The following is a 144,179-nucleotide window of genomic DNA, read 5'->3' as shown; positions in this document are numbered from 1 at the left end:
TTAAGGAGATTGTTTTTCAGAAAGAACCTGGAGCCCATCCGGATCAGCAGCCCTACATCGTGGTCTGGCAGGACCTGGTACAAAATCCACCCCCCTGGGTTCGACCTTGGGTTGTAAAACCCAAGCCCCGGCCGGCCACTCAAGTTCTAGCCGTCCAATCTCCCAGTTCTGGGGAGAAATCCAGTCACTCGGACCCCCCCAAGAAGATTTATCCAGAAATCCAGTCTGACCTCCTTCTCCTTGACTCACCTCCCCTGTATCCTCCTGCCCCGGTTCCCGTAGGGGGTCAGGAAGAGCCAGAAGCACCGCCGGCTCCTGCAGCTGCCCCCTCTGCTCCCCCTAACGAGTCTCTGCCGGGGCCTGCGCAGAGCACCAGGAGCCGCCGCGGAATGACTCCCGACACCACCGTCGCCCTCCCCCTGAGGGCTTACGGGCCCCCGCCGGCGGCGACGGATGGTGGACCGGCTCTTCTTCAGCCCCTCCAGTACTGGCCTTTTTCCTCCGCAGATCTGTATAATTGGAAGACTAATCATCCTCCCTTTTCAGAGGACCCCCAGCGCTTAACCGGGCTGGTGGAGTCTTTGATGTTCTCTCATCAGCCCACCTGGGATGATTGCCAGCAGCTACTACAGACCCTTTTCACTACTGAGGAGAGGGAGAGGATTTTATTGGAGGCAAGGAAGAATGTACCAGGAGCAGATGGACGACCCACCCAGCTCCCCAACATCATCGAGATTGCCTTCCCCCTCTCCAGACCTGACTGGGATTTCAACACGGCAGAAGGTAGGGAGCGACTGACAGTCTATCGCCAGACTCTAGTGGCCGGCCTCCGTGGGGCAGCAAGACGCCCCACTAATTTGGCTAAGGTAAGAGAGGTTATCCAGGGGGCCACGGAACCCCCGTCAGTATTTATTGAATGCTTAATGGAAGCTTTCAGGCGCTACACCCCGTTTGACCCTACCTCTGAGGGGCAAAGGGCTTCCATGGCCATGGCTTTCATAGGGCAGTCAACAATAGATATTAAAAGAAAGTTGCAGAGAATAGAAGGGTTACAAGACTATACCCTGCAGGATTTAGTTAAGGAGGCAGAGAAAGTATATCATAAGAGGGAAACTGAGGAGGAAAAAGAACAAAGAAAAGAAAAGGAAAGAGAGGAAAGAGAAAGCAAAAGGGATTGCAGGCAGGAGAAGAACCTGACACGGATTTTGGCCGCAGTAGTAGGTGAGAGAGGCCAGGAACAAACCCAGGGCAGGGCTAAAAAGTCAGGTAACCTGGGCAACCGCACCCCATTAAACAAAGACCAGTGTGCCTACTGCAAAGAAAAAGGTCACTGGGCTAGAGAGTGCCCTAAGAAGAAGAAGAACGGGTCCTCCAAGAAAGTGTTAGCTCTGGAGGAAGAAGAAGACTAGCGGGGACGGGGCTCGGAACCCCTCCCCGAGCCTAGGGTAACACTAAAGGTGGAGGGGAAGCCAGTTGAGTTCCTAGTAGACACTGGGGCTCAACACTCGGTCCTACTCGAACCGTCTGGACCCGTCTCCCACAAGAAATCGTGGGTCATAGGAGCCACAGGGCACCAACAGTACTCATGGACTACCCGAAGAACGGTAGACTTAGGGACGGGACGGGTAACCCACTCGTTTCTAGTCATCCCCGAGTGCCCTGCACCCCTACTTGGGAGAGATCTCCTAACCAAAATGGGAGCCCAGATTACCTTCACCCCTGATGGCCCGGAGGTGACCCAAAGCAAGAGAATGACTACCACCCTGACCATATGCCTAGATGATGAACACAGACTTTTTGAGGAACAGGGAGCAGAGAAAAGTCACATAAATGACTGGTTGAACAGGTATCCGGGAGCGTGGGCCGAGACAGCTGGAACAGGACTAGCTGCAGAAAGGCCGCCCGTAGTCATAGAGCTGAAGGCCACTTCAACTCCTGTGGCTGTACGCCAATACCCCAGGACTAAGGAGGCCCGGGAAGGAATTAGGCCCCATATCCAGCGCTTCCTTCAGCAGGGCATCCTAGTGAAGTGTCAGTCGCCATGGAACACTCCCCTGTTACCTGTTAAGAAGCCTGGCACAGGAGACTATCGCCCAGTACAGTACTTAAGGGAAGTGAACAAGCGGGTACAGGACATCCACCCCACTGTACCTAACCCTTACAGCTTGTTGAGCTCTCTCCCCCCGGATCATATTAGGTATACTGTCTTGGATTTAAAGGATGCTTTCTTCTGCCTACGACTACACCCTTCCAGCCAGAACATCTTTGCATTCGAGTGGAGGGACCCTGACTCTGGGACTACAGGACAACTGACTTGGACCCGGCTACCCCAGGGGTTCAAGAATTCTCCGACCCTCTTCGATGAAGCTCTTCACCAAGATTTAGCCCACTTCCGTGCCAGCCATCCCCAGGTAACACTTCTGCAGTATGTAGATGACTTACTACTGGCTGGGGCCACAGAGGAAGAGTGCCAACGAGGCACGGGACTACTGCTAGAAGAATTCGCCCGCTTAGGATATCGGGCCTCCGCCAAGAAGGCCCAGATCTGCCAAAAGGAGGTAACGTACCTGGGGTACGCCCTCAAAGGGGGGCAGAGATGGCTAATGGAGGCCAGAAAACAAACTGTGACTCAGATACCCGTTCCTCACTCACCCCGCCAGGTGCGAGAATTTTTAGGGACTGCGGGGTTTTGCCGCTTGTGGATCCCTGGGTTCGCTACCCTGGCAGCTCCCCTCTATCCTCTGACTAGAGAGGGTGGCCTGTTTGAGTGGGGTAACGGCCAAAAGCAAGCCTTTGATGACATCAAGAAGGCATTACTGTCAGCCCCAGCCCTGGCATTGCCGGACGTAGCAAAACCCTTCGTCTTATTTGTGGACGAGAGAAGGGGAGTAGCCCGAGGGGTGCTGACCCAGCCTCTAGGGCCATGGAAGAGGCCGGTAGCCTACCTCTCCAAGAAGCTAGATCCCGTTGCTAGTGGTTGGCCTGCCTGTCTGAGGTTCGTGGCGGCAGTGGCAGTATTAGTGAAAGATGCTGACAAATTAACTATGGGACAGAAGCTAACGGTCATTGCCCCCCACTCCTTGGAGAGCATCATCAGACAGCCCCCTGATCGATGGCTGTCCAACGCCCGCATGACACACTACCAGAGTCTCCTACTGAATGAAGACAGGATCCAGTTCGGGCCGCCTGCCATCCTCAACCCAGCTACCCTACTACCTGACATGTCCACCCAGGAGAGTGTGCTGCATACCTGTCAAGAGATACTGGCAGAAGAAACGGGGACCCGAAGGGACCTCCGAGACCAGCCCTTGCCAGACGCTCAGCTGACCTGGTTCACTGATGGAAGCAGCTACATAATAGAAGGTAAAAGGGTGGCCGGGGCGGCAGTAGTGGATGATGAGCAAATTATCTGGGCAAGCAGCCTACCCGAAGGGACGTCGGCTCAGAAGGCCGAGTTACTAGCTCTGACTCAGGCTCTGCGATTGGCAGAAGGGAAGAAGATTAACATCTACACTGATAGCAGGTATGCCTTTGCTACTGCCCATGTCCACGGGGCCATCTACCGGAGGCGGGGGCTACTAACCTCGGCAGGGAAGGAAATCAAAAATAAAGAAGAAATTCTAAGCCTGTTAGAGGCCGTTCATCTTCCTAAAAAAGTGGCCATTATTCACTGTCCTGGACATCAGAAAAGAGGGTCCAGGGTTGCCGGAGGGAACCAAAGGGCTGACAGAGAAGCCAAGCGGGCAGCTCAGGGACTCAACATCCTATCTTTGTCTGGGGAAAAACCGGGGTCTCACCCTGAGGATGCGGTATATCCCTCTATCAGGAACTTTGAATATTCAGAATCAGACCTTGAGAGAATGGACAGATTAGGATTTCGCCTGGAGACTCCAGAGGGGATCCGGGAAACTACAGAAGGAAAAAGAATCCTCCCTGAAAAGCAGGCTATCATTTTTCTTAGACACCTTCATAAGCTAACTCATCTGGGCCCAAAACATTTAAAAACTATAGTCCAGTCTTCACCGTATTATATCATGAAACTAGGGGAGCTCGCAGATACAACTGTAAAAGAATGCAAGCCTTGCCAGATGGTGAACACCCAGCCCAGCAAGCTATCTCAGGGCAAGCGGCTCCGAGGAGACCGCCCTGGGAGTTACTGGGAGGTAGACTTCACTGAGGTAAAGCCAGCCAGGTATGGATACAGATACTTATTGGTATTCATAGATACATTTTCAGGATGGGTTGAAGCCTTCCCTACCAAGAGGGAGACTGCTCAGGTGGTGGCCAAGAAAATACTAGAAGACATCTTCCCGAGATTCGGGGTGCCCAAGGTAATCGGGTCAGACAACGGCCCTGCGTTTGTTGCCCAGGTAAGTCAGGGACTGGCCAAAATCCTGGGGCTTGATTGGAAATTACATTGTGCTTATAGGCCCCAAAGCTCAGGACAGGTAGAAAGAATGAATAGAACTTTAAAAGAGGTCATGACTAAATTATCCTTAGAGACTGGCATAACAGACTGGACAGTCCTCCTTCCCTTTGCTTTGTTTTGGGTACGCAATACCCCTGGCTCCCTCAAGCTAACTCCTTTTGAAATTCTTTATGGGACTCACCCCCCACTCATTACCATCCAGCACCTCCCTTCCCCAGAATCTTACTCCTCTCAATCTCTGTACACCAGATTAAAAGCCCTTGAGACTGTGCAAAGGGAAGTGTGGAACCGGTTGGCTGAGGCATACAAGCCTGGAGACCTGCAAGTACCTCATCAGTTCCAGGTCGGAGACTCGGTGTACATTTGGCGCCACCGTGCGGCCAACTTGGAACCGAGGTGGAAAGGACCATACATAGTGCTGCTCACAACACCGACTGCAGTGAAGGTCGATGGCATCGCCGCCTGGATCCACGCTTCACATATCAAGCCCGCGCCACCACCAGACCCAGCGTGGAAAGTGGAGAAAATGGACAACCCCCTCAAGCTCCGCATTCACCGTGTTCCTGCTCCTGTTGGCGCACCTCCCTCCGATAAGTAGTCCTAACCCTCATGCCCCCCAACGACTAACATGGCAGGTCCTCTCCCAGACTGGAGATATAATATGGAGCACCACCAAGGAGAACCCCCTTTGGGCCTGGTGGCCGTCCTTAACCCCAGACATTTGCGCCTTAGTAGCTGGATTAGACAATTGGGATATCCCCACCGTGACCTCCGAGGAGGCCCACAACCCTTGGGTACCCTCAGACAGGCCTTTTTGGGGAGCAGAATACCGCCTTGTCGAGGGGTATGACCCAGGCTGTAGCTACCCACGCTCCCGTGACACTTTAAGCCAGACTCCTTTCTATGTCTGCCCCCGGGATGGGAGGTCAAGGAACGAGGCAAGAAGGTGTGGAGAAATAGACCATTATTATTGTGCAGAATGGGGCTGTGAAACTACTGGAAATACTTATTGGCATCCCACCTCCTCGTGGGATCTGAAAAAGGTACAGAAAAATCTTACGGCCACCAACTGTAACAATCAAGGGTGGTGCAATCCTCTAAACATCTCCTTCACGGAGAAAGGAAGGAAATCGCAGGAATGGATTAGAGGGAGAACTTGGGGAGTACGTTTCTATATGTCAGGTTATGACAATGGATTTACCTTCTCTATCAAGCTTAAGGTTGAAACCCCGACCGCCGTCCAGGTAGGGCCTAACCTAGTACTATCTGAATGACGGTCACCAACCGCCCATATCAGACCGCCCGTTCCCCGAGTCACAACAAATAGGCCCGATAATACAGCTCGGCTCAACCCAGTTACTGGCCTCCCCAGTCCCCGGACTGCGGGCTGCAGCCGCCGCCCACCGGGGCCTCCTGCTGCCTCGGTCCCCGGCCTAGCAAATATACCCGAGATACCGAGCACAGGGCAGAGACTCCTTAATCTGATACAGGGAGCTTTCAGCGTTCTCAATGCTTCCAACCCTAACCTGACTGAGTCTTGCTGGTTAGGTCTAGTGTCAAGCCCTCCCTATTACGAGGGGATTGCTTTCTCAGGGACCTTTAACAATACCACCTCCCATGACTCCTGTAGCTGGGGGTTGAACAGTAAACTTACCCTTACAGAAGTCTCTGGGCATGGCACTTGCTTAGGTACAGTTCCTACAAACCATAGGCATCTGTGCAATCGGACCATAGGAAGCCCCCAAACAACTACCAACTACTATTTGGTCCCCCCTGTAGGCGGATGGTGGGCCTGTAGTACAGGACTGACCCCATGTGTTTCCTCATCGGTGTTCAACACCGCCAAAGACTACTGTGTCCTCGTACAGCTGGTGCCCAGAGTTATCTACCATGAGGCAGGCTCTTTCGAGGCTGAGTTCGACCTACGACCCCGTAGACAGAAGAGGGAACCGGTCTCGCTCACTTTAGCCGTCCTGCTAGGTCTGGGGGTAGCGGCTGGAGTAGGAACAGGGACGGCCGCGCTCGTTCAGACTCCTCAGTATATCGAGGGGTTACGGGCAGCTGTAAATGAAGATCTAAGAGCAGTAGAGCAATCAATCACAAAATTGGAAGAGTCGCTGACCTCTTTATCCGAGGTGGTACTACAGAATAGGCGAGGCTTAGATCTTCTATTCCTCAAGGATGGTGGATTATGTGCCGCACTAAGAGAAGAATGTTGTTTTTACATAGATCACTCTGGTGTAATAAAAGATTCTATGTCCAAACTTAGAGAAAGACTAGAAACAAGACAACGAGATTGGGAAGCACATCAAGGGTGGTTTGAGAGTTGGTACAGCCGGTCCCCTTGGTTCACCACCCTCATATCCTCCCTGATGGGTCCCCTTATTATACTACTTTTAATTCTCACTTTTGGACCCTGCATCTTAAATCGCCTAGTCACCTTCATCAGGGAGAGAATAAGTGCTGTACAGGTACTAATGCTCAGGCAGCACTACCAGTCACTCCGACAGGGAGACAGCCTCGGGGAAGAGTATGTAAAGACAGAAGTTCCATGATTAGAACTTACCAAAAAGCAAATGGGGGAATGAAAGGTAAAGAACTTTGTTTACTTTATCTTATCTGGGCAAATCCTGAACTTCTTAACTCCAGAGATTAAAAAGCAACAATAGAAAATGGAGCTTCAGGAAAAAAGCAAACCCTAACTGAAAGAGTAAAGTTTTTTTTTTTTTACAGCTGTCTGTTTTATCTTAACTCTCCAAGGTCTTCCCCCTCCGCCAGTGATGGGAACAAGACCCTTAAACCTGTCCCAGGAAACAGCCCCGAGCTAAGAGCAGACAGAGCAAATAGTGCTCTGACAGATAAGAAAGGCAGGACATGAGATTACCGGATGGGACTGTTGACTGAAAACTTAGGCCCTGTCATTAAACATGTTATTAACGAGCCCTGTTGGAATTTCCTGGCGGCTTTGTCCTCTCTTCCCCCTCACATGTGTAACCCCCCCCCCATGTATGGTTTTTGCCTATATATACTTGTAAGACTTTCTGCTCGGGGTTCGACTCCATTGCTCCCGTGTGAGTTACGAGTTGAGCCCCAGCGCGCTGGAATAAAGCCTCTTGCTGTTTGCATCAAGTGACGCCTCCTGCGGATGATTGGGGTTGCCGTCGATCCGTGGGATAGAGTAAGGGTCTCCCTCCGGGGGTCTTACACATACCGGCCACAAAGTTCAGGACAGGCATGAGCAGGACTCTAAAAAAGGACTTTAGCATGCATATAAGCCTAACCAGTGGTCACGGACATCAGCGGGGTGGGGGCATGTGTGGGGAAGGGTTCGGGAGTGGAATCGGGGGATGAGCACAAATATGTGATACCTTAATCAATAAAGAAATTAAAAAATAAAAATAAAAAAGGACTTTAACTAAATTTGTCCTAGAAACCGGTGAAAACTGGACCAACCTCCTGCCCTTCGCCCTCTTATGGGCCAGGTGTATTCCCTACCGGGAGGGGTTCTCCCCTTTTTGAGATCATGTATAGTAGACCTCCCCCCATCCTTCCCAGGGTCAGGGATGTTGGAGAGTGGGAATTTTTGAACATGCTTACTACTACCATTCCAGAGAGGCCGTGGACTATGCCCCAGAGAGAGTTGTCAGTGCTGAAACTAGGCCAGGCCTTGAGATACGGTCTCATGGCCCCTTCCCAGCACGTAGGCCTTCTTTCATAGAACAGTGTCAGCTTTCTGAAGAACAGGATGACCCTGTAAATAACACAGTCATCAATGAAATGATCCTGACGTTGCTTAGGAAGAACTGTTTTGTCTTGGGTTGCTTGCTCTGCAAAAACAGGATGTGGTTAATGCGCTTAAAAGTGGTCCCACACAAAGGGTCGGGGCTGCTCTCTGGACTCCCTGCATGGAGAAAGGCAGAGCAGTCACTGGCCGACCAATAAAGGCTCCCTAAATTTTAATTTGGTGTGGGTTCCAGTGGTCGTTCACTCGTGCTCGCTCCACAACAGGGAGAAACTGAAAGCTGGAATTCATAACCATTCCCTTGCTCAAGTCCTTACAGGCTCTGCAGTATACCCAGAGAGCCACGCATAAGCTTGTTCGAAACGCACTGCCAGTGCACACCACAGACCCTGTACATCCCTTCCAGCCCAGGGACTCAGAGTGGGTAAATAAGTTCACTGCCCAAGGACTCACCCCAACCTGGAAGGGGCGCTACACTGTTACCCTGAGCACGCCCACAGCTGTTAAAGTAGATGGCACCCAGACCTGACTACACCATTCCCAGCTCCTGCACCAGGAAACGCCCTGGATACTGGCAACCAGCGGCCTCCCGTGAGAGCCCTAGCCTGGGCTCCATGCAGGCCAGGAGGAGACTCGACACCTGCAGGAGGGGAACTGGGCTTCAATGAAGACAGTACTGACGGGGACTGTGGTACTAGAGGCCTTGGTAACTGTAAGAACATTTTTGCTAGCCAGTGAGAAAGTCCAGGGCCAAGTAGGGCTAGATGTGCTAGGGGACAGGAGAGCAGGAACAGAACAGAGAATGCCCATAAAAGAAGTGGGGTGAGTAAATAGAAAACTAATTGTGCCAGGCAGGCAGTTTAGAAAAATTAATGCTGTCAAACTACTTGTAGTTAGGGGGCAATACAATGCCCTAACTAATAAGGATGACTCCATGATTTGACTCATGCACATAAAACCAGTGGGGAATGAAGTATGGTAGCAATCATCTCAGGGAGAAACTGCAGTTTTTAATCTTAACTTTAACCCTATTGTTTGGCTTCTGTACTTATTTGCTTGCTAAATCAATTGAAAAGTTATTTTAAGTTTCTGAACTTATGTATGCTATCCCAATCGATTGACTACTCCATGGATGGTGGTTTGAATATCCCATTGATTGTGATCTCACTTATTTTTTCTTTAAATAAATCTTTATTCAGATTATTACAATTGTTTCTCCTTTTTCCCCCCATAGCTCCCTTCCACCCGGTTCCCACCCCACCTTCTGCTCTTACCTCCCCCCACTGTCCTCATCCATAGGTGTATAATTTTTGTCCAGTCTCTTCCTGACCCCCCCATACCCCGTTCCCCCTGAGAATTATCAGTCCACTCCCTTTCTATGTCCCTGATTCTATTATATTCACCAGATTATTCTGTCCCTCAGGTTTTTAATTCACTTGAATTTTAGGTTCACTTGTTGATAGATATGTATTTGTTGTTCATAATTTTTATCTTTACCTTTTTCTTCTTCTTCCTCTTCTTTAAGAATACCTTTTAGCATTTCATATAATACTGGTTTGGTGGTGATGAACTCCTTTAGCTTTTTCTTATCTGTGAAGCTCTTTATCTGACCTTCTATTCTGAATGATAGCTTTGCTGGGTAGAGTACTCTTGGTTGTAGGTTCTTCCTATTCATCACATTGAAAATTTCTTGCCACTCCCGTCTGTCCTGCATAGTTTCTGTTGAGAAATCAGCTGAAAATCATATGGGTGCTCCCTTGTAGGTAACTAACTGTTTTTCCCTTTCTGCTTTTAATATTCTTTGTCTTTTGCTCTTGGCATTTTAATTATGATGTGTCTTGGTGTTGTCCTCTTTGGATTCCTTTTGTTTGGGGTTCTGTACGCTTCCTGGACTTGTAAGTCTATTTCTTTCACCAGGTGGGGGAAGTTTTCAGTCATTATTTCTTCCAATAGGTTTTCAGTATCTTGCTCTCTCTCTTCTTCTGGCACCCCCATAATTCTGATGTTGGTACGCTTGAAGTTGTCCCAGAGTCGTCTTACACTATCTTCAACTTTTTGGATTTTTATTTTCTTTTTGCCTTTTCGGTTGAGTGTTTTTTGCTTCTTTGTATTTCAATTCTTTGACTTGATTCTTGTGTTCCTCTAGTCTGTTGTTGGGTCTCTGTATACTATTTTTTATTTCAGTCAGTGTATGTTTAGTTTCTAGTTGGTCCTTTTTCATATCTTCGAGGGTCTTGTTATATTTATCGGCCTTTTCTAGGATATTCTTGAAAAGCCTTATAACCGTGGTTTTGAATTCTATATCCAGTCGTTTGTTTTCCTCCATTTCTTTCGTTTGTGATCTGTTTCTTTGACACCGCATTTTCACTGCTTCCCTGAGTTGGTAGGGTAGATTTGTGTGCTAGGTTTCCTATATGGCCCAGTGGATCGGCCTCCCCAGTTAACCTGAGGTGGACACTCTTGGTGCACCCCTTTGTGGACTGTGTGTACAGCCTTGTTGTAGTTAAGTCTTGATTGTTGTTGGTATCACTGGGAGGAATTGACCTCCAGGCCAGTTGGCTGTAAGGAACAGCTGCGTCTATGCTGGGAGAAGTTCGGTGCTGGAGACAGCCTTATAGGATTAGACTTGCCAAATTGCAATAGCCTCTGCGCTCAGCTTGGATGGGGTGGAGTCTGAGGGCGGAGTAGACAGCCTTGGCTTCCAGTCAGCCTTGCCCTTGCGCACGCGTGCCTCCAGACCTCTGCCTTCCCCGGCTCGCGAGTCTCTGCCGGAGAGTCCAGATTCCCCCCACAAGAGTGTGGGTCCCCAGGGGCTCACCTGGAACTGGGGTTCAGTGCAGTCAGAACTGGGGCTCAATGCAGTCTGGAGCTTCTGACTCCCTTCCACTAGGGAAAGCCTGTGGCAACCTCCGCAGCCTTTGTGCGCACTGGCATGCGCGTGCCCCAGACCTCTGCCTTCCCTGGCTCCCGAGTCTCCACCCGAGAGTCCAGATTCCCCCCCGTAAGAGCGTGGGTCCCCAGGGGCTCGCCTGGAACCTGGGTTCAGTGCAGTCAGAACTGGGGTTCAGTGCAGTCAGGAGCTTCCAACTCCCTTCCACTAGGGAAAGCCTGTGGCAACCTCTGCAGCCTTTGTGCACACTGGCGCGCGCGCCTCCAGACCCCTGCCCACTGGGGCTCCCCCGGGTCTCCGAGTCTCCGGGTGCCTTTCTCTCTACCTGACAGTCCATACTCCCCCGTAAGAGCGTGGGTCCACGGGGTTTCGCCCGGGACTGGGGTTCAGTGCAGTCAGAACGGGTTCAGTGCAGTCGGGGGCTTCCTTCCCCTTTCTGCCAGAGAAAGTCAGCCAGACTCTCAGCCGCCCTTCCTCTCTGTGCGCACAAAGACCCTTTGCTGGACCTCCAATTCTCTGTGAGCTTTTCTCTTTCCTTCTAGTTGTAGAATTTTCACTCAGCCAGGTTTCCTGTGGTTCTGGATGGTGTCCGTTCTGTCTTTTAGTTGTAGTTTTGAAATTGTTGTGCGAGGCAGCAGTGTAGGTGCTTACCTATGCCGCCATCTTGGTTTCTCCCGATCTCACTGGTTATTGAAGCACATTCTTCTGGCAACCAGGACAGCTCAATTATCCTAAATTGTCTCAGTAGCTACATATAATGCGTTCTGGTTGACTCAGTGGTCCCGGAATCTGGAAGCACAATTATTCAAAATTGCCTCAGTGGCCCTAGATAATGTGTTTCTGTTGATTCAGTGATCCGTAGACCCAAAACTATAGATAACTAACTTGCTCAATATTGCTTCTGTAACTGCTTTGTGCAAACCAGGTTCTCATTACAAACCCAAAGATGTAATCGATACCTTTGTGATATTCTGCCAATATAAGCCAGATGTGGCAAGCTTTTCGGCGCTGCAAGATCTGGAGCTTTTGCCCCTCGTATGCTGCCGGCCTTTAATAAATGACTCCATAATTCAACTTTTTGAGGCATTCTTTGTGAGATTTGGGGTACAATGCAACAATAGAAACATCATTTATGAGATTCATTTGTGGGCTGCCTCCTATATGCTCCCCACTGGGGATTAGGCCTGCAACCCAGGCATCTGCCCATCTGCCCTGACCAGGAATGGAACTGTGACCTCCTGGATCATAGGTTGACACTCAGCCACTGAACCACACCAGCCAGGAATCCCTGCTGTCTTCTGAAAAACAAACTGCAGAGCAAAATTTAGTTTTTCTTTGTAATTGAGGATCAAAGCTATGAATATCTGTATATTTACAATGATGTCCTAAAGAGTTTTCAGGTAATATACAGGGTAGGCAAAAGTAGGTATACAGTTGTTCATATGGTAAATAATACAATCTTTAAGAAATAATAATACAAGAATAAACTCGGTGTTTTGTGTACTTACCACTGTAAACCTACTTTTGTGAACCCTGTAATGGGTAATCAGTAAATAGTGTCCCCTTCATTCAATTCCCTTCAAATACCAGGTTAGAAATTCTCAGATGGCAGAGACTTATGGACTGTTTGCCATATTTCCAGTGGAATATATAGGGCTGTTCAGCTTAACTGATTACCTCAGACTGCTGTGCATTTTCAGTTCCACTTTTCCAATTTTCTTTCTTGTACTTATTCTGCCAACTAATAGTGATTGTGGCTCTCAACGTGTCTATATCAACAGCATTTCCTTCCCTTGTCATGTGATTTATTTTTAATCTACTGTGGGCTAAATGAATGACTATAGAAATTACAGTATATTTGAAATGATAAACAAATATTCTAAGTGAGAACTTAAGAGAATGTCCTGTAAGTGCATGCACTGTTATGCAGAGATTGGCTATGTGGTAATTATTTTCCTAATAATCCCATCCTTTTATTTTTCTTTTAGGATCTCAGTTGTGTCATAGACAGTTAAGACTTAATAGTTAAGGGGAGAAACCAAGATGGCGGCATAGGTAAGCACCTAAACTGCTGCCCCGCACAACAATTTCAAACTACAACTAAAAGATAGAATGGACACCATCCGGAACCACAGGAAAGCTGGCTGAGTGAAAATTCTACAACTAGAAGGAAAGAGGAAAGCTCACGGAGAAGGAGCAGCAAAGAGCTGAGGTACGGAGACACGCACGCAGAGAGGAAGGGCGGCGGAGTGCCTGGCTGCCTTTCTCTGGCGGGAGAGGGAAAGAAGCCCTGACTACACTGAACCCCAGTTCCGACTGCACTGAACCTCAGTTCCGGGCGAAACCCTGTGGGCCCAGGCTCATACAAGTGGAGTTTGGACTGTCAGGTAGAGAGAAAGGCACACAGAGACTCGGAGACTCAGGGGAGCCGCGGCAGCAGGGGTCTGGAGGCGCAAGTGTGCACAAAGACTGACTGCGGAGGTTACCACAGGCTATCCCTAGCAGAAGGGAGTCAGAAGCTCCTGAGTGCACTGAACCCCAGTTCCGACTGCACTGAACCGCAGTTCCGGGCGAGCCCCTGGGGACCCACACTCTTGTGGGGGGAATCTGGACTGTAAGGCAGAAACTTGGGAACTGCAGAAGGCAGTGGTCTGGAGACTCGCGCGCAAGGGCAGGGTTGACGGCAAGCCAAGACTGTCTGCCCCGCCCTGAGACTTCACCCCTTCCAAGCTGAGCACAGAGGCTTTTGCAATCTGGCAAGGCTAATCCTATAAGGCTGTCTCCAGCACCGAAAATCTCCCAGTGTAGACACAGCTGATCCTCACAGCCAACTGGCCTGCAGGTCAATTCCTCCCAGTGATACCAACAACAATCAAGACTTAACTACAACAAGGCTGTACACACAGTCCACAAAGGGGTGCACCAAGAGTGTCCACCTCAGGTTAACTGGGGAGGCCGATCCACTGGGCCATATAGGAAACCTAGCACACAACTCAGGGAAGCAGTGAAAAATGGGGAGACGAAGAAACAGATCACAAACGAAAGAAATGGAGGAAAACAAACGACTGGATATAGAATTCAAAACCACGGATATAAGGCTTTTCAAGAATATCCTAGAAAAGGCCAAAAATATAACGAGACCTTCGAAGATATGAAAAAGGACCAACTAGAAATTAAACATACACTAACTGAAATAAAAAATATTATACAGAGACCCAACAGCAGACTAGAGGAACGCAAGAATCAAGTCAAAGAATTGAAATACAAAGAAGCAAAAAACACTCAACCGGAAAAGCAAAAAAAAGAAAAAAGAATCCAAAAAGTTGAAGATAGTGTAAGACGACTCTGGGACAACTTCAAGCGTACCAACATCTGAATTATGGGGGTGCCAGAAGAAGAGAGAGAGCAAGATACTGAAAACCTATTTGAAGAATTAATGACAGAAAACTTCCCCGACCTGGTGAAAGAAATAGACTTACAAGTCCAGGAAGCGCACAGAACCCCAAACAAAAGGAATCCAACGAGGATCACACCAAGACATATCATAATTAAAATGCCAAGAGCAAAAGACAAAGAGAGAATATTAAAAGCAGCAAGAGAAAAACAGTTAATTACCTACAAGGGAGCACACATACGATTGTCAGCTGATTTCTCAACAGAAACTATGCAGGCCAGACGGGAGTGGCAAGAAATTTTCAAAGTGATGATTACCAAGAACCTACAACCAAGACTACTCTACCCAGCAAAGCTATCATTCAGAATAGAAGGTCAGATAAAGAGCTTCACAGATAAGAAAAAGCTAAAGGAGTTCATCACCACCAAACCAGTATTATATGAAATGCTGAAAGGTATTCTTAAAGAAGAGGAAGAAGAAGAAAAAGGTAAAGATAAAAATTATGAACAACAAATACATATCTATCAACAAGTGAACCTAAAATTCAAGTGAATTTAAAATCTGAGGAACAGAATAAACTGGTGAATATAATAGAATCAGGGCCATAGAAAGGGAGTGGACTGATAATTCTCAGGCGGAAAGGGGTATGGAGGGTGCAGGAAGAGACTGGACAAAAATCATACACCTATGGATGAGGACAGTGTGGGAGGAGGTTAGGGCAAAGGGTGGGTTGGGAACCGGGTGGAGGGGAGCTATGGGGGTAAAAAGTTGAAACAATTGTAATAATTTTAACAATAAAGATTTATTAAATTAAAAAAAAGACTTAGTTAAATGACATCAACATACATATCAAATTATTTCTTTCCATCATATTATGAACAGTAGAACTCAACTTAGAATGCCATAATGAAAAGAAAAATCAATGATTCACAAGGAACAGAGAAAAAAAGCCATAGCTGGTTGGCTCAGTGGATAGAGCCTTGGCCTCCTGACTGAAGGGTCCCAGGTTTGATTTCAGTCAAGTACACAAACCCAGAGTGCGGACTCAATGCCCAGTAGGGAGCATGCAGGAGGCAGCCGATCAATGATTCTCCTTTGTTATTGATGTTTCTATCTCTCTCCCTCTCCCTTCCTCTCTCAAATCAATAAAAATATATTTTAATCAACAACTAAAGAAAAGAACACAGCAAGTTTGCAGGAAAAAGGAAATCAAGAAATCCAAACACAAGAAAAACCATAGAAATATATCTGCATGGGATCTTTGGAGACAGATTATATCTTTTTTTTTTTTTTTAATATATTTTATTGATTTTATACAGAGAGGAAGGGAAAGGGATAGAGAGTTAGAAACATCAATGAGAGAGAAACATCGATCAGCTGCCTCCTGCACACCCCCCACTGGGGTTGTGCCCGCAACCAAGGTATGTGCCCTTGAGCGGAATCGAACCTGGGACCCTTCAGAGTGCAAGCCAACGCTCTATCCACTGAGCCAAACCGGCTTTGGCGACAGATTATATCTTATTTATCTTTGTATCCTTACCACCTGGCCTACAAAAAATTCATTGTGTAAATAGGTCAGATAAAGGAGAAGAAAGAAGAAAATTACTTCTCATTGGGAGAGGGACAACTAATAAAGAATGCCACTAAAAGAAAAAATATGTTTGGCCCTGGCCAGATAGATCACTCTATCAGAGCATACATGGTCCCAATATGCTAAGGTTGCTGGTTCTATCCAAGGTCAGGGCACATATAAGAATCAACCAATTGTTAACATCAAACAAACAAACAAAAACATTGAAACCTGTCAAGAATTTTTGTGAGTTTATTTGAGCCAACTGTCGACATATGCCAGGAAGCAGAACCTCAATGAATTGAGATAATGCTCCAGAGAATGGCGGGTTACATTTGTATTTATACATTGCAATCAAAGGGTTACATGAAATTCATTGGTGATAGATTAAGGAGGAGGTATAGAGCAAGGCAGGGCGGTGGGTAACCCCTGGGATTGGATAAAAAGTAAAATGATGGGCACATACTTAGGTGATTGCAGGAACAATTAACATGATAATTGTAAGGTTTGAAGTGCAGAAAACGGGAGTCAGGGACCAAGGCATGTTAAAGAGGAGGTTTATTCTGCACTAAGGAGTGGAATTCATTACAGAGGAGGGTAGAAAGACAAGGATTAAAGGAGGGGGAGGAGAAGAAGGAGGACCTCAGCCGGCTGCCTTGGCCGACTGGGAGAGACAGCAACACGTGCAGCGGTGAACATACCTTTTGAGGGGAGGAACAGGAAGGGGTAGGGCCCAGGGCACTCGGCATGCGCTGATTGGTGGTTGAATGTCTTGGGGATGTCCCAGCGCAGACTCTGGTTACGTCATAACTCCGCCCACCAGTTGGGGGGAGGGAGGATCTATCAATAATGAAGAAATTTGTGGTATCTGTCCTGGCGCCCACCACATTTGGTTGTGCCCCAGGGGCTCCAGAAAAAGGTGATACTGAATTTTTGGACTGGAACCCGGATTCTTTTTCCACGGAATCGAAGAATGAATCCATGGACAGAAAGTGGTATCGCAAAGATGGAGATTTATTGAAAAACAAGTACAGAGTCCCACAGAATGGACTCCCAAGTAGGGAGGGGGGGAAAGTCCCACTGGGTTCCTCTTCTCAACGGCTTATAAAGGCTGCAGATCCTGGTGCCTTGATATCCCCTCTGATTGGTTACTATTCCCTTAGACTGGTTACTACAGTAACTCCTGGGCTCAAAGGTTGAACCTCACATGGCACATGTGAGGTTCGCCCCCCCCCCCCCTTCCTCAGTGTTTCCCTATTCCCTTTGGGCTTTCTTCCTCTCCTTCAGAATGAAGGGCTTCCTTCTCTTTATTTTGTAAATATAGACCTTTCTTGGCTACTTCCAGTTCCCTTGTCTTATGGAAATACACCTGTTGCTGCCTCCTTGTCTTATGGAAATGTAACTGCACCTGGCTTCCTTGTGTTATGGAAATGTACCTTCTCCCAGTCTGCAGCCCTGCGCTGTTCCCTTGGACCCCAATTCTAAAAAAAATCCCTAAGCCTGCCTATATTCCCCCTAAAATTCCTGCTTCAAAGGGAAGTTACAATTTACCCAGACATTTCAAGCGTATGTTATCATAGATGCAAAAAGACAGATAGGCTCAGTTAAGGTAAAGGTTGACCTTGTCAGTGAAGATACCGGCCTAGGATGTAACTGCCCACCATAACTGCTTTTAGTTGAAGTTTAATTTCAGACCATCCTTTGTGGTTACTTTAGGTCTCTGAGTTTGCAAGACTGCCATGCAGGCCTCCCCTGAGCTTGTCAGGTCAGCATGTGGCCCCTTTTGTCCACACAATGAATACACAAACAAGTGGAATAACAAATCAATGTTTCCCTTTCTTTCCCTTTCTCTCTCTCTCCCTCAACTCAATAAGTAAAAATTTTAAAAAGATGTTCAACAAAAGTCCATCAATGTGCAGGGCCCCTTCTCTGAGCAGCAGCCTAAGCCTAGTACAGCGCCCCCAGCTCGGGCTGCCGCTGGTGCCTAGCACGAGGACCAAGGGTTGGCTGCACACAAGGCCCCCTGGGTCTTGGGTCCGTAGGCCCCTCCATCTCACAACGCGTGGCCTCCTGAGAAAGTGCCTGTGTAGTCAATACAGGTGTCCCAGTTTTGACGCAAAAAATTGCCCCTCAGGACTATACATTGCACAGGAATAAGAATGTTTACCTTGGAGTGGAACACTGAAGATCTGGTCAGGTTAGAGCGGACGCGTGAGGTGCTCGGTGAAGCAGGCACTGTTATGGACAGCCACATCTGGGCCCTACTGATGCAGGGTGCCCTAGGAGCCTGGGGTCGTGGGAGAGTTTGGAAATCCGCTCATCTTTGGTGCTCACTATCTGTTCCCTGTGCTCTTGTTTTTCTCTGCTTCCGTTCCTCTGCTGCAACCATGCTCCAGCAGATCCTTGGGCCAAGAAGCATTCAAGCCTGATCTTCCTCTTTGTATTTGCTGTTTATCTTGGGCCTGGCAGTGTTCAATCCAGATGTCTGTTGGGAAAGAATTACCAGAACCGTGTAACAAACTGGGTCCCAATGACCAATACAGGTTCCACTCAGTGAATGTAGAATACAGCAAACTGAGTAAAGAAGGTCCAGACTTAAAATGAAGGTCTTCCAGAAGCCACCTGCACCATTTCCCCCTTACCAGGAAATACTTCTCCTTGAAAGGCACAAACTCATGTTGGTGTATTGTGTCGGGGTTTACACTGTTTTATAAGTACTTGAAACTTGGAAAAGAAGGTTGGATGTGACTTCAAAACTAGATAATTAAAAAACTGCTGCCTGAGAAAGACGTGAAGCAAGGTTGCAATAAAGAAAGAACTGTCTAAAGCTTCCACACCTTCTGTTATAGAGAAAATATGTGTCCTAAGTTGGGGGTGACAAACAGTGGCATGTGTGTCACAGTTTGACACTCAGAAAAATGTCGCTTCTGCACCCGTGACAGCAATTAGTTTCAATTATAGCACTCCTTCCCATTGAACACAGACTTGACCTTGGCATTTGCCTCAACACAGCCTGTCAATCTGAATTGACAAAGGAACCATCATATTTGGCATTCCTGGCACTTGAATCACACACATACAAACTTTAACTTTTTTTAAAAGTAAAAACATTTTATTACTAAAGCTCTGCCATATATTTCTAGCAGATGCCGATGGTCACCTGCCACACTTGCACCAGGTTGTCTGGGTTGCCCGCAAAGAGAGTCTGGCCATCAGCAGACCAGGCCAGAGAGATGCCCTGGGGTGTCTCTGCCTTGCTGCTGGTACTGATAACTGCTTGCTTCAATTCATCTACAATGATCTTGCCCTCTACAAACTCACTTTTAATGATTGGCAAAAGATTGCAGAGATGTCCTGAAGAAAAGGGCCATCATATCCCAATATCAAAAAGAATGAACCAATTCAGCTTAACTTTGCTATTCAAAAGCAGTAGTTCTCAAATTTTCCTGTGGATGAGAATCACCTGGAGAGCTTGTTGGGTCCTAACTCCAGCATTCAGTAGTTCTGGGTGGCACTTGAGAATTTGCATTGCAAACACTGAGATCCACCATTCTGAAGACACTGGAATATATTCTAAATATGTAAAATGGAAAATCCTTTGACAAGCAAAATAGTACATCATGATTAGCATGGCTTTATGAAGGAAGATGTAAATTAACCCATACAGTTTGTAGTGGATAAAGCAAAGATTTTTGAGCTAATAGACTTTGGTTTGATCTCTGGTTCTACTATTTACTACTTCATGATTTTTACTAAGATTACTTGAAATCTACAAACCTTAGTTCCTCACTGGTAAAATGGGGATAAGAAAAAATCCCAGTTATTGTGAGGACTAAGTGGGGGGAAGGCGAGGGGGAGAATACACCCAAAGTGACTAGCACAATGCCTGGTATCCTGTAAGCATTCAACCCATCCTATTCCTCGTTCACTGACAGCAGTCATGGAACATAAAGCAGTAGAGTGAAATAACATTGTCATAAAGGTTATAGGATCTGCCATGCAAAAGGTTTTTATAAACATGCTAGAAAAATATTATGGCCAATTGGAGGACTATTGGAAGCAATTTAGGTGACAAAGATTGTGGGGGAAGATCTGTTAAAGAATACCATCCCACTCCCTCTACTTAGAAGTCTCTCCAAAAGGGATGGGGTTCACCTTCATTCTACATACCTCTGATTATAATGGGCTTCTTACACCCATTAATTGTGTAGTCTTGATGAAGCAGAGTGTGATCTTTGGCGTATTTGGGCTTAGGATTCTGTGAAGCTGGAGGATACATTCCAGTGGCAGAAAGCCAATTGTCCAGTTACTCCATAATGCACATAGCTGTAGTCCTTATGTTGTAGTGTACCCCATCTTACAAAGGACACCTCAAGAAGTCAAATTATGGAGTCATTTATCTTGCATCCCCGAACAGCTTGCCACATCTGGCTTATATTGGCAGAATATCACAAAGGTATCGATTACATCTTTGGGTCTGGAATGAGGAACCTGTTTCGTGCAAAGCATTTACAGAAGCGAAATTGAGCAAGTTAGTTATCTAAAGTATCTACAAATCACTGAATCAACAGAAACACATTATCTGGGACCACTGGGGCAATTTAGAATAATTGTGCTGTCCAGATTCCGAATGCATTATCTATAGCTACTGAGACAATTTAGGATAATTGAGCAGTCCTGGTTCCCAGAAGAATGTGCTTCAGTGACGAGTGAGATCACAATCAATGGGATATTCAAACCATCATCAATGGAGTATTGGTATAGCATACATAAGTTCAGAAAATCAAAATAACTTTTTATTGTTTTAGCAAACAGCAATTTCTACCTGAGTTGATTGCTACCATACTTCACTTAATCCAGAGCTTTTTTTCTGAACCATTTTTTCAAAGGACTGCTCAGTGTTGAAACCTGTAATTGTGTAGTTTTGATGAAGCGGAGTGTGATCTTTTGTGTATTTGGGCTTAGGTTTCTGTGAAGCTGGAAAGCCTGTGGGAAAGGACTTGCCCTTTTGTGTTTATCAAGCATAATGTATTGTTGAAAATCCTAAATCCCCAAAGTGTTCCTAGGAAGACAAGGCCTCAGTTCTTGTCTTCTTGACAAAAAGATTTCAATCAAGAGACAAAGTGTACCCGGGCCAGCATGGCTTAGTTGGTTGAGTGTCCTCCCATGCACCAAGAGGTTGCTAGTTCGATTCTTGGTCAGGGCATATACCTGGGTTACAGGCTACATTTCCAGTGGGGGGCGTGCAGAAGGCAGCTAATCGATGTTTCTCTGTCATGTTTCTCAATCATTGATTTGTTGTTGTTGTTGTTAATCCTCCCCAGAGGATATTTTTCCATTGATTTTTAGGGAGAGTGGAAGAGAGAGGAAAAGACAGAGAAACATTGATGTAAGATAAACACATCAATTGGTTGTCTTCTGTAGGACCAGAGCCCAGGCCGGGGAGGAGCCTGCAACCAAGGTACATACCCTTGACTGGAATCGAACCTGGGACTGTTTGGTCCCCAGGCCCATGCTCTATCCACTGAGCAAAACCGGCTTGAACTAACATTGATATTTTTATCTTCTTTCCCTTTCCCTTCCTCTAAAAAAAAAAAAAAAAATCAATAAAAATATATTTAAAAGATAAATGTGTGTGTGTTTTTAAAAAGAGACAAAGTATAGAAAAGGAAGCAAGAATTTATTGACCCCAGCAAAAATAAATAAGGAAGGGCATAGAAGAAGCAACAGGAGAGCCTAGGCTGGGCTGCTGTGGCTCACTGGGAAGTCAGAGAATAGGGAGCCTTGGAGACAGGTCCAGGGGGTTAGCTCAGGATGAGGTGCTGCTGCCCATTATTCCCCTGGTTGCCAGTGGAAGGGACCCTTAGAGGGTAGGGGATAGGTGCCTGCGGGGGAAGGAGCGGGGAAGGGAATGGCACTGGCATGCTCCCTGGAGGGAGAGTGGGTTGGACTGAGCTGCTGCTGTCCATTACTCCCCTGGTTGCCAGTCTCACAGGGTTCCTTAGAGGTTAGGGCAGGGGTGGGCAAACTTTTTGACTCGAGGGCCACAATGGGTTCTTAAACTGGACCGGAGGGCCGGAACAAAAGCATGGATGGAGTGTTTGTGTGAACTAATATAAATTCAAAGTAAACATCATTACCTAAAAGGGTACGGTCTTTTTTTTCAATTTCAATAGTTTTATTCATTTCAAACATTTTAACAAGAAGAATGTAAACACTAATTATTATAATTTGAAACTTCAAAAAATGGAGGTATCATAGCACAATAACATACCTTATGTTGAATATGGCAAAGGCAAAATAAAATTGCCTTACAAAGGAAAGGTACAAAAGCCTTTCAAATTAAACTTAAATATAATAAAATAATTTAAAACTAAAACAAATAGAAAAGAACAAAATGTGTAAACAGTAAATTAAACATTTTCTTTAGTGCAACTTCCAAATTATGCCCGGACGTAGATGTAGATGGCAATGTAGACTGGGTTGAAAGGTTTTTGGTCTTTAAAACATCAACTTCAGTGGGAACAGTGTTGTTGGTCTCCTTTTTAGCTAATGCTCTGATACTGTGCTCTCCAGGGGCGTGTCTCCCTACATCACCACGATAACGTGTCTATGCATTCCCAGGGTGATGTCGGGGGACGAGTCCGCGGGCATTACAAGGAGCCTCTGGAAGATTGAGAGGTTGTTCCTTCTACTGAATGTGCAGATATAAATCCGCCCACTCAGAAGAAGGAGCTGCGGCCGTGTTTCCCGATGTTGCCATGTTAACACTGCTGCTGGTGAAGGAGCGGAGGGGAGAGCAAGAGAACCCTCTGCTCTTTTGGCTCCGTGGGCTGGATAGAACAGCCGAATGGGCCGGATCCAGCCCGCGGGCGCGGGCAGTAGTTTGCCCACAGTTGGGTTAGGGGATGGTGAGGAGGTACAGGGATGGGGGAGATGGTGGTGGAGAGGGATAAGGGCTCCTGGAGGGAGAGTGCTGGGACCTTTGTTTTCAGGGGTTTTAAAGGTTGGGTGTTTAGGAGAGGTCTTAGTGGAGAATAAATAGAACATTTATCAGCTTTATGCTGATGTACCAAAATGAGATTTATTATCTCAATTTGTCCTTGGGTGTGGTGGGAAAATAGTACTTAAATGAATTTCTGTTATCTGTCTCCCTGAGTAGGGTGGTTTAAGCTACTTACCCTCTGGTTGGGGAAGAGAAGTGCAAACCATTTATTCTTAGTGTCCTTGGTTTAGAGAAAAATAGGATTTACTAGGTATTTAACTATCTGTCTTAGTTTCCCTATTCCACTTGTTCCGGAATTTTCCTAGCTTCTTACTATTCTATAACAAAAATACAAATCCAACCATTGAAATCCTTTTGCAATTCATTTGGTGCATTTTGAAGCATTAGGTATCACTAATTCATGGCAACAGCTAAAGGGATGCTTTGTATTATTATTATTATTATTATTTTTAATATATTTTATTGATTTTTTACAGAGAGGAAGGGAGAAGGATAGAGAGTTAGAAACATTGATGAGAGAGAAACATCGATCAGCTGCCTCCTGCACACCTCCTACTGGGGATGTGCCCGCAACCAAGGTACATGCCCTTGACCGGAATCGAACCCGGGACCCCTCAGTCCGCAGGCCGACGCTCTATCCACTGAGCCAAACCAGTCTTGGCTTATTATTATTTTAAAAAATATATATTTTTATTGATTTCAGAGAGGAAGGTAGAGGAAGAGATAGAAACATCAATGATGAGAATCATTGATTGGCTGCCTCCTACACACCCCCTACTGGGGATTGAGCCCCCAACCTGGGCATATGCCCTTGGCCAGAATCGAACCTGGGACCCTTCAGTTTGCAGGTCGACGCTCTATCCACTGAGCCAAACTGGCTAGGGGCTTTGTATTATTTTAAGACTAGAGGCCCAGTGCACAAAATTTGTGCATGGGGTGGAGGGTCCCTCAGCCCGGTCTGCACCCTCTGGAAATCCGGGACCCCTCAGGGGATGTCTGACTGCTGGTTTAGGCCTGATCCCACAGGGGTCTGGGAGATCGGGCCTAAACCGGCAGTCAGACATCCCTCTCACATTCTGGGACAGCTGGCTCCTAACTGCTCGCCCGCCTGCCTGCCTCATTGCCCCTAACCACTCGACTGCCTGCCTCATTGCCCCTAACCTCCACTGCCTCGGTCCTTACCTCTGTGGCTTCGTCTGGAAGGATGTCTGGAATGACGTCTGGAAGGTCATTTGGTTGTAAGGTCTAGTTAGCATATTACATTTTTATTATTATAGATGATCAACACACTTTTTTGAGTCATTCAATAAATTAGAATTTCCAGAAATATCATTTTGCCATATCATATTCTGAATTCAATGTTTCATAGCAGTCTTTTTGGTACAGAATAATGGTGGCACACTCAAGGTTGCAATACTACAAAATGACTTAGGAAATGTAGTCCAGGTCTTGCTTGCCTGTTCGCGTGCAGGGACTAGCCAGAGAGATTCAAAGATTTCAATAGTGTAGACAAAGCAAGCTAGAGTTCTGGTTTTAGAGGGGACCAGATGAGCCAATCCTCGGCAAAAATCAGGAGGGAGGTAAAATTTGTCTTCGAGTTTCCCTTACTCTTTTCCCCTTCCCCTTCTCTAGATTTAAGTGGGTGGAGAAAGTTTTGAATAAGGCTATTCTTGTTGAGATTCTTGTGTTTATCAAACCCTGGATTGCACTTAGGCGTATGGGTGGGTGGGGTCAGCCCCGTCTGGGCTCCGGATGTCACCCCGCAGCTGTCGGATCGCCTGTAGGCACTGCGGCCCAGGCCAGAGTTCCGGCCTCCGCCCCCCACCTCCAGCCCCCTATGGAGCGCGCCCCAAGGCCCCTTCTACCGAGCTCCCCTCCCTCCAGGGCTGGCAGCGAGGCCCAGGCCGAGGCTGCCCCGCTTCGGGAGTGGGCTGGCCCGCTCCGGCCAGCAGGGGGCGTGGCGGCGGCGGGGCCAGGGCGGGGCGAGGCCGACGGCCCGGGGAGCCGCCGCCCGGGGTGGGAATCCCGCGGCTTGGCGCTCAGGCGGGCGGGGCAAGCGGGGCAGGCGGGGAGGGCCAGGGTCCCCGCTCCCGCGGCGGCTCGCTCATCTCGGCAGAGCGCGGCCTCAGCCGCAGTCCCGGGTGACTCCCTCGGTGACGCCGGCACGTTCCTTCCTCTTCCTCTCCCTCTCCGGCCCCGCCTTCCCTTCCCTCCGCCCACCTCCCCGCCGCGGAGCCGCCGCGCCAGCAGCGCCGTCATGTCGGCCCCCGCCGGGTCCCCTCAGCGCGCCGCCAGCACCCGCATCCAGCCCAAACTCGGGGGAGTCGCTGCCTCCGGAGCCGCCGCGGGCCCGGGCCCTGCGCCACACCAGCAGAACGGTGAGGCGGGTGGTCGGGGGAGCGCGGGGCCTAGGCCAGCGGGGCGGCCTGCGCGGCCGGGGCGGTCGCCCGGGGCGGGGCGGGCGGGGGGGCGTCGGGGATCGCGGCTGCGGCGTGGGGGGCGGGGGGCGGCGGGGCGGAGAGGCGCCCTGCACGACGGAGGGGGCTGCCTGGAAAGCCGGGGCCGGGCTGTTTACGCAATGTGACCCTAGGCCCGAAACCGCCGGGGGCCTGGAGGAGCCCGGTGCGGGCCCACAACCCTCGGATCCCGAGACTGGCGTGGCGCCGAGGCCGCGAGTGCAGGGTCTAGGGGAGGCCGGTGTGGGGTAGCCTCCGAGCTGGGGGGACTGGGCCCTTCCCGACTCAGGAAAACTGATTTCTGCGGTCCCGTGAGCACGCCGCCTTGGAAGGAGCTGAAGTTAGCTCTCAAGTTTTGTGGACAAAGGGGTGTAAATATGCACCCTAAGTGTAATTGTAACCCTGACCCAATTCGGCCTCGAGATCTGTCATTGCTGCTGCGGCTGCTGCTCCGGAGGTTGGAGTTCGCTCGTCGTCGTGTTTGAAAGGGAGCAGGTGTCAGATGGGTTCAGACGAATGCCTTTAGATTGGGACGAATGCCTTTAGATTGGGTGTGTTTCCAGCTTCACTTTCAGAAATTCAAAAACGTCCAGGGTCGGCCCTGCCTTGAGGCCAGGCCCTGTTACTGGCAGCAGCAATGCAATGAAAAAGCCGCTTTCACACTAAGGTCTTAGGTGGTGAGTATGCGGGCGTTGCAAGTGAAGAATGGTTACTCTATCTAGGATGTCCACTCCCTAGTCTTGAGATTTGGAATGTTCATGGATGGGGCCGGGGAAGGCGGGACTCTCTCTTTTTATAGATTTGGTAATATTTCAGAAGAGAATCCTCCAAATGATTGACTGGAAACTTTAGAGAGATATCTGTCCTGTTTGTAAAAGAACAAAAGTACACGATTGTCAGACCGACCTATTTTATCCAAGTTGTTAGTGAAAATTTACTGGGCTTTTTAAAAATCCTCACCCAAGAACAGGCTTATTGATCTGAGAGAGAGGGACATTGATGGGTTGGCTTCCAGATGTGCCCTGACCAGGGATGGAGCCCTCAACCTTTTGGTGTATGGGAGCGGGAGGACATTCCAACCAACTAAGCCATACCGGCCAGTGCTTGCTGGGCTTTTTAAATCAGTTCAGCCAACATCTAATTTTTGCAACAGATGCTTTATCCTTTATCCTGGGAATTAGAGGTTGAATTTTTTTCATAAGTCAGAAGTGATGGCTTAGCCTTAATATCTTTTGGATCAGCCATACTTACTAATATTGCAATCTTTACCTCCATTAGTTGTTTAATGGGTTTGAATGTGAATAGTATTGCAGGTTTTGTACTGTTCTCTGCAACATATATAAAGATATTGGTGAGCATTTTTTTCTTCTTTTGAATTTACTATAAATTCTTGTTTTTGTTTTTCAAATAGTTTTGTGTATGAAGGAATTGGAACACAATTATTTAAAAAAAAGATCCCAAGTGTTTTAGACTATTGTAAAGCCATGTGATCCAAGGATTATGTCTTTTCTTGATTTTTTAAATATGCATTATTGTCTTAATGAACAATTTTTAAAATTATTATTTTTTAATATATTTTATTGATATCTTACAGAGAGGAAGGGAGAGGGATAGAGAGCTAGAAACATCGATGAGAGAGAAACATCGATCAGCTGCCTCCTGCACACCTCCCACTGGGGATGTGCCTGCAACCAAGGTACATGCCCTTGACCGGAATCGAACCCGGGACCCTTGAGTCCGCAGGCCGACGCTCTATCCACTGAGCCAAACCGGTTTCGGCTTTAAAATTATTTATATTTATTTATTTTTCAGAGAGAGTGGAAGGGAGGGGGAGAGACACAGAGAGAGAAACATCTATGCCAGAGAGACACATCGATTGGTTGCCAGGGATAGAGCCTGCAACCAAGGTATGTGCCCTTGACCAGAATTGAACCCAGGACCCTTCAGTCCATGGGCCGACTCAAACCGGCCAGAGCTTAATGAACAATTTTTCTGTAGCAAATATTTTTTTTACCCTTAAAAATTTTGTGAATGCTCAAGGAATGCCAGAATATCAGTTGTAATCAGGATGTTAAATCTGTAAGAACAAATCAATTAATATATATAGAAGTCAAATATAGATGATGCTTGATTTCTGCTGTTTATAATTATTCCTTTAAGCAGATAATCAATTCATTTCAATATTTTTGCCTGTTTACCAGTTGGGTACTCAAGATTAAACCTGGTAGGTAGGAAAAACTCTTTGCCTTTATTTTGGTGACATTCAAGTTGGTTACGACCTTGAGGGATTTGATGGATTAGGGTAGGAGGGAAATGTCCATAGAGAGGTTACAGCATGAACAGAGGTCTGGAAGTATGAAAATGCAAGGCATGTTTAGGCCTGGCCAGTGTTGCTCAGTTGGTTGGAGTGTCATCCCTCACACCAAAAGGTGGCAGGTTCTATTTCTGGTTAGGGCACATATATGCAAGTGTGGATTCAATTCCTAGTGGGCTCTAGTAGGGGGGCGGCTGATGCACATTGATGTTTGTCTCTCTCGTTCTCTCCCTCTCACCCTTCCTCCCTCTCCCCTCTTCTTATCTCTAAAAAATCAATAAAAGACAAGAAAAAAAAAGTGCAAGACAAGGAAAAAAAAGAAACTAAACAGTTAAGAAGCTAAAAGGGCCCTAGCTGGTTTTGCTCAGTGGATAGAGCATTAGTCTTCTCAGTCCCACGTTCAATTCCAGCCAAGGGCACATGCCCAGGTTATGGGTTCGATCTCCAGTAGGGGGCATGCAGGAGGCAGCCAATCAATGATTCTCTCTTATTGTTGATGTTTCCATCTCTCTCTCCCCCTCCCTTCCTCTCTGAAAGCAATAAAAATATATTTTTTAAAAAAGAAGCAAAAAGGGCCCAGCCAGCTTGGCTCAGTCAGTGACTGAGCAGCAATCTGTGAATCAGGAGGTCACAGTTTGATTCCTGGTCAGGGCACATGCCCAAGTTGTGGGCTGGATCCCCAGTGTGGGGCATGCAGGAGGCAGCTGATCAATGGTTCTCTCTCATCATTGATGTTTCTGCCCTCCCTCTCCCCCTCCCCCCTCCTTTCTCTCTTCTCCCTTCCCCCTCCCCCTCCCCTTCCCCCTTTCTCTCTTCTCCCTTCACCCTCCCCCTCCTTCTCCTTTCCTCTTTCAAATCAACAAAAATATATTTTAAAAAAAAAAAAAAGGCGGAAAGGGTGCTGGGTGGTAGGGAAAACCCAAGCATTGGAATTGAAAGGAATACTTTAAAAGGCCCAGGTTGCAGAAAGACCTTAAATGTCATGCTAAGGAATTTAGAAGTTAAGATAAAGAACTAGGGTCAGTTTTGGGTTGTTGTTCTTGTGGAAGAAAGTTTAAGCAGAGAGATAACGAGATCAAATCTGTTTTTGTTTTGTTTGCTAGTCTTAGAAAAAAAAGTAGTTTTTGCTACTTAGTACTGGCATCTATCAATAATGATTAAGTAGTTATTAGTGTTTTTGATTTATTCTTTGCCCTATATGAACTAGTTTGCCTTTTAATATATCTCTATAGAATTCCAGATATGGTGAAAAACAGGTCAGATGTATGAGTATGAAACATCATAGAAAACAATTGTAAAACTGGAATGTTACCTAGAGAGCACTTTACAAGTTATCGGACTTTAAAACATAGATCAGTTGCCTCCCATACCTGCAACTGACTGGAATTAAACCTGCCACCCTTTGGTGTAAGGGAAGACACTCCAACCAATTGAGCCACCCAGCTAGGGCTTTCTATTCTTAAAGTTTCCTTTTGCTAGTAGAACTTTGACATTGAGATTTCATTGTAACTTGTTTTCCAGGTTCAACTGTTAACATGCTTTTCCCATTTAAAGGTAAAAGTTGACTGCTTTGAATCTATGAAATATTTTCTCTTAACTTTCTTCCCTAGAGTTGTATTTCTATACTTTAGTTCTTTAATTGAACAAAATATGGTCTTTTAGAATTATTTGTATTTCCATATGAAGTATTAGTTGAATATTTTTTCAACTTTTACTCTGCATTTTGAGAGCCTTCAAAAGCTGGGTCCTCAAACAAGGGATGATTGAGTGACATAATACCCTGGAAATGATATCCTGGTGTAACTCCAACATTTCTTCCAATTGAATTGATAGAGGCCTTTTAAAACATTTTTTTTTTGGGTGGTGGGACACCCAGATTTAACAATAAACCACGATGATTTTTTGTTTGTTTATAAACTATAGAAATGTTTTTTCCCCACCTCCCTCCCCTAGAAATTTTATTTTATTGTTGAAAGTATTACATAGGTCCTCCTTGTTTTCCCCCATTAACATATTCCGCTCCCATCCTCTCTCCCCACCACTACTCTTTTATTCTATTTTAGGAAGCAGTGATGCTCATTTCCAAATGAAAATGTGTTTTCTTCCTTCTATATGCCTTTTACAAGAATGATACTGGCAGTTTTATCATTTTAATTGTCAATAATGAAAGAAACATGAGATAATAATGGGAATTGTTCGCATTCATTATGGAAGATATAAATAAATATCCCATTCACTTCGTAACACTATCTGGTCAGTTATAGGAAACCCTTCAACTTTGAGAGCACATGCAAAATTTAAAATGATATAAATCTGCCTAGTGTGTCTGAAGTAAGTTCCTTTTGATCAGAGAGGCATCTGTGTCTCAGGTTTCTAGTCTTCCTTCACAGCTAGGGAGAGCATGGGTCCTTCCTTAAAGATTGCCATGGTATTATGTAACTATCTGGATATATAATTTCCTTCTAAGTTTATTATGATTTTTTTGGTCTATTGCTATACATATTTGCAGTATCTTTTCATTTCCACCTCACCTCTTCCCCCTCAGGTTTCTGAGATTTTATCTATAATAATTTTTGTAAACCATATTCATTGCCATTGATCCCAGCTAATCTTTCTAATCCTAATATATAAAAACCCTGGGTCATAACGACCGGTAAACACCGGAGACTGACCAACCGGAAGTCAGTGCTGTCCCTGCCCCCAAGCAAACGATAAGGGGCCATCAGGCAGGCAGGCAGGCAGAGTGATTGGAGTTGATCAGGTAGGCAGACCAGTAGTTGGGGTGATCAGGTAGGCAGACTAGCGGTTAGGAGTAATCAGGCAGGCAGGCAAGTGGTTAGGGGAGATCAGGTAGGCAGACTGCCCCTCACTGGGATCACCCCCACCTTTGAGTGCACGAAATTTTGTGCATGGGGCCTCTAGTCGTCTTCTATAATAATAAAAGCGTAATATGCTAATTAGACTAGATGTCCTTCCGGATGACCTTTTGAATGAAGCCATTGGGGGGGGGCAGCGGCAGCCAAGCCCCTTGCCATGCATTGGGCCTCTAATCCTATCTAATAAAAGAGTAATATGCAAATTGACTGTACCTCCGCTACATCCACACCCACCAAGCCAATCAGGAGCGAGTATGCAAATTAGCCCAACCAAGATGGTGGTTAATTTGCATATCCAGGAGTAGAGTGAAGACTGAAGACAGCATAGAAGGAAGCCAAGCATTGCAGAAGGGAGCGAAGCTGCAGAGAAGCAAGCAAGTGGGGCTGTGGAGAAGGGAGGGAAGCAGGCGGGGCTGTGGAGAAGGGAGGGAAGCAGGCCGCCCCAGGAAGCCCTATTGCAGGAATCTTCCTGCAATGGGCCTCTAGTTCATCTATAAACCCTGAAGTGTTAGATCCTGAAGACATTGAAATAGAACAGATTTTGAGTCAGACTTCAAGGGTCTTTCCTAGAAATGAGAGTATCTTCACAGTCATTACTGCTGTGTTAGGGCAAATCACCTTATATTCAGCCCTGGGGAAGCTATTTGTTTCCAATAGGCTAAGCATGCTCAGGATTGTCAGAAAGTGTGGGCTAGTGAAAAGGTTGTAGGCTTTGATTCAACCCAGAGAAAATAAAGTACCTGGTGCTTAGCAAAATGAGGTGCTTAGCAAATTAGAGTCCCTTTTTGGCGACATTTATTTTCCTTCAGAACACCAGGATATAAATTCTTCCGATGGCAGAAACCGTGTGAGTTTTCCTCATCATATTCCCAGTAGCAGTAGGCAATCAATTGAGCAAGTGTACTTGGCTTCGTATTTATTATTGCTTTTGAAGACTGGCCACGGAAAGAATTATGTAGGGCCACCTCTCCTTACTCCTTTCTTGTATTTAAGGCTCAGTCACCATTTTAGTTTTTTTGTTATTTTCTTACACTGTCCAGCCCTGCTTCCCTCCCACCAATCTGCTCTTGGGAGGTTTTCTTTAATAGGCCATCTACCTCAGCTAGTGGACTTGCTGGAAGGTGGGTTGGGTCAGCTTTTTAAAATTGTATGCCAAAAGCTGCTTATATTAGGAACTGAGCAAAAGCAGAATGAAGCAGGGAGGAGAGAGGAAGTAGTAAAATGCCTTGCCTAGCCAGTGGCAAGTCTTAACTCGCTTGTTTTTTTAGCATGTCTGAGAAATAGGCATTGTGAAATGGGCTTTGGAACCTGCAATGCCTGGCCTCTTTACTACTTACCAACTACTTGAATTTGTATGAAATAATGAACTTTCATGCCCCTATTTGTCTGTAAAATAACAATAGCAATACTTCACAGGATTGTTATGAGAATCATATAAAGTTATATATATATAAAAGCAAGTAGTATTATCCCTGGCATGTAGTATTGCAGGAAAACTATAGTAAATGCAGTGTGAGATTTTTTTAAAAATATATTTTATTGATATTTTACAGAGAGGAAGGGAGAGGGATAGAGAGCTAGAAACATCAATGAGAGAGAAACATCGATCAGCTGCCTCCTGCACACCTCCCACTGGGGATGTGCCCGCAACCAAGATACATGCCCTTGACTGGAATCGAACCCGGGACCCTTCAGTCTGCAGGCCGACACTCTATCCACTGAGCCAAACCGGTTTCGGCTGCAGTGTGAGATTTTATCCAAATGGTTGCACAGGTATGTGTGTAGGCTCTGTCTGCCAACAGTGACTGGGACAGTTACCTTTGTAAATATTAGCCTTCCATCAGAAAGAATTGGGACTCCCCATTTTTTATTTTATTTTTATTTTATTTTGTTTTTTTTTTAAAATAAATCTTTATTCAGATTATTACAATTATTTCTTCTTTCTCCCCCCATAGCCCCCCTCCACCCATTTCCCACCCCACCTTCTGCCCTTACCTCCCCCCCACTGTCCTCATCCATAGGTGTATGATTTTTGTCCATTCTCTTCATGAACCCCCCATACCCCTTTCCCCCTGAGAATTATCAGTCCACTCCCTTTCTATGCCCCTGATTCTATTATATTCACCAGATTGTTCTGTTCCTCAGGTTTTTAATTCACTTGATTTTTAGGTTCGCTTGTTGATAGATATGTATTTGTTGTTCATAATTTTTCTCTTTACTTTTTTCTTCTTCCTCTTCTTTAAGAATAATACCTTTCAGCATTTCATATAATACTGGTTTGGTGGTGATGAACTCCTTCAGCTTTTTCTTATCTGTGAAGCTCTTTATCTGCCCTTCAATTCTGAATGATAGCTTTGCTGGGTAGAGTAATCTTGGTTGTAGGTTCTTGCTATTCATCACATTGAAAATTTCTTGCCACTCCCGTCTGGCCTGCATAGTTTCTGTTGAGAAGTCAGCTGACAGTCGTATGGGTGCTCCCTTGTAGGTAATTAACTGTTTTTCTCTTGCTGCTTTTAATATTCTCTCTTTGTCTTTTGCTCTTGGCATTTTAATTATAATGTGTCTTGGTGTGGTCCTCTTTGGATTCCTTTTGTTTGGGGTTCTGTGCGCTTCCTGGACTTGTAAGTCTATTTCTTTCACCAGGTGGGGGAAGTTTTCGGTCATTATTTCTTCAAATAGGTTTTCAGTATCTTGCTCTCTCTCTTCTTCTGGCACCCCCATAATTCTGATGTTGGTACGCTTGAAGTTGTCCCAGAGTTTTCTTACATTATCTTCAACTTTTTGGATTTTTTTTTTTTGCTTTTTGCTTCTTTGTATTTCAATTCTTTGACTTGATTCTTGTGTTCCTCTATTCTGTTTCTGGGTCTCTGTATAATATTTTTTATTTCAGTCAGTGTATGTTTAATTTCTAGTTGGTCCTTTTTCATATCTTCGAGGGTCTTGTTATATTTATCGGCCTTTTCTAGGATATTCTTAAAAAGTCTTATAACCGTGGTTTTGAATTCTATATCCAGTCGTTTGTTTTCCTCCATTTCTTTCGTTTGTGATCTGATTCTTTGACCCCGCATTTTCACTGCTTCCCTGAGTTGGTAAGGTAGATATTTGTGCTAGGTTTCCAATATGGCCCAGTGGGTCTGCCTCCCAGTTAACCTGAGGTGGACACTCTTGGTGCACCCCTTTGTGGACTGTGTGTACAGCCTTGTTGTAATTAAGTCTTTATTGTTGTTGGTATCACTGGGAAGAATTGACCTCCGGGCCAGTTGGCTGTAAGGATCAGCTGTGTCTATGCTGGGAGAAGTTCGGTGCTGGAGACAGCCTTATAGGATTAGACTTGCCAAATTGCAATAGGCTCTGTGCTCAGCTTGGATGGGGTGGAGTCTCAGTCTTGGCTTCCTGTCAGCCTTGCCCTTGCGCGCATGTGTGCTTTCAGTCCTCCGCCTTCCCCAGCTCGAGTCTCCGCCTGAGAGTCCAGACTCCCCCCACAAGAGCGTGGGTCCCCAGGGGCTCACCTGGAACTGGGGTTCACTGCAGTCAGAACTGGGGCTCAGTGCCGTCAGGAGCCTCTGACTCCCTTTCACTAGGGAAAGCCTGTGGCAACCTCCGCAGCCTTTGTGCACACTGGCAGGCGCGCGCGCGCGCGCTTTCAGTCCTCCGCCTTCCCCGGCTCCCGAGTCTCCGCCCGAGAGTCCAGACTCCCCCCACAAGAGCGTGGGTCCCCAGGGGCTCGCCTGGAACTGGGGTTCACTGCAGTCAGAACTGGGGCTCAGTGCAGTCAGGATCCTCTGACTCCCTTCCACTAGGGAAAGCCTGTGGCAACCTCCGCAGCCTTTGTGCGCACTGGCCCGCGTGCGCCTTCAGACTTCTGCCTTTCCCAGCTCGAGTCTCCGCCCGAGAGTCCAGACTCCCCCCGTAAGAGCGTGGATCCCCAGGGGTTCGCCCAGAACTGGGGTTCAGTGCAGTCAGAACTGGGGTTCAGTGCGGTCGGAGGCTTCCTTCCCCCTTCCGCCAGAGAAAGTCAGCCAGGCTCTCAGCCGTCCTTCCTCTCTGCGTGCACAAAGCCCCTTTGCCGTACCTCCAATTCTCTGTGAGCTTTTCTTTCCTTCTAGTTGTAGAATTTTCACTCAGCCAGCTTTCCTGTGGTTCTGGATGGTGTCCGTTCTGTCTTTTAGTTGTAGTTTTGAAATTGTTGTGCGAGGCAGCAGTTTAGGTGTTTACCTATGCCGCCATCTTGGTTTCTCTCTCGGGACTCCCCATTTTTTAAATCCCTAGGGTTTCTAATTGCAGATTTCTTCTGGTGTGTGTGTGTGTGTGTGTGTGTGTGTGTGTGTGTGCGCGCGCGCGCGCGTTTGTGCGCGCGTGTGCTAAATCTGTGCTTTAGCATTGTATTATTGATACTTTATTGGTAGGGGTAGTGTATTTCAGAATATTCAGTAATCAGTACTATGTGTACTAACCACTGAATGAATACCAGCCCTTACACTAGAGCAGGGTTCTGTAAGCCTGTAATATGCCAAGCATTAGTCCTTTAGTTCCTGCATCATTAGGAGGTCATAGGGGTCTGGGGCAAGGGGCCATCATGGGGCATAACAGAGAAGCAGGGTCAGTCAGGGCTTACTGGTTCAGAAGTATTTTAATATTTTGCCAAGGATGATTGTTAAAATGCATACCAGCTAAATATTGACCTACTTCTTGGTAGTTATTATGAATGGATTACATTCTTAGACCTGATTCTACTTCTCCAAATGTAGGATAGAGGAGTTTGTACTTGGCTGACCTTGATATTCTTTTGAAGATAATGAAAACCCTTAATCTGACTTTTAAAAAAAAAGTATTGAAATTTGATTCAGGAAAAATCTAATGAAACAAATATTCTGGATATTTAAAACGTTGCATCTTTGTTAAGTGGTGGGAATGAGGAAGCTCATTTAAAGAAAGCCTATGATTGATTTTTGTACAGTGCCTGGATGGTCATAAAATACTTGCTTTGTAAATTTTGGTGTTCATGTCAGGTTTGCTTAAATAGAAATAGAATCAGTTTTCCTTTGGTAGAAATCTAGTCTCTGGAAGGAGATTATGTTACTGAGGTAGATATAATATAACTTTAGGTAGATCTTGTGATGGTTTAGTCTCACCAAGGAGGACACCATCTATACTAATAAAAGGGTAATATGCTAATTAGACCGGATAGACCGGGCGTCTTCCGGACATCTTTCTGGACAAAGCCACCGTGGCAGGGGTCAAGGAAGAGGCGGTTAGGGGTGATCAGGCAGGCAGGAAGAGGCAGTTGAGGGCGATCAGGCCGGCAGGCAGAGGTGATTAGGGGCGAGCAGACAGGCAGGCAGAAGCGGTTAAGGGCGAGCAGGCAGGTAGGCAGAGGTGGTGAGGGGCGAGCAGGCAGGTAGGCAGAGGTGGTGAGGGGCGAGCAGGCAGGCAGGCAGAGGCGGTTAGGGGTGAGCAGGCAGGCAGGTGAGCTGTTAGGAGCCAGCGGTTCCGGATTGTGAGAGGGATGTCTGACTGACGGTTTAGGCCCAATCCCGAGGAGTCTCGGATTGGAGAGGGTGCAGGCCGGGCTGAGGGAACACCCCCACCCCCATACATGAATTTTGTGCACTGGGCCTCTAGTGCTTATAGAAAATCAGAGGTTAGTTTCTAGCTGGTATATAGTGATATCAGTTAGGCTAGTGTTTGGCAAACTGCGGCTTGTGAGCCACATGCGGCTCTTTGGCCCCTTGAGTGTGGCTCTTCCACAAAATTCCACAGCCTGGGCAAGTCTATTTTGAAGAAGTGGCGTTAGAAGAAGTTAAGTTTAAAAAATTGGGCTCTCAAAAGAAATTTCAATCGTTGTACTGTTGATATTTGGCTCTGTTGACTAATGAGTTTGCCGACCACTGAGTTAGGCTGACCAGCCAAGCAGCTCCATTGAAAAGGTATATAGACTACTTGTTAAAAAGTTTTTGTTTACTTCTGAAGATTGGTATCAGTGAGTGGATGCATTAGAATAATCTATTTCCCTCTTTTATACAGACACTAGAGGCCCATTGCACAAAATTTGTGCACCGTGGGGAGGGTGTCCCTCAGCCCAGCCTGCACCCTCTCCAATCTGGGACCCCTAGAGGGATGTCCGACTGTCCGTTTAGGCCCGATCCCACTGGGATCGGGCAGTCGGACATCCCTCTCACAATCCAGTCTCCCAACTGCCCTCCCCTGCAGGCCTGGGTACCCCCACCCCCCCCAAACTGTCCTCCACTGCAGACCTGGTTCCCCCCAACTACCCTTCATTGCAGTCCTGGTCCCCCCCAACTGCCTTCCCCTGCTGGCCTGGTCCCCCCCAGCTGCCCTCCCCTGCTGACCTGGTCTCCCCCAGCTGCCCTCCCCTGCTGACCTGGTCTCCCCCAACTGCCTTCCTCTGTAGGCCTCGGTTCCCCCCAACTGCCCTCCCTGCTTGCCTGATTGCCCACAACTGCCCTCCCCTGCAGGCCTGGTCCCCCCCAACTGCCCTCCCTATAGGCCTCGGTCCCCCCCAACTGCCCTCCCTATAGGCCTCGGTCCCTCCCAACTGCCCTCCCCTGCAGGCCTGGATCCCCCCAACTGCCCTCCCTTGCTGGCCTGGTCTCCCCCAACTGCCCTCCTCTGGCGGCCTAGTCACCCCCAACTGCCCTCCTCTGATGGCCATCTTGTGGTGGCCATCTTGTGTCCACATGGGGGCAGCCATCTTGTGTCTTGGTGTGATGGTCAATTTGCGTATTACTCTTTTATTAGATAGGATTACCTCACTTGAAGCTACAAATTTAAAATTCTTTCAGCAGTTATATATATATCATGACTTTTTCTGTTTTTCAGTGATTTATTTGTTGAGGCTTTTTTGTGAGGCACTGTTGGACTGTTAGGGTAAATTACTTCATTGATTCTAAGGCCTTTTTTTTCACACTTTCACCTCTGAAATTGTGGTGCATAATAGAATTGATGTAATTTTAAAGTTGGTTTCACTGATGTGGAAGTCATAATATAGTTTTGACCTGCTATTGACAGTGGTGTGATAGACTGAATAATTCCTCCCTCACATACACTGAGTGGCCAGATTATTATGATCTCTGAACGCCTAATAATCTGGCCACTCAGTTTAGACTGACCACAGAGTTGGGATTTTAAGATAAGGTTTTTCCATGTATAAGAACTGCATTGTGGGTAGTTAGAAAGAAGCAAAGGACTTACTAGCCAGAGGCTGAGGGCCCCTATCTCCTGATCCCTTGACATGTCAAGATTTGCAAGCTTTCCCTTATACATAAGCATTCAGAGATCATAATAATCTGGCAACTCAGTTTATGTCCCCATTCTAATCTCTGAAACCTTTGCAGCTGTGATTTAGAGCTGGGAGATTATCCTGAATCTGGTGGGCCTGATAAAATCACAACAGTCCTTATTAGAGGGAAACCAGAGGAGTCATCCTGCCAGCAGAGAAAGTAATGTAACCACAGGAGCAGGTTGGAGTGAATTTCTTTGAAGACAGGGCCGAAAGCTCAGGAATGCAGGTGGCTACTAGAAGCTGAAAAAGGCAGAAATGGATTCTCTCCTCAGAGCCTTATAAGAAACCAGCTCTGCTCATGATACCTTGACATTATTAGCCCAGTGAAACCAGTTTTGGACTTCTGACCCTCCAGGACTGTAGAAGAATAAATTTATGTTTTGTTAGGTCATTAAGTTTGTGGTAATTTGTCACAATAGCAGTTGGAAACTAATATACTTGGTAAGATTTCTTTTTAAGTGGCAGTATCAAAACACCTTGGATGTAATAGAGTAGATATTTTTTCTTTCCTTTTGTTTCAAATTTTTTTATACTTGAAGAGAGTAAATGCCAAGTTAAAAAAAAAATCAGACTTTTATATTAAGGTATAAATAACTTTACATAATGGAAGCTCTTAAAGTTTTGTGGGGTTTTTTTTGTTTTAAGTTTCATATATAGTCCTTGTTGATTCATTGTGATGAGGTAAATGCCTGGTGTAAAACTATTTGATGATTGTTTACTAGGCTTTTTGTGTGTGTGTGTGTGTGTGTGTGTGTGTGTGTGTGTGTGTGTGTGTGTGTTTTCAGAATATAATAATGGTTTCCATGACCTAGGCACTCTGCTAAACCTTAGGGATAGGATAGAACTGAGAGCAAATGATCCAAGTGAAAAACAGAGTTTACAGTTCATGGGAAAGTTATTCACAGTGGTTCAAAATACTGTAGATGCGGCATTAAGCAAGCATTCCCTTATAGGGTTAGAGAATGTTTTCTAGAGGAAGAGCTGAACTGAGGGCTGAAGAATGAGTAAGAGGTGGTCAGATGAAGGAAGAAGAGGGAATTTTTGAAGATTCCAGCTAGAGGGAAGAGTTTATGTAAAGGATCAGAGGTGAAGGATCAGAGGTGAAGGAACAAGCATGCCTTGAGAACAATTGAGTGTGGGAAGAGTGTGTGCAACATTGATTCTCAGCCTTTTCCTACTCATGGCTACAGTAATGTTAACATTTTTGGTGGCGTTCTTGAAGGAATTAAACTTTGAACACCTGTATTTTAAAAAAGCAAGTTTCAGAAAAATGTCACATATTTACCCATCTCCCCAGAAACGTTTACATGCCAACTTAATTGTATTCTGCCCTAACCAACCTCTTTGATGGCCTCTTAAGGAAGAGCTATAGCACACACTCTTACTTAACGTAGTGCTGTGGCTTCTTTGTTGTGTGTGTGTATGTGTGGCAAGTTACACCTCTTCCTACTAGGTCAGCATTCTGTGTCACTTCCATAACAAGAGGCATCCTTAGTTATAGCAAACTTAATTTCATTTATTGACCAGACTTTGGTAAACTCCTGTGAAGGACTTGCAGTATACAGTATATTAAGGATACCTGTTGAAAATCTTTGTGAGAAGAAGGGTTGGTGAGCAAGGAAGCAGGGGAGGTAAGCAGGGCTTTTGCTTTTGTTTTCTCTTGTCAGCTGTAACAAAGTACCACAAATTGATGGCTTAAAATAACATGAACTCATCAACTGTAGGTTAGAAATATAACTGGGCTAAATAAAGTCAAGGTGTCAGTGGGGCTGCATTCCCTTCTAGAGGCTCTGGGACAGAACCCATTTCTAGCTTTTAGAGGCTGCCCACATTCCTCTAAATGTCCCACTTTTTCCATCTTCAAAGTCAGCAACATTGCATTTCTCTGAGGAATCTTCTGTAGTCACATGTCCATCTTCCACCTTTTTTTTTTTTTTAATATATTGTATTGATTTTTTACAGGGAAGAAGGGAGAGGGATAGAGAGTTAGAAACATCGATGAGAGAGAAACATTGATCAGCTGCCTCCTGCACACCTCCTACTGGGGATGTGCCCGCAACCAAGGTAGATGCCCTTGACCGGAATCAAACCTGGGACCCTTGAGTCCGCAGGCTGACACTCTATCCACTGAGCCAAACCGGTTAGGGCTCCATCTTCCACTTTTTAAAAAAATATATTTTTATTGATTTCAGAGAGGAAGAATGAGGGAAGAGATAGATAGAAACATCAGTGATGAGAGAGAATCATTGATTGGCTGCCTCCTGCACACCCCTTAACTGGGGGGTCGAGCCCACAACCCAGGTATGTGCCCTTGACCAGAATTGAACCTGGGAACCTTCTGTCCATAGGCTGACACTCCATCCACTGAGCCAAACCAGCTAGGGCAGCCGTGGGCAAACTACGGCCCGCGGGCCGGATCTGGCTGTTCTATCCGGTTCTCTTGCTCTCCCCTCCGCTCCTTTACTTTGAATTTATATTAGTTCACACAAACACTCCATCCATGCTTTTGTTCCGGCCCTCCAGTCCAGTTTAAGAACCCATTGTGGCCCTCGAGTCAAAAAGTTTGCCCACCCCTGAGCTAGGGCATCCATTTTCCACTTTTATGGACTCTTGTGATTGCATTGAGCTTGCCTGGATAATTGAGGATAAAGTCTCTATTTTAATACATCTGCAGCCTTAACTCCCTGTGCCATGTAATCTAACATATTCATAGGTTCCAGGGATTAGGTCATTGACGTATAGGATGGGGGAGAGATTTTGGGGCCTTCCACTGTCTTATAGGCCATGCCAAAGAATTTGAATTTGTTCCTGATGACAAGAGAAACCATTAGAAAGCATTAAACAGCGAAGTAAAAATCATATTTGCTTTTTAGGAAAGTCATGCTGGTTATATTTGGTGTAGTCACTTGTCTAAAAATTTGTGTCACAGAATTTACTACTATCAATTTAGTATAGTTCATTTCCAACTCTTCTGATGTTTTAAAAACATATGTTGTAATCATTTTAGATTTGCAAAAGTGATGCAAAGATAGTGCAGAAAAATTTCCTTTAAAGTCTTACATTTTCCTCTCATGTCTTAACAACAAAACCATGGTACATTTATCAAAACTGGGAAAATAACATTGGTGAACTACAATTAGCCTAAGTGTAGATTTTATTTATAATTTACCAGTTTTTCTTTTTTTTTTTAAAATAAATCTTTATTGTTCAGATTATTACAGGTGTTCCTCTTTTTTTCCCCCCCATAGCTCCCCTCCACCTGATTCCCCACCCCACCCCATGCCCTTACCCCCCGCCACTGTCTTCATCCATAGGTGTAAGATTTTTGTCCAGTCTCTTCCCGCACCCCTCACACCCCTTCCCCCCTGAGAATTGTCAGTCCACTCCCTTTCTATGTCCCTGATTCTATTATATTCCCCAGTCCATTCTGTTCTTCAGATTTTTTATTCACTTGATTTTTAGATTCACTTGTTGGTAGGTATGTATTTGATGCCATTTTGTTGTTCATAATTTTTATCTTTACCTTTTTCTTCTTCTTCCTCTTCTTAAAGAATACCCTTCAGCATTTCATGTAATCCTGGTTTGGTGGTGATGAACTCCTTTAGCTTTTTCTTGTCTGTGAAGCTCTTTATCTGACCTTCAACTCTGAATGATAGCTTTGCTGGGTAGAGTAATCTTGGTTGTAGGTTCTTGCTGTTCATCACTTTGAATATTTCTTGCCACTCCCTTCTGGCCTGCATGGTTTCTGCCATGAAATCAGCTGACAGTCATATGGGTACTCCCTTTGTAGGTAACTAACCGTTTTTCTCTTGCTGCTTTCAAGATTCTCTCTTTGTCTTTTGCCCTTGGCATTTTAATTATGGTGTGTCTTGGTGTGGTCCTCTTTGGATTCCTCTTGTATGGGGTTCTGTGCGCTTCCTGAACTTGTAAGTCTATTTCTTTCACCAGGTAGGGAAAGTTTTCTGTCATTATTTCTTCTAATAGGTTTTCAATATTTTGCTCTCTCTCTTCTTCTGGCACCCCAAAAATTCGGATGTTGGTACGCTTAAAGTTGTCCCAGAGGCTCTTTACACTATCTTCATATTTTTGGATTCTTTTTTCTTTTTGTTTTTCTGGTTGGGTGTTTTTTGTTTCCTCATATTTCAGATCTTTGGTTTGATTCTTGGGGTACGTTGATCTACAGTTGAGTTTTTGTATATTCTTTATTTTAGACAGTGTATGCTTAATTTCTGACTGATCCTTTTCCATTTTTTTGGCATTCTCATTAAGATCCTTAAAGGTCTCACTAAGTTCCTCAGAGGTTTTTAGAAGATTCTTGAGTAACCTTATAAATGTGGTTCTGAACTCTATGTCATCCAGTTGTTTGCTTTCCTCCATTTCTTTCATTCGTGACATGTTTCTTTGTCTCCGCATTTTGGCTGCTTCCCTGTGTTGATGGAGTGGCTTTGTGTGGTAGGTGACCTATAGGGGCCAGTAGCTCAGCCTCCCCAATCACCTGAGGTGGACACTCTTGGTACACCCCTTTGTGGGCTGAGTGCAAAGTCTTGGTGTAGTTAAGCCTTGATTGCTGTTGGTACACTGGGAGGAATTGACCTCCAGGCCAATTGGCTGTGAGGACCCGCTGTGTCTATAATGGAAGAACTGCTGCGCTGGAGACACGCTTATGGTGCAGGACTTGTTTCAGTGGGGCTTTGGTGCTCACTGAGTCTGCCTCTTGAATGTGTCACTTATGGATGTGAGGAGTTGCAATCTGGTGTCTCACACTGACCACTAGGTACACTGGCTTCTGGATCTCCAATGGGGTGCAGGTCAGCTACTGTCTGAGGCCACCCAGCCGGAGGTACGGCGAGAACTACAGTTTTCTCCTCTTTGCTTGGGGTTTGGAGGTTTTGGAGCTGTCTGACCCGGGCTGCAAGTTTGCAAGATTAAGCTGCAATAGGGCAGGCCATTCATATGCTAAAGCCGCTGCTTGGAGCTTTGGTGGGTTTGTAGGTTGTGGGGGGCGGGGTCTCAGGGCATCACTAGGCTAGGGCGTGGCAAACAGCAATGGCTGCCAGTTAGCCGGCTTTGCGTCTCTGACTGCGCCCCAGCGCAGTAAACAATTATTTCTGCGCGCAACTCTGCAAGCAAGCCACCCTCACTTTCCGACCTGATGGCAGCTTCTCCCCGTAGGAGTTTGGGTCCCCCGTGTCTCCCCAGAAACTGGATTTCAGAGTAATCGGGGCCTTGTCTCCCTTCGGGTTGAAAAAAGCAACGCCTGCCGCCAGCCTGGATCACGCGCCTCCATACCTCAGCTTTTCAGCACTTGTGCACCTCTCAATGCTCTTTTCTCTTTCCTTCTAGTTGTAGGAAAGCTTCCATTCAGCCAGCTTTCCTCTGGTTCTGGGTGATAGACGTTTTGTCTTTTAGCTGTAGTTTTGAAATTTTTGTGCGAGGCAGCAGTTTAGGTGTTTACCTACGCCGCCATCTTTGATCCTCAGTCTATAATTTACCAGTTTTTCTATCCTTTTTTTCTATTCCTGGATCTAATTCAGGCTGTCATATTGCATTTAGTTGTCATGCCTTCTTAATCTCCTCTGGTCTGTGACAGTTTCTTAGTCTTTTTTGTTTTTTAGGACCTGACAGTACTTACTACGTAGTTAGTTATTTTGTAGACAGCCCCTCACTTTGGGCTTGCTGATGCTTTTTTATGATTACACTGTGGTTATGAATTTTTAGGAAGAATACCACAGAGATGAAGTGTCCTCCTTATATCATATCATGGGTTACATGACATCAACTTGTTTTATTATTATGTTAGCCAAGGGTGCATGACTGGGGGGATGTCCTAGTTAACTTGGGCGACTATGATGAAATACCGTTAGTTGGGTGGCCTACACCATAGACATTTTTGGAGACTGGAAGTCCAAGGTCAGGATGCCAGCATGGTTAGGTTCTGGTGAAGACCCTCTTCCTGACTTGCAGATGTCTGCCTTCTCTTTGTGTGTGCTCATATTGCTTTTCCTCCGTTCATGCATGTGAGGAAAAGAGATCCCTTCCTCTTTTATAAGGCTACTAAGTCCATGAGGATCCTACCCTCCTGACCTGACTTAAACCTTATTACTCCTCCAAAGGCTCCACCTCTTAATACCATCAAACTGGGAATTTGGGCTTTAAAAAAGGATTTTGAGGTGACACATTCAGTCCATAGTAGGGAGTGCCATTAGAGTTCCCCCACTGTAGAGTTACTATTTTTTTTTCTTTCCTATTGTATTTGTTAGGGCTAACTCACTTAACTCCAGTCTGCATTTAACAGAAAAGGAATTAAACTCCACTTCCTAGAGTGGAGTGTTTCAAATTATTTGTGGGCATATGTTAAAATCAGCACAGTTATTAATAAATATTCTTGGGGAGAAACTTTGAAGTTACTATCCTGTTTGTCTTTAAAATTTTCCCCACTAATTTTATTATTTTTCAGTGGCTCCTGTCTATATTAATTATTAATGTGGAATTCTAATAGTGATTTTTCTTTTCCTCATTCTTTCTACATTTATTATTTGCGATTTCTCTGTAAGGATGATTTGTCCCTTTTCTTCCATTGTAAAATCTATTCAATCATTTATTTATATTATTATGGACTCATGGATATTTATTTTAGTCTTTGGATTATAATCCAATACTATCATTATTTATGTTTGTTACTCAATTGTTAAAGCTCTGACCATTGGGAGCTTTAGCAGGTTGGCTTCTGTGTACTTTTGCCTCCCATCCTTTTGGTTTTAGGGCACTTCTTTATTTTCTGGCACTAAAAGATTCTCCATCTTATACATGCCCTACATTAGCACTAAAATTAGCTCTTTGTCCAAGGAGTCCTACTTCCTTTTGTTGGGGAATGGTATTTAGAAACCAAGAACTGTGCCCTGGATAGTGCTTATTGCTTAGGGTGTCCTGCTTCTAGGCTTTCTCAGCAGACAGCTAGGAGATAGATGTGTTTATGTATGTATGTATACTAACTCACATATGTAAACATATCTTTAATTATATGTCTTCTACCTGTATGTATTTTACTTAAATTTCTTTCAAGTAGGTTATCATAGTCTGCAATCCATCCTAGATTTTCTTGAAAACCTGATTGACTTATTTGCTAAAAATTTGCAAGTAATAAATTTGCATTTATTCTTTGTAGTGTAGTAGGTCTATGGGTTTTGGTAAATGCATTCAGTCAAGTATCCACTACTGCAATACCATATAGAACAGTTTCAGCACCATAAAAAAGTCCTTATCTAGTCCCCTTACAGTCATTCACCCTCTGCTTCGCCAACCCTAGCAACCATTGCTCTGTTTTCCATCCCTGTCATTCTACCTTTCCCAGAATGTCATATAAATGGAACTATAAAATATGTAGTCTTTTGGGTCTGTTTTTTTTCCCCCCACTTAGCTACATTTATCCATGTATGAATCAATCGTCTGTTTCCTTTTATAGCTATGTAGTATTTTATTGTGTGTATGTTCAGGGTTATTTATCTGTTTCTCTGTTGTTGAATATTTTGGTTGTTTCCAGTTTTTTGTGATTCTGAATAAAGCTTCTATAAACATGTAATGTTTTTGTGTGTATGTGTATGTGTGAATACAAATTTTCACACATTAAGTAAATATGTAGGAGTGCAGGGTCAAATAGTAAGTGTATATTTAACTTTACAAGGAACTGCCAAAATATTTTCCAGGGTGCCTATGCTATTTTGCATTCCCTCTAACAATGAATGAGAGTTCTGTTGTACCACATTGTTGTCAATATTTGATATTTTTTATTTTAATCATTCTAATGGGTGTGTAGATGTATCTCACTGTGGTTTTAATTTGCATTTCCCTTGCCCTACCCGGTATGGCTCAGTGGATAGAGCGTCGGCCTTCGGACTGAAGGGTCCCAGGTTCGATTCCAGTCAAGGGCATGTACCTTGGTTGCGGGCACATCCCCAGTAGGGGGTGTGCAGGAGGCAGCTGATCGATGTTTCTCTCTCATCGATGTTTCTAACTCTATATCTCTCTCCCTTCCTCTCTGTGAAAAAAATCAATAAAATATATCTTTAATTTGCATTTCCCTCATAACAGGTTTATTTGCCACCTATATATCTTCCTTAGTGGTGATCTTTTTTTTTTTTTCCCTCTTAGTGGTGATCTTTTCAGATCTTTCAACAATTTTTGGTTGAGTTGTCTCTTATTTCCTTTATTGGATATGTGATTTGCAGGTATTTTCTCTAGACTGTGGCATATCCTTTTAAAAATATATATTTTTTTATTGATTTCAGAGAGAAAGGGAGAGGGAGAGAGAGATAGAAACATCAATGATGGCCTGGCCGATGTTGCTCAATGGTTGAGCATCAACCTATGAACCAGAAGGTCACTATTTGATTCCCAGTCAGGGCACATGCCCAGGTTGTGGGCTGGATCCCCAGTGTGGGACATGCAAGAGGCAACCAATCAATGATTCTCTCTCATCATTGATGTTTCTATCTCTCTCCCTATCCCTTCCTCTCTAAAATCAATAAAAATATATTTTTAAAAAAGAAAAGAAAGGAAACATCACCAATGAGAGAGAATCATTGATCAGCCGCCTCCTGCACACCCTCCCAGTGGAGATCGAGTTCACAACCCAGGCATGTGCCCTGACCAGAAATTGAACTGAGACCTCCTGGTTCATAGGTTGATGTTCAACCACTGAGCCATGCCATGGCTTATCTTTTAATTCTCCTAGTGCTTCTCACAGAGCCAGGGTTTTAAGTTGATAAAGTCCACTTCTTATATTTTCTGATACTGACCATGTTTTTAGTGTCACAGGTAAGAACTTATTGCCAAACCTGTATTTACCTAGATATTCTAGAAGTTTTTAAGTTTTACATTTAGATCTATAATTCATTTTTACTTAATTTTTTGTTTAAGGTCTGAGGTATATGTTGGTTTGTTTTTTTTGTGTGTGTGTGTATATGGATTGTTTTAGCACCATTTATTGAAAAGGCCATCTTTCCTCCATTGAATTGCCTTTGCACCTTTGTCAAAAATAATTTGGCTATGTTTTAGTGGGTCTATTTTTAGACACAATTGCTTGATTAGTGTGTGTTTTTTGCTGTTTTAGTACCTTCTTCACCTTTTCATAGAAATTTTAGAATCAGTTTGTTGATATATATTTTTATTGGACTTTCATTGAACCTAAAGATTAAAATCAAGTCTTCTAGTCCACAAATATACTATTTCAATTCATTTAGTTAAATCTTGTGTGTGTGTGTGTGTGTGTGTGTGTATACATATATATACATATATATATATATATATATATATATATATATATATTATTGATTTTTTACAGACAGGAAGGGAGAGGGAGCCAAAACCGGTTTGGCTCAGTGGATAGAGCGTCGGCCTGTGGACTGGGGGGTCCCGGGTTCGATTCCGGTCAAGGGCATGTACCTTGGTTGTGGGCACATCCCCAGTGGGAGGTGTGCAGGAGGCAGCTGGTCGATGTTTCTCTCTCATCGATGTTTCTAACTCTCTATCCCTCTCCCTTCCTCTCTGTGAAAAAATCAATAAAATATATTAAAAAAAAAAAAAAAAAAAGGAAGGGAGAGGGATAGAGAGTTAGAAACATTGATGAGAGAGAAACATCGACCAGCTGCCTCCCGCACACCCTCCACTGGTTATGTGCCCGCAACCAAGGTACATGCCCTTGACCGGGAATCGAACCCGGGACCCTTGAGTCTGCAGGCCGACGCTCTATCCACTGAGCCAAACCGGTTAGGGCTCATTTAGTTAAATCTTGATTTCTTTCATCAGTGTTATGGTTTTCTGCATATAGACCCTTCACATATTTCCTTAGGTTTATATTTTAAGTACTTCTTTTTTTGTGTGCCATTATAAATAATATTACTTGCTTAATTTTATATTTTTTATTTTTATTTTTAAAATATATTTTATTGATTTTTCAAAGAATGGAAGGGAGAGGGATAGAGAGTTAGAAACATCGATGAGAGAGAAACATCGATCAGCTGCCTCCTGCACACCCCCTACTGAGGATGTGCCCGCAACCAAAGTACATGCCCTTGACCGGAATCGAACCTGGGACCCTTTAGTTCGCAGGCCGACGCTCTATCCACTGAGCCAAACTGGTCATGGCACTTGCTTAATTTTAAATCCCAGTTGCTCATTATTGGTCTTAGGAAGTGAAATTGACTCTTGTATTATTGACCTTGTATCTTGTGACTTTGATTAGCTTACTTTTAGTTCCAGCCATTTCTTTTGTCGATTCTTTAGAATTTACTATACAATCATTTCATTCTGTAAATAAAGACTGTTTTGTTTCTTCCTTTCAAATCTATATGCCATTTCTTTTTCTTTCCTGACTGAAGTAGCTAGTACGTCTTGAACATTGTTGAATAGGAGTGGTGAATTGGTTTTTCTTCTTTAGTCTGTCAATATGGTGAATTGCATTGAATATATTTTCAGATGTTGAGACTGGAATAAACCCAATTTGGTCATGATGTATTTTACTTTTTACATATTGCTGGATTCTACTTGCCAATATTTTCTTCATACAATAATAGTATTTCATGAAAAAGCTTATAGTTAAGTTGAACAAGTGCTTTATCTCAAGATAATCTCTAAACTTTAGTATGTGATAGAGTTGCTTTATGTTTATTACATTTTTATCACAGAGAATATGAAAAAAGATCTAGATTCCAGGGTTGAGATTTAATATAATTAATAATTTTTTACTGCTTTATATAGGGTATTCTTATGTGAAACTGGCTTTTTTTTTTTTTGTAAACTATGAGTACATGGTAGAATGGTGTTGATTGGTGCTACTGCTTCAATTTGTGCCACAGGGCCAGCATGTTACCCATCATTGCTTTTGAACCATTGGTCAGATACCATTTAGTACTATTAAAAAAGGTGTTCATTAGTCTTTACAGATCTCCCAAGAGTTTTTAGTAATGCCAAGGTTCTATATTTTGCACTTTGAGAATTGCTATTCAATATCCTCACTGTATTAGTTTTCTTTGGCTGTTGTAAAAAATGAACACGACCATGGTGGCTTAAAACAACAGTAATTTATTCTTTCCCAGTTCTGGAGACTAGGAGTCTGAAATTAAGGTGTTGGCAGGGCCACACTTTCTCTGTAGAAGACTCTAGGGAAGACTTTAGGGTCTGTTCAGATAATACAGGAGAAGCTCCTCCTCTCAAGACCCTTCACTTATGTTCTTTCTCATATAAAGTAATGCTCATTCTTTTTCATATAAAATCATGTTATGGGTTTTAGGGATTGGGATGTAGAGATTATCTTTTGGGAGGCCACTATTTAACCCTTCTGACTACATGTATGTTAGAGTGTCAATTCTTTGAACATGTGTTTTTTCCCTTTTTTTGAACATATTATAATAGCTACTTTGAAGCCTTTGAGTGTTAAGTTCAACCTCTGGGCCCATTCTGATTCTCTAGTCTCTGCCTGCCCCTCCCTTCCTTCCTTCCTTCCTTCCTTCCTTCCTTCCTTCCTTCCTTCCTTCCTTCCTTCCTTCCTTCCTTTTCTTCCTTTTCTTCCTTTTCTTCCTTTTCTTTCTTTTCTTTCTTTCTTCTGCCTGTCTTTTTATTCTGGACATCCGGTAACTCTCCAGTGTTTTCACAGTTAAGTTGCCACCTAGGGCCTGATCCAACAATTGTAAATGGTAAGAAATTGCTTTTAGCAAGGTAAAATAAGTGAACACAGATTTACCTACAAAAATATTTATCATTATGTGGCTTAATGTTTTTTAAGAAATTGAAAACAACCAGTGGTCAAGTAATAGAGAATTTATTTAAATATGATAAACCCATGTACTGGAATACTACTCAGACATTTAAAATGATAATGGAAAGATATTCAAGTCACGCTAAATAAAGAAATCATGTAAATGTTCATTATAAGCCCACTTTTGTTTAACTAAATTAGACAGTTACAAAAAGAAAATATTGGGTAGACATACATCAAAATGTTAATCACAGTTGATGTTTATTTCATCGTTTTCTGCAAATATTTTTGCAATGATTATACATCACCTTTGTAATAAGAAAAATACTTCTAGAGTTATTATTCAAAAATTTGACTATCCACATATGTAACTAACTTATTCTCTCCTTTATAACCTTTGTTGCTGTCCATTTTAGAAGTTAATAAAATACCAGATGTCTTTTCATATATGTTGCAGAGTCATTTTGAATCCAAAGAAAGATCTGCATCTAAATTATCCCAGAAAGCCAGTTATTTTTCCTTAGAAATTAGTAGCATTAATGAAATTTGGTAATACCTTAAAATGCTATTATAATTACTGGGCCTAGCTTGGAAACTGTTATTAATGCTCCTTTTCTTTTCATGTATTTCTGTCTTATAGCAGCATTCAGTAGGAATTTAATGCAAGCTGCATGTGTAACTTTAAATTGTCTGGAAGCCTCATTAAAATACCAAAAGGGAGCAAGTAAAATCAATTTGAATTTATCCAATCATCCCACTGTTTACAAAGTATTATCACAAGATTGTAAAATTTGATTCTAGGATAAAATTTGCCCTTAGTTTAAGGAACCGAGTCTAGAATTCCATTGTTTGGGACAACTGACCAGGCTAAAAAAGCCAGCCAGATTTAGTGTAATGAGGGGCCGGCAAATCATTGTTTAAAAGTATGGACTTGAGCCAGATTACTTGATTCAAAACACAGCCCTGTTACTTCCTATGATTGTGATTACTAAATAGCTTAATATCTGTGCCTCATTTATCTTATTTATAGAGTGAGTATAATGATACTGTTTACTTGTAGAGGCTGTGAGGAGGATTAAAGAAGTGTGTGTGTGTGTGTGTGTGTAGAGTGCACATTTAGAACAGCGAGTGCCATAGTGTAAAATCTGTATTATCAAAGGCCAGTGGCCATAACAAACAACCAAATGACTGGTGACCAGGAGGTGCATTGATGGGTCTTGCAGCGTGGCGTGTCTGGGGTCCTGCCAGTGCAGCGGGTCTGGGGTCTCACACGATTTTGCGCGCTGGGCCTCAAGTGTTTAATAATAGACTATTAACAAAATTAATGAAATGATTAATGTTAATTTTAATAATCTATATATATAATAGCCTAATATGCAAAGTGTTCCCTGGGGAGTTTGACCGACCGGGAGTTTGATCACTTGCTATTACATGAGCTGGCCACCAGGGGGCAGCATGGAACGAAGGGAGGCCCCCCGCTGGCAGCTGGCAGCCACTAGGGACCCTACCCATGCTTGAATTTTGTGCACTGGGCCTCTAGTGATAAAATAAATGCTTTCTATGGTGATCAAAGATATAAAAATATAAAAGTGGAAGTGTTAAAAGCATCAGAGGAAAACATGGGTATATAGTTTTATAATACTATGGGGGAAGGTTTTACTAAGAATGATTTAAAAATTTATCAAGCAGCCTGGCCAGTTTGCCTCAGTGGTTGAGTGTTGACCCATGAACCAAGAGGTCACCAGTTCTATTCCCAGTCTGGGCACATAACCTGGGTTGCGAGCAGTTCCCCAGTAGGGGATGTACAGGAGGCAGCTGATCAATGTTTCTCTCTCATCATCAATGTTTCTATCGCTCTATCCCTCTTCCTTCCTCTTTCTCTAAAAAACAATAAAAACATATTTTAAAAATTTATCAAACACGAAAGATTTTACTAGACAATAATCAAGATACTATAGCAAAAGTTGCCATGAAAAGAGTCAAAAGACAAACAACCTGAGGGAAAATATATACAACATATAAAACATAAGGTTAATTTCTTAGAATACAAGAGCACTCATAAATCATAAGGAAAACACAACGCTATGGAAAAGGGCAAATAGCAGAGGAAGACATTCAAATGGCTAAGAAATATTTGAGAAGATTCTAAACATCACTCAAAAGTTAAGTATGCAAACAAAAATTTTTTTTCTTATAAAATTGGCAAAGATTTAAAATGCCACTCAGTGTTGGGAAGATGAGACATTCTTAATCATTATTGATGGAAGGTGTAAATTTATAGATCTTTTGGAGAGGTATTTGACAGTAACGGTCAATTTTAAAAGCCCTGGCTGGTGTGGCTCGGTTGTTGGACCATCATCCCATTCGCTGAGGTTGCGAATTTGATCCCCAGTAGGGGCATGTATATGAGGCAGCCCACCAGAGTTTCTCTCACACATCGTTGTTACTCTCTTTCCATTTCCCTGGGAGGATTGGAAAAAAAAAAAAAAAGGCACAAACCCTTTGAACCTCCAGTTTCATTTCTAAAAACTTATCCTACAAATTCATCAAAGGAGTTGACCTCATAAATATAAGTTAGTTCACTCCCTGAAATAAATATCTGTCAATGGGGATTTAGTAAATAATATATCTCTACAATGAAATAGTATATAGAAAATCCTTAAGTTACCTAGGATATATTAAGTTAAAAAAATAAGTTGCAGAACTGTAATATGAAATGTGTGCTTTAAAAAATATACACTGAGTGGCCAGATTATTATGAACACCCCATCAGTACTTCGTTGGGCCACCTTTTGCCTTCAATACTGCGGTGATTCTTCTTGGCATTGACTCCACGAGATGTTGAAAGGTGATGCAAGGAATCTGACACCATGCCTGATGAATAGCACTGTCCAGTTCTGTGAGATTTGATGGTTGTGGAACCAGCTGCCTGATGGCTCTTTTAACTTCGTCCCATGAATGCTCAATTGGATTGAGATCTGGTGATTGTGGGGGCCACCTAAGCAAGGTAAAGTCTCCCTCATGTTCTTGAAACCACTCCTGCACAATACAAGCACCGTGGCATGGCGCATTGTCTTGTTGGAAGAAGCCATCTCCATTGGGATACGCCATCAACATGATAGGATGAACTTGATCAGCAACGATACTTAGGTATGTTGTGCTATTCAGACGTTGTTCCACATGAATTAAAGGGCCCAAATCATGCCAGGAAAACGTGCCCCAAACCATAACACTGCCCCCACCAGCTTGAAGGGTTGTACTCATGCATGTGGGGTGCATGCTTTCATGCTGTTTCTGCCAAATTCTCACTCTGCCATCTGCATGATGCAACCGGAAACGTGATTCATCAGACCACATGACTTTTTTCCAATGCTCGACTGTCCAATCCTTGTGTTCCTGTGCGAATTGGAGATGTTTTATCTTGGTAACTGCAGACAGCAAAGGTGTTCAAACAGGCCTTCGGCTTCCATACCCCATACAATGCAGTGTACGGCTAATTTGCCTACAAACCTCAGGTGGTCATAATAATCTGGCCACACAGTGTATATGCTTATATATGCACTAGAGGCCCAGTGCACGAAATTCGTGCACTCGGGGAGGGGGTCCCTCAGCCCGGCCTGTGCCCTCTCACAGTCTGGGAGCCCTTGGGGGATGTCTGACTGTTGGCATTCGGACATCCTTAGCGCTGCCATGGAGGCGGGAGAGGCTCCTGCCACCGCCGTTGCACTCCCCAGCTATGAGCCGGCTCAGGGCTTCTGGCTGAGTGGCATTCCCACTGTGGGAGTGCACTGACCACCAGGGGTAGCTCCTGTGTTGAGCATCTGCCCCATGGTGGTCAGTGCGCATCATAGCGACCGGTCGTTCCGCTGTTCTGTTGATTTGCATATTAGCTTTTTATTATATAAGATTGCATGTTATATGTTCATTGGTAGGATACATAAGAAGTCATTAGCCCTAGCTAGTTTGGCTCAGTGGATGAAGCGTCAGCTCATGAACTGAAGGGTCCTGGGTTCGGTTCTGGTCAAGGTCATATACCTTGGTTGCAGGCTCGATCCCTGGCCCTGGTCAGGGCGCGTGTGCGGGAGGCAACCAAATGATGTGTCTCTCTCACATTGATGTTTCTCTCTGTGTGTCTCTCCACATTTCCTTACTCTCTCTAAAAATCAATGGGAAAATATCCTCGGGTGAGGATTAATAATAAAAATAAAAGAAACCATTAGCACTGGGTATGTTGTTACTTTCATAGTTTTTTTAAAAAGGTATAAAAAGATTTGAACTTCTAAGCTGGTGTTAGTTATCAATTGCAGCATAATAAAATACTCCAAATTTAGCAACTCAAAACAACAAATATTTAATCTTATCATTTCTGAGGGACATGAACTTAGAAATGGCCTACCTGAGTGGTTCTGGCTTAGGGTCTTATGAGATTGCAGTCAAGCTGTCACCTGGGATGTAGTTATCTCAAGATGACTAGGTAGGAGAGATCTGCTTCCAAGTTCATTCATGTGGTTGTTGGCAGGCCTCGGTTTCTCTTTGGCTGTTGGCCAGAGAGTTTAATTCCTCGCCACATGGACTTCTCTGTAGGGCTCGTCACTATTTGGCAGGCTTGTTCTTCCTGATTGAGTGATCCAAGAGAAAGAGCCAACACCCACTGCTGAGCAAACGTTGGAAGTGATAGACCATTCATTACCTTTGCTATATGGCATTGGTCACACAGACCAATTCTGATACTTTGTGGGAGGGTGTGAATACCAGGAGGGAAGAATCATTGGAGGCCATTTTGGAGACTAGCTATCGCAGTGGATCTATAACAGTATATATCTATCTTTTGAAACAATTTGTGATTATGGAGAAGTAAATTAATTGGGGAACATTTAGGTGGGAACTGTGCTTAAAAATTAGTTATCTCCTTACCAATCCCTGTAAATATTTGCTTTTCTTTTTCAGGTCCAGCACAGAATCAATTGCCGGTTCCATCTGCTTATGAATTGTATGCTCAAAGCTATAGTATTCCCTCGGGACATCACTTTCAAGGACCTGGGAAAATGACCTCATTGCCGTTGGATGGCCAGTGTGGTGATTACTACTCTGGTTTTTATACAGTATCCACACAAAATGTGGTGACTCCTAAAACTACAAACCAACAACCAGGAGCAGAGCAGATTTATGGCAGACTTCTTCCTGCTCCTCACAATGTGGGGTCCACTCCAGAATATTTCCAAGGTGCCGCATCACCAGCATCTCATTTGTATATGAGTGCCTCACAGCCATACTCCTCTTTTGTGAATCATTATAGTGGTCCAGCTATGTACTCTGCCAACTCTTCTGCTGTTTCTCAGGGATTTCCCTCTACTTGTGGTCACTATGCTGTGTCAACTGTTTCTAATGCTGTGTATCCTAGTGTTTCATATCCCTCTCTGCCTGCTGGTGAGCCATATGGGCAACAAATGTTTACCTCACAGAATGCTTCAACTGTCAGACCAGTCAGAGATAATTCATTTTCTAGTCAAAATACCGCTCTCAACCGTCCATCACCACTTCCACCTCCACCATCACAACAGTACCACCAGCAGCAGAGTCTTTCGGGATACAGTACTCCCTCATGGTCAGCTTCAGGCCCTCCATCAACTCAAGACAATCTCATCCGAAACCACACTGGTTCCCTGGCTCCAGCCAACAACAACCCAACAAATACCGGTAGGTTGAATGAAAAGTTCACCAAAGCATGGCTGAAAACCAGTGCATTTCCAACCAGGTTTTTATTTTCATGAGAGTTAAAGATGACATTGCCTAATGGAAAAATTGGAAATTAGCTCACCTAAGTAATTAATTTGCTTTATTTCTTGTAGTATTTTGTGTCACCTCCCTGTGTCCTTTCCCTTCACCCAACCATCTGCCTCATGTTCCTTGACATGATTGGGATCTCAGTCAATATTTATGAATTTGTTTTATGCCTCTGCAATAATTGTCTTTAATGTGACTTAGATATAGGGCAAATGGAAGGGTCCATTTGGGGATATGCTTTGTTAGTCACTACTTTTTTTTTTTTTTTTTTTTTTTTACAATAATTCAACTTAGGGACAGTCACTGTGCCAGCCAGAGCCCAACTCACTTTAGAAAAGATAATGGGCTGCAATACACAAGCCTAATTTCTCTTTGTTGGTGCCTACTGGTGACTTTCACAGATGTATCTCCTACACATTAAAGCTGATGTGTTTTTTTATTTACAAATTGATGAATTAGGCTAAAGGATGGGGAACAAGAAGAAAGATGCATGAACAATACCCTTTTAGTTAGTCTTTCTGACATTCCTAAACCAAGATGTAGTTCAATTTATTAGTTTAAAAATTATAAATGTAAGTATGTAGCCTTTTTAGTGTGGGGTTTCCATAGGATATCCTCATTTTAATCCAATTTGTGAACTTGAACTTCACAGAACATGATCTTGAATGGAATGAAAAGGTATGAAAAGAATGGGAATTGGTAAAGCTGTATTTTTTGAATGATGTCTTCAGATTGTACATCAAAATCTGGATAGCCATATGTCAGGGCTATTGTAGAAAAGTATGTTTTTATTGATTTTTAGAGAGAGGAAGGGTGAGGGTAGAGAAAGAGAAACATCAGTGAGAGAAGAACTTCATTGATCAGCTACCTCCTGCACACACCCCTATTAGGGATCAAGCCCGCAACTCAGGCATGTGCCCTGACCAGGAATCAACGGCAAACTATTGGTTCCTGGGTCCGATGCTCAACCGCTGAGCTACACTGGCCAGGCTAGAAAAGTAGTCCTTCCGGGGCAATTAGGTTATTTAAAACCAGACCTTTAGAATATTAGACCTGAATTGTACACTTGAGATCATCTTTTCTTTCATTGCTATGTCATTTAGAAACACTTTTTAGCTTTTCAAGCAACTAATAGTGGTTTAAACAAAGAAGATGGTATTTTCCTATACCAAGCAGTCTAGGGGAATTCTGTATATCCAGATATCCTCACTATCTCTTCTGTCTTTCCACTCCACCATTCTTAGCATGTTTGTTTGTAGACGAACAAGATAGCATCTGTACCTATAGACATCAAGTCAGAGTTACTAGTAAGAGCATTGATTGATTCTTGCATACTAGTAAGTCAACTTAAAGTATTGTCACAGTTCTCAAACCTGGCTGTGCACCTCAATCACTTGCACAGATTGTGATCTTCACCCCCAGCTTACTGAACTAGACCAGAATCTTCAGGATAATCTTGGGAATCTATATCTCTGGCTTGATCTCAAGGGATGCCCAGTAACAGATCCAAATTCTACTGTAGTCCTTTTTGTTTTATACATGAGGAAAGCTATCCAGGTTGGGATGTTTGTGGTCATTAATATTAGAAACAGCTTGTCCTGGAGCTCAGTTTTTTCTAATTCTCAGTCTGCCCTTCTCAGAACCAGGTCTTTCTGTCCCCTAGAAATTCTGTGAGGTTTTTTTTTCCTCTCCTCTTTCAGCAGTCCTTTTACAGATCAGCTTATCCTAAGGTCCCTCTGACTTAAGGATTTTGTGACTTTTGTGACAAAAAATGAAATACAGGTAATTCCTGTCATCTGAGATGGGACCCTGGATGGAACCAATTTATACTGACATGTAGGATCAGGGAAATATAGGACCACTTGGCTGATGAACAGAATACCTAATTGGAAAGAGCTTATCATTGAAAAAAAACATTGACTAAAGAGTCGGAATTTACAAAATTACCTTGTATTTGCACAACTGTATGAATTGGTTTTTTAGGCAGAGAGATGGGACATATTTTCACTCTTTTAATCCCAGTACTATACTGTGAAAGCTATCTTACCTAATAAAAGAGAAACATGCAAATTAACCATCACTCCGCTATGCCCACAGCCAATCAGAGTGAGCTTGCAAATTAACCCAACAGAGATGGAGGTTAATTTGCACATGCAGGCATGGAGCAGCCGGGAGGGGCGTGATGCCTGCTATGAGGGGAAGGGGGGCGGCGGAGGGAACTACTGGAGCCGTGCTCCGGACAGAAGCGAGGACTTGATGGCTCTGGGCAGGCTGGGAGCGGGAACATGCCGGCTCCCGGGCGGCTGGGAGTGAAGCCAGGGGAAAGAAGGCCTCTTGTAGGAATATCGTGCAACGGGCCTCTAGTAATAAATATAATTTTAGAAGTTAATTTGTGTAGACCTAACTGGTTTCTCGAGCATCAGCCCTCAGACTGAAGGGTTTTGGGTTCAATTCCAGTCAAGAGCACGTACCTTGGTTGCAGACTCGATCCCCAGCCCCGCACATCGATGTTTCTCTTGTTTGTCTCTCCCCTTTTCTCTCTCTCTCTAAAAAAAAAAGAAAGAAAGAAAGAAAAAGAAAAATCAATGGGAATAATATCCTCAGGTAGGATTAGCAAAAAAAAAAGAGGAATTTGTGTTAAGAAGTGTGTGTGTGTTTGCCCTGGCTGGTGTGCTCAGTGGTGAGAGCGTCGTCCTGTGCATTGGGTGCTCCAGTTTGATTCCAGGTCAGGGCACATACCCAGGTTGCAGGTTGGATCCCCAGTCGGGGCACATGGGTGAGGCAACCAACGGATGTCTCTCTTCCTCCCTGCCTTCCCCCTGCCCCCACGCTCTCTCTGGAGCCAATGGAAAAAATGTCCTTGGGTGAGGATTTTTAAAAAAGTGTTTTTGTTTGTTTGCTTTTTTAAACTTTTAGATTGTTAAATTACTTTTAAATAGTTTAGGGGTTGACAAATATGTTTCAAAACAAATAAAGAGGTTACTTTAAATTTACTTTAAAATTAAACATTACAGAAGTTTCCAAACGTTGTGAGGTGATGTATCTCAATATTTTTTCTGTAGTACCCCAAGTAACTTTAGTGATAATAGTTCATAAGGTATTTGACAGATGGCACTGTGTTTCCAGTAAAAACTTAAAATTTTCCTTCAGACTCTTGAATTTTTTAAATACAAGGTTTGGGAACCATGGAAATACTGATTTTAATTTTCTAGAAAGACAGGCGACTTAATTGTTTTGGAACTCTTAATTATTGTCAGATTAAAATTAGAATCTTAGGTATTAAACATAGTTTTGTGTGAAATTCAACCTTTGAGTAATTGACAAAATGATTCCATTTTTAAGTTAGTTGATTATACTAGTTTCATTTTCAAGCATAGTAAAACTTCTTAAGCAATTTGTAAAAGGATTGGAGATCCAAAAGCATAAATCTGAGTTAAGTGATTATAAAAAATAAGCCGTTACTTTTTTTTTATTATTGATTTTTTTACAGAGAGGAAGGGAGAGGGATAGAGAGCTAGAAACATCGATGAGAAAGAAACATCGATTAGCCGCCTCCTGCAGGCCCCCTACTGGGGATGTGCCTGCAACCAAGGTACACGCCCTTGACTGGAATCGAAACTGGGACCCTTCAATCCGCAGGCCGACGCTCCATCCACTGAGCCAAACCGGTTTCGGCCGTTACTTTTTTATACAGTTGATGAATTCATATTTGGAAACATGGAATAAAAAGACCTTTAAATGTTATCTCATTTGCCTCTTTATTTTAGAAAATCATGTTAGTATAATTTAGCACTAAAGCTTCAGATTATTTTATTAAAATGTATCCCAAGTATGTATGTTTTGGATGCTATGTTTGATTATTAACGTAGAGTGAAATTTTGGCTAATAGGCCATTAAAATTTTTTTAAGCTGCCACTGTAGTTCAGATTATCAAAGTTCAGAAGCTCTTTTTTAGCTTTAGGTGAAGTTGGTTGAGTGTGTGACTTTGGGATATAAAGGTACCCTTTTTTGACAGCAAGATGAATACTGAAACTGTAGATTAATTTAAAGTCATTTTCTTAAAATTCTTTTATTCTTTGTTTTAAAATTGTATCTTTTTTTCAATTACAGTTGGTATTCAGTGTTATATTAATTTCAGGAATACAGCATCATGGTTAGACATTTATATAATTTACAAAGTGATTGCTACCCGCCCCCCACACCCACCTCTGGCCCCAGAAGACTAGTATTCACCTGGCACCATACATTGTTATTACAGTGTTATTGACTGTATTCCCTATGCTGAAATTTACATCCTCATGACTGTTTTGTAACTATCAATTTGTGCTTCTTAATCCCTTCAAATTTTTCAAGCAGCCCCCAGACCCCCTCCCATCTGGCAATGATCAGTTTGTTCTTTGTATCTAAGTCTGTTTTGTTTTTTTCTTGTTTGTTTTGTACTTCAGATTCCACATATAAGTGAAATCACATGGTATTTGTCTTTCTCTGTTTTACTTATTTTACTTAGCATAATAACCTCTAGGTCTACTTATTGCCGGAAGCCAGTTCCAGCATGTCATAATTACAAGAGTTTCATAGAAAGGTTGATGGAACTTGGGGACTCATCAAGGGCTGAGTCACATATGTTATCGCCCGTTGGGAATGGCTAAAGGCATTTCCCCAAACCTGAAAAGGATGATTGCTTGCTGCCAGACAGCTCAGGGCATCTCAATCTACATGTTATTGCCTCCTGTTGGCCAAACACCTGAACACACTAAGGCAGTTTCTCCCAAACCTGACAATCTGACAGTGGATTCTGTACCTAACCCCACCCTTTAATGTGTATATCTCCACCTTGCCTTAGGACAAATTGTGTTAATAAAAAGCAAGGGATCCTGAGACAAGGAGAACTTAGTTCCTTTAGCTAAGTCTTTCTTTGACTCCCCAATATGCCTTTCAAAATTATGTCTCATCTCTGGGCTCTTTATTAATTTATGCACAGCCCTTCTCCAGATTGCTGAACCCTTCTAGATGCCGGATCAAAACCACCGGCGTTAACCTATGTTGTCACAAATGATAAGATTTCTTTCTTTTTTATGGCTTAATATTCCAGTGTATATATGCACCACATTTTCTTTATTCAATCGTCTGTTGATGGGCACTTAGATTGCTTCCATATCTTGGCTATTGTAAATAATGCTGCAGTGAATGTAGGGCTGCACATATCTTTTCAAATTAGTGTTTTAAATTTCTTCGGATAAATACCCAGAAGTGGAATTTGTGGGTCATAAGGTAGTTCTATTTTTAATTTTGTGAGCAAACTTTATACTGTTTACCGTAGTGGCTGCACCAATTTGCAATCCCACCAACAATGCACAAGGGTTCCTTTCCTACAAACCTTCCCCAATATTTACTGTTTGTTGATGTATTAATGATAGCCATTCTGACAGGTGTGAGTTGATACCTCATTGTGGTTTTGATTTGCGTTCCTCTGATGATTAGTGACATTGAGCATCTTTTCATATGTCTATTGGCCATCTCTATGTCCTCTTTGGAGAAGTGTCTATTCAGGTCTTCTGTCCATTTTCTTTTCTTTTTTCCTTTTTTTTTTTAAAAAAAAAAATTAATCCTCATGAGAGGATTTTTTTCCCCATCAATTTTTAGAGAGTGGAAGTGAGGGAATAGGGGGAGAGAGAGAAACTTTGATGTGAGAAGGACACATCGATAGTTTGCCTCCTGCACACACCCCAACGGGGTCTGAGGATTGAACCTGCAACTTAGGTTGCAACCCAGGCATGTGCCTTTGACCAGGATTCAAACGCATGAGCAACATTGGCCAGGGTATCTTCTGTCCATTTTTTAATTGGATTGTTCATTTTTGGGTGGTAAGTTGTATGATTACCTTATAAATTTTGGATATTAACTCTTATTGGATATATCATTGGCAAATATATTTTCCCAATTGGTAGGTTGTCTTTGTGTTTTATTGATGATTTCCTTTGCTGTGCAAATACTCTTTAAAAATATATATATATTTTATTGATTTTTTACAGAGAGGAAGGGAGAGGGATAGAGTGTTAGAAACATCGATGAGAGAGAAACATCTATCAGTTGCCTCCTGCACACCCCCCACTGGGGATATGCCCGCAACCAAGGTACATGCCCTTGACCGGAACCAAACCCGGGACCCTTGAGTCCGCAGGCCAACGCTCTATCTACTGAGCCAAACCAGTTAGGGCCAAATACTCTTTGTTGTAGTCCCATTTGTTTATTTTTTGTTTCCCTTGCCTGAAGGGATATATCAGAAAAAAATATATTACTAAGATGCGGTGTCAGAGAGTTTACTGCCTATGTTTTCTTCAAGGAGTTCTATGGTTTTGGGTCTTACATTTAAGTCTTTAATCTATTTTTGAGATTTTTCTTTTATATGGTGTAAGAAAGTGGTTGTTACTTTTTTTGATGTATCAGTCTAGTTTTTCCAAAATCATTTATTGAATAGATTATCTTTATTCCATTGTATATGTTTGCTTTTTTTGCCATAGGGTAATTAACCATATAGGCTTGGGTTTATTTCTGGACTCTATTTTGCTCCATTGCCATTCTGATTACTATAGCCTTATAGTATAGTTAGATGTCAGTTGGCATGATACCTCCAACTTTGTTCTTTCTCAAGAATGCTGTGGCTATTTGAGGTCTTTTGTGGTTCTATATAAATTTTAGAATTATTTGTTCTATTTCTGTGAAAAATACCATTGGTATTTTGATAGGGATTGCATTACATCTATAGATTGTTTTGGGTAGTATGGACATTTTAGTGATGTTAATTCTTTCTGTCCATGAGCATGGTATATGAAAAAGCACGTCATTTTTAAAATCAGCAAGATAAATCTTGTTGCCAAGACATAAAATTTTGTCAGAAAAATTATTCTTATTAAAATTATTTTTACTAAGTCTTGCTTAACAAGGATCACATATTACAGCATATTACAAAATAATACTGAGATTAATGTACAATTGTATAAAACAAGAACCATTAAAAGCCACTTATCCTATCTAATAAAAATGGAATATGCAAATTGAATGTCACTTCGCAACAAAGAAAGCGGTGTCCATAGCCACAAGATGGCAGCGCCCAGTCCCCTCAGCACCACCTGAGTCCCTCAATCCTTTAAGCCCTCGCCACGGGAGTGAAGGGCAAGCAGTGCCCCAGTCCCCTGCAGCGAGCACAGAGCAGGGCGCTGCTTGCCCCTTGCCGCGGCGCCAAGGGGCAAGCAGGCCCTCGTGTAGAGCAGACAGCAGGGCCTGCAGTGGCGTCGAGCAGGCAGGTCCGCAGAGAGCAGAGAACCACGGGGAGCGGGCCTAAGCCGTCAGTAGGAAATCCCCTGAGGGCTCCCAGATTGGAGAGGGTGCAGGTCAGGCTGAGGGACAACCGCCCCCCCCCCCCCCGCCCCATGCATGAATTTCATGCACCGGGCCTCTAGTATAAAAATAATAATAAGCATTTACATATTCATTGTATAAAAATCTACAGCAGATATGACACTAACATAATCACAGCTAAGGTAATATCATATGTATTATCTTAGGGTGGTGACATGCCTAAGGAAAAGCAAAATAAATACCTGTAGGAGATGATTATCTAGACAAAGAAATCCAAGTTAGAAATAAATTAGAAAGCTACATTATTAGAGGTATAAATAGTACAGTAAAGAGATTATTTTCAGCTTTGGAAACTTAAGAAGTTGCAGAGTTGTAGGGAATAACAATTTTGCTCCTTACACTCTTCAGTTTTTCCAAAGCTACTCTTGAACCTTATCATCTTTCTTCAACTTTGTACCTCCCAGTTGTAAATTTTTCTACATTTACTCCTTCTGTAAGCTCAGAATATGAGATGATTATGTATGTGAACACTTCCTTCAGATCTTGGCATTTTTGGTTATCTTGTCTTGTGTGTCAGTTTTCTAGGATCTGCTGGGCTGTACCATTACAAAGGTGAGAGGAGTTGATGGAAGAAAAACTTAAAAGCTTGGCCCTGTGTGGTCCAGCAGCCATCAGTTTTAAGCAAGGTGGTGACACTGTGAGATTTGTATTTCAGAACTTTCTTCTATGGGCAGTGTGATAGATAGACTGGGAGTAGGAAGAACTTGGAGACAGGAATAAAGCTAGGCTGGGATTACTAAAATTATCTAGGTGAAGGATGATGAATTGGGCTGATACTCCTTTAAATATAAGGCAGATGACAGAGGTGATTTTAAGGATTTGTTGATATAGTTTATAAAGGAAATGCAAGAATAAAAGATGTCTTAAATTTTCTAACATAAACAACATGAATGGATGGTGGTATATTAGTTTAGAATTATTTAATCTCCCTAGATTCAAAAGAACATTATGCGAAGGAGCTATAAGAACTAACTAGGGAACTACCTTAATTACCCTTCCCCCCCAAAATGAATTTTTCTTAAATCACGAGTTGTCTCTAAACATCCCATACATTAACAGTAGTGTATCAGTTCATTTTTCTAATGCCAGTTTTATACACCTTTTTTTTTTTTTCTGTCAAATTCTATTTTGAAAGGACAATTTTTTTGACTGGCATGTATTTATGATCCTTGATGTTTGTAGAACTTTTCACCATTCACTTGGCAAATATTTGAAAGCCAACTATATGACAGGCATTGTTTTAGTGCTGGCTGGGAGATAAAATCGTGAGTAAAAACACTTGATCCTTATGCTCATGAAGTTGGCAAATCTTTGTGGGGAAGCAAACATTATTCAAATAAATAACACATGAATGTAAATTGTTATTATTATTCATTGTGAAACAGATATTGTGGTGCTTAGCGAGTGTACTTAAGTACATCTGGCCTATTAGTCATGAAGCTTAAGGAAATTTCCCATGATATTTGATACTTGAGCAGCAGTTTGAAGGGTGAATTCTCCATGTATAAAATAAATTACATGTAAAGATATAAATATTGAAATGCAAAGGCAACACTTTAAAATAAACTACCTCCGTAACCTTGCAGTGGGAAAGGATTTCTTAAGGACAACACAATGCTAGCCATAAAGAATTAAGTGTGTTGCTGAAACCGGTTTGGCTCAGTGGATAGAGCGTCAGCCTGCGGACTGAAGGGTCCCGGGTTTGATTCCGGTCAAGGGCATGTACCTTGGTTGAGGGCACATCCCCAGTGGGAGGTGTGCAGGAGGCAGCTGATCGATGTTTCTCTCTCATCGATGTTTCTAGCTCTCTATCCCTCTCCCTTCCTCTCTGTAAAATATCAATAAAATATATTAAAAAAAATAAAATTTAAAAAAATAAAAAAAGAATTAAGTGTGGTTAGTGTGACTAATTTCTAAGTAAGAACTGTTTTTCCTCTGGTAGAATTTTAGTTACTTTTCCATTATGAAAATAATAAAGATTATGTAAACATGTTTTTGGAAAATACAGATTAGCAAATGCAAGAGAATAAAAATCATCTATTGTATCACTACCCTGAGAAAAGTTAACATTTTGATAGTTTTTAATAGTTCTGTTAATGTTATTTTTTACATAATTGTGATTTATACAGAATACATACATTTATATTTTCTGTATTTTTAAAATACTTTTAAAAATTAATAAATGAATTCATAATGGCGGAAAAGTTGAACATTGGAGAAAAATTATGAAGAAAGAAAAAGTTTACCCAGAATCTACTTACCCAGAATTAAGCACAATTAATATTAAGGTTATGTTCTCATAGCCTTTTTTTTGTATTTATTGCCATTTTATTATTCAAATTTTTGCTTTTTTTTCCTTCTTTTTCTTAAAGAAGATCCTTTAACATTTCATATAATACTCCGTTAGCTTTTTCTTGTCTGGTAAGCTCTTTATCTGTCCTTCGATTCTAAATAATAGCTTTGCTGGGTAGAGTAATCTTGGTTGTAGTCTTTGAATATTTCTTGCCACTCCTTTCTAGCCTGCAAAGTTTCTGTTGCGAAATCAGCTGATAGTCTTAATTGGAGCTCCCTTGTAGGTAATTAATTGTTTTTCTCTTGCTGCTTTTAAGATTCTCTCTTCATCTTTAACCTTTTGCATTTTAATTGTGATGTGCCTTGATGTGGACCTCTTTGGTTTCATTCTATTTGGTACTCCCTGCACTTCCTGGACTTGTATGTCTATTTGCTTCACCAAATTAGGGAAGTCTTTTTGTCATTATTATTTCTTTGAAAGAACCATGTTTTCATACACACACACACACACACACACACACACACACACACACACACTGAGTGGCCAGGTTATTATGATCTCTGAATGCATAATAATCTGGCCACTCGGTGTATATTTATATATATTAGAGGCCCTGTGCATGAATTCATGCATGGGTGGGGTCCGGCCTGCCTGCTGGTCGAACTCCTGGTCGAGGGGACAATTTGCATATTAGCCTTTTATTACATAGGATATACACTGAGTGGCCAGATTATTACGCGTTCAGAGATCATAATAATCTGGCCACTCAGTGTATATTATTGATTTCAGAGAGGAATCTGATCCATTTCATTGATCAGCTGCCTCCTGCACATCCCCCACTGGGGACTGAGCCTGTAACCGGGCATGTGCCCTCGACCTGAATTGAACCTGGGACACTTCAGTCCACAGGCCAACACACTATCCACTGAGCCAAACTGGCTAGGACTCTCATTATTTTTTAACTATAGGCCCAGTGCATGAAATTCAGGCATGGGTAGGGTACCTAGGCCTGGCCGGCGATCAGGGCCAATCGGGGCCTTCTGGCTGCCAGCTAGGGCCTTCCTTCGTTCCGCACTGCCCCCTGGTGGTCAGTGCATGTCATAGCGAGCAATCAAACTCCTGGTCTCCCGGTCGAACTCCTGAGGGGACAATTTCCATATTAGGCTTTTATATATTTTTAATAGGTTTTCAATTGCTTGTTTTCTCTTCTGCTTCTGGCATGCCCATAATGCAAACTCCTCTTGAAGTTGTCCTAGACCTAGAGGCTCCTTACACTATCCTCATTTTTATTTTATTCCTTTTTCTTTTTGCTCTTCTGATTGGGTGTTTTTTGCTTCCTTATATTACAAATCGCTCATTGGATTCTTGGCTTCATTTTCTCTACTGTTGATTCCCTGTAAATTATTCTTCATTTCAATTAGTGCATTCTTCATTTCTGACTGGCCTTTCTTTTTTTAATATACTAGAGGCCCATTGCACGAATTTGTGCATGGGAGGGGTCTGGCCGGCCCGCCCCAATCAGGCCAGGCTGGCTGGGGGAGGGGACGCAGGAGGTTGGCCGACCGGAGGAAGGGGCCGCGGACGGTTGGCTGGCCGGCCCTGCCCTGATCGAGGTGGGGGCTGATCAGGGGCAGGGCCGGCTGGGGAGAGGGGCTGCAGGCAGTTGAACTCACGGTCGAACCCGGGTAAGGGGACAATTTGCCTATTACCTTTTATTATATGGGATTATTATTGATTTCAAAGAAAAAGGGAGAGGGAGAGAGAGATAGAAACATTAATGATGAGAGAGAATCATTGATAGGCTGTCTTCTGCATGTCCCCCCACTGGGGATCGAGCCTGCAACCCGGGTATGTGCCCTGACCAGAAATTGAACCGTGATCCCTTGGTTCATAGGTTGACACTCAACCAGTGAGCCATACCAGCCAGGCTGACTGGTCTTTTTTTATGCTGTTGATATTTCACTAAATTCATTGAGCATCCTTAGAGCCAATGTTTTGAACTCTGCATTTATTTGATTGCTTATCTCCATTTTGTTTAGTTCTTTTTCTGGAGTTTTGTTTTCTCATTTGGGTCATGTTTCTTTGTTTCCTCATTTTGGCAGTCTCCCTGTGTTTATCCTATCTAATAAAGGTAATATGCAAATTAACCGTCATTCCACAACAAAAATGGTGACCCCATAGCCACAAGAGGGAGGGCTGCCGCTGAGAGCCAGCAGCGTAAGCAGCCTGGCGGAATGCTGCTCAGAGGCCCTCCTGACCCTTTATACAAAACATATTTACTCCCTACGGAGTGATCCCCCCACACACACACCTGCAGCCTGGGGTCTCAGCCTGGGAGGCGGCCGCACCCCCACAGAGCGATCCCCGCCCAGCGGCAGCCTGGGCTGTCAGGGGAGGGCAGTTAGGGACGATCAGGCTGGCAGGGGAGCAGTTAGGCCTAGATCAGGCTGGCAGGGGAGTGGTTAGGGGGTGATCAGGCTGGCAGGCAGAAGCAGTTAAGGGCAATCAGGCTGGTAGGCGAGCATTTGGGAGCCAGAAGTCCTGGATTATGAAAGGGATGTCCGACTGCCTGTTTAGGCCCAATCCCACAGAGGTCCCAGATATCCCCTGAGGGGTCCCAGATTGGAGAGGGTACAGGTTGGTCTGAGGGACACCCCCCCAGTGCATGAATTTCATGCACCGGGCCTCTAGTTTCTATATATTAAGTAGAGCTGCAATGTTTCCCAGGCTTGGTAGAGTGGCCTAGTGTAGTAGGTATTGTGTAGGGTCCAGTGGCACAGCATCCTTGATCACCCAAGCTGGGCACTCAAGGTGCCCCCCATCCCTATGTGGGCTGTGTACACCCTCCTCTTGTAGTTGAGCCTTGATTGCTATTATATGCCAATTATAGGGATTTACCCCAGGCAATCAGCTGCAAGAATTGGCTCTGACCACTGAGCACTGGACCTCTGACTACCTTGAAGGATCAGCTATGCAGGGGCCCACCTCACTGAGCAGGACTTACTTTAGTGGGGCTCTGGTGCCTGCTGAGCCAACTCCTCAAGTGTGTCCCTTGTGGAGAAGGTTGGGTGGTGATGCTTTGATGTAGTCTGAAGCTTTCTACAGCGTGTGCTGGTTCTGGGGCCTCACAGAAGGTATAAGCCAAGGTCAGCCATTGCCTGTTTTCTGCCTGGGGTCATGTGACATGGGCTACAAAGCAATCTGCAGGTGGCTGCTACTTGTGCTGGGCTTAGAGGTGCCCAGGCTTGGCCAAGCTGGGCGCACTTAGCAAGAAGTATGGGATGTACTAAGGTCAGATGCTGCTTGGGAGATTTTTAGGAAAATGAAGCATGAACCAAGACAGGGCGTTTGTATGGAAAAGCCATTGTAAACAGCTTGGTGGGCCTTTAAATTGGGTGGTTCAGGGCCTCAGGGAATCACCAGGGCAAGGCAAAAAGTGTGAGCCAGGTTGATGGAGGAATCACCAGGGCAAGGCAAAAAGTGTGAGCCAGGTTGATGGAGTCTCGTTTATGGCACCTGCCTGCCAGCTCTTTTGGGGGTGGCGGGGGCGGGGGTTGCTCATCAAAGGAACATTGGCCTCTGCCATCACTTCTGACTGGGAGAAAGCTGCTCCCCTAGTTCTTGCCCTGATGTGAGAATTCATTTCCTCCTCATATGCCTCTGGTGCCTTTCAAACTGCTGCCCCAGCACTGGAGTGCAGAGAAAGAAAGTCTGAGTAAGTCCTTCTGCAGGCCCTTTAAGAGGAACTGCCTGGGACTCCAGCAGTCCTCCATCTCCCTCAGCCCAATCCCAGCTGATTTTTATTTTTTGTTTATTATTTAATTTACTGATTTTAGAGAGAGAGGAAGGGGAGGAGAGAGTGAATCGATTTATTGTTCTACTTATTTATGCATTCAGTGGTTGATTCTTATATGTGCCCTAACCAGGTATCAAACCCACAACCTTGGCATATTGGGACAACTCTCTAACCAACTGAGCTACCCAGCCAGGACAGTCCCTGCTGGTTTTTACAGCAGAAGTTATGGGGACATCTCATCTTGGTTCTGCAACCCTGAGCTGCGGGGCCTGATGTGGGGTTGGGACCCCTTGCTCCTCACGGGTACCTCTTCAGCCAAAATACCTCTTCCAATCTTTAAATTTTTTATTTATTTATTTATTTATTTATAAAATATATTTTATTGATTTTTTTTACAGAGACGAAGAGAGAGGGATAGAGAGTTAGAAACATCAATCAGCTGCCTCCTGCACACCTCCTACTGGGGATGTGCCCGCAACCAAGGTACATGCCCTTGACCGGAATCGAACCTGGGACCATTCAGTCTGCAGGCCGACACTCTATCACTGAGCCAAACCGGTTAGGGCTAAAATTTTATTTTATTGAATTTTAGAGAGAGAGGAAGAGAGAGAAACTTTGATTGGCTACCTCCTGTGCACCCCCTACCAGGGATCCAGCTCACAACCCTGGGCTTGTGCCCTGACCGGGAATTAAACCAGCAACCTTTCCATGCATGGTTCACTGCTAAACCAAGAGTTACATCAGCCAGGGCTTCCTCCCAATTTTTATCTGCCACATGTGGGTGTGGGACCAGCCCATTAGGCATCTCCTACTCTTCTTGATGTTGCTGCTTCTTTAATTCCCTACTTGTAGGACTTCCATTCAGCCAGGTTTCAGGCAGTTCTGAATGATGGTTTTTCTGTAGTTTAGTTGTAATTTTGATGTGGTTGTGGGAGGAGGCAAGAACTGAATTTGCCTACACTGACACCTTGACCGGAAGTCAAGAACTTTTCTTCATTAAAAGACAATATAGCCCTAGCTGGTTTGGCTCAGTGGATAGAGCATCAGCCTGCGGACCAAAGGGTCCCAGGTTCGATTCCGGTCAAGGGTATATACCTTGGTTGCAGGCTCCTCCCTGGCCCTGGCCCTGGCCCTGGTTGGGGCATGTGCAGGAGGCAACCAGTTATCTCTAACATCGATGTTTCTCTCTGTCTCTCTCTCTTACACTTTCTCTAAAAGATCAATGGAAAAATATCTTTGGGTGAGGATTAACAAACAAGCAAAAGACAATGTAAAGAAAACAAAAAGATAAAGCATTAGCTGAGAGAGAAAAAATTATAGTATTTATCCAGAATACACAAATAACCTATACAAATTAATAAAGTCCAACAACCCAAGAAAAAAAGTATTTGACAGAAAATTAAATGAAACATACTCATCCTCATTAATAATTAGGGAAAGCAAATTAAAACTAGAATGGGCTGTCTTTTAAAATTGTATTTATCCTCACCTGAGGATATGTTTATATTGATCTTTTAGAGAGAGAGGAAGGCAGAGAGAGAAAGAAACATCTATCGGTTGCCTCCCCTACATGCCTTAGCGGGATTGAACCCACAACCTAGGTATGTGCCCTGACTGGGAATTCAACCCACAACCTTTTTATTTTTATTTACTTATTTAATAAATCTTTATTGTTCCGATTATTACAATTGTTCCTCTTTTTCCCCCCATAGCTCCCCTCCAACCGGTTCCCACCCCATCCTCTGCCCATACCTCCCCCCCCACCACTTCCTCATCCATAGGTGTATGCTTTTTGTCCAGTCTCTTCCCACACCCTCCACACTCCTTTCCCCCCGAGAATTGTCAGTCCACTCCCTTTCTATGTCCCTGATTCTCTTATAGTCACCAGTTTATTCTGTTCATCAGATTGTTTATTCACTTGATTTTTAGATTCACCTGTTGGTAGACATGTATTTGTTGTTTATAATTTTTATCTTTTCCTTTTTCTTCTTCTTCCTCTTCTTAAAGAATACCTTTCAGCATTTCATATAATACTGGTTTCGTGGTGATGAACTCCTTTAGCTTTTTCTTATCTGTGAAGCTCTTTATCTGACCTTCAATTCTGAATGATAGCTTTGCTGGGTACATTAATCTTGGTTGTAGGTTCTTGCTTTTCATCATTTTGAATATTTCTTGCCACTCCCGTCTGGCCTGCATAGTTTCTGTTGAGAAATCCGCAGAGGCTCCTTACAGTATCTTCATATTTTCGGATTCTTTTTTCTTTTTGCTTTTCCGGTTGGGTGTTTTTTGCTTCTTTGTATTTCAAATCTTTGACTTGATTCTTGCAATCCTCTAGTCTGCTGTTGGATCTCTGTATTTTATTTTGTATTTCAGTCACTGTATGCTTAATTTCTAGTTGGTCCTTTTTCATATCCTTGAGGGTCTCGCTAAATTTATCTGCCTTTTCTAGGAAATTCTTGAAAAGCCTTATAACCGTGGTTTTGAACTCTATATCCAGTCATTTGTTTTCCTCCATTTCTTTCGTTTGTGATCTGTTTCTTTGTCTCCGCATTTTTGCTGCTTCCCTGAGTTGGTAGCGTAGCTTTGTGTGGTAGGTGTCCTCTAGGGCCCAGTGGCTCAGCCTCCCGAGTTACCTGAGGTGGACACTCTTGGTGCACCCCTTTGTGGACTGTGTGTACAGCCTTGTTGTAGTTAAGTCTTGATTGTTGTTGGTATCACTGGGAGGAATTGACCTCCAGGCCAATTGGTGTGAGGATCAGCTGTGTCTACGCTGGGAACACTTTTGTGCTGGAGACACTCTTATGAGACAAGACTTGCAAAATTGCAAAAGCCTCTGTGCTCAGCTTGGATGGGGTGGAGTCTCAGGGCAGAGCAGACAGCATTGGTTTCCCGTCAGCCGTGCCCTATGAGGCCCCTGGGTCTCAGTGTCCCTCATTAATTGCTGCAAGCACCTCTGAGAGAAAGCCGCCCTCAAGTTTCGCCTGCTGCCGGACAGTCCAGTTTCTCCCCGAATGAGTTGGGGTTCCCAGAAACTTGCCCGGAACCGGAGTTCAGTGCATTCAGGGGCTTTTGTCTTCCTCCCGCTTTAGAAAGCCAGCCGCGCACTCAGCCTCCCGTGCATTCAGCAGTCGGTCCTCTCCGCACGCGCGCCTCCGGACCTCTGCCTTCCGCAGCTCCCGAGTCTCAGTGTGCTTTCTCTTTTCTTGACAGTTCAGATTCCCCCCGAATGAGTCTGGTTTCCCAGTGTCTCGCCCAGGACTGGAGTTCAGTGCAGTCAGGAGCTTCCTTCTCCCTCCCGCTTTAGAAAGCCAGTCGTGCACTCAGCCTCCCGTGCACACAGCCACCTGTCCTCTCTGCGTGCGAGTCTCCATACCTCAGCCTTTTGCAGCTTCTCTGAGTCTCAATGTGCTTTCCTCTTTTCTTCTAGTTGTAGAATTTCCACTTAGCCAGCTTTCCTTTGGTTCTGGATGGTGACCGTTTTGTCTTTTAGTTGTAGTTTTGATATTGTGCGAGGCAGCAGTTTAGGTGTTTACCTATGCCGCCATCTTGGTTTCTCTCCAGCATATTCTTTTTTCAACCCACAACCTTTAATGTATGGGATGACATTCCAACAAACTGAGTTATCCAACCAGAGCCAAGATAAAACTTCTAAACATGGTCAACAAAGCCCTGTGTGAGCTTAAGTCCCTAGCCTCATCCTACTGTGGTTCTCTGGCTTCTTGGGTCTTCTTTCAATCCCTTGAACTTGCCTTGCTCCTTCCTATTAAAGGGTAGTCTAATTAAACTCTCTTTGTTACAAACTTTTTCTTTAATAAAATACAAGTTTATATGATACATTTATGTGTATGAACATATTTATGTGTATATATATATAAAAACATAATAAATGAGATACTCATTAACTCACACATACAAATATTTCTAAACCAAGCACGTCAAATTCTCAGCCCACGGGCTGCATGCAGCCCACAATGAATATTTTTGCGGCCTAGACAATATAACAGTATGTAAGAAATGTTTCAATAAAAATTTTGTAACTTAATTTTTACAATATCCTGTTATACATAATTATTAATAGCGAACTACAATGTTCACTAATGACTGAGTAGTATAATTGTGTTGCATCAAACACAAATTTCCCTTAAGCGCCTTACGTGCAGACGCACCATTTCTCTCCACTAATATTAGCAGCGAATATTTTAGCAGCCGATTGCCACGTCATTAGACTTGCACTGATTTGTTTGGTATGCGCAACAGGAAATATTTTGTTTTCAGAGAACAAGAAAAATAGGTTTATTTACGTTACACTTATTAATTTGTTCAGTTATTCAGTGTCTGGTAAGTTAATGTTCAAGAGAATATTAATTTTTATTAAAATGTTCCATTATTTTATGTTAACGATTGCTTATTTATTTTAGTCCTTTGTATTCAGCATACCTCTATCGAAATAAACGTGTTTATATGAAAATTGAAGCTTTTGTTTTTTGCGGCCCACATAAACTTAAACCTTGTTTATTTGGCTCATGTTAGCCTTTGAGTTTGACATGCTTGCTCTAAACATTATTTTTGCTTGTTTTTGTTTCAAATTTATAAAAATAGTACACTGCATGTCATTCTTCAGTAACTTCCTATGTTACATTTCTGGAGTTCATTCTTTCATCATTTTCACTGCTGTTCAGGAGTCCATTGGAAGGACATACTTTACTTATGCCTTCCACTATAAATGGACTTTTCAGTTTCCAATTTTTTGTTTTCACAGACAGCGCTGCTATGAATGAAATTCATGAACATGTCCCTGGTGCAGATGTGCAAGTTTCTCTAGGGCAGAACTTCTCACAATGTGTACCATGGCTTGAACGGGTGTAGATGTGAATGAAGAAAGGGTTGAGCAATCGTCTTAGCTCTGCAGCAGCCCTTAGGAAAAGAGCTCTTTGGCCTGCCTAGAGAGCAGAGTAGTCCCTTTAGTCCCGTGTTCCAAACAAATGTCATCATTTGCTAGAGGTGTTACGTATCTAAATCAGGTAGAGGTACTCCTAAGTCTTCCTATTCAAAGTGTAGTCCACTGGCCAGCAACACCTCAAAGTTGATAAAAATGTAGCATCTCAGGCCAGGCTGTACTAGACCTGGTGAATCAGAACCCGCATTTTAATAAGACCCCAGGTGACTCATACACAAAGTTTGAATAATATTCCTCCGTGTGTGCATGTGTGTGTGTGTGTGTGTGTGTGTGTCCATGTGTATACCATATTTTGTTTATTCATCTATTTATGTTTACACATATACCCACATAGTGTGCATGTATATATATGTATAGTATATACAATCACATTTTCTTTATCTGATTATCCATCAGGAGACATTTAGGTTGTTAAGTTATCTCTTGGTTGGCTGAAGAGTATCCTCCAGGTCAGGCAATTTGAGCTGTCAACAAAGGCCCACTATGAATCACATGAACTTTATTCTAGAAGTCAAACCTAGTGTTATCATCAGGCCCTTAGTTAGAAATGAGGCATCTGATTAGAAACAGCAAATGAGAAGTGTTTACACTACACTGATAGAGTTTACAATACAAAAAGATCTGAGCTGGTACTAGGAACATTTGTGGAGTTCATGAGCCATATTGCTTACTGCAGAAGCAAATACTTCCTTTCATCTTCCTGAGATACTGTTGCATAGTACAGTAATTAATAATAGTGGTCATTAATTAGTAAAGAAAAACTGTTTTGGATTTACTTTTTTTAAGAAGGTAAGAAATGAATTAGGAAATTTTTTATTAAAGATTATTAAAACATTTGGTGATTACGTTTTCAGGTTTTTTTGAAAATTTCTTTGAACTACCTTATTTTCTAGATATAGATATACAAGATAAATGCGATGCTACTGAAGTTTCTATAAGAACTTCAGATAAAGTACATTTTTTTAGTATTTTAATATATTTCAAGTTTATTGTTGTGGATGAAATAGAGTCTTCTCTTCAGTTGCAGATTCTTTATCCTGTCCTGTTACACAAAATGTTCAGCCTCCCAAGTCCAGCCCAGTGGTATCCACTGCTGTGTCAGGAGCCTCATCAGCAAGATTACCTCCTACTGCAAATCACCTCGTTGAACCTGTGGCCTCAGTTACACAGCCATCAGAGCTGTTACAACAGAAAGGTATTGGAGAAATTCATTATACTATATATGTAGCACACATATACATACATACATACTGATTAAAATAGGTAGTCAAACTGAATAACCACAATTTTTTGAAAATATGAAAAAATGTCATTTATAATCTCAATTCCAACACAACTATTTTCTTTTTCATATATTAATGTTTAGTCTCTATGGATTTATATTTTGTATAATTGCAATCATAGTTTAAATGCTATTTTGTATTTTGCTTTTACATTTACTAAGTTACTCACAGTTCTTCATTTATGTACGTAGTCTTTATAGTCATTTATTTCCTACTTTTAAAAGGTTATTATAGTTTCTTTTATAATAAAGTGCTCAAGATTTCCTTACTTAGTGTATTTCCATATCCTATATGATGATTTCTGTGCTTTTTCATTACTATTAATGGAAAGTAGTTTTTGACCTAATTTTGAGAATGAGAGGGGTGAAAATGAAATTGTACCTCACATTCCCAGCATTGATAAACAATATCATTTGTTTCTTTGCTTGTTTAATATTCTCCATGTTTTAAGTAAGTGACAGGCAACTAAATTATATTATTTTAACTCTCTTTTCCCACATTGTCTTTTCTTTTGGCAGTATTCATGATTATTTCCTGTCTGACTAAAATTCCAAATCTACTTTTGGTCAGGTTAACATACTATATTTTTCATTTGATAAAAGTAAACTGAACTATTTTTTGAAATCCACAATTTATATATATTTCCAGAGCAACCATTGGTAATATTTTAGTGACTATACTCACTATGTATAGCTCCTTATTTTGAATATGAACAATTCTCTCTCTTATGTTCTAAAACTTAGAAAAAGTATCATAAATCCTCAGGCTGATTTCACTGTCTATACTCTATACTAATATATGTTGAGTATTTATGTAGTCTACAGAAGCCTTTCAATCATTTGATCAGATTATCTACACTAATAAAAGAGAAAGATGCAAATTGACTGTACCTTCGCAACACCCACCAGCCAGTCAGGAGTGAGTATGCAAATTAGCCCATCAAAGATGGAAGGTTAATTTGCATATGAAAGTGCCAGGCAGCCGGGGGGGGCGGGTGGGACACTTGCATCGCTGCCATGGCTTTTCGTACCGCCCCAGCTGCTCAGGGCCTCTGGGCAGCGTGGGAAGGCAGGGCTGGAGCAGAAAGAGGTGGCTCCGGGGCTGGAGCGGAAAGGCGGTGCTGGCAGCCAGGGAAAGGAAGGCCCATTCTTGCATGAATCTTCCTGCATTGGGCTTCTAGTATATTATATATATATATATATATATATATATATATATATATATTTTTTTTTTATTGATATTTCACAGAGAGGAAGGGAGAGAGATAGAGAGCTAGAAACATCGATGAGAGAGAAACACCGATCAGCTGCCTCCTGCACACCTCCCACCGGGGATGTGCCCGCAACCAAGGCACATGCCCCTGACCGGAATCGAACCCGGGACCCCCCAGTCCGCAGGCCGACGCTCCATCCACTGAGCCAAACCGGTTTCGGCATATTATATATTTTTTTATTTGGTTTTATAAACCAGTTTCAGCACCGAGTGTCCATTGATTCCCAACCAGCCAGTGGGTATATTGGGAATAAAATCTAGTTGTGTGTCTTTTTAATCCTCACCTGAGGATTTCCCTCCCCCCCCCCCCCCCGTTGATTTTTAGATAGAGTGGAAGGGAGGGAAGAAGTGGGGGAAGAAAGAGAGAAACATCGACATGAGAGTGACACATCAATTGTTTGCCTCCATCGAACCCACAACTGAGGTACATGCCCTTTCTCTGGAATTGAACTTGAAACCCTTTCATCTGCAGGCCAGTGCTCTAACCCCTAAGCAATCAGCCAGAGCAGAATCTAGTTTTTGTAAGTGTTTGCCTTATAAGTGTTTCACTTATAAGTGAAAGGCTGATAGGAAAGTTTTGCTTGTCATGAGTAAGGGTAGGTTGAAGCCCTAACTGAACGAATGGTGTCTTTTTGTGTCTTTCATCAGCATTGATGATTCATTCAATTTTTTTTGTTGTTGTTAATCCTCACCTGAGAGTATTTTTTCTATTTATTTATTTATTTATTTATTTATTTATTTATTTATTCATTCATTTATTTATTTTTTCATTCATTCATTCATTCATTTATTTATTTTTAGAGAGAGTGGAAGGGAGAGAGACAGAGAAACATTGATGTGAGAGAGATATGTTGATTGGTTGCCTCTCATATGTGCCCCGACTAGGGATAGTGGTTGAGCCTGCAACCCAGGTATGTGCCCTTGACCAGAATTGAACAGGGACCCTTCAGTCCTTGGGCCAACACTCTTATCCACTGAGCCAAGCAGACTAGGGCATCCCCTGCTAATTTTTTTCCCTTTTATAATTTCTTTTTGACCATTTTACTTTTTAAATACATGGTATTATCTTACTGTATCATATACCACTTTTTCACGAAATAATCATAATTATTTTTCTTTTTTTTTTTTTAAATATATTTTATTGATTTCTTACAGAGAGGAAGGGAGAGGGATAGAGAGTTAGAAACATCGATGAGAGAGAAACATCGATCAGCTGCCTCCTGCACACCTCCTACTGGGGATGTGCCCGCAACCAAGGTACATGCCCTTGACCGGAATCAAACCTGGGACCTTTCAGTCTGCAGGCCGACGCTCTATCCACTGAGCCAAACCGGTTACGGCCATAATTATTTTTCTTACTAAGTAGATTTGAAAAGAGAATGGGCTTATTGAGCACTTATTAATGTGCCAGATATTTCATATTATTTAATCCCCATGTCAATCCTATGATGTAGATAGTATCTGTTTTACAGATGAGAAAAGTGAGATTCACAAAAAATTACATAACCTGTCCAAATTATAAATTAGTAAGTAGCAGAGTGAAAGATTTTTATCTCAGACCTGTCCTTGTGCTCTTTCTATAAAATGATGCTGAATTTGTTGTTGGCTTTTAAACTCTTGATTTACCTAAGATACGCTCCTTGTTAGAATAAGTAACAGAAAAAGATAATACTAGAGATGCTGGAATTGTAGCTTTTAATATTCCAAGTAGGAGATTAGCTTCTTAGTGGCCTCTATGCCTTTGGATAGGTCTGGGGTACATATATAATTGTGTGAGTAAGGGCTACCATGTATGTTGTACAAGTTGTAGTTTGTGTGAATGGTGCCTCTTGTACTGTGCAGTGCATGGTTATTGGTCTGATATGACTTACTAAAACAGTACTACTTAAAAGAGATAAGTTTTTTTGGTCACAGCTTCAAAGATGCCCTTGCTTAGTTATTCTTTCAAAGACCTCAGCATTGTTACTGGTTTTTAGAAGAGAGGCATCAAATTTTTGCTCCTAAAATTTTTTTTGGAAAAAAACAAAAACAAAAAACTTTGTAACTACTTAAACATTTTTCAGATTGACATCTAAATTTTTCATCTAAAGCTTAAATAGTGGCAGTTATGTGATTTTCAATATATTGACTTTTATGCATTATTCTCTATAGCCACTGGAATGATACCTAACTTTATCCTTTAAAAAAAATACCCAGATGAGCCCTTCTTTAACATTTGGAAAGTTTACGTTTTCTCTTTTTCTCCTTTATGTAATACCCTCTCCTCTGAATATAATGATATAGTAGTATATTCTTAAGCTAGAAACTTCTTTATCACTCTATAATCATACCTCTCTGCCACAATGATATATAAATTAAAATTTTAAAATTTGTTTTATTGCCTATGACCATAAGTCTAAGTGTTAACTTTTTTTCTTCTGAATTAAATAACCAGTACAATTATTATTAGCATATAGTTGGCTAAAACAATGTAAATATCATGATTTTTGGTATTTTTTTAATATAAAGTGCATTTTTATTGAAAATACATATTTCATTGAGATGAATCCCTCTCCCTCCTCCCCACCTTAGCTTTATGATTCTGAGTTGCATATGATTCATTGTGAGAATAAGATAAACTTTAGCTAGATTTCATTCATAGTTTTTATTTTCATCACTTAATTACTGAGAAACTTTGTTCATGTAATATTATAGATAGGAATGACATTTGAAGGGTTTTTTGTTTTTTTTTGTTTTTGTTAATCCTCACCCGAGGATATTTTTCCATTGATTTTCAGGGAGAGGGAAAGAGAACGGGAAAGACAGAGAGAAACATTGACGTGAGGGAAACACATTGGTTGCCTCCTGCACGAGCTCAGACCAGGGCCCCGGCCCTGGAGGAGCCTGCCACAACGTACCTGCCCTTGACTGGAATCAAACCCAGGACCCTTTGGTCCACAGGCCAACGCTCTATCCACTGAGCCAAATCAGCTAGGGTGGTGAAGGGTTTTATTAAAGCAATATTGTTCTTGGTTTTTAACTGTCTGAGTTACATGTCAGAAATTTTTGTTGTTCGTTAGATTTTATTTTACAGATAGTCCATTATTTTTACATTAATGTAGCGGTTTACAGTTGTAAAATACCTTTCACTTTTATATCTCACTTGATCATGTGAAACAGCTGTATCGTATTTCATTTTCCTTTTACAGATGAGGAAATTTTATTTTAGAGAGGTAGGTGTTATACCGAAAGATATGCATACTCTGAAGGAGGAAGCAAGACCCAATGCAGATATTCTGCCTCCAAACCCAGCACTCATTTTATTGAATCAATAATTATTCAAAATATTGTGAATTTCATTATACCATTACCAGTACCTCTTATCATATACTCTCAGTGTATTTTTATCAAAACTTCAAGCTGTGATGTAGGTCACTTATTTTATGGGTGGTATTTTTATATAACTTAATTGGTAAAGGCAATCCTCATTTTCAAACCAGTGAGACAAATTTTATTCTTTGTCAGAAATTCTAATTTAATTTTTTTTTAAATCCAAGGAAATGTTTTGTAAAATTTTAAGGGGCATAATAAACTCCACTGAGAAATAAATTACAGCATAAATATATATATATATATATATATATATATATATATATATATATATATATATATGTATATATATATATATATATATATATATATATTTTTTTTTTTTTTTTAATCCTTACCAGAGGATATGCTTATTGATTTTAGAGAGAAGGGATGGGGGAGGTGGAGAGAGAGAGAGAGAGCATTGATGTGAGAGAGAACATCAGTTGGTTGCCTTTCATATGTGCTCCAAATTGGCATCGAACTTCCAACCTAGGTATGTGCCCTGACCAGGAATCAAACCCACAACCTTTTGGTATGTGGGACAGTGCTCAACCAATTGAGCCAAACTGGCCAGGGCTGCAGCATATATCTTTTAAACCAAATTTCTAAATGCATTCAAATTTAAATGTCAAAGATCTAATATAATCTATTTATGTTTTTATAGTAGATTATAAAAGCTAGCCAATGAGTAAAAGTACTGTTTCCCATTACCAGATTTGAAATAAAGCAGTATAATATATACCTATCATTAGGCTATTTATGAAGCAAGAATTATCTTGAAAAGCATTGCATTCCTGTGGTAAATACATGTATTGTGTGTACCAAACTCTGGTGTTTGACTTTTTAAAAGTATTTACTAAGGATCAAGTATAAATTTCAGAAGTAAATTTCATCAGGCATCATGATAATAAGGAATGTTCCCATATATTTAATAAAAAGAAAAATACACACTACTAAGTACTAATAGGTTCAACTGCTAGTAAATACATTTTTGTTAAAATGAGGTAGAAAGAATTACATATTGTATAAGATATGAGGTGAGAAATTATAATCATTTAAATATGTTGTGATAAAATAAGTTATAAGGTACTTCATTGAACATCTCATATGGACTTTGAAAGAAATCATATAGAATTTTTATCTGAGTTTTATCTAATTTTGAAAAAAAAAAAATTTTAGTCCTAGAAAACATTGTACTTGTTCTTAAAAGAATTAGTGTCACGAAGGATACTACTCAGGTTGGTGAAAGGTTCTTTTTTCTAATGACTTATCCCAGAGATAAGTATTAAGAATAGCTGAAAATAATTGTTTTTTATTAAATTTACACAAACAAAAACATGTTTTTAAATAACATATCCTATTTACATAATATTTAGTATATTTCAGGCACCATTCTAAGATTTGAAATATGTATATTAATCTAGTTCATCCTCAAAACAACTATTTGAGGTAGTTATTACCCCACTTACAGATCATGTAAATGAAGAACAGAAAGGTTAGTAACTTGCCCAAGGACACACAACTAGTAAGTAGTGGCAGCACCTAGAATTGAACTCAGAATCCCAATCTTTATAACTAGAGGCCCATTGCACGATATTCATGCAAGAATAGGCCCCTGGCTTCAGCCGTCCGGGACCCAGCAAGTCCACGCTCCCCACCCCAGCCGCCTGGGAGCCAGCATGTCCCCACTCCTGGGCCACCTGGAGCCGGCAAGTCCCCGTTCCCCGGCCACCCAGGGAGCAGGCACGTCCCCACTCCCTGGCAGCCCAGGAGCTGGCAAGTCCCTGCTCCCGGGCCACCTGGAGCCGGCATGTCCTCTCTTCTGTCTGGAGCACCCCGCTTCCCTTCATAGCAGGCTTCACACTGCTCTGCTCCTGCATATGCAAATTAACCTCCATCTTTGTTGGGTTAATTTGCATACTCTGATTGGCTGTGGGCGTAGTGGAGTGATGGTTAATTTGCATGTTTCTCTTTTATTAGGTAAGATTAGGTAAGATAGCCTGCTGTTTATATAGCCAGTATTTCTTACTGTTTTGCTTTGTTCTCATGGGATTTTTTCGGAAGTAATGGGTTGTTTGACAGTAGTGATTGTGGACCCCATACATTCAGAATTATTAAATGCATTCATTTTTCAATATTTCTGAATTAAGAATATTCCAGTGAAAACCAACCCTATTTGTAAGGTCTCATCTTTTAACTGAAACATGTATGGCAAGGTAAAAGAAAGTCTCTAGATTTAGGGTGCTTTGACTAATTTAAGGAAGGGGGTATGTTTTCCCTTTAGCGCCTGAGATTTTATATCTCAGGGCAATGCATTATAGTAAGATTTAGGATAAATTCAGAATAAGTGTTTCCTTTGTAAAGGGACAGAAAGGCTTTTGTTAACACAGGCAGTTTCTTAGGTGGGTAAGTTTTAGGAAAGAGAGGACTCTGGTAATTGATTCCCTTAAAACCTTCCTTTTGAAAGAATCCTTGGAAAGTTATATAGTATGAGTATCTCGTTTGAAGACCAGTTTAGGAAAGATAACAGTTGCTCCAAAGTCTGAACTCTTGAATTTACAAAAGCTAACCTCACAAGGGATTTGTTCTCTTAAGACTAGTTTTATTTATTTCCAATGTAGCTGTTTCTAGGGAACAGTGAAGAAGCCTTTTATTAAGCATCCCCAAGGATATGGTCTCCTGGAGAGTTTTGCCTGAAGGTACTTTAATGATGGGTAGTTTAAACCAAATGTCCTTTTTAAGATATTGGGGCCCTGTTAATTACAGAACTCTTCATAATGTCAGATTCTTGCAGACTTCTTGCCTGTTGGTTTAATAGTCATACCTTGGAAGTTCTAATTTAGACAGAATAAATTAGGATATAGCATTCCCTCCCCATTTGATGGTGTTGGGCGTGGTGGGATGGAAGATACTCCTTGTACATTTTTGCAGTGGGTTTTGGGCTGAGCTCTGCATACTCATTTAGTGCAGTTTGTATGTACTGGATGGATCCAATCTAGAGAAGGGCACTTAATACGGATTGACTGATATTCTGGAGCTCTTACCATTCCTCTGTGGATTAAATAAAATGTCATATTCTTGTGCCATTACCATCACCAAGCTTTTTAAACAAAGTTTACTTGAACATAGAAAGGAAGGATCAATTCTGAGCATATTAAGTCACATTTGGGGAAGGGCTTAAATCTTGATACTTTCATCTCCAGCACTTCTTATAAAGCATTGCATCTTTTTGCAGGAAATTAATGTTTTGAGTATGCTGGCTGACATTCTGTTAATATAGTATAGTTGACAACTATAGTATAATCTAACATGATATTATGATGAGTAATAATATTACTTTAGTCTGTCTTATTCGTAAATTTGTTCCAGTGCATTGACTCATTGTTTTATAATTTTGTAATCATTCGATAGTCATTTCATTTGCTTCCAATTAAGTATTGGATATTTTTCTGATAATAAATAAATCTGTTTTTATTAATTAAATCTGAAGAAAAAGAAGGAAATATTTATCTTATAATATTATGGTGTCCCTGTACTTTGGTTCCTTTGATTAGTTACAGAGTCAACAACCTACATATTCATTCAATCATGAAAATAATGGCTTCTCCTCTGATTTTTTCCTGATTATTGGCCTCTGTTAGCTCAGCACAGTAAATGGAATTTCTTCCTCTTTCTTCTTACCAAATATATACATACACACACAGGATGGGGCAAAAGTAGGTTCACAGTTGTATGTGAAATAGTTTATTCTTGTATTATTTATTATTTATTAATTATTGTGTTATTTTCCATGTGAACAACTGTAGACCTACTGTTGCCTCATCCTGTATGTGTACTTTCTAAAGTGCAGTGCTAATTACATTTAGCACTTCTTTTTTTTTTATGATTGGCTTTGGTGTGCTTTTGTACTTTTATTTAAATGCTTTTGTCTTATAGTCAGAAAATTTGGAGCATTTTAAGAGGTACAATGTTACTGTGTAGAAAATGATATTCAAAACTTCCACCTTCTGCAACTCCTCTGTCCTCTTTCAAGCTTCCCTTTACACCCCACTGTCGTGGATAGGCATAGGACTTCTTAGCCTGCAGTGAACTGCCAATAGAAAGCAAAGCAGGCTCATCTCCAATTGCTAGTTCAAACCTTCTCTAGTTGGACTGGAATTTAGTATTTCCTTTAAAAGGCCATCTCTTCTATTTTCTGTCTGTGCAAGACTCTGTATATTCAGTGATAAACGAAGCAGGTATAGTTCCCATCCTTACTAACATTGAGTGAAGCTAGGGGAGGTGGGGTTTCTGTTCTGTCATTCATTATTTCCACTTCTGAAACATGCTGTAAGTTTATGAGCAAGATGTCTGGATGGTTGGGCTTTCCACTGGAAGAGGGACATTTTAAAGCCAGCATTTTGGACTGCTAGTAGAAAGCTACCACCTCTCCCTGTAGCCACTGCTCCTGGCACATCCATCCTGCATGGCACCTGGCTCCCAACACTCGAAAATACTTCATTTTAAGGAAGTCCTTAAATTAAAGAATTTCTTTTCTATAAAACCTTTTTTACTGTAAATGTATATTTACTTGTAAACTTCCTAGTATATCTAACCTAAGGTCTAATATTGGTCAAATTTTCATCTTAGCTAGGCTTTTATTAGAGGAATATGCCCCTCTGAATTTGGTCTTTCAAGGTATCAAGCTTATTTCTTATATTTTCTGAAATTACTTAAATTGATTTTAATTTCTCAGATGAATTTATCATAACTGCCATTTTACCTATATTTAGAAGATGTTTCAGCAAAGCTAGCTGATTTTTTTCATGACTTTTTTAGTCAGAGTGAGGAGATCACACATGTACAGTTTAACCTTTATTCCCTTCTCAGCACAGATGTTACTCTTGAATAGTTTTTTTCTTACTATAGACATATCCATGCTAATTTAAAAGGTCACCTGAAAGAAACAATGGAGAGAGCATCAGGGAGCTGCCATGGGATTTTGGTGAGGCCAGGCTACATTGTGTTTACAGTATTGTGAAATGCTCTTGAAAATTCACAGTTTCTAGGTTTTTCTTTTTTCAAGCTGAGCTGTAAGATTTTCCTTACAGGGGGCTTGTTCTTATTTATAAAGTATTTTCATTTTTAATTAAGATTATTTTCCCTCTTAAAATTTCTGTGGATGTTATGTTTTAAGTCTTGATTTTGCCACATTAATTAAATAATAAAAATACCCAATCAAAATTTTAAAGGGAAGTATTATACAGTTATCAGCTGTTGTGCCTTTTCTACAGACTCTGCCTTCTCTTGACCTACTTCATTGACCTATTTGAGACTCACGTGCAGGCAGTAGACTGAAGCTGAGATGATTGGCCATCTCAGAAAATACACTATTCTGTAATTGCCACACTTGCAGGGCCACAATTAATTACTCCCTCCCCCCCACACACACACCCTTTTTTTGAACATCTGCTGATAGCAGAGAACTATGCTGAATACAGTTCTTTTCTTTAACTGTCATTCTTTTTCCGTTATGAGAACTGAGTTACCATCAAGGTGGCATTAACAGAAGGAAGGTATCAAGTATCTGTGTGTGTGTTATATGCTATATAAATTCATTTCAGTAGAATGATCACTGCTCACCAAGAATGCACAGTCCCAAAGGAAGTATACTACAAGGGCCCTAAACTTAAAGAAGGTAAACATGCATAGAACTCAGTAAGATTTTCAGAGATTATCATTGCCGTTTCCTAATATTGTTAGTGTAATACATGGTATTTTTTTCCACACTTAAATCAGCTACTTCATATTAAAGCTGCTTTTACTAGACTGCTTTTAGAGATTTTCTAACAGTTTCAATTTTGATAATAAATTTGCTAATATTAATATGCATGCTGGGTTGCTCTTTGGAATGTCAGAGTTCTTTCTCACTTTTAATGCAATGTCAAATTTTATTTCTCATCTTTCCTGTTGGTTTGACTCGTGTTTGTGCTTTCCACTTTACAGGCATGCAGTATGGTGAATATGTTAATAATCAAGCTAGCTCCGCACCAACTCCCTTGTCATCAACTTCCGATGATGAGGAAGAGGAGGAGGAGGATGAGGAAGCAGGTCTGCTTTAGCTTTACACTAGTTCTTAATCTTTTCCTACTCAAGTTCTTTTTTTTTTAATGTCCACAGTCTTATAGCCTCTTTAAAAAGTATCTTTGCAGATTTAGCTCAATGAACTTACTTGGTTTAGGTTATAGAAGATTGGGGTCACTTGAAATTAGGTGTTTTGCTTATTTATTTGTTTTGTTTTATTTTTCTTCCTTTGGACATCTTTACCATTTCATTAAGTAACAATACATCGTTCATGATGACAGTGGTTTTTTCTTTCAGAAATGCATTTCCGCTCAAGTCATGCAAAAGAATTGAGTGTTGATTGGAGCTTTTGACTGTTTGCTCTAACACCCCATTAGGAGGAATTTTTATTTTCTGCTTTGCATGCTACTTAGTCTAAACAGAATAAACCATTTGGATTTTATATAACAATGACAGAGAAGTAGGAGTAAGCTCCTTTTGGCACTTACTATATGTTTAGAAAGCCAAAAATTTGTAGTTACTTTACAGTTTGCAAATATCCTCTATATATGGTGGCTGTAGCTGCAAGTTCCATCTTTCTGTATAGGGAGAGGGGGCAGAATATTGGGGCTAAATTGAAGGAATTTGATACCAGTGTTAGAGTTCAAAAAGTTCAAATAGAAATGGTGTTCAAATGGTGATGGATGTCTGGGCTAGCCTTAAATGTAATTAACTAAAATACTAAACATTTGCAGTTGCTTTACTGTTTCTAGCCTGCTGCAGATTATGTAGTATTTAATCAGTAATATGGATTATAGATTTTCTTAAGTGCCAGTAAACTTACGGTATAATAAGTGCCAGTTATCTCATTTCTCTGTAAAAGTATTCTGTGTTCTGTACAACTAATTTATAGCCTATTTGTAACCTTATTAAAAATGCAATAAGCTCACAGTGTAGTTTGGGATATAGAACAAAACTACAGTGAGTTCTATGTTTTCATAGTGCTTTATAGGAATATATAGGATAATCTAGAACCAGATGTAGGGTTGGATGACAGGGAAGATTCTCGGGGGATTAGGACTGGTACCTGAGCTGAGTCTAAAAGGAGAAGTTGGAATTAGGCAGGTGAGGGATCCAGGGAGAGGCACAGATACTTTTTAAAACAAAGCAAGGAGCTTTTGAGAAGATGGCATATTGGGGAACTTTAGTGAATCTGGGACCTATGGCCTGCAAAGGACCATGGCCAGAAGATTCGAATGAGGTTGGGTAGGATGACTGGATGAGATCTTGGAAAACCTGGCACAGCAGATCCTCGAATAACATCATTTTGGTATAAAGTTAATGAGATACTGCAAGAACTTAAATCTTGTTTATATTGATTAGCCTATGGTCAAATTGATTTAATTATACATCACTTCACTTACACAGAAGCTATAGATGATGTTAAGTGAGGACTTACTGTATTTCATATTAAGGTGTTTGGATTTTATTTTGAAGGTAGTGAGGAGTCACTGAGGCAGTTTACATGGAAAAATAACAGCCAAATTTGCAATTTAGAAAGCTCTCTTACGAAAGTATTCATAGGAGCATATTGAAACTAGGCTCTTAGAATAATCTGGTGAGGAAAATGAGTTCTGAGGCTAAGGTAGCAGGAAGATTGAAGGAGAGTATAGCATGCATTATCAAATGAAGAAAATCATTTTTACAAATCAAAAGTAATTTGGTTAGCAGTGGTAAATGTTAAGGAATGTTTGGTTGAAGTCTGAGAAAAAACAGTTGGCTTTATCAATCAGGGTTCCTGTCTTGTTTTTTCCTCCCCCCACCCACCCCCCTCCAACCTTATTTGTAACACTGTTTGAGGGGATAGGGGGAGGGATGAGAGAAAATGAAGAACATTTTCTAAGTGTGGTTAATATTTGTTTAATATTAACAGTAGTCCTGTGGAGTATGTTTTAGTTTAAAATCCATTGTTACAATTAAGAAGTGGCTCAGAGATGTTAGGTGTCTTGTCCATTTTCTTTTAACTGATAAGCGAGATGGAATTTGACTTAAATTTTTCCATGATTTATGCAAGTTATGAAGAAATAAAATTTCAAGTTATCTTGGTTAATTTAAAGTTGACCAATATTAGTAAGTACATTGGACTTCCTTGACCCCTGTTGCTTATCTTTTAAAGGCTTAAATGCATCCCCGTACTTTTCCCCCACCTTCAAGGATTCTGAGCTGTTCTTATGATCTATTCTCCCTTTGCTTCCTCAGATTTCAGCTCTTCCTTTCTTCCTCTTCCTCTTCTTTCAGTGTATGACATGTAGCCAGTAAAAGAATAAGGGAAAAGTCTCCCTAAGTACTACGTTCAAATAGTGATAACAAATACTCTGATTTGTTCTCAGAGTATTTGTTATCACTAATTGTAGTGTGAAATGACTGAGGTAAATTGGGCCTATGTAAGGTTTAAGAGTGGGAAAAAGTACTAATGCTCTTTGTTCAACTGAAACCAGCTGCTATGCAGAAAGCAGTATTTTGCTTGATGTAATGGTTCCAAAGATCAGTACTCCTATATTCTAAGAGTTTTATAGTTTTAGTAGCTTACATTTTGGTCTGTGATCCACTTTTAGTTCATTTTAGTGTAGAGTATAAAGAAAGAGTCTAACTTTACTAGTATTCCTCTGCCTGTGACTATCTAGTTGTTCCAGCATTATTTGTTGAAAAGAATGTTCTTTCCCCATAGAAATATCTTGGCATATTGTTTTGTTTTGAGGTGAAATTTACACAATAATAAAATTAATCATTTTAAAGTGTACAATTCAGTGCCATTTAGTATATTCACAGTGTTGTGCAACCACCATCTCTATCTAATTGTATCATTTTGACTTTTGTGCAACCACTTCTATCAGTTCTAATTTTGTGAATGTACTAACTAAACATTATATTATCTCAAAAGAAAATTATAACCATTAAGCAACAACTTCCCATTTCCCCCTCCTCTCAGCTCTTGGAAACCACCAATCTACTTTCTAACCCTATAGATTTACCTGTTCTGTATATTTCATATAAATGTAACAATGCAATGTGTGACCTGTTCCGTCTCGCTTGTTTCACTTAGCATGTTTCAGGGATTATTCATATTGTAGCATGTGTTTGTACTCTATTCCTTTTTTATAGATAAACTAGTAGATAAATAATACTCCATTGTATAGATATACTATATTTTGTTTATCCATTCATCTGCTGATGAATATTTGGGTTTTGGTGTATTGCGGTTTTTTTGTTTGTTTTAAAATATATTTTATTGATTTTTTACAGAGAGGAAGGGAGAGGGAGAGAGAGCTAGAAACATTGATGAGAGAGAAACATCAACCAGCTGCCTCCTGCACACCCCCTACTGGGGATGTGCCTGCAACCAAGGTACATGACTTTGACCGGAATCGAACTTGGGACCCTTGAGTCCGCAGGCCGATGCTCTATCCACTGAGCCAAACCGGTCAGGGCAATGTATTGTTTTTTTTAACGCTTTCAGACTTTTACCTTATGTATCAGCATTCTTTAGTTACAAATTCACAAATAAAAAAGAAGATCAATTGCTCCCCATTCTTAATTAAGAGTAATGACATATGTACACCATTTTTCTACTTATCACAAAGAAAGCACTTGGTGGTTTCCACCTATTTTTTTTGTAGTCCTCATACTTTGCATAAGTTTTTTCATGTTTAGTGTCTCATTTTAAGCCTCACAAGAAATTAAAAAAGACATACAAGACATTTTTTTAAATTGTTCTCATTTTGCAGAAGAGAGTATTGATGAATGTTGTTTACCCAAAGTTATATAACAAGTAAATGACAGAGTCTAATGTAACTGCAGTCTTTTGCTCCAAATCATGTTCTTTGCTGGTAATAAAATCAGTCTATGCAAAAAGCTTTAGCTGTTATGCCATGAGTCAACATACCTAGTCACATGGTTTTCCAAAAGTAGTCTATGAAAGATAATTATGCATGCATGTTCTTTTTATATCACAGTTAAAAATTAACCTAAAATGTAGTTTAAACTCCATCTATAATAATAAAAGCGTAATATGCTCATTAGACTGGGCGTCCTCCCGAACAACCTTCCAGATGAAGCCGGGGCTGGAAGGGAAGCCCTGGTCCTGGTGGCCGGAGGGAAGCCGGTGCCGGCAGCTGGGGGAAGGAAGGCCTACTCTTGCACGAATTTCATGCATCAGGCCTCTAGTTTATAATATTGTTGTTAAGAGCTAGGATCACCTCTGTATCACAGAATCTTGTCTTAGGGTTAAAAAAGATCAAGATCTCTAACACAAGAGAGGGACTATGTGCATTTTTGGTTTTATTCATCACTGTATACGCTAGCATATTTACCTAGTATAGCTGTAGGCTCTCAAAATATTTGTTGAGTGAATAAATGAAGGAAATATATTGTACGTCCTACTATCTGTGTGACCCATCACTAAATTTCATCATAAATTGCCACAGAAAATTTCTATTAATCTTACAGGTTTTGGAAGGCAGCTATGCTCACCACTATACCACCAACGCAGCTTTAATCTTACAGGTTTTGAATGAACACACAATAAGAATTCTTCTTTTTTTTAATCCTCATCTGAGGACATGCTTAGAGAGAGAGAAACATTGATCGGTTGCCTTCCATATGTGCTCCAACTGGGGATCAAAAAGTCATTAAAATTTAATTATCTTAAAGTATCCTAATACTGATAATATATATTAAGTAGTTTGCAGTTTGATAGATGCAGTTTTTGAGATGTAACTGTATTAAAATTTCTATCAACCTGAAATTTATATTTGTGTGTAAAGTAATTTGATATCTATTCTCTAGGATGCCATCACATGTGAATGATTAAATCTTATTCCACTCATCATCTCCATAGTCTTCCTACTCTCATTCTCATCCCCTATTCTGTATCGGAAATTTATTTATGTGTTTTTAAAAATGTCCTTAAACATCAGTCATTTTACATTTTCACTAGAGTCAGCAAAGCATCTTCTATAAAATTGCCAAAGGCTGCCCTAAGATACATTATCATTTTAGACTTAGTAGACACTTTGGTTTTCCTTTTAGGTATTGACAGCTCTTCTACCACAAGCAGTGCTTCTCCACTGCCCAACAGTTACGATGCCCTAGAAGGAGGTGGCTATCCAGGTAATTTGTTTTGTGCCTGTTTAATGGTTGCTTGAAAAGTCACTGACCATTAATTGCTTTCAAAACATGAACATGTATTATACATAATTAGCAGGGTATATTTTTTTTTTAACAGAAAAGGGGACATTTTCCTGGTATTTCTCAGCCTTAATTTTATGGTATTAATTGTTATACTCCAACTATGTATGTTGTTTCTGGGCAGCTTAAGGAAATTTATTATTCTATTTTTGTTATCATGCTCTTTATCTTTTTCCTTCTCAAAATCTTTTAATAGTGAATAATTTTTCTCTTCTTTTCCATTTTTTATGCTAATAACTCCTTAAATATATTTTATATTTCTGTTCTCATGCTTAGGTCCTTGAATTCCTTCCAACTAGCCTCTGAATATAAGTAGTCTTTGACTCTTTACTCCCCCTATGGCTCCTGGCTGCCTCCACCAGGTAAATAGATTAACCAACTTGGATGTAGTTTTTGGAGGCATTACTTTTAACCATATCAGGAAATAACTTTGGTCATTACATAGAAATCGGAGTAGTGGATAGTATTAAAGGAAAAACACATGAACTTAACCTTTTTGTATTTAATAGTCATTTTTATTTTAACATCTTGTACTGTGATTTTCCTGATTTGCCTATTTCTATCACCTGACAACCACACCTGACTTACCTCTTTTTCTCTCTCTCTTTCTGATGACTCCAAACTTTAGGACTAATAGAAGAAGCAATGTTGCCCTTCTCTTTATTTCTTATCACTCTTGAGAATAATCCAGGATTAAAGTTGAAGTATTCTGTACTTAACTGAATGCACTATCTTGCTATCATTATTCTATGAATCAGAAAAGTTTAATCTTCTCAGCTTAATATAGAATTCCTTTTAATATTTTAAGAATACTTAAATACACTACTTTAGTCTTTTGTGCTTACAGATTTTTCCCACCTAGGAACCACTATTTGTGTGTATGTGTGTAAGAGTTGTGGATTCTAAAAACAATCACTATCATCAAAATATTCTAGAAGTTACTTCATTGACTAAAAGATGAATAATCTAGCCTGGCCGATGTGGCTCAGTGGTTGAGCATTGACCCATGAACCAGGAGGTCATGGTCGATTCCTGGTCAGGGCACATGCCAGGGTTGTGGGCTTGATCCCTGATAGGGGGCATGCAGAAGGCAGTTAATCAATGATTCTCTCTCATCATCGATGTTTCTATCTCTCCCTCTCCCTTTCTCTCTGAAATCAATAAAGATGTATTAAAAAGAAAAGATGAATACTCTAACTGTATAGTATATTTCATGAGCTTCAGAGTAACCTGAAGTGAAATATCCAGTGTGGTGTAGTTAAAAGATCACGGCCTTGGAGTTAGACCTTGGTTTGTTTATAATCATTTATCAACAAATCTTAATCTTATTATGAACTGTGCTTTGAGAGTAAGTGAGTGACCTACGGCAAGTTTTCTAGCTATTTATATAGCAACAAAATTAAAGATGTGAGCAACTGTAGCAGTTAGGTGAAGTGAATTGAAAGTTTACCATCAGATACTAGGATAGATTTTAGGACTATAGAAATGTATGAACTATTGTTCATTTGTTATAGATGGGGATAAATTTTAGACTTCCATGTTTATGATTCTCCAGTTCTTTATTTCTTATGCTGATGTCATGTTAAGAGACCTTTCTATTTACAGTCCAGTGCCATGAGGAGAGACAAGCAGGAAATTTAAGGATATGACATTGCATTGATACTCCTGTCCTTTTAAGAAGTCTGGGATGTTACCAGAAAGCCAATAAGCTAAGCCTTGCCTAATTTACATATGATGTTAGAGAGCAGAATGTCTAGGAATGTATCTTCAAAATTAGAGCAAATAGAGTCAGTAGAAAGATGTGATTCCTCGAGAAACTTTTTTTTTTTAACTATATTTTATTGATATTTCACAGAGAGGAAGGGAGAGGGATAGAGAGCTAGAAACATCGATGAGAGAGAAACATCGATCAGCTGCCTCCTGCACACCTCCCACTGAGGATGTGCCTGCAACCAAGGTACATGCCCTTGACCGGAATCGAACCCGGGACCTTTCGGTCCGCAGGCTGACGCTTTATCCACTGAGCCAAACCGGTTTTGGCCTCGAGAAACTTTTTAAAAATAAATTTCATTTAGTCAGTTGCTTTTGAAAATGTATTTTTTTTTCAGAGTCTGATTACTTGTGAAGAATATGTTTTTTTAAATGAAAAATAGATTCCAATACATCTATATTATAGATATGACTTGAAAAAAATCTAACAGTCAATATACCAAATTGTTAATAATGGTTATGTGTAATAGAATAATTTTTAGGGTTTCTTCTTGTTATTCTTGTATACGATGATTAAATTTTCTACTGTTTTCATAGTTTTAATCACATTTTAGTTTTTGTTTTAAATTTCAGTAAAGGAAGAACATTGATTCATTAAATTCTATTGACATCTACTGCACACCAGACATTGTTTTAGGACCTGGACACTTATAGACACTCTTTCATATTTTCATAGTTTTGCCTCTACAAATAATACAGCTTTTTAGGGGATTATAGAAATATGCCACTCTTTTCATGGACATATTTTATAGATGGCAGGGTCAGATAAAAAGCAAATTAGAGTAAAGAGTAGTTGACACTCTTTTTAGTGCTTTGCTTTATTTTCTGCTTTATAGCCCCATTCATGAGGAAAGGATAAAAGGAAAAACTGTTTTTTGTATGGATAGTAGTAAATATAAAGGCCTTATCTATTAAAAATACCACCTGAATATCAAAGTATTTGTTGTCAAGTGATACCAAATGAGGTTTTCTTAAAATACGTCTATATAAAAAAAAGATGGGGTGGGAACATATAAAACAGGATTAGCAAAATATTGATGATTATTAAAGCTGAATTATGAGTGTGTGGGGTTTATTAGTCTATTCTCTACTTTTGTGAATGTTCAAAATTTCCCATAATAAAAAGTTAAAGAAAAGGAAATGCCAGAGGTTATGGCTCTCCCAAGAGCCAAGTCTTTATACAGTCGCGTTTCCAAGTGTTAACACCTTGTGTTTCCCTTTGTTAGATATGCTTTCTTCATCAGCAAGCAGTCCTGCTCCTGATCCCGCTCCTGAACCTGACCCTACTCCAGCTCCAGTGCCCACTGCCCCTCAGCCTTCAAAAGTGGCTAAACCATTTGGATACGGTTACCCCACTCTTCAGCCTGGTTATCAGAATGCTGCAGCACCACTGCATTCCGGAGGACAGCCCGGTAGTGCAGCGTATTCTGGATTCCAGCAGTATGCTCAAGTATGTATTTAGTCATAGAAAGACATTGCATATCTAAAAATTGTGAAACTATCAATTCTAACAAATCCCTGGTGATTCAAATGGGTCATAGGTACAAATACAGATAAGCCTGGATTGAGCATAAAAAGAATTTGATTCTAAATTTTATGTGTGTGCATACATAGAAAAAGATAAAAGGAAATATAAATATTAAATATTTATTTATTTATTTTTATTGATTTCAGAGAGGAAGGGAGAGGGAGAGAGAGATAGAAACATCAGTGATGAGAGAGAATTATTGATCAGCTGCCTTCTACACACCCCACACTAGGGATTGAGCCCACAACTCAGGCATGTGCCCTGACCGGAATTGAACCGTAACCTCCTGGCTCATAGGTCGACGTTCAACCACTGAGCCATGCCAGCCAGGCAACATTAAATTTTTAAAGAGGTTAAATTTGGATCAAGATAATAGCTGTGGTTTTTCTTCATTGTACTTTTATTTTTCAGTCTTTATAATGAGCATGTATTAATTTTGTCAAAATTAAAGTAAGCATTAAGTGTTCTGTGTTTTTTTTTAATTCTGTATTACTAGGCTTGTTACCTCCTCAAAAAAATGATACAGCATAAATGTGGTTAGCCATTTTGGTTCCAACTCTTAACTTGACGAAATCTCTGACATATAATTAGGTACTAGCCTCCACATACATAAATGTTTGTCAGTGCTTATGTTCATTAACTACTGCTATGACTCATTTTGACATGACTTTGTTTGGATGCACCTCTTAAATACCATCTCATTTTAATGATACAGAACAGTAGTTTACATTTATATTTGTTGAGAAGAAAATAAAATATTTAAAAAATGATGGCAAAAGCATTCTACTTACAATAAAACTTTTCTTAGACTAACTTAATAGAAATTTCATCTTATAGTGAATAAGAATAAAAATTAAAGGGCAATAGTAAAATCGTTTGTTTCTGGAATTTAATCTTAGAATTAAGGCTCAAAAGGAAGAATAAAACTTGGAGAGGCACCAGAGAAATATGGTTGATTAGCACAAATTTCTCTGACTTCCGTTTTGTTAGATTTTCTAGATGAAGCACATTTTTAGTCACTCTAGTCTGACTTGTGTGCTTTAAGCAAATTGCTATTTGGGATCATAATATGTCATTTATTTGTACATTGTAATGAGAAGAAAGTCAAGTTCAAAGAAAGAATCTGGTTCTTGGAAATGTTGGGCAAGGAAAAAAAAATATTTTGAAATTGAAAGTGATAACATGAAAAAGTTTCATAATGACATAGGAAAAGGTTCTTGGCCAAATCTGGCCTGCTGCCTACTTTTGGTAAATAAACTTGTACTGGAGCACAGCCACACCCATTCTTTTTATGTATGTACTAGAGGCCCAGTGCACGAATTCATATTATCTGGGCCTCTACAGAAAAAGGTTACAGACCTTTGACATAGGAAAATGGGAATTATCATTCTTGTCCCATCATATTTGGGAGGTTATTTTGGCAAGGTTAAGAGATTGTCTTTGGAATAAAAGTAAAAATTAATATTTAATATACTCGATTTTTAAATGTAACCTCATTCTATTCTTCTGTAATCACAGTTCTTTTTATACTCTAGCTTTAGATCAGAGGAGTTTGGATAAAGGGGGCAGAGACAGACTAAAAAATAATGTTATTAATCACAGTTGAAATGAGCATCCTAAAGCCAAAGCTTTAGAAGTGGACTCTTAGATATCACCCTAGTCCCAACTTTCATTTTTAAAATGTAATCCATAATATGTAAAAGTATATAAATTAGCAGCATGCAGCTTAAAACATTTCTACAAATTGTACATACTCATGTAGCCAACAGCCAGAGGCCATTCGTGCCTTTTCTAGTTACTAACCCTCCAAACAAGAATTGACAACTGTCTTGACTTCTAATATCAGATTAATTTTGTTTGTTTTTAAACTTTATATAAGTGTTATCATACTGTATGTACTCTTAGCTAGACTCTTTTGCTCAACAATATGCTTGTTACGTACTTGTAGTTCATTCGTTTCATTATTATATAGTACTCCATTATGTAAATATACCACAGTTTATTTGTTTTATTGTTGAGGGTCTTTAGGGTAAATTTCCAATTGGGGACTATTATGAATAATACTGTTATGAATATTTTCATATCTTTTAAGTGACTATGTATATATATTTAGAAGTAGGATCACTGGGATCATGAGGTGTCCATATGTTCCATCTCTGCAGTTACTGCCCAGCAGTTTTCCAAAGCAGATGTTCCAATTTATACCTTCTATTTTAACAGTATGTGGGAGTTCCAGTTACTTCCAGGGGTCCTCAAACTTTTTAAACAGGGGGCCAGTTCACTGTCCCTCAGACCATTGGAGGGCCGGACTATAGTTTAAAAAAAAGAACTATGAACAAATTCCTATGCGCACTGCGGGCCCGGGACGAGTCGGCTGCTAAGCAGGACAGGCAGTGGCACCTGGCGGGCCAGATAAATGTCCTCGCATGTGGCCCATGGGCCGTAGTTTGAGGACGCCTGCAGACAATCACCTTCCTTTCATCATTTAAGTGAAGAAATAGAGAGTCAGATAAGTGAAATCATTTGTCCAAGACTAGGTTTAATTCTTAGAATATAAAAGTCTTTGCAGTTGAGAATTAAACACTTTTTTTCCCTCTTTTACTGGTAGGGACTTGTGCAGAAAAAAATCAAAGGCAGACTTGATATATATATATCTCTCTTAGGAAGATTACACAGCAGCAGTTTGTTTTTGTCTAATCTGAATTTAAAATAGTTTTTTGGACACTACTATTTCAGAGTCACTGAGCAATAAAGATTAAAGCACACAGCTAGGACTTATATTTAAAATTCTTATGTATTTACTAAAAAAAATCTTAGGTTTTAATCTAAGGTTAATGTTAAAAGAAGCCATTTGTTTTTGAAGTTCTAGTTAGAATAAGAATGTGTTACTTTAGCTTTTTTTAAGCAGTCCTTTATAATTCAGTTGAAATGCTTTTAAATGTTGTACTTAGTATAACTTAGTGAGAGGGTGCTGAAATCTAAGGGCTTCCTTTATATGCGTTAATTTGTCATGAACTTTACTAAGTAGTTGGAAACACCAATAGTTGGCCTTTCAATAAGAAAAAAAAATAAAATTTATTTTTCAGGGTTCAAAAATAGGAAAAGATTGATGTTTAAAAAATGAAAATAAACATTAGAAAATATTTTAGTGAATATATGAAAAACCAAATACAGATACTACATAGCATTTTTTTTTTAATATATATGTATTTTATTGATTTTTTACAGAGAGGAAGAGAGAGGGATAGAAAGTTAGAAACATCGATGAGAGAGAGACATCGATCAGCTGCCTCCTGCACGCCCCCTACTGGGGGTGTGTCCACAACCCAGGTACATGCCCTTGACCTGAATCGAACCTGGGACCCTTCAGTCCGCAGTCCGACGCTCTATCCACTGAGCCAAACCGGTTAGGGCCATAGCATTGTTTTTACCATAAAAAAGTACATGATCAATTATAGAAAAATGCAGATAAGCAAAAAGAGGAAAATAAATATCAACCAATATTCCCAGCATTAAGCTATAAACAGCAACTCCTGGACTCTATCCTGAAAGGATTCTTGCTGTGCAGGCCAGGGGTGGGGTGAAAGCCAGTAACAAAGCTGTCGTCAAATGACTTCTGTAAACAAAAGAAGTTGATAAATATGGATATTATTTTAGAATTTTTAAAATTCTTTTAACAGCTTTAGAGGAAACCTTTCTATATTATTACATATCCTTCATCTGATAGCTGAAAAATATAATCAACTGTTGGACAAGACTTGAGAATTTCTCTCTACTTAATCATTCAGTAAAATCTTATTTTATTCCATGTGGCACCACTATTCTAGGCACTGAGGATATAAGCCAAAGCTAAACAAAGTTCCTGCTCTCAAGAAACTTGGGAAGGCAGGATTGATTGGACAATAAAAAGTAAATCGGTAAATTAATGAGTTAATTTCAAATAGGCGCATGCTATGGAGTAGACAAGTTGAAGAAATTGCTGAGGTTGGAGATATAGAGTAGATATTCAGGGAAGGCCTCATTATAGAAGTTATGTTTGAGTTAACATTTCCAAATGACAAGAAAAGCTACGCTTGGAAAAATGTGGGGATAGAGCATTTCAGGCTGAGGAAACATACACTGAGTGGCCAGATTATTATGGTCTCTGAACGCATAATAATCTGGCCACTCAGTGTATATCCTATATAATAAAAGGCTAATATGCAAATTGTCCCTTCAACCAGGTATTCGACCAGCAGGCAGGCCGGCCAACCGCCCATGTCCCCTCCCCCTGGCCAGGTTGCCAGGTCCCACCCATGCACGAATTCATGCACCAGGCCTCTAACACACACACACACACACACACACACACACACACACACACACACACATACACAATCTGAGTGGCCAGATTATTATACGTTCAGAGATCTAATAATCTGGCCACTCAGTGTATATGCAAAGACTAAAGGCAGGAGCAACTTTGATGTGTTACAAGAATAAAGTCCCAGTGTGGCTGGAACCCAGTCAGCAATGGGAAGAGTAATAGGAATGAAATCAGAGAGCTAGGAAAGGGCCATATTCAGAATATTGGGTTTCACCCCAGAGGCCAAAGAGAGACATTGGAGATTTTATGTAATAGAGTGTAAAAACGATTTACATTTTTAGAGTAACATTTTGTTGCTGTATGAAGAATGGATTAGGGATGGGAAGTATTTGAAAAGACAAAAATGGAAACAGAAAGACAAATGGAAGCTTTACTATAATCCCAGAAATAGATGATTGTGCTTTGTTCTAAGGTGGTATCGGTGGAGTTAGTGAAAAGTAGATGGAAAAGGGATATCTTTTGACTTGTTGGATTAGATGTGGTGGGTGAGAGAAAGGAAGGCATCTGGATAACTCAGGTTTCTGGCAAAGAAGTTGGGTAGAGGGTAGTGTATTTACGTAGATGGTGAAGACAGAGGAATAAGTCTGGGAATGGGAATTGAGTTGGCCATGCTAAGTTGAAATGCCTGATAAACATCCAAGTGGAGATGCCACACAGTAGTGGATCAATGTTTGGTGGTCAGGTATGGAGAAATAAGGTACCAACTTATATTCCCAGCAGAAGTAGGAATATTGAATCAATGAGAAAGATTCTTTACCAAAATTTCTATTTATTTATTTTTTTTCACCAAACCAATCCTTCTGGTTTGTAAAAGCTACTGTAATGAGTAAATTAGCCTTTTTCTCTTAGATATTGCAGTTTCTCCCCGCCCTCCACCACCCCTCACTCCCTCATTTTGACATTGTTTTTTTAATTATTTTTCTTTTTTTTTTTTTTAAAGAATAGTTTATAGATTTTTAGAAGAGAAAGGGAGATGGGAGAAGAGAGAGAGAGAAACATACATGTGAGAGTGAAACATTGATCAGCTGCCTCCCACATGCCCTCTACCTGGGATCAAGCCTGCAACCCGGGCATGTACCCTAACCAGGAATCAAACCGGCAACCTTTTGTTGCATGAGACAACACTCCAACCATCTGAGCACACCCCTACTAGGGATCCAGCTGCAGCCCTGGTATGTGCCCTGATCGGAATCGAACCATGACCTCCTGGTTCATGGGTCGATGCTCAACCACTGAAGCACACAGGCTGGGCTACCTTCGTATTTTTTTTTTCATGTTTTCCTTTTTTCGTTATATACTAGTATTTTATTGATTTCAGAGAAGAAGGGAGAGAGAGAGATAGAAACATTAGAAGAAACATTAATGATGAGAGAGAATCATTGATTGGCTACCTCCTGCACGCCCCCTACTAGTGGGGGATTGAGCCCGCAACCTGGGCATGTACCCTTGGACAGAATCAAACCTGGGACCTTTTTTTTAAGTCTGCAGGCCAACGCTCTATCCACTGAGCCAAACCGGCTAGAGCTTAAATGTTTTACAACCTTAAAATTAGGAAAATATTTCAGTTATATGTTTTTATATTTTTTTGTGATTTCAGTTTTACATCCCTAATCCATTTAATGTTTTCTTTTGTTATATAATTTAAATAATAATCAATAATCTCATTTTCCACCCAAAATAGTTAGCTCTAAGTTCACTATTATTTATTTAAAATTTTATCTCATTGCCAAAACCGGTTTGGCTCAGTGGATAGAGCGTCAGCCTGCAGACTGAAGGGTCCCAGGTTCGATTCCGGTCAAGGGCATGTAACTTGGTTGCGGCCACATCCCCAGTAGGAGGTGTGCAAGAGGCAGCTGATCGATGTTTCTCTCTCATCGATGTTTCTGACTATCCCTCTTCCTTCCTCTCTGTAAAAAATCAATAAAATATATTTTAAAAAAAACAAAACAAAACAAAAAAAATTTTATCTCATTGATTAAGTATCCCACCTTTATTTTATATCCTAAATTCTTATAAAGTTGGGTTTTTTGGGTTTTCTATTATATACTACTAGAGGACCGGGGCCCTTGGGGGATGTCCTACTGATGGCTTAGCCCTGCTGTGAAGGCAGGAGAGGCTCCCACCACCACCATGATGCTCCTACTGTGGGAGCGCACTGACCACCAGGGGGCAGCTCCCGCATTGAACATCTACCCTCTGGTGGTCAGTGCGCATCATAGCTACCGGTTCCACCGTTCGGTCAATTTGCATATTAGTCTTTTATTATATAGGATTATTGATTCATACAATTATTTTTTTCTCACCCTCTACAGCTCTACTGAAAAGTCAGAATCCTTTTTATTATCCAGCTGTTGCTTTCTTTCCCCCCACTTAACATCACCACCTTCAATTACTATCAACATTTTGCCATAATACTTGTTTCATCTATATGAAACACCCGTGTGTCCCCCCCCCCACCACACACACACACACACTTACACACATATATATTCTTGCTGAGGATTTAAAAGCTAATCTTGGACAAGGGGTTGGCAGAAGGTGGAAAAAGAGCATTTCTTGCATAACTACACTATCAGATGCAACAAAATTAGCAATAATCTGTAAATGTCATTTAAAATTCTGTTCATTTTCAGATTTGCCTGGTTGTTTTAGAATTGTTTTATTTTATAGTTGGTTTGCTCAAATCAGGATCCAAACAGGATTTACTAATTGTATTTCCTTATGTCTGTAAATTTTTTTAAATTTTTAAACAAACCTCCACCCCATATTTTCATGCCTTTGATCTTTTGAAAAAAGTAGGTCTGTTTTTTCTATAGAATGTCCCCACATTCTGAATTTGGTTGATTGCTTCTTTTGGTGTTATTTAACTTGTTCCTCTATTTCATTTTCTGTGGACTGGAAATTAGATCTAATGGCTTGATTATATACAGATTTATTCATTTATTTACCTAAGCCAAAATATATTTTGGTTCTGCTTACCTCATAGTAGTATTTGGTTGTCCCAGTTTTAGTGGTGCTAGGATTGATTAGTGAGTTCATATCATGACAGCCTGATTCCTTCATTGTGAAGTTCTTTATTAAGCTTTCACATATGGCTTTATTATCTATTGATGTCTTGTTTATCACCTGTTCCAGATGACCATTACCTGAATCATTTATTTCTGTATGGGATCTAAAGTAGTGATTTTTTTCTGATTTTATTATTCTGCATTTATTAGCTGGAATTCTGTGGTACATTCCTATAATGGAGTTCTCAGTAACAGTAAAAAAGAATGTGGAAAATCTCTGTGTACAGACACAGAGTTATTGTCCCACTTTTTTTTAAGGTGAAAAAGGTCATATTTAGAGCAGTGTGTATATTTGTTTATATTTATAATTAGAAACAATAGAAGGGTGAAACAAAAAAATAAAAAATGGGTAGAGAGATCAAGAGTGAAATAAAATACCTTATTGTAAAGTTTTGACATTATAATTATAGAAATGTTACATTTACTTTTAAAAAGTTAAAAAGCAATTCTTATAATTAAGAGCAAACAAAAACAAATGATCTTATCAGGTTGATACAGTCTGATACTGAGAAAAGCATTGTTTTAGTTAATCTTAAAATCCTATATTTTGTATGTTCTCAGTGGGGTATAATCTAAGGACAAAAAAACTACAAAGTAATCTTACATCTAACTTGCATTTGTAGTAATATAGATGTTATTTTAATACTATTTTAATATATTACCGGATAAAATAAAAAAGTAACGTTGTTACCACTAAGAATAAGATTTCCAGTAAAAAAATGGGGGGGGGGGGGGAGTTACAGGTATAAAATTAAAGAAGTTAAATTGAAACACCAACATCTTAAATTTGAATAGGAAAAAATGTCAGTGTGAACTTATTATTTCCTCCCTCTATTTAAAGACGTATGTTTTGTATCTCTACCTATTGTAAAAGTTGGAAGAAATAAACAGCACACTAGTAGTGAATACCCTTATTACTCAGATTATGGTCTCGAGATAGCATCCCTTTAAAAAGAACCAAGATTCTTCTTCTTCTTCTTCTTCTTTTTTTTTTTTTCGCATAAATGATTAATTCGAAGTCTGAAGGGGGAACAGTAGAAAATGTTATGCCAGAAAGCTAGGAATTTAATGAAGATTAATAGGTTCATATCAAAAGGACCCCAGGGGCTAGCTTGAAGGGGCTCTCACTGGCCAAAGATTGGATAGTTTGAGCATCAAAATGAGTAATCCCAATTCATTAAATCATTTGGAGTTAATAAAAAGCCATGCATTCATAGTGGTGCTGAAAATGTAACAAAGGAAATGCAGAAAAATAAGCAAAGCAAAACTCTTTGACCATCATTGTACATTTCTATGACATTAGCTCATTATCCTGAAATTGTAATTAAAAATAACTTGAAAACAAGCATTATGCTCCCTTTTTAGTAGGAACTGTATTCAGAGAAACTAAATTCTTAATGTTGAAACGCATTGTTGCTGAAATTCTGTGAGGTTTGACCATGCTAATAAGATTTTAATTTATTCAGTTTTATACTTTCAGGTTTCTTTTTTAAAGAATGCTTTACATTGAACTGTCCTATTAAGTCATTCTACTATTAACAAGCAGGTTTAAATTTTCTTTCTTTTTTCTGTATATTAAAATCCTATATGTAGTATAATACATTTTATTCATGCTTATTATATTGTTCTTTTTGTTTTGCTTTTAATTGATCTCTCAGCAGTATCCTGGTATGAACCAACTGTCCTCCAGTCTGGGAGGACTGAGCCTTCAGAGTTCTGTACAACCAGAAAGCCTAAGACCTGTAAACCTCACTCAGGAGAGGAATATTTTACCCATGACTCCTGTTTTGGCTCCTGTACCTAACTTGAATTTAGACCTTAAAAAATTAAACTGTAGCCCAGAGTAAGTATTTATTTTATAATTTTCAAAAATAGTAAAAGTAATAAGGTATTAATTCCTTGAGTGGAAGTTTTGTGAATGTGAACACTTCTATTTTAGTTTGTATAGATATTCTGGATGTAAAATTCAATTTAGGTTGTTTGTTCCTGTCCCATCTCTGTCTCCATCCACTTCCATTCCTATCACCTAGTAAATACTAGGGACTTTTTTCTTTTTCAGTGAAGGGTTTTAGGAACCCAAATCTAACTATATTTTCCTTTTCTCACATTTTTTTCCTCACTTTTCACCAGCAATAACTTTTAGTGTCTTTTAAATAAGGTGGAATCTTTACAATTTTAGGCCCTTTAATCTTTGCTTGAAAAGGACATAAAGTTATGTAATCACGTGAACAGTTTTAAATTAGTCATTTATCCCTGATTTTTCTTTTCCCACTCAGTATAGAATGTGAAGACCGTTACCCCAGGCCTATTTAGCCAGCCTAAATTTAGATTTGGATTTCTTTTTATTGAGTATTTCCTCACCACCTGGGGAAGTTCAGCTGGCAGCCTGCTTCTGGTGGCCATCCTCTTGGGGGGATTGAGCTCTGTTACGTACCTCACAGTGCTTCCAAGATAAAAAGTTCTCTGTTCTTGCCTGCTTTCAGTACTTCTGTGTCCTGGTAGGATATTCTTCTGCACCCAGAAGACATCCTCTGCTCCTGGAATCTCTTTCTCATAAAGTAAACTCGGATTCACAGAACAACATTAAGTTCTTGCTTGTGTTAAGAGAGTTAGTATTCTTTAGAGTCAGTATTTTCCTTTGTAAGGCAATAGATTTCTAGCTTTTTAAAAGACTATAATAAGCTTCTCTTTTTCAACCAAAATCTTATATAGTTTCCAGTACAGAAAATGGAGCTTTCCGAGGGTCCCCTCTCTACTTCTCCAACCTGCCACCTATCCTCCATCTGTGCCTAAGGAAGTGCCAAGATCATTTTGATAAAAAGTGAATAAATTGATTCTAGGTTGAAAATAGCTGCCCATCCTTCTGCGTGTAAGCTTCTGTCAGGTCAATAAGTATGTGGATTATGGCCTTTATTATGAATAGTTAGGCATTCCCAAGTAGGTGAGTGTAGTATACGTATATGTACATGTACATGTATATGTATATGTAGAAAAGAGTCCATAGGGAGGGAATGCTGTATATGTTTCTAATCAAAATAACAAAACAGAGTAATCAGGAGTACAGGCTTTAGAATTGGACATACCTAGGCTTCTTAACCAGGTTCCGCTGATAAGTAGCTATGAGATTTTGTGCCAATTATATAACCTCTCAAATTCTTAGTATTGTCAACTGTAAAACAGGAATAATAATTGTGCCTACATATTAAGATAAGTTATTCATACGATAAATATTAATGAATGCCTTCTAAGTGAAGTGCCAGGCACTGTTTCTGGTGCTGGGCATGAAGCAGTAAACTGAACCAAGTTCCCAGTCTCATGTAACTTAGATCCTATCAAGGAAGACGTACTTTGAGCAGTCAAACTAATAAGTATATAATGAAATGTCAGCATATCACTATGAAGTAGGGAGTAGTAAAAGTGGAGGGTGACTGTTTTTAATTGAGGAGTCAGGACAGGTTTTCCCAAAGAGTTAACATTTGAGTAGAGATCTGAAAGAAGTGAGAGAGTGTGCCCTGCTGCTTGGACTGCACAAGTAGAGGTCCCAGAGCAGGAACACCATCAGCCTGGTGCATCTGACTGTCTCTGCAGACTGTCAACCACTCCAAGGAAAATGCCTTTCCTGGTTTCTCCTACTTCTGCTTTCTACCTCTTTGGTTGCTCTTTATTAATTCTGTGTCTACTGACCTTAACTTACAACTTAATAAGTTTTAAGCACTTACTGTATGAGAGGAATAGTCCTATGATGACACAGGACAAAATGATCTCTGATGTCAAGTGGAAAAGACAGACAGGTACACAAACAACTAAAGCAAGTCAGACTAATGGATACCACAGAAGCATAAACAGATTTCAGAGCACAGAGGGAGAAGTCATTCCTTCTGCCTTGTGATCAGGGGTGAGGGTGGCTTCAGAGGAAGCAGGAACTGATGAGTCTCAAGCTAGGAGTTCAGCAGGTGAAAAGGGGAGTAAAAAAGGAACAGCATTATTAAAGGTGCAAAGATATGCCTTTTCCCTCAAGTTTTCTTCTCTCTCCTACTTATGCCCTACATGCTAGTCATAATGGAGTAATTGTTTTTCTACCATGAAAATGTTGAGTCCTTAATTTAGGTATTTTCACATATTACAAATATACATGTTTAAAGTAATGAGGACCTTCCTAATTACCATTACAGACCATTCTCAAATGATTTTCATTTATGCCCTTAAATGTTCTTATTTATCTACAACAACTGTCTATTTCAGGGTGTTTGTTTTTGTTTTATGTTTGGGGTGGTTTTTTTTCCTGATAGCTAATGTAGTCCGTGTTCTTATATTTTTTGCAGTTCCTTTCGGTGTACTTTGACAAATATTCCACAGACACAGGCTTTACTGACTAAAGCTAAGCTTCCTTTAGGATTATTGTTACATCCCTTCAGAGACCTAACGGTAAAGTCACATTTAAAAATATATGTGGGTACTGACATGTGTTTTTATGTGCAAGGTATTTAGATTGTATATTTTCTTTGTTTATTTTCTTAGAATTTTTTCACCTTCTTTTATTTGAAGTTACAAATAATTATTTCTGTTCAGTTCAATTCAGCAAACATTTTCTGAGCACCTGCTTTGTGACAGGTCCTAAACTAAGCACTGGTAAATGTATAGGTTATTAAGTCATTGGCCTTGCCCCTAAGAAAGTCTTCTCTAACAGGGAACAAAGATGTAAGAACAAATAATTACATGCAGGAAATGAATACATGTTAACTAATCAGATTCTGTCAAGGTATTTAGGTGGTGAGTACAGTATGGAAAGTAATTTCCTCTGAGTACAGTGGCAGTTTTCTATGAGTGATGAAGTCTGAGCTGGATTTTGAAAGATTAGTTTTGGAAGTTGGAGAGGCCATAGAGGATAAACTTTAGGAGTCCTTTATTAAACACTAGAGGCCCGGTGCATGACATTCATGCACTCGGGGGTGGGAGGACCTTCAGCACGGCCTGCACCCTTTTTTGCAGCCTGGGAGCCGTCAGTCAGACATCCTTAGTGCTGCCGCAGAGGTGGGAGAGGCACATTTTTTTGTTTTCTTGTGGCCTGGGCTCCTACCAGGATTGTTGTGGCTGTTGAATGAGCAGAGCAGATAGCACCAGGTTCAGAAACAAAGGCATTTTTATATGGTATATCTTTCTTTCTGTTATTTCTTGAGTCTAGCTGATGAGCTCTGAGATATATATGGCCAACCAGGCTTTTCTTGTCAGCTAATAACTTTGATTGCATTTGGTTGGACTTTATTTTGGTATTATTTTATTTGAAGTTTACGATAAAAGAGGGAAAAAACTTGATAGCTGATTGTGTTACTTAGCATATCACTGGGTTTTATTTAAATGCTTCAATTTCAAAACACAACTATGGTTTTGTTTGATTATGAGCACAGCAGCATGTGTGTTCCTGGGGTGTTTGTTCTGCTACAACGTCTTTATTTTACTTCCTAGCAATTACCAGTGATAACATCAAATACCATTGTGAGGTGCCGATCTTGTCGAACATATATCAACCCTTTTGTATCCTTCATTGATCAGCGTAGATGGAAATGCAATTTGTGCTATAGAGTCAATGATGGTGAGTTTGGATTCTTAAAATAAGTGTGTTTAATATTATTTTAAACATTGTGGCATTTGTCATCTAGTCTCTCTGCTCACTACTTTCAGAACTTTCATACCACTTTTAATGGCGAGAGTATAGGGTAGGGACACTTCATTTTGGCTAGCCAAGGAGATAATGAGGAGAAGTGACAGTGAGGTCAAACTAAAACATATTCATACAACAAGCAGTGAAGGTCATGCAGGTGAGGTCATGCAGACTAATTATGCTTCTGTTGATATATTTGGTTAGTTCTACTCAGTGTAGACCTTTGCCAGTGTATCTGATTACATGGGTGAAGTGTGTCTGTTTTCCCCTTTAGTCATTTCTTAGGATATCTTCGTGTGATTGCTTTCAAATTTGTGTTTCTGTCTGAATTTTTTTTCACATGTGGTAAATAGAACACAAACCTAAAAAGCAAGGTTACTGGTGTTCTGGTTTCCTAACCCGATTTCAGAAAAAGTCTCTTAATTCTTCTGATATATTTTTTAAAGAGGGCTTAAGGAATTAGTTTTTACCATTACATGTTCACAGAATTATTGTAAACCTTATATAAATTAATGATAGAGGTGTTTCTTTCTAGGACTATATATGTGTGCACAATTATAAGTTGTATTACTAAATTGATACTGGATTCCTAATTCTTACCTAGTTCCTGAAGAATTTATGTATAATCCCCTAACCCGATCTTATGGAGAGCCTCATAAACGGCCAGAAGTTCAGAATTCAACTGTGGAGTTCATTGCTTCTTCTGATTACATGGTAACTATTCAGTGTTAAAGTTAATCTTGGGATCAATTGTATTGGTCATTTGTAATTTGCTGTTAAGTGAATTTTGGTCCAAATTTTGAATTTTTCAAAATGAATTTTAGAAAAAAAAATTTCTATTTTTACTTAACAAATAGAAAACTCTTTGTAAAGGTTACTTGATCTAGAAGAATGCAGTTATATCACTAAGAAATCTTAGTAATGTTTTATGATGAGCACTAGCATCTACAATTTGTTGCCATTCTGATTATTTTACTTACATAGAATGAATATAAATATTCTTTTACCATTTAATACTTAAGACCCTCCAACAGAAAAGCTCGAGTTTTTGCCCAAAACTGTAATTAGCTCTTAAAGATATAATCTTAAAAAAAAGATATAATCTTAATGTTTTATCCAGTACAGATATCAGGATAAATGGATATTGACTTTATTCTAATTTCTCTCTTTTCAGTTCATCATAAAATTCTATCTGTTCTTTAATTATGACTCTGAGCTTTACCTAAGTTCTGCTAATCTTCTTTATCATATTGACCCATTTTTAGATATATTTATAATAACATGTTTCCTCTGTATTCTTTTTCCTAATCTTTGTTGTCAGCAAACATGTAAAGTGGTAAAAATAATTAATGTGTATTAAATTTCTAATGCTTAACCCATCTCTCTATTTCTCCAATTTTTATGATTCTTTAATATAGCATCTGCCCACTTAACTACTATTTTCTTATCTGTTTTCTATTATAGTAAAATTTCTTTTGGTCACCTGTTACTCTCAACTTCTTTTTTTTTTTTAATAAATCTTTATTCAGATTATTACAATTATTTCTCCTTTTTCCCCCCATAGCTCCCCTCCACCCATTTCCCACCCCACCTTCTGCCCTTACCTCCCCCCCACTGTCCTCATCCATAGGTGTATGATTTTTGTCCATTCTCTTCATGAACCCCCCATACCCCTTTCCCCCTGAGAATTATCAGTCCACTCCCTTTCTATGCCCCTGATTCTATTATATTCACCAGATTATTCTGTTCCTCAGGTTTTTAATTCACTTGATTTTTAGGTTCGCTTGTTGATAGATATGTATTTGTTGTTCATAATTTTTCTCTTTACTTTTTTCTTCTTCCTCTTCTTTAAGAATACCTTTCAGCATTTCATATAATACTGGTTTGGTGGTGATGAACTCCTTTAGCTTTTTCTTATCTGTGAAGCTCTTTATCTGCCCTTCAATTCTGAATGATAGCTTTGCTGGGTAGAGTAATCTTGGTTGTAGGTTCTTGCTATTCATCACATTGAAAATTTCTTGCCACTCCCGTCTGGCCTGCATAGTTTCTGTTGAGAAGTCAGCTGACAGTCGTATGGGTGCTCCCTTGTAGGTAATTAACTGTTTTTCTCTTGCTGCTTTTAATATTCTCTCTTTGTCTTTTGCTCTTGGCATTTTAATTATGATGTGTCTTGGTGTGTTCCTCTTTGGATTCCTTTTGTTTGGGGTTCTGTGGGCTTCCTGGACTTGTAAGTCTATTTCTTCCACCAGGTGGGGGAAGTTTTCGGTCATTATTTCTTCAAATAGGTTTTCAGTATCTTGCTCTCTCTCTTCTTCTGGCACCCCCATAATTCTGATGTTGGTACGCTTGAAGTTGTCCCAGAGTCTTCTTACATTATCTTCAACTTTTTGGATTTTTTTTTTTGCTTTTTGCTTTTTCGGTTGAGTGTTTTTTGCTTCTTTGTATTTCAATTCTTTGACTGGATTCTTGGGTTCCTCTATTCTGTTTCTGGGTCTCTGTATAATATTTTTTATTTCAGTCAGTGTATGTTTAATTTCTAGTTGGTCCTTTTTCATATCTTCGAGGGTCTCGTTATATTTATCGGCCTTTTCTAGGATATTCTTAAAAAGTCTTATAACCGTGGTTTTGAATTCTATATCCAGTCGTTTGTTTTCCTCCATTTCTTTCGTTTGTGATCTGATTCTCTGACCCCGCATTTTCACTGATTCCCTGAGTTGGTAAGGTAGATATTTGTGCTAGGTTTCCAATATGGCCCAGTGGGTCTGCTTCCCCAGTTATCCTGAGGTGGACACTCTTGGTGCACCCCTTTGTGGACTGTGTGTACAGCCTTGTTGTAATTAAGTCTTTATTGTTGTTGGTATCACTGGGAAGAATTGACCTCCGGGCCAGTTGGCTGTAAGGATCAGCTGTGTCTATGCTGGGAGAAGTTCGGTGCTGGAGACAGCCTTATAGGATTAGACTTGCCAAATTGCAATAGCCTCTGTGCTCAGCTTGGATGGGGTGGAGTCTCAGTTTTGTTTTCCTGTCAGCCTTGCCCTTGCGCGCATGTGCGCTTTCAGTCCTCCGCCTTCCCCGGCTCCCGAGTCTCCGCCCGAGAGTCCAGACTCCCCCACAAGAGCGTGGGTCCCCAGGGGCTCGCCTGGAACTGGGGTTCACTGCAGTCAGAACGGGGGCTCAGTGCCGTCAGGAGCCTCTGACTCCCTTTCACTAGGGAAAGCCTGTGGCAACTTCCGCAGCCTTTGTGCGCACTGGCGTGCGCGCGCGGGCACTTTCAGTCCTCCGCCTTCCCCGGCTCCCGGGTCTCCGCCCGAGAGTCCAGACTTCCCCTGTAAGAGCGTGGGTCCCCAGGGGTTCGCCCGGAACTGGGGTTCAGTGCAGTCAGAACTGGGGTTCAGTGCGGTCGGGGGCTTCCTTCCCTCTTCCGCCAGAGAAAGTCAGCCAGGCTCTCAGCCGCCCTTCCTCTCTGCGCGCACAAAGCCCCTTTGCCGTACCTCCAATTCTCTGTGAGCTTTTCTCTTTCCTTCTAGTTGTAGAATTTTCACTCAGCCAGCTTTCCTGTGGTTCTGGATGGTGTCCGTTCTGTCTTTTAGTTGTAGTTTTGAAATTGTTGTGCGAGGCAGCAGTTTAGGTGTTTACCTATGCCGCCATCTTGGTTTCTCCCTACTCTCAACTTCTTACCTTCTTTACAGCATACTATGTTCCCAGCTCTGTTCTGGCTCTTTAGGAATCTTAATCTAATTGAAGTGGTATAGCAAAAAGTTTTTGCCACGACCCATATGATCCCTGGTTGACATTAAAAAAAAAAAAAGACAGACTTTATATATTCTTTTATTTTAACTTCCTGCAACAGTTTTCAAGCATACTTCAAAGAGGAGAAAATAGTATAATGAGCCATCATTTAACCAGTGAGCTTCAACAGTTATCAGCCTTGTGCTATATATATTTTATATTTTATCTATTTCCAGTCTACTCCAGTTTCTCCTCCCCTCACCCACTCTGGAGTTTATTAAATGCTAATCCCAGCATCATATATTTAACCTATTAATACCATTATATATCTCTAATAGAGTAGGACTAAACATACTTGAAATACCATTACAAGGACTTTACACTTAGCACTTAACGGTTGGGTTTCAGCCACCACCAGGTGACCCAATAGCTACTACTACTGATTATTGAGTTAAAGAAATTAAATTTTAAAAATGTTTTTAGGGACAGGGAAGAGATATAGAGGTTGATATTAAATAATAGGTAAGTTTAATTTTTCTTTGAAAAATATCTCAGCCAAGACTCTCAGGAAAACATTTAGCCCATCTATTTAACCATTACTGTATAATGGCTGCCTTATCATGCTTAATCTACAACCAACCTTATAAGAAAAAAAGTTAAAGGAATGTCATTTTCACTAGCACATGAGATCTTACAAAACATCCTATTTATGTTTTTTTGTTTTTTGTTTTTTTTTTGTATAACATACTCAGTAAATATCCAGTGGTATGGTGATATAAAAAGAATACATTGTACCTATTAAACAAATTACATTATTTTTATTTCTTTCAGCTTCGTCCTCCTCAACCTGCAGTTTACTTGTTTGTTTTAGATGTGTCTCATAATGCAGTGGAAGCTGGGTATTTGACAATTTTGTGCCAGTCACTGTTAGAAAATCTAGACAAGTAAGAATTATTTTATTCAAAATATATGTTATTTATATATATATGAAGTGTTTATCAGAAGTTCATTGTGTTGGTTTTTATTAACTTGGATTTCATTTTAAGAGTATTTCCTGTCCACCATAGAATATGGATCCTGATACTTGGATTTTGTTATGATTTATGACTTGGTATCTGAATCATAAAATCATAGTTTTAAAACTTAGTAAGAAATTTTTTTAAATTTATCTTTACTGATTTGAGAGAAAGGGAAAGAGAAAGAGAGAGAAACATCAATGATGAAAGAGAATCATTGATCAGCTGCCTCCTGCACACCCCACACTGGGGATTGAGTCCACCACCAGGACATGTGCCCTGACCAGGAATCGAACCATGACCTTCTGGTTCTTAGATCTATGTCAATCACTAAGGCATGCCAACCGGGCTTAGTAAGGAATTTAGATCTCCTCTAACTTAGCAGATCTCAGTACTAGGGCCCAGAGAACATGACTTGGCCAGGGTGTCAAGAAACTGGATTGGGAGAAGTCTAGCTGTAATTTTTACCTGAGCAAGGTGTTTTCCATAAGGTAGTTTTAAATGTGCTAATAAGAGAATGAGCCAGATAAAGGGAAAGAGTGAATTGATTTTCTGCTCAATATTTTCCAGGAAGCCAGAAACTGAGCTCTTCATTTTGGCACATTAGTAATGAGCCTTATTGTGAAAGTGGAAACAATATTGAATGGGTTGCTTATATCTGGCTCTCATTCCTCTCTATGTGTCTGTTAGTCATGAAGGGGACCCTCAGTGAGGTTTAATAATGAACCTTCCAATTCTCAGTAAAGCAAAGTTGCTTAAATAAATAAATAAATAAATAAATAAATAAATAAATAAATAAATAAATAAATAAAATAATCATGTCATTTTTTTTAGTTTTGGTTTATTATTTGAATATAGTTCAGTTTTCTGACCTAGGAACCTTAGAACTCTAAATGTGTTAGTGGTTTCATCTGAAGATGGAATGTTTCATCCTTACTCTTCTCTGATATCTGTTGATTTAGAGAAGGCTGACTTTTCTGTCCTCTGTGAAAACACATATGTAGTTATTCTTAGGCTTAGTTTCCTATTTTATTATTTACAAATAAAACATGTTACTGAGCACTGTAAATTTTAAATTGTCATTTTTATCTTTAGGCTTCCTGGGGATTCACGAACAAGAATAGGATTTGTGACCTTTGATAGCACTATTCATTTCTACAATTTACAAGAAGGATTATCACAGCCTCAGATGTTGATTGTGTCTGATATAGATGGTAAGCAATGAATAAAATAAAATAAAAGTATTTTTAATTACCAAGTTTGGTGTTGATGCTACTTTATTTTACAGTACATCTTATAATGCTGTAAGGATAATTTGGTGCACTTAGATATTTGTTTAAAAATTATTATTTCCTGGAAAATACTTGATTCTAAGTTTTTTACACCTGTGTATATGTACTTTTGCATGTGTGAACGCAATGTGTATAATACATACAGAGAATAAAGCAATACTATAGTACCCATTATAAGGGTGGCCTGATGAAAACTAAGATTTTTTTATATTACTATATCCTTTTGACTTGATTTATCTGTTGATTAAAATATTTTTTCCCTATAGACGTTTTTCTACCTACTCCAGATAGCTTACTTGTGAACCTACATGAAAGTAAAGAGGTGAGATTGATTTTTTCCTTAGAGTATTAAAATGTTTCTGTTATTTCAACTATTTACTGAAATATTTACCATTTCCTTGTTCTATTAACATTTCAATAAACAATGTGGTAGCGTATCCATTGACTTCTCAATTTACGGTCCCCCCAAATGTAGTGGCATATACTGTCTCTGGGATGTTTTAAAGAAGAATATTGCCTTGCCTTCTGAGTAATTCACTTTTAATCTTTGTTTTCCCAGCTGATAAAAGACTTACTGAATGCATTACCAAATATGTTCACCAATACAAGAGAAACACACAGTGCCCTTGGTCCTGCGCTTCAGGCTGCCTTTAAATTAATGTCTCCAACAGGTGGCCGTGTGTCTGTATTTCAGACACAGTTACCTTCCTTGGGTGCAGGACTTCTGCAATCCAGAGAGGATCCTAACCAGAGATCAAGCACAAAGGTATTTTATATTTCGTTTCTCTGTCATATTCAGGATGGTGTTTTCTGCTTCTAGAGACTGTAATTATTTGATCATTATACTTTCCCACTGCACTAATAGTTTAAAAGGAAACTCATAAGAGAGTTCAACTTGTGTTGCAATGTATTCTTTTTATTATTTGTTTGCAAGTCATAGAAATTTAGGAATAATTAACTCTAACCCTTTCATTTTATAGATGAGGAAACAGATTAAACTACATATATTGCCAAAGAGTAAATAACTATTTAATGGTAAAAATGTGACTTAATATTCTGATTCCAGAGTTCTTTTCTGTAATACAATAATATACTTATTAAATATGAGATATTATCATTTAACATGCTCATGCTAATAAACATTTTCATTATGATGGTGATATAAATTATTGTATGAACTTAGAAAATGGAAATAATAAAAATCAATATTCACTCTCAAGATATGCAAACAAGCATAATCGAGCATCATACTTATATATACTATATTTTCTAACTGATCTTTTATAACAGAGTTTTATGTACTGATAAAGTTTATACTCTTTATATATTGGAAGTATATTGGAAGCATTAAGAAATGTGTTTTACTAGTAGCCCTGGCCAGTGTGGCTCAGTTGGTTGAGTGTCGTCCTGTGCACCAAAAGGTCACCAGTTTGATTCCCAGTCAGGGCACATGACAGGTTGTAGTTCAGTTCCCCAGTCGGAGTGCATATGAGAAGCAACCGATCGATGATTCTGTTTCACATTGATGTTTTTCTCTCTTTCTTTTTCTCTCCCTTCTCTCTCCAAAATAAAAAAAACACACAAAACAAAACATTAAAAACCAACAAAAGAAATGTTTTTTTTACTAAATGTGAAAGTACTCAATTTAATTAATTGCCTCCTAACTATTGAAAAGTTGTCTGTTGCATTTTAACTATTAAAAAAAAACCAGCCGAAACCGGTTTGGTTCAGTGGATAGAGCGTCGGCCTGTGGACTGAAAGGTCCCAAGTTCGATTCCGGTCAAGGGCATGTACCTTGGTTGTGGGCACATCCCCAGTAGGAGGTGTGCAGGAGGCAGCTGATCGATGTTTCTCTCTCATCAATGTTTCTAACTCTCTATCCCTCTCCCTTCTTCTCTGTAAAATATCAATAAAATATTAAAAAAAAAACACAATATCAGGCTGAATATTACATGAAGACTTTATCAAGTATTTTAATCCCTTATTTTAAATAATAAATTAACTGGAACACTCATCTTTTATTCTGTACGTAATTTTTATCTAACTTCAACTTATATATGAGAAAATGCTATTGCAACTAATTGTGAATATGAAACAGTTTTAATAGTGTCATAAATATTTAGCGATATAGTCAGTTTTTTCTTAAGATAAATTCCTAGAAGTAAAATTACTGGGTCAAAGAGTATAAACTTTAGTTAAATTATTAAAGTATTTTACTTATTGGGCTTTTTATTAACCTATACTCTTAATGACTTTCATCTTATAGTCGCTATTAAGTATTGTTGCTTCTTTATTCTTCATCAATTTGCTAGAGAAAAATAGCACCATACTTTATTTTTTACAGAAATTGTATTTTTAATTGCTTTTGAGAAGGAAGCTAGTTTTATTTTTTATATGCTTTTATTGATTTTAGAGAGATAGGAAGGGAGAGAGATAGAGAGAGGGAAACATCTATCTGTTGCCTACTTCACATCCCCTACTGGAGATTGAGCCCACACCTGGGCATCTGCCCTAACTGGGAATCAAACCAGTAACCTCTTGGTTTATGGGTCGATGCTCAACCACTGAGCCACACTGGCTGGGCAAGAAGCTAATTTAAAAATAAATTGGGGCAAGGATCTTTTTTAATCAACAAGTAAAACTAGCATTGAATTCATTGATCCATTGCAGCCTATTATAGAATACTGAGATGTTTTGAACATGGGAAGATGTTACATATTTACTGAATTATTTGATATAGTTTTGTTTTTCTCATTTAACTTTTAGAAATAGTCTCTATCTGCCTGGGACTCAAAAACTTAAATATCTGTTCTGGTTTACATATTCCTTCACAGCTGAGTAAACTCTACTAATGTAATAACCATACACTGCAGGGTGGGGCAGCAGTAGGTTTACAGTTCCTATAGAAAATAATACAATAATAAATAATAATACGAGAATAAACTCTGTTTTATGTACTCACAGTTGTAAACCTATTTTTGTATAACTGACCACTCTATATAACTGAGAAGATTGAAACATTTCGTTAGGCATTGCAGTGTAGTAATTAAGAACTTGGAGCCTGCCTCTTGCCCTTTTTTACCTCTTTCTCCAGTGCCACCTTCTCAGTTCCATAGTCCTCCTACCTATAGGAAAAACCTTCCTTAATCTAGTATGCTCTCCTGTTGCTATATATTAATGATTGACAGCACTCAATCTGGAGCCCAGACTTCTTGCATTTATATTCTAGCATCTACCATTAATAGCTATGTAATTAGTCAAGTTACTTAATCCTTTTTTTGCCTCAGTTTCCTCATCTGTAAAATGAAATATATGTTATTATGAGGGTTAAATAATACATATAAACAATCTCGAGCAATGCTGCCATGTAAGTGCTTTATAAATGTTAGCAATTATCATTATTCCTAGAGGCCCCCAGTGCATGAAATTCATGCACGGGGGTGGAGGGGTCCCTCAGCCCGGCCTGTGCCCTCTCACAATCTGGAACCCCCTTGGGGGATGTCAGGCCTAAACTAGCAGTCGGACATCCCTCTCGCAATCCAGGACGCTGCATGCACCAGTGACCATATTTTTCATACCGGTGAAAGGCATCTTGCTGTTGTATGGGCAGCTGCATTTTTTTGCCCTGATTATAAAAAATAGTACATAACATGATCCTTCTGAGGCAGTAGTACCATTTTCCCCATCTTATGGGTGGAAAAACTGAAGCAGAGAGAAGTTAAGTAATTGGCTTTGTCACACAGTTATAAGTGCTAGAATCAGGACTGACCACAAAATGTGCAAGCCAGGGTTCATGCATGTCATCGCTGCATCATCCTGTTTTTTCAGTGTTAGAGTAGCCTTGCCAGGTTTTAATTTTTAAATCTAAGAGACTGTTCCCAATATATAGGGTAGGGTTCCTAGGCTTGGCTGGTGATCAGGGCCATCTGTGAGGCGATCAGGGGGACCCCCGCTGGCACCTGCCTTGGCTGGTGGCCTGGCACTGCCTGCTCGCCGGCCCCACCCTCCACCACACTGCTGGTCGCCTCCTTCTGCCCCCTGATGGTCAGTGCACGTCATAGTGACCGGTCATTCCGCTGTTTGGTTGTTTTGCATATTAGGGTTTTATTATCGGACTAGAGGCCCAGTGCATGAAATTCGTGCACGGGGGTGGTCCCCTCAGCCCAGCCTGCACCCTCTCCAATCCAGGATCCCTTGGGGGATGTCCAACTGCCAGTTTGATCGGGCCTAAACCGGCAGTCGAACATCCCTCTCACAATCCTGGACTGCTGGCTCCTAATCGCTCACCTGCCTGCCTGCCTGGTTGCCCCTAACTGCCCCCCGCTCCTGGCCTGATCGCCCCTCACTGCCTCTGCGTGCCGGCCTGGTCACCCCTAACTTGCCCCTGCTACCGACCAGGTCGCCCCCAACTGCCCTCTCCCTGCTGGCCTGGTTACCCCTTACTGCCCACCCCCCTGCCAGCCTAATCGCCCCCAACTGCCCCCCACCTCCCGCCGCCGGCCTGGTCGCCTCACGCAGCCTGCTTGTTCAGTCCTTTGGTCGTCCCTCACTAACCACACTGCTGGCCTGGTCGTAGGCAGCCATCTTGTGAGGATGTGAGGGTTAATTTGCATATTGTCTCTATATTATATAGGATTACTATAGAAAATCTGTGCCAACTGCCTAGACACTTTAAAAAAACTTTAGTTTTCTGGTGGGCGGGGGGTGGTGGAGGAGATACCCACTTTCTTATTATAAGAGAGATATAGGAACAATAGAGGCCCGGTGCACAACATTCATGCACTCGAGGCAGAGGATGTCCCGCAGCCTGGCCTGCACCCTTTCACAGTCCAGGAGCCCTCGGGGGATGTCCAACTGACGCGGGGTGTGGGCCTAAGCCACAGTTGGACATCCTTAATGCTGCCACAGATGCGGGCCACGGCGCTTGCACTGACCACCAGGGGGCAGCTCCTGCATTGAGCATCAGCCCCCTAGTGGTCAGTGCGCGCCACAGGGACCAGCTGTTCCGCCGTTTGGTCGATTTGCATATTACCCTTTTATTATATAGGATATGCACAATTCAAGGCTTCCAGGTCTTACTTTGTGACTTATTGACTTAGGTTGTACAACATCTTGGCCCTGCAACTGATTTTTATAAGAAGCTGGCTTTAGATTGCTCAGGGCAGCAGACTGCAGTGGATCTGTTCCTTTTAAGTTCACAGTATTCCGATCTTTCTTCTCTAGGTAAGGGGACAGTGTGTTTATCTGTTTACATACAGTTTTAGCATATGAATTAAATCTAAACTCTATAGTAAGCATTCTCAGTACTTTGGAGAGAAAGACATGTGAATTACATAGATGATATCTCTGAAAATTAACAGTAAATTTTAAAGCACTATACCAGTATAAAATGCTTTTGATATTTTGTTTTTAAAATATAATTTCTTTGCCATTCTCAACAATAAACCTTATATGTTATATTTTATAAATGTTTGTGTTTTCTCAGATTTATATATTATCTTTATTTTTGACAGTTTTTGTTTTCTCATTATGACTTAGATTTCTAAATAATATAGAATTTATACTCCTGTTGGACAAATATAAAATACTTTTTAAATTTCTCTTTAAAGCTTGCATGTCCAAGTATTCAGCAGGCTGCATCTATTATTATCCATCTTTCCATTCTACTCACAATCCTTCACAAGCAGAAAAGTTACAAAAAGAACTAAAACGTTATCTCACAAGGAAAATTGGATTTGAAGCTGTTATGAGAATAAGGTGTACTAAAGGTATGACGTTATAAAAACTCTGCTTTATAATTAAATTAGCATTCATATATTGAGTATCTGTGACTATCTGTAGTCCATGAAAGACTTTATGCTTGATCTATATACATATATATAGTTATTGAATAACCATTGCCCAATTTTTACAGTCATTTGAATAAGTGGGCAAAAATAATGCCTTGCTTTATTAGGAAGAACCTAAGAGAAAGCCCATATTGGAGGTGATTTTAGAAAGAGAATTAGAGGAATAGGGAAGATTTTAAGTGAAAATTATCTTTGCCCTCATCATCATTCAAATAGTCTTCAATTTACATTACCTTGGTTTTATGTGAATGTTTGCAGGAGGGATTCTGATCACTTATTTTAATTCTTAAAGGAGTTTTACAGTAATCCCCATTTTAAAAATGTTTTACATTAGATCTTTTGTGGAACCTACATTGGTTCTTTTGAATTGGTGTTTTAGAAACTCTACCAATACTCCAATCCTATCCCCCAGTTTTTCTTTTCATTCAAAATTAGAGACATTTTTTTACATTGTAAAGTAGCTTTAGCCTGAGATGTACTACTATTGTTTCATCTTTTATAATAAGTTTTCTCTTCTCTAGGTCTTTCAATGCACACTTTTCATGGAAACTTCTTTGTGCGTTCCACTGATTTGTTGTCCCTCGCCAACATCAATCCTGATGCTGGATTTGCAGTACAGCTGTCAATTGAAGAAAGTTTGACAGACACTTCCTTAGTATGCTTTCAAACAGCCCTGTTATATACATCAAGCAAAGGTAACATTAGGAGAAATGAAATATAACCTGTAGCAATAATTCTCCTCTCACATGGTGTTGAGAATGGGGAGAAAGAATGACCATACAGTGGAAAGTGATGGATTTGCATCAGTTAATCAAACATATGTTCTGTGTTTTGTTTTGTTTTTTTAACTCTTTTTTTTTAATCTTTAAATGATATCTTCTTTGACTTGCATTCCCAGGATCATATGTATCTGGTAAACCATGCTATTATGTTGGATATAATTTAGAATGAATGATCTATATATATAAAAGCCAAAGCCACCATTCGACTGGTAGCTATGACGTGCACTGACCACCAGGGGGCAGGCGCTCAACACACAGGCATGGAAACATGGAACAGACTGATGAATCTCAGAGGGAAGGGGGAAGGGGAAAGACAGGAAGAGATTAACCAAAGATGTTATATGCATACTAGAGGCCCGGTTACATGGATTCATGCACCGGTGGGGTCCCTTGGCCTGGCTTTCGGTGGATCAGGCTGAAACCAGCAGTCTGACATCCCCCAAGGGGTCCCAGATTGCGAGAGGGCACAGGCCAGGTCAAGGGGCCCCACCAGTGCATGAATCTGTGCACTGGGCCTCTAGTATTTAAATAAAAACTAAAACGTAATGTTAAGCTGTATTCAAAACATAGTATGTGTTCATAGTATATCTTCAGATTTAGAGAGTGTTTAATTTTCTTTAAAACACATTCACTGTGAAACTTAGTTTTTACATTTCAATATCCTGTTGAAGATTTAATCAGAACAATACCTTGAATAATTTTTTGACTGGTTCTCTTTGTTTCTTTCTTTTTCTAACATATTTTGCAATGACATTTGTTCATCACTTTGTTTAGGTGAACGGAGAATTAGAGTGCATACACTTTGTTTGCCAGTGGTAAGTTCACTAGCAGATGTATATGCAGGAGTGGATGTACAAGCTGCCATCTGTCTTCTGGCAAACATGGGTGAGTAAAACAGTGAGAGAACAAGTGAAATGCATTTTTCTATTCTAAAAACTGAAGCTTGGGCATTTTTCTTACCCTAAAAATCCCTTATTTTAAAAGTGTATGTTTTCTGTTTTCATGTATAGCAGTCTGAATTGGATGGTTCTTATATTTATTATTAATTCTTTGGTTTAAAAATCTTTTGAGGATTCATAATCACTAAAAGTTGGTGACAACCTAAATTTCCGTCAGTGAATATATGAACAAGCTGTGATACATTCATACAATGGCATATCATTCAGGAATAAAGAAGAACTATTGATACATGAACAAAATGAATGACTCTCATAGGCATTATGCTAAGTAAAAGAAGCTAGTCTCAAAATGCTACCTACAGCCCTAGCCTGTTTGGCTCAGTGAATAGAGCGTCAGCCTGGCAACTGAAAGGTCCCAGGTTCAATTCTGGTGAAGGGCCTCTGTTTCAGGCTCCCAGCCTTGGTCGGGGTCATGCGGAAGGCAACCAATTGTGTCTCTTTCACATCAGGGTCATGCGGGAGGCAACCAATTGATGTGTTTCTCTCTGTCTTTCCCTCTCCCTTCCAGTCTTTCTTAAAAAAAAAAAAAAAAAAAAAAAATCAATGGAAAAATGATCCTCGGGTGAGGATTAAAAAACAAACAAACAAACAAAACACCAACTGCTACCTACATGTGATTCCATTTACATGACTTTCTAGCAAAGGGAAAATCATAGGGATGAAGAAGAGATCATCCCTATGATTTTTCAGGGTTGGGGGCAGGGGAGCATTTTACTACAAGGAGATATTCTGGGGGTGGTGATGGCACTGTTGTGTATCTTGATTGTGGTAATGATTGCATGGTTATGCGTTTGACATAACCACCATTGAGCTATACTGGAAATAGTAAATTTTACTGTATATAAGTTTTTAAAATCCTTTAGGGGATTAATATAACACTTAGTGTTTTGTTTTTAATGAAATTATCTTTTAGATGAATTTAGATATAAAATGAGCATGATTATTGCCCATGAATTTTATTTTTAATACTTGGGCATATGTGTAGATTATCTTTATTTTAATAAAATATGTACTTGGGATTTCACACTAACATCTGGCTTTTCAATGTCTGCATAATGACCTGTGTTCAGTTTGTCCTCTCTTTTGTTGACTTGGGAATGCTTTGGCAGAGATTTCAGAGGATCACCAGGGATAACTAAGATTGCAGAACTTACCGTTGTTTGTTTTTCAGTTCTTTCTTTTTTATTGGAACTTACATTGTTTGGCCAGAAAAAAAAATACTTTATATATGTGACTTCTATTTAAGTAATGAAAGTATCCCCAGAGGTTTCTTAAAATAGATGAATAATACATGTTTTCCAGTACCAGTAGTGGCGCTATGTATTTTTAAACTTAAAACTATTAAAACAAAAAGGTCCAAAACAATCTAGATTTGTTCTGATTATCAAATTTAGTTCAGAAAAATTGTGTAATGAGCAAAGTCACCCCAATAAATTTAATTAAAACAATTTTTTAATGGGTGAGCTGGTAAATGTATTTTTTAATCCTAGAAATTGAATTTTTATTGGTTTCTTAAATAATGCATGTAAGTCTTACCTCTTATAGCATTCATTGAATTCTAATGGTTAAATATGTTTTCGTTGCTTTCTAGCTGTGGATCGATCCATTTCAACAAGTCTCTCAGATGCAAGAGATGCCTTAGTGAATGCTGTGGTGGATTCATTGTCTGCATACAGCTCAACTGTCTCACATTTACAGCACTCTGTGTTGATCGCACCCAGCTCCCTCAAGTTGTTTCCTCTCTATGTCTTGGCCCTTCTCAAACAGGTAGCTAGATCTCTATATTCAGTATTACATTTAATAAAGACTTTAACATTTCTCGATACATATCCAACATGGATATCCCCGGGAGGTCACTCTCCCCGGGGCTCTGTCCAGGTGGCATAGGGGAGCATAGGGCTTTGCCCATTGATGTACAGTCCCTTTCCACAGCGTTGGAGAGAAAGCTGGGCCTTGAGTCTGCACCTGCATATTCCTACAGCTTCTCAGAATCTTGTGGACAATGACTGAGGAGACAAACCATGAAGGAAACATCTAAAAAATAAATAAAATTCTCGCTACATAAGTAAAGAAATGAAATCTAGGTTTCTGGGTTTTAAAAAAATATTTAGAGGGTTATGTAGTTTACCATTGGAAAAGTTTAGAAGAACAGGAAAAGATCACTGGAAAGTCGAGGTATATAGATACATGATGACTATTGTGAGACCCTATGCCCTTACTCTTCAATATGTGGAAGCAGCCTGCATAATGGTGTGCTTATAGTGTACTCTGTGTATGCTTCTGGACAGAGACTCAGGGAAAGATCTTTGAACTCATTGAACATCTTTCCAGGCAACATAATGGGTGATAGATACATATCCTCTTAACTTACAGCAACTGAAAGAGGTGAGTATCATTTTTCCTGTTTTGTTGATGATGACAACATAGCTTTGAGAAGCTAAGTAACTTGCTCACATATCTTTCTATTGTCGGAGCTGAAAATAGAATCTAGGTTTGTCTGATTTGAAGGCCATGCTTTTTCCATGACAGTGGTATATATTGGTTTTATTTATTTATTTACTTATTTATTGGTTTTAATATTTTGTCTATTTATGTTTTATTTGAAATTTTTGTCTTCTTTTTTAATGTAGAAAGCATTTAGAACTGGTACAAGCACACGCCTGGATGATCGTGTATATGCCATGTGTCAGATAAAGTGTCAGCCACTTGTTCACCTAATGAAAATGATTCATCCCAACTTATACAGGATAGACAGGTTGATAGATGAGGTATGATTTCTTTTAGTACATTTGAAGTTTTTAAATTTAAATATATTTGAATGTCTTGATTTCACTGGTAAGATAGCAATGCCTTTATTAACAATTTTTTAATTCATTTTTCCCTTCTGGTATTAATGCATTAAATAAGGACACTATGGATTTGATTGGACAGTAGTACTATCAGGTATTATCTGTGGTTATGGAGTTTTCAAAAATAGTTTCATGTGGGAAGTAATATTCCTTGTGGGATTGCTTATAATATTTATTATAAAGCCAAGTTGTAGACTGGACATTTCCATATATATTTTATAGACATTGACCATTTCTGATATGATCAGAGTGCAATTTTTATTATATTGTAAACTGGATCTGATATCCATCAGTGTTTTTAATATGTAAATATGTAGTGTGTGTTTTCTTCCTTGTATTAAAACTCTTTGGAATCTTCTCTGTATTATGTTTATAGAGAAATGTAAAAAAGTAACTTGCTTTGCAGCAGATTTAATAGTCATACATTTAATATATCCTGATCCCCAAATGGAAGAAAATGGAGAGATTGTTTTATGTATTTGTGTTTCTCTCTTTTTAATTTGAATACATCTGAATGTCTTGATTCTATAGCCAAGGTAATATTTAAGTATCAATAATTTTTTGCATCCTACAAAATCCTCAGGTGTTATTTTCAGTATTTCATGAGGAGTTGGTGGCCATTAGCTTCCAAACTGTGCTGATAGCAATGTCAGCTCATTTACATTCCATCTGTTTTTGTTGCAGGGTGCAATACATGTTAATGACAGGGTCGTACCTCAGCCACCGATTCAAAAATTGTCTGCAGAGAAGCTGACAAGAGAAGGTGCTTTCCTTATGGACTGTGGCTGTGTAAGCATCCTCTCCTGACAAAGCCTAACACTGTTCCAACAAAAGGAGAAACACAGGGGCCAGATTAGTCAGTGAAAGGTAGATTAGGAGCTGAGAGGCAGGCAATACATTGGTAACTGGCACAAGAGGTCAATATATGTTAGACTTTTCTAGTTGGATATTATTTTATTATAGATTAATAAAGGTTACCATGGATTATTTACTGTCCTAGATTATATATATTTGATACAGAACCAAGTTCCTGTTTTCAAGGATTTTATCATTAGACTCATAAAATTCAAAGGGGCCTCAAATTTGTCTAGTACAATTTATATCCATTGTCAGAAATGCCATTAATGATTAGGAGTTCAGAAGAAGTCACCGGGCAGAGTGGTGGTGAAGGGTGTTAGAATGGTCAAGTTGGCTTCATAAATGAGACCTTATGATCAGGAAAAGGATTCCAATAGCCATAGGAGGGGGGATGGGAGAGCACATTAGTGAAAACAATAGACAGTCATTGAAATAGTGGGAAAGAAATATTGTGAGCCAGTTATCCCGGTTAAAACATTACATTCGTATGGGGGCGTGGGGGAGAGAAGGTAAGATATATTTTATGGGAAGCTTTGAAATTTAAGCAAAGAAGATATGAAACACTCTTAAGATTCCTGGATGTAGATTCTAAATGTACCAATTATATTTCCTTTTTACTTTTATGTTTCTACTTTATTTGAAATAGTATATTTTACCTTTTTTATTCTGGATAATTTTGAGAAAGTAAACTAATGTGTTTCTGATTAAGGAATTTTAATATCTTGGTTTTTGTTTTTAGGTTTTTTACATTTGGGTTGGAAAAAGCTGTGACAACACCTTCATCGAGGATGTACTTGGGTATCCTAATTTTGCATCAGTACCACAGAAAATGGTCAGTGGGTTTTTATACAGCGTTAACTTTGTATGTGCTTGTTTGCTTGAAATGTTTTTTATTGAGATAAAATACACATAAGATTCACAGTTTTAACCATTTAAAGTATACAATTCATTAGTTTTTAGTTAAATTCATAATGTTGTACAACTATCCCCAGGATCTAATTTCAGAGTCCCATAAAGAAACCCATATCTCCCAATTCTCCCCTCCTTTCCCAGCAACCACTAATTTCCTTTCTATATCTGTGGATTTGCCTGTTCTGGACATTTCACATAAATGGAATCATATATGTGGCCTTTTGTCTTTGGCTTCTTTCATTTCTCACAATGTTTTTAAGGTTCATCCATGTTGTAGCATGTATCAGTATTTCATTCTTTTGTATGACTAAGTAATAGTTCATTGTTTGGATACACCACATTTTGTATATCCAATTATTCATTTATGGGCATCTGGGATGTTGCCACTCTGGGGCTATTGTGAATAGTGCTACCATGAACATTTGTGTACAAGTGTTTCTGTAAACATGTTTTCAGTTCTCTTGGGCATATAACCAAGGGTTGAAATTTCTGGGTCATATGGTAAACTCTGTGTTTACTTCTTTTTTTTAAAATATATTTTTATTAATTTCAGAGAGGAAGAGAGAGAGATGAGAGATAGAAACATCAATGATGAGAGAGAATCACTGATTGGCCGCTCCCTGCATGCCACCCCACTGAGGGTCAAGCCTGCAACCTAGGCATGTGCCCTTGACTGGAATCAAACCCAGGACCTTCCAGTCTGCAGGCCGATGCTCTATCCGCTGAGCCAAACCAGCTAGGGCTGTGTTTACTTCTTCAGGAACTGACACACAGTTTTCCAACAACTTTACCTTCTGATATAAATTATTTTGCTGATAACATTTTTCATTTGGCCTTTACTGTGTGTGTGTGTTAACCAATACCAAAGAAATATGATCATGAAATCAGTTCCCTACATTTAATTAATGGAAAAGGTCTAACTTGCCCCTACCTTGGTTGGAGCATCATTCCGTACACCAAAAGGTTGTGGGTTCAATTTCTGATCAGGGCACATACCTAGGTTGCAGGTTGGATCCCTGGTTAGGAAGCATCCAAGAGGCCAACAATCAATGTTTCATTCTCCCCCCGCCCCCCGCTTCCTATCTCTGAACATATCCTCAAGTGAGGATTTAAAAAAATATATATCTACCTTATTCTTTGATATTGTAAATACGTCCTTTCTCCTGAAATTAATATAATGTCAGTGTAATTTTTATCACTTTCTGCTGTCGTTTGATTGACTCAACAAATGAGAATAAGGAAATGTTTTTAAAAAGAATAATAGTGAAGGGGGAAAGCATATGAAAATTAAATCTCACTAAATAGGATAGTAAACGTTATTTTAAAGCTGTAGATATTTAAGCACTATGATACCAGCATAGTAAACAGAATTCAGAAATGGATCTAATTCCTGAAAAATAGAATGTAGTAAAGGTTAATTAAGAAAATAAAATAACAGCATAACATTTCTTTTATTTACCAGATAGGCAAAGATTTTTAAGTTTAATAACAGGCAATAAGTGCAGGGAGTATAGGTCAACAGTCCTATCAAAAACTGTAGATTGTAGTGTATATTTTTCGTATTTTGGGGGAGTATTTGGCAATATCTGTTAAAATTAAAATCACATAGTTTATGATACAGTAAATTTTTCTACTCCAAAGAATATTTCCCGCAGATTTATTCATAAAAATTTGTTTTTCTACACACATGCTTGTGGCATTAAATACAAATATCTGGGGAAATTTATATTAAAACAAATGTTTTCTATTCTTTTACTTTTTAAATGTTGACATAAATTACAAATATAGCTAACCCAAACTTTTCTATTTAAATCTTTTACATACTATATACTTTGAATTATTCAGTGCATTATTAAGTTCACTTTGGGGAAAAAACTCACATATACAAAAGAATAGACTTTTTGGGTCTTAACATACACGTAAAATGTCAGTATCATATTATGAAGCATTTTTATTGACTTATCCAGAACTATATAAACAAACTTGCCAACAATTTAAATTTCATTTGTTTGGTTGCTCCTGTTGGGACTGGAAATGGAGTGCTGGCAGTTGATTGGTAGTAGTGGGAATCATGATTTAGTTCTAATAGTACTGAAGTCCATGAGAAAGGAAGTAATTTCCTAATTATATTTCTGTTACCAGACACATCTTCCAGAGCTAGATACACTTTCATCGGAAAGAACCAGATCCTTTGTAACTTGGCTTAGAGACAGCAGACCATTAAGCCCAGTCCTTCACGTGGTAAAGTAAGTACTTCTATAACTTAACTATAAAATTGTCTTGTCCTGTGCAATTTATGTAAAATTGCTTGTCTTCAAAGCAAATTTAAAATATTATCAAACTATAATATAGTGGTAGAATGTTGTTATTTGAATATTATCCCTTATGTTTCATTTTCCTAAAGTCCCCATGTATCATTGATTTTTCAAAAGTATAATTATTATTGTTAATAATATGGATTTTTAGGTTAATACCCTTTTCTCTTTTTCAGAGATGAGAGTCCTGCCAAAACAGAGTTTTTCCAACATTTGATTGAAGACCGGACAGAAGCTGCATTCTCTTACTATGAATTTTTGCTTCATATTCAGCAACAGATTTGTAAGTGAAGTGGAATAAAATGGAATCAAAAGAAAATTAGACAAAGCCTAATCTGCTGGAGAAACCCATTGGAAATTTGAAATGAAGGCATTTGTTGTTACAAGATACAATGCATAGCATAGCACCCTGTCTGAGGCAAAAGGTAAAGAGGAAGAAAGAACTTGGCAGATTTTCTCAGCCTGAATTAATGGTAATGATGATGCTGTTTCACCAGGTATATTTTGAGTTGGTTTCCACACATTTCCAGTAGTGCAGCAGTTCAGTGCTCTGTTCATTGCAAGCCAGCACATTCATTTAGCTAATGTGGATGATAGGTCATAATGTAAAATTAGGTAACTTTTTTTCTTATAGTTAATATGACATTTCTGGACTGGAACTCTGACAAGAAATGCCAAAAGGCAGTGGGCACCGTGTTATTTATATGAATTTTTAACAAGGAATGATTCGTATTCATTAAATGAATTCAATATTTTCCCTGTAAAAACAATAGAGTTTCAGTACATGAACTATAGAAACAATATATACATAATGTACATAAATGTTACATTTGTAAAGAAAGTGTAAAAATGTAACTACAGAATATGAATTGCTACAACTGTGCTGCATTGTTGGATGACAACTCTTTTTGTCACAGTTAGAGAATGAGGTTGACTAATGCGTATTATGAATTGAGTCCACAGAAGAAACACAAACTCTTTGTAATTCTGTTAAATCTTTTATGTGGATTTATTTATGATCAGCCTACTAATTAAAAATATTTTGCTTGACAGTATGGTTTGGTGTTTTTTTGTGAGGGGAGGAAAGTGGACGGGTTTTCAGGTGTTTTATTTTTACATATATGATATACTGAATTCACTTACTTGGGGGAAATGGAATGATACTGAATCAGTAAGTTTTATTCATTTGTGCACCTTACCAAGTACTTTGTTTATATTCTGAAAAGGAATGTTACTCTCAAAATACTATGGTTATTGATTAAGTATAATCTTAATTTGTCTTTCTCAATTAAATTAGAGACATTTTTTCTGCGAATTCATATCAAGAAAATTTTCATAATATGTGAGTATTCTATTTCATTGACTTTAAGATTACCATCTTGAATTTTCAGAGAGATTCTATTCTGAAAAAAAAATCATTTACTAATTTCTTACTTACTGTAAAAACTGTTAATGCTCCATATTATTTTGTGGGATGGAATTTTTATACATTTGAAAGTCCCATCAATGAACTTTGGAAGAAAAAAATGCTGTTGATGTGTGTGGTGAATGATTTTTATGGCTTTTGTGCTTAGTGGACCTCTTTTCTTTGGATGAAATAAAAGTACTATCTCCCATTCCCTCAGGCTACTGAGAGGTTAAATGACTCACCCTAAATGACATTACTAATTAGTGACAGAGCTAAGAGTAAAAGCCAAATGTTCTCCCCACTCACTGCCTACTGCCACCCCACTTCCACCTCCACCCAGGACTGTACTTGTTCCTATACCACTCTGCCTCTAGCAAGAGAGAATCTTACTGAACATTAGAAAAAACTATAGCACTTTAAGGGCAACTAAATATTGTAATTTTATAATGAAAAGTCTAATGTTTCTGTTTTAAGAAAGACAAAAATCTTTCGTCCTTGGATATTTTGTTGGTCATTCAATAGGTATTTATAAGCACTTAATACTTGTCAGATATTGTTCTAGGCCAGTGGTCGGCAAACCGCGGCTCTGTTGACTAATGAGTTTGCCGACCACTGTTCTAGGCATAAGACAGATAAAAATCCCACTTTCTCAGTGCTTACACTATAGAGTGAGGGTGGTGAGGACTGGGGAAAACAATACATTTATGTATGTCAAGTGCGATGAATGCCGTGAAGAAAAAGAAAGCTGGGTAGGGGAATCAAGAATACTTTATTTTATAGTAACCAGAGAAGGTCCTCTGAAAAGGTGGCAGTTGAGCAGAGCCTAAAACCACGTGGGTATCTGGAAGAGGAGCCATCCAAGTACTGGGATTTGTGGTAGGTGAATGTGCAAGGTACCTCTGGCTGCTCTTGTTTTCTCTGTGAAAAAGGCGGAGTTGTCCCCTGAGAAATGGTCTCCTAGGAGAGGGAGACATTGAACTGACTAGTGGCATGAATTATGATTGTTAAGCAGCACTGAGGGCCTATCTTGGGATATGAGTCATGAACTTAAAAGTGAAGCCAGTTAGCATAGCTGTGTCTCTTGCCTCCAGCCACATTCAGCTGCTGCTTGCAGAGTTGGATGTAAGCAAGGTTGCTACAAAAAACTGAGGAGCAAGGGAATGACTCATTTAAGTGAAAGGGACTTAAAATAAGTGATGGATAGAGAAAATGGGGTGGGCTTAATAGTTTAGAGGTCCTATTAAGGTCAAAAAGCTCAAGCACTGGATCTCAGGATATGGGATGCTAGAAATTGAGGTTTTGAGGAAATTTAGATACTGATAATTATGAGATCTAGGGTATGTGTGGGAGTGGATAGTTGAGGTGCTGTAAAAGATGACTGGAAGTGAGGAGGTCAGAACTTAGAATAAGGATTTTAGCTGGGTCATTTCTTTGACCATTAAAATTGCCAGGAAAAATGACTGGAGAGTAGCAGCACTGAGGGCCTATGGGGACTGTGTATATGGGCCTATGGGGATGGGATATTATGTGGTCCAATGACATTAGCTCAGAACCGGAGGTAGGCAAGGAAAAATAGTCTGGATGTCTACAAATGAGCAGAGGGATGCCTGCCTGGGGTCTGATATCAAACACAGCCACCCTAGCCTGGCCGGCATGGCTCAGTGGTTGAGCGTCGACCTATCAACCAGGAGGTCACAGTTCGATTCCTGGTCAGGGCACATGCTTGATCCCCAATGTAACAAACAAACACAGCCACCCTTCAAAGGTTTGCAAGGGAGTTAGTGTCTACAGAAGAGAGCTGTTTCAGAGTATGTGGAGATTGACTTCACCGGAATGTGGGCATGATGAGATTAATCCTGATGGGTGAAGGGTAATCAGTCTCATTGCTGCCCCATGGGACAAGTCTCCAATCATTTGTGAAGCTGAATGACCAGAAGGGTCATGCTTACCAGGAGGCCTGTGAGCCTGCTTTCAATTACCTGAAATTGTCATCAAAGTCCGTGGTTCTCAGTGTTCATTGTGGGAATGAGATGAACATTTCCCGGTAGGGGGTTGACCAAAAGTACGTGTGTTGTTGTTTTTTTATAAATATTTTTTAAATACATATTTTATTGATTTTTTTACAGAGAGGAAGGGAGAGGGATAGAAAGTTAGAAACATCTATGAGAGAAACATCGATCAGCTGCCTCCTGCACACCCCCCACTGAGGATGTGCCTGCAACCAAGGTATATGCCCTTGATCGGAATCGAACCTGGGACCCTTCAGTCCGCAGGCCGACCCTCTATCCTCTGAGCCAAACCGGTTAGGGCCCAAAGGTATGTATATTAAAAGAGTATCCCAAGTGCTCTTCGCCGCATCTACTGCGAGGATGAAAAAAAAAAAGACAACTCTCAGCAATTCTACTGTGGACATCCCAGAAAACATGGACATCACTCTGAAGGGACACACACTTATTGTGAAAGGCCCCAGAGGCACCCTGCGGAGGGACTTCAACCACATCAATGCAGAACTCAGTCTCCTTGGCAAGAAAAAGAAGAGGCTCCGGGTTGACAAATGGTGGGTAAATAGAAAGGAACTGGCCACGGTTCACCCTATCTGCAGTCATGCACAGAACATGATCAAGGGTGTCACACTGGGCTTCCATTACAAGATGAGGTCTGTGTACGCTCACTTCCCCATCAGCGTGGTTATTCAGGAGAATGGTTTTCTTGTTGAATTCAGAAATGTCTTGGACAAAAAATATATCTGCCGAGTTTGGATGAGGTCAGGCATTGCTTGTTCAGTATCTCAAGCCCAGAAAGATGAGTTGATTTCTGAAGGAAACGACATTGAACTTGAATCAAATTCAGCTGCTTTGATTCAGCAAGCCACAATAGTTAAAAACAAGAATATCAGAAAATTTTTTGATGGTATCTGCGTTACTGAAAAAGGAACAGTTCAGCAGACTGATGAATCAAATCTAAGTTGTCCAGCTATAGAAACACCAAGATGCCGATTGATTTGTCACACTTATTTGCGATATTTAAAGATGCAATAAAGCCTTGTATTGATTTGGGGGGAAAAAAGTATCCCAGGTGATGTGAAAACCTCCTAATATACATGAGTCTTATTCAAAGTAACTTTTGAAAATATTAAAAATAGTTTAAAAGGCCAAAAAAATGAAAACAAAGCTGAAAACACTGCAGACATTATTTAGGTGGAATCACTAATAACTGAAAGAAGACAGACGACTAAAAACAATAGCAAGCTGTGTGTGGCACGTGAAACAGACCTGAAAAATAAAAACATATTTTATAATTATCTTTTGTCCCTGAATTTAGAGGCAATCTGTTTCGACCAGAAAATTGGGTCTCCTCCTCCTCTCTGCCTTCTTACAATACCCATGAGAAGTGGCACTTCACATGAAACAAGTGGACAGGAAGTGTGTGTGTGTTTGGCTGAGGGGGAGGTAGCCATGACTCCAGGCCACAAGAGGCTCTTAAAGCATTGCCTTCTGATGTATCATAAGCTGATCCAAAAGTGAAAGCTTGGCTTAAGCTCAGCCAACCTGGCGTAGGCAAGGACAGAGTAGTCTGGATGTCTGCAAACGAGGAGCAGAAGGATGCCTGCCTGGGGTCTGAGATCACACACAGCCACCCTTGAAAGGTTTGCAAGCAAGGTAGTTTAGTCTACCTCCTGTTTTTTTTCTTCTACCCACTACCACACTCACAACAGTTCACACACCAGATATGTGAGGACTTTACCCACACCAAGCAATTCTCTGTGACACCAGCTGAGTGTCCTGCAATTCAACTCAATTCTGACACTATCTGAAGATAGCATCCAATCCCACAGGTCAACAATCCCATGAGACTGCTCCCACTTTAGATGCCAGTTGCAAGTGCAGGTTTGTTGCCTGTGCTTCTGACCAATCGGCTCTAGATCAGGGGTTTCAAGGCCCCCAACTTGAGGTTTAATTAATTTACTAGACTGTTGAGTAAAGGATACAGATGTATAGCCAGATGAAGAGAGACAGGATGAGGTCTGGGATGGTCCTGAGTGCAGGAGCTTCTGTCCCCATGGAGTAGTGTGTGTCACCACCAGTGTGGATGTGTTCACCAGCCTGGAAGCTCTCTGAACCCCATAGTTTTGGGATTTTATGGCGGTTTCTTCACATAGATATCAGTTATTAACTCCATTTCCATTCCCTCTCCCCTCTCTGGAGAATGGGGGCAGGTAGGACTGAAAATTCCAAGCTTCCAGTCATGGCTTAGTCTTCCTGGTGACGAGCCCCCACCCAGAAGCTCACCCAGAGTTGCCTCATTAGAACAAGAGATGTTCCTAGTGCTCTGATCACCTAAGAAGTTACAAGGGTTTTAGGAGCTCTGTGCCAGGAACCGAAGGCAGAGACCTATATATGTATATCTTTTCTGTTATCTTACAGTTACTATTAGTAATGCACAATGAGTTGTTAAGGATTGTAAAAATTTGTGTTCACAAATGAAAATCAGTGTTAGCATTTACAAGGCTTATAATTTTGCAAAAACTCCCCTAAATGTATATACAGATACTACCTCATAGATATTTGTCAGACAAAATCAGTACTATAGCATTTTCTTATGAGTGTATCATCACTGGAGATGTTCCTGGTTTTTGCTGCTTTTTTCATACTATTTTAGATCTAGCCATTTAGATTATAGATAATTTGATTATTGTACAATGATCAATATGTGCTTATATTTACACTTCAGTTGTCTAGTTTTCTTTCATTAGATTTATAAATATATTTTGGTAGAAATAAAATGATTAGTCCAGCCAGCGTGGCTCAGTACCAGTTCGATTCCCGGTCAGGGCACATGCCCAGGTTGTGGGCTTAGTCCCTGGTGGGGGTCATGCAGGAGGCAGCCAATCAATGTTTCTCTCTCTCTAGCCCTCTCCCTTCCTCTCTCTCTAAAATCAACAAAAGTAATACAATTATTATACTTTCATTGCTAAAACAGAATTACAGACCTCACTAGGGTTTTGGAGCACAGCCATATCCTCTTTGGCAAAAAACTTTTCTGTTTTTGAGAACAGCTCCTAGATTGCTACTGAACTGTCCACTACAAGCTACCAAGAGCCCTTATGATCTGAGCTGACCAGTGTGAACTGGGCAGTAAAATTAAGCATGCCCCGCAATGGTCTACCATTAAACAAAATTAGTAGGTAAGATACCAGGCTCAGCTGATCCTGAGGTAAGTTGCATGAGCAGGTAACTCGGACCCATGGTAGCCAGCCCTGCTGCATTGCCAACTTCTCTCAATTCACACCTCTGTCCTGACGAGGCATTTCCCTATAATCAGTCAACTCGGGAAGAAAAGCAGAACCTGCTTTTAAGACAAAATGCTGGCACCAACTACACTACTCTGGTATTAGTCTAGTGGCCAAGGGAAATCCTCTTTGTGGGTCAAACCATACATTTGTCTAAACTATTAGATAGCCAAGAGATAACTACATTGTCTACCAGGGGTCCTCAAACTGCGGCCCGCCGAGGACATTTATCCGGCCGGCCGGGTGCCGCTGCCTGTCCTGCTTAGCAGCCGACTCGTCCCAGGCCCGCAGTGCGCATAGGAATTTGTTCATTTTTTTTTTTTTTAAACTATAGTCCGGCCCTCCAACGGTCTGAGGGACAGTGAACTGGCCCCCTGTTTAAAAAGTTTGAGGACCCCTGGTAGACTCTGTAGAGCTATACAACTTCATTTTATCTCCAACTTAAAATAATTTAAAATTGATTCAACGTTTAGTGAATGCTTATTATGTGCAAGGGAGGGCGGGGGGGTGGGGGGGAGGCACTAGGACAAAAAGCATCTGGCCTGCCCTGGCCAGTCTGGCTCAGTGAATAGAGTGTCGGCCCACAGTCTGAAGGGTCCAGGGATTGCTTCCCTTCAAGGGCACGTGACTGCATTGCACACTTGATCCCCAGCCCCGGTCAGGACACGTGCAGCAGGCAACCAATCAGTGTGTCTCTCTCACATCGATGTTTCTCTCTCTCACCCTCCCACTCTTTCTAAAAATCAATGGAAAAATATCCTTGAGTGAGGATTAGCAACAACAAAAAAGCATCTGGCCCGAGAGAAAGTTGGAAGTCCTACTGAAGGCTCAGTTGTAGTGACTGTTGGTGTACTATCCTATCCTGCAGGATGAAGTATATGCTTTGAGTCCGTAAGTAACATTTGTCTCCCATAGTACACAGATCTGAGAATCAGTGGAAGTCAGAGCATTCCTGCTTAACCTAGTCACAGAATTTTAGGGTCTTCGTTCCTGAAGGAGAGATGCTTTGCCAGGGGACACAATAATGTTCCCCCTGAATCAGAAGTTATGACTCCCTTCTGGCCATTTTGGGCTCCTTATCCAACAGCCAGAAGGGGATTGATCTTGACTATAAGAGGCATTAACTTGCTGCTGTTTAATAGGGCTGGGAGGACTACATCTGGGATCTACAGGATTTTCCAAAGTGCCTCTTCATACTTCCATGTTTAATTCTAAAAGTTAATGGAATATTGCAGCAACCCAGTAAAAGAAGAGATCATTGATGTGTCAAACTCTTCAAAAATTTAGATTTCCGTCTCCCACTGGGTAACGAATACCAACCTACATTCTATACTGAACTGAATAGAAATTGGAAGATGATTTGGGAGGTACAATGTGAGGAAATTCAGTCATGGGAAAAAAAAAAAGTCAGTTCTAGCCCCGGATCTGTCACATTATATTAGACCAACTCTAGCAGGAAAAAAATACAGGTTTGAGAGCCAGACAGAACAAAATTTGAATTTTAGTCCCTCTGCAAACAGAACAAAATTTTAATTCTAGTCTCTGTGCTAGCTGTGTGGCCTGGGGCAAGTCCCTAAATTTTCTGAGCCTTTGTATCCCTACTAGCGATAATGACTTCATGGTAAGAGTTTTGTGAGAATTATGTGGAACAAATGTGTAAAGTTCCTAGTGTAACATCTGGCAGGTAGTAAGTACCTGGTAAGTGGCAGTCGGTGTCGTGGCATAATGGCACAACAGTGATAGCAGTGACCATCCTCCTGTATTGACCAGCTCTTGCCCCTCATATCACTGGTTTTAGTTTGCCTCCTAACTACCAGATTCTAGCCAAAAGTTTTAGTGTGGGCTACTGCCACCTTAACTCCCTTTTTTCTCTTATTGATTTATTAACCACGCTTATTTGCTTCAGACCATCCTTTATTGCCGGATATACAAAGGCAAGCAGTCTTAGTCCATTATGTCCATATTCCATCAGTCTTCAAAACTTGATGCTCCTCAGTGAGCTACAATTGTTAAGTTTTGGGGTTTTCTCCTGCATGCACCCAAACCAGGTTTGGGGATAGAGCCTTCAACCGAAGTACGTGCCCCTGACCATACCCTTGACCAGAATCGAACTGGGGTCCCTTCAGTCCGAAGGCTGATGCTCTCCAGGGGTGGGCAAACTTTTTGACTCGAGGGCCACAATGGGTTCTTAAACTGGACCGGAGGGCCGGAACGAAAACATGGATGGAGTGTTTGTGTGAACTAATATAAATTCAAAATAAAGGAGCGGAGGAGAGAGCAAGAGAACCGGATAGAACAGCCGGATCCGGCCCGCGGGCCGTAGTTTGCCCACGGCTGCTAACCACTAAGCCTAACCGACTAGAGCCAATTACTATGCTAAGTTTTGATTGATATCAAGTTTTAACTTTCACCTGATAACCTATTAGTAGAGAGTTATGAACTCTCTTACGCCTCTGGGCCTTCAAACATGCTGTTCCCTGTGCTACAAACACATCCATACCTCTTCATTTGGCTAGCTCCCATTCCTTCTTCAGTTACTAGTGGGTACTGATACAGCTTGACTCTCATCCCGAACTGTGGTGGGGTCTCCCTGGTATATGTGCCCAAGGGCCCTGGTACCTTCCCTATTATAACATTTACTCCACTTTATTTAATTACTTGTTCTGTTTAGCTTCCTCACTGTGTTCTGTGCAGGCAAGAAACTCATCTTTTTCCATCATCACTCTACCATCAGAACCGTGAACAATATCTGGCACTCCCCCCGCCCCCCCCGCCCCTGCACATATAATCTGAAGTATATGTGTGTGTGTTATTCTTAAAGGTGGTTGCGGTTCTAAACTTAGAAGTCCTGTTTTATTTTCCATCTTTTACTTCATTCATTCATCTTTAATATTTAAGGTCCTACTATGGGACAGTCTCTGTTCAGTGACAGTTTTAGAGCAGTGAACAAAACAGACAAGGTCCCTTGCATTGCGTAGCTTGAAGCAGAATGAGGACTACAGGCAGGGAGTAGGAGTGAGTGTGGCCAAGGTCCTCTTTTAGGGCCTCCCAGGCTATGGTGAGGCCTTTAGGTTTCACTCCACAAGTGGTGCAGGGCCTTTGAAGGGCTTTGAAAAAGAAGTGATGTGATCTGGCCCTAACAGGAGTCCAGCCAGCCCACTGTAGGCTGCTGTAGAGGGTAAGGGTGGAGGCAGTGTGCAGCTACTGAAGAAATCAGCCCCCTGCACATAGTTTAGAGAGGACATGTTGGATTAAGAGAATGTGAAAGTTGGGAATTGATTCTGGCAGCTTGGATTAATCCTACCTGATCATTCTGTTATACTACTGAGTTCCATTTGTCAATATTTTATTTAGGATCTGTTTTATTAATATTTATAAGATTGTTCCTTCTGTCATTGGCTTTTATACTGTTTACTTATTAATTCTGATATCAGCATTATACTAGTTTTATTAAATGAGTTGGATAACTTCCCATCTGCTTTGATGTTTTGGAGCATTTTTTATAAATTAGCTAAATTTTTTGTATATAAAATAGTTATCTATTCTTGACGTTTTGGTTGAACTGGCCCATTAAGTCTCGGGCTTGAGAGGTTTTTCCAGGTAGGTTATTAACCACTGTTTCCATCTATGACTATTGATCTACTCAGGTTCTCTTTATTGAGCAAGTTTTAATGTGATTGATGAAAGCAATTGTTATTTGGGACTAACTTTTTCCATTCTTTCTGTTATGTTTATGCATTCCTTCTTTCTTTTTCTAGGTTATTCTTGTTTCAGGTTTGCCTGTCTTTATGCCTTGAGAAAACAAAACAAACAAACAAAAACCTTCTGGTCTTATTGCCTTGCTGTTTGGGGAGGCTGCTTTAGAAGATGGATAGAGGAAGTGTGGCTCTTTCTGCCGCTACCTTTATCATTTCCTTCCCACTGTTTCCTTTAAGTTTATTTTTGCTGCTGCTTTTCTAGCTTCTTAGATTATAAGCTTAGTTTATTTTCAAACTTTCCTGTTATCTAATAAATGCTTTTTCTTGAATAATGATGGTTTTAGTATTAAGTGCTTTCATTGCTATTCCATTTAAAATAGTTCTCAATTTCCACTTATTTCCTATTTAATTCAAGACTGTCTGTGTGTTGGTTAAATTCCAGTGGTAGTGATGCTTTCATCCTTTTGTTAATTTCTAATTTCATGAACACAGCTTATATGTTAGTAAGTTTAAAAGTTTTTTTGAGATTTCCTTTGAGGCCCAATATATGGCCATTATATTATGAATCTTCCCTATGTATTGGAAAATAATATGTATTCTTATTTAGATACAATAATATGTATTCTTATTTGGGTACAATGACTCTAATTGTTAAAATTGAAGGCTAGGGTCTGGAGGCAGAATAGGGAAAAGGAATATCCTTCCCTAGTTACCAGTAAATTCAAAGTGGAGGGGCCTCCCAGTAAGATACCTGAGGGGAGCCTGCCTGTCCGCCCTTACAATCCAGTGCTGCTGGCATCTGCAGAGGATATATGAGAGGTAAGACCAGGTGACATAAATAGAAACTCTTGTAAATTAAGTTTCCTTCCACCTTGATTGAGGCTACACCCTCTGACAGTGGCAGGCAAGCAGTACCAATGTCATTATTGGTCAACTTATCTGTGAAAAATTTGAGTTCTGCATACAGAAGGTAGTTCCAGTCAGGGCACATGCCCTGGTTGCAGGTTCATCCCCAGTGGGGGATGTGCAGGAGGCAACCAATCAATGATTCTCTCATCATTGATGTTTCTCTCTTTCTCCCTCCTCTCCCTTTCTCTCTGACATCAACAAAAATATATATGTTTTTAAAGTTTAAGCACACATTTGAATGTTGACATTCTAATTAAGGATATGATGACACAGGGCTAGAACTAGGGTGCTGCGAGTATGTCCTTGGCACAAAATTTGAAGGGGCACCCCAAAAGTGTCATTAAGATAAATACTATTTTAATGTAATTCCTTTAAAAATCAAAATTAATGCAAAAAACCCATGATGAACAGAATACCAAAATTTTATTTATTTATTTATTTTAAAATATATTTTATTGATTTTTTACAGAGAGGAAGGGAGAGGGATAGAGAGTTAGAAACATCGATGAGAGAGAAACATCTATCAGCTGCCTCCTGCACACCCCCTACTGGGGATGTGCCCGCAACCAAGGTACATGCCCTTGACCGGAATCGAACCTGGGACCCTTGAGTCCGCAAGCCGACGCTCTATCCACTGAGCCAAACCGGTCAGGGCCAGAATACCAAAATTTTAAAGAAAAAATTTGACCCTGCACATCAAGGATTCACCTCACTTCACCTTACCAGAGCCGTGGCTATGGGGCAGTCAGGTCGTCAGGGGATGTCAGAAGAGTTAGGCAGGTCCCACCACCCCGGCTCCATGCATGGTGTTTGACCCAGACCTGGCTCCCGCGCCCTGTTTGGTGCCTGAGGGGAGACCTGCTCTGCGGAAAGGGATGTAGAATGGGCTGGGGTGAGCAGAAGGGCCCCTCTAGTAGTGCCACCGCCACCTCGGCTGGGGACACAGGAGCTGCTATATCCCGCCCTCAGAACAACGGGACTCAGCACAAGGTGGCTGGGCCACCTTCATCGCGGGAGCCTGGCTGATGCTAGTGCTGCTGAAGGCCACGTGGACCCGAAGACTTCCCGGGATCTTCTGACAGAAAGCCTTCCATGCTTCTCGGAACCACTGCTGAACCAACAGGGAAACCCCCACAAGTGCTTTCAACCCTATAAGTGAATCTTGTAAACCACTGGGAAACATCCACAACGAAACCATCAATGACTCCAGCTTCCTCACTCTCAAGAAATGTGACAGTCACCACTTAAAAACCCATAGCAACATCCAAAATGACAACATCGGGGTCTCAACAAATATGATTTCCACCACCTTAAAGTTAACACCCCAAATCACAGGTGTTTCATAAAACACATTCCAGATGTCAACATCCACCATGACCACAGCCCACAATAGTTCGGCAACATCTGTTTCTTCATCAATGACAATCACAGCAACTATAAATTCTAAAGAAAATATAGGATCAAAATTTGATATTGGCAGCTTTGTCAGTGGTTTAACACTGGGAATTTTTCTGTTCTTTACATTGGCTGCAAAACGTATTACTCAAGAAGAGGCATTTGGTACAGAACCACTGATAAACATGATGCCATCATTTAAGGACATCCAAGGACCAGTGGAAAGAAGATTGATACTACTCTATCAATTAATCAGGATTCCCTTTTGAAAATAGTATAAACAGGCCATGTATATAATGTACACTATATTATATAAATATGTAAAAATTCCTCATAATTACTAAAGGTAAAAAGGGTTTGGTGTGCCTGGCCGGTGTGGTTCAGTGGTTGAGTGTTGACCTGTGAACAAAGAAGTCACAGCTGGATTCCAAGCAGGGCACATGCCCGGGTTGTGGGCTTGATCCCCTGTGGGGGCATGCAAGAGGCAGCTGATCGATGATTCCCTCTCATCATTGATGTTTCTATCTCTTCCACTCTGAAATCAATAAAAACATTTTTTAAAGGGTTTGGTGTGGGTTTCTAATGAATATTTGCAGCATACAGTTAATGTGATGGTTGTATTCACTTTTAGAAAATATATAGTAAGACAAGTTGTGTCCCATTTTCTTGTGGCATTGGTCACAAGGGCCAGTAATTGGCAGACATCATTAAGGAAGGGCATGGTGCCATCTGCGTGTACAAATAAGGAGCTTGCCAGAGCACTGAGGGTGTTGATTGTCTTGGTTGCTCAGACAAAGAACTTCAGTGCTATTCAGAGCTGGACATATCCTACTTGCTAATGCCACACAGCAGAAATTGTATGAGTAAACCAGGTCTTAACCATAATTTTAGTTTGTGTCTCTTCAGAAAGCATCAGTATTTTATGTTTTAAAGTTTCGTACTTGATTTAGAAACAAAATGCACACCACTCCCCATCCAAAAAAAAAAATCAAATAAAACCAGAACCAATACCTGGGCTTAGTCCTGTCAAAGAGCCACTGGCAAGCCTGTGTTTTTTTTTTTTGTTTGTTTGTTTTTTTGTTTGTTTTTTTTAAATATATTTTATTGATTTTTTACAGAGAGGAAGGGAGAGGGACAGAGAGTTAGAAACATCGATGAGAGAGAAACATCGATCAGCTGCCTCCTGCACACCCCCCACTGGGGATGTGCCTGCAACCAAGGTACATGCCCTTGACCGGAATCGAACCTGGGACCCTTCAGTCCGCAGGCTGACACTCTATCCACTGAGCCAAACCGGTTAGGGCAAGCCTGTGTTTTTATTAATAACTTCTTTCAAGCGTTCAATGACAGTTGACATAATTACCTTTCCCCCTTGTACTTTCAGTAAATTGAAATGTTGAACATGTAACGTTTTAAAGACACAGTGTGGCTCAGTTGGGTGGGTGTCATCCCATGCACAAAAAGGATGCTGGTTCGATTCCCAGTCAAGGGCACATGCCTGGATTGCTGGCTCATTTTCTTTAGGGGGCGTGCAGGAGGCAGCCAGTCCATATGTGGCTCTCTCATTGATGTTTCTTTCCCTCTCCCATCCTCCCTCTCTAAAAACCAATAAGAGATACATATTTTTAAAAAGACTTAGTTGTTAGTAATTAATAATAAATTATTTGCTAGATTATTTGCTACTGTGAGAATATGGTCACCACTGGAAATTGCTTTATTTCAAAATCAGTTATTATGAATCTGATTAAAAGAAGAGTCATAGAAGCAATAACAAGGAAACTATCAGGTTTTTACTATTGTGCCCTTTTACCATTAAAATTAACATGAAAATTGCAAAAAAAAAATCAGCTATTATGTATTTAGTGAATATTTTTAAGAGATATAGAGCTGTTTTCAATATCTAGAAATGTTTAATGTAGTGAAAACACTCCTAACTTGAAAATAAAAACCCTTATATGATTTCCAAAACAATATTTAGAACTCTAGAGTCAGAACTATAAACTCATCTGTTTACCAAGCCAAGGTTTGTGGAGCTCCCTTCAAGCTACTAAACCTACAAGATGCATTTTTCTGCACTGTTGATTTTACTCAAAAATTTGGGGAAATAACATTTTTACACTAAATTACCAATGTATTTTGGAATAAATTCTGATGAAGTTTTAAAACAGAAATTGTTAAGAACAGGAAACTTCCTGCTTCCTTATTTGGGTATTCTTCAGACCACTCCTCTTCCTCCTCTGCTGAAGGGGAGGCACTTCGGATGTATTATGTTAACAGAGAGAAAAAAACACAGAATTGTAAGGACAACAATATCAACCAACATATTTTGGAGTGTTTTCAGTTTTACAGTTTATATTCCAGCACTCAAAACAGGGTCAAGGTTTTTTTTTTGTATGTGTGTTTTTTTGTTTTGTTTTTTAATCTTTACAGGGTCAAATTTTGACAAAAGAGGTATTTAGTCATTCTAAATATTAAGATACTATTTCTATCTTAGGTTGGTCAAAATAAATCATGCCAAATTCTAATAGTCTAAAAACGGACTAAGATGTTCTAATAAACATGCACCTACATTTAGTTAAATGTAACTTTTGTGACCAGCATTTGGTTTACAGAGAATATTTATATATCGAGAACTTTTATATAAAAGGATTATTTCTACTCTCTGTGCATTATGGTCAATTGAGGTGATGAATACAGATAAAAATTATCCAAAATATGGGCATGACAGGATGTATGTGACACATGCAGTATGGAGGAAATATTAATGAAACACATGTGTTTACATTAGTTTGAAAAAAGATGTGGGCTGACAGTTAAGTTGTCAGTTACTAACTTAGCCCTAACTTGTCTTTCAACTACTGCTTTCAGATCTCTGCAAAATATACTTAAAGATGTATTTTATAGAATGGGCCTTTTTACATTTAAATTGTTTTGTCCCTGCATTCCTGATATTTCAGTACTTCAACTCAGTCAGAACTTTGTAGATAGGCCTGAAATTCTCTTGAGTACTTGTTTCTTTAGCACTTGAATATATAAAAAATATTTTTTTAAGTACTAAATGCCATATGCCTTTAACATTTCCTGTGCTTTGGGTTTGAAATACTTTAGTTATGGCTTTTCTGTGTATATAAGTTTATAATTTGTTAGTTTTATATACCAGTACTTCAATACAGTCAGGTTTTGTTTTGTTATTGTTGTTTGTTACGATACCGAATTTTTGGACTGGAACCAGATTCTTTGTCCACCGGAACTGAAGAATGAATCCACGGACAGAAAAGTGGTATAGCAAAGATGGACATTTATTGAAGAACAAGTACAGACTCCCACGTAGGGAGGGGGAAGAGTCCCACT

At 40.4% G+C, this 144,179-nt stretch overlaps 2 protein-coding genes across 6 annotated transcripts; both read left to right on the top strand.

Annotated features, from left to right (window-relative positions):
* The first annotated feature begins 25,056 nt into the window (after positions 1-25,056).
* On the top strand, positions 25,057-129,750 carry SEC24B (SEC24 homolog B, COPII coat complex component). 5 transcript variants are annotated; one of them, XM_080641975.1, is made up of 24 exons: positions 25,057-25,409; positions 54,680-55,429; positions 75,003-75,176; positions 85,873-85,977; positions 91,018-91,098; positions 94,173-94,396; positions 103,567-103,751; positions 106,231-106,333; positions 107,372-107,498; positions 108,172-108,281; positions 112,128-112,240; positions 113,408-113,526; positions 113,871-113,926; positions 114,164-114,370; positions 118,704-118,827; positions 119,214-119,372; positions 119,975-120,148; positions 121,010-121,120; positions 122,786-122,961; positions 123,825-123,962; positions 124,728-124,832; positions 125,641-125,733; positions 127,956-128,059; positions 128,305-129,750. In XM_080641975.1, exons 1-24 carry the CDS (start codon positions 25,289-25,291, stop codon positions 128,417-128,419), a joined length of 3,774 nt encoding a protein of 1,257 aa, XP_080498101.1. In that variant the 5' UTR covers positions 25,057-25,288; the 3' UTR covers positions 128,420-129,750. The 5 variants fall into 5 exon arrangements, with proteins under 5 accessions (XP_080498101.1, XP_080498099.1, XP_080498098.1 ...); XM_080641972.1 differs by having other exon boundaries at positions 25,167-25,409; positions 103,570-103,751; XM_080641973.1 differs by lacking the exon at positions 85,873-85,977 and having other exon boundaries at positions 25,087-25,409.
* A 2,104-nt stretch (positions 129,751-131,854) lies between these two features.
* On the top strand, positions 131,855-132,574 carry LOC308241646 (large ribosomal subunit protein uL6-like; the record flags this gene model as incomplete). Its single annotated transcript, XM_080655161.1, has 1 exon — positions 131,855-132,574. One exon carries the CDS (start codon positions 131,855-131,857, stop codon positions 132,572-132,574), a length of 720 nt encoding a protein of 239 aa, XP_080511287.1.
* Positions 132,575-144,179: the final 11,605 nt, after the last annotated feature.

This window comes from Plecotus auritus (assembly GCF_963455305.1).
Source record: "Plecotus auritus genome assembly, chromosome: 1".
Classification (NCBI taxonomy): Eukaryota; Metazoa; Chordata; class Mammalia; order Chiroptera; family Vespertilionidae; genus Plecotus; species Plecotus auritus.
This window is presented reverse-complemented; position numbering and strand designations above follow the sequence as displayed.

Excerpts from the sequence above, each read along its gene's own strand:
- SEC24B (XM_080641975.1), top strand. The coding sequence starts at position 25,289 with ATGTCGGCCCCCGCCGGGTCCCCTCAGCGCGCCGCCAGCACCCGCATC. Across the intron at positions 118,828-119,213 it reads TTCCGATCTTTCTTCTCTAG|CTTGCATGTCCAAGTATTCA; the intron begins GTAAGGGGACAG and ends TTCTCTTTAAAG. Across the intron at positions 124,833-125,640 it reads TCCTTATGGACTGTGGCTGT|GTTTTTTACATTTGGGTTGG; the intron begins GTAAGCATCCTC and ends TTTTGTTTTTAG.